The sequence below is a fragment of the Carya illinoinensis genome, chromosome 7 (assembly GCF_018687715.1).
Source record: "Carya illinoinensis cultivar Pawnee chromosome 7, C.illinoinensisPawnee_v1, whole genome shotgun sequence".
Taxonomy (NCBI): domain Eukaryota; kingdom Viridiplantae; phylum Streptophyta; class Magnoliopsida; order Fagales; family Juglandaceae; genus Carya; species Carya illinoinensis.
Window position 1 is genome coordinate 3,376,020 of NC_056758.1, and position 142,172 is coordinate 3,518,191.

At 35.6% G+C, this 142,172-nt stretch overlaps 11 protein-coding genes across 16 annotated transcripts; 6 read left to right on the plus strand and 5 right to left on the minus strand.

Moving 5' to 3' along the window:
• The first annotated feature begins 10,965 nt into the window (after positions 1–10,965).
• On the plus strand, positions 10,966–22,639 carry LOC122315998 (topless-related protein 3-like). The gene is made up of 25 exons (XM_043132395.1): positions 10,966–11,590; positions 12,431–12,610; positions 12,895–13,008; positions 13,786–13,944; positions 14,475–14,649; positions 14,774–14,909; positions 15,672–15,787; positions 15,905–16,040; positions 16,150–16,259; positions 17,168–17,237; positions 17,309–17,382; positions 17,462–17,557; positions 17,633–17,725; positions 18,701–18,828; positions 19,027–19,261; positions 19,348–19,515; positions 19,612–19,698; positions 20,164–20,316; positions 20,404–20,514; positions 20,612–20,791; positions 20,874–21,002; positions 21,158–21,253; positions 21,588–21,770; positions 21,851–22,026; positions 22,184–22,639. The coding sequence occupies exons 1-25, from the start codon at positions 11,511–11,513 to the stop codon at positions 22,398–22,400; spliced, it is 3,402 nt and encodes a 1,133-aa protein (XP_042988329.1). The 5' UTR covers positions 10,966–11,510; the 3' UTR covers positions 22,401–22,639.
• Positions 22,640–32,938: 10,299 nt separating this feature from the next.
• On the plus strand, positions 32,939–39,504 carry LOC122316511 (pre-mRNA-splicing factor 38). The gene is made up of 6 exons (XM_043133092.1): positions 32,939–33,324; positions 35,020–35,141; positions 35,228–35,318; positions 35,478–35,604; positions 35,916–35,986; positions 38,833–39,504. Exons 1-6 carry the CDS (start codon positions 33,035–33,037, stop codon positions 39,338–39,340), a joined length of 1,209 nt encoding a protein of 402 aa, XP_042989026.1. The 5' UTR covers positions 32,939–33,034; the 3' UTR covers positions 39,341–39,504.
• A 936-nt stretch (positions 39,505–40,440) lies between these two features.
• Positions 40,441–48,204, plus strand: LOC122316673 (eukaryotic translation initiation factor 3 subunit A-like). Of its 2 annotated transcripts, none has more exons than XM_043133383.1 (14): positions 40,441–40,580; positions 41,310–41,381; positions 41,828–42,309; positions 43,370–43,585; positions 43,725–44,093; positions 44,179–44,208; positions 44,450–44,677; positions 44,783–44,944; positions 45,639–45,860; positions 45,957–46,163; positions 46,239–46,445; positions 46,779–46,859; positions 47,057–47,258; positions 47,506–48,204. In XM_043133383.1, exons 2-14 carry the CDS (start codon positions 41,336–41,338, stop codon positions 47,988–47,990), a joined length of 2,937 nt encoding a protein of 978 aa, XP_042989317.1. In that variant the 5' UTR covers positions 40,441–40,580; positions 41,310–41,335; the 3' UTR covers positions 47,991–48,204. The 2 variants fall into 2 exon arrangements, with proteins under 2 accessions (XP_042989317.1, XP_042989318.1); XM_043133384.1 differs by lacking the exon at positions 40,441–40,580 and adding an exon at positions 40,878–40,896.
• A 3,933-nt stretch (positions 48,205–52,137) lies between these two features.
• On the plus strand, positions 52,138–55,191 carry LOC122315039 (single-stranded DNA-binding protein, mitochondrial). Of its 2 annotated transcripts, none has more exons than XM_043130733.1 (6): positions 52,138–52,337; positions 52,877–53,058; positions 53,732–53,940; positions 54,014–54,114; positions 54,609–54,668; positions 54,810–55,191. In XM_043130733.1, the coding sequence occupies exons 1-6, from the start codon at positions 52,265–52,267 to the stop codon at positions 54,824–54,826; spliced, it is 642 nt and encodes a 213-aa protein (XP_042986667.1). In that variant the 5' UTR covers positions 52,138–52,264; the 3' UTR covers positions 54,827–55,191. The 2 variants fall into 2 exon arrangements, with proteins under 2 accessions (XP_042986667.1, XP_042986666.1); XM_043130732.1 differs by having other exon boundaries at positions 52,139–52,337; positions 52,874–53,058.
• Positions 55,192–61,584: 6,393 nt separating this feature from the next.
• LOC122315783 (wall-associated receptor kinase-like 20) lies at positions 61,585–62,221 on the plus strand. Its single transcript, XM_043131939.1, has one exon. It carries the CDS (start codon positions 61,595–61,597, stop codon positions 62,219–62,221), a length of 627 nt encoding a protein of 208 aa, XP_042987873.1. The 5' UTR covers positions 61,585–61,594.
• A 2,631-nt stretch (positions 62,222–64,852) lies between these two features.
• Positions 64,853–68,602, minus strand: LOC122316625 (probable protein phosphatase 2C 5). The gene is made up of 8 exons (XM_043133301.1): positions 68,392–68,602; positions 67,328–67,580; positions 66,933–67,104; positions 66,615–66,832; positions 66,402–66,509; positions 66,188–66,313; positions 65,841–66,070; positions 64,853–65,383 (listed from the first exon to the last, which is right to left on the minus strand). The coding sequence occupies exons 2-8, from the start codon at positions 67,535–67,537 to the stop codon at positions 65,164–65,166; spliced, it is 1,284 nt and encodes a 427-aa protein (XP_042989235.1). The 5' UTR covers positions 67,538–67,580; positions 68,392–68,602; the 3' UTR covers positions 64,853–65,163.
• Positions 68,603–73,729: 5,127 nt separating this feature from the next.
• On the minus strand, positions 73,730–81,490 carry LOC122316624 (kinesin-like protein KIN-14I). Its single transcript, XM_043133300.1, has 19 exons — positions 81,024–81,490; positions 80,208–80,374; positions 79,970–80,113; positions 79,531–79,788; positions 79,365–79,436; positions 78,968–79,036; positions 78,670–78,747; positions 78,406–78,537; positions 78,241–78,322; positions 78,070–78,165; positions 77,799–77,975; positions 77,568–77,674; positions 77,253–77,431; positions 77,003–77,164; positions 76,548–76,801; positions 76,287–76,450; positions 75,842–76,033; positions 74,482–74,975; positions 73,730–74,228 (listed from the first exon to the last, which is right to left on the minus strand). Exons 1-19 carry the CDS (start codon positions 81,139–81,141, stop codon positions 74,096–74,098), a joined length of 3,078 nt encoding a protein of 1,025 aa, XP_042989234.1. The 5' UTR covers positions 81,142–81,490; the 3' UTR covers positions 73,730–74,095.
• Positions 81,491–94,597: 13,107 nt separating this feature from the next.
• Positions 94,598–99,144, plus strand: LOC122315267. Of its 2 annotated transcripts, none has more exons than XM_043131089.1 (4): positions 94,598–94,725; positions 95,435–97,045; positions 97,144–98,125; positions 98,711–99,144. In XM_043131089.1, the coding sequence occupies exons 2-4, from the start codon at positions 95,435–95,437 to the stop codon at positions 98,965–98,967; spliced, it is 2,850 nt and encodes a 949-aa protein (XP_042987023.1). In that variant the 5' UTR covers positions 94,598–94,725; the 3' UTR covers positions 98,968–99,144. The 2 variants fall into 2 exon arrangements, with proteins under 2 accessions (XP_042987023.1, XP_042987024.1); XM_043131090.1 differs by having other exon boundaries at positions 98,691–98,822.
• Positions 99,145–99,927: 783 nt separating this feature from the next.
• On the minus strand, positions 99,928–104,605 carry LOC122315268 (protein DEHYDRATION-INDUCED 19 homolog 3-like). 2 transcript variants are annotated; one of them, XM_043131091.1, is made up of 5 exons: positions 104,344–104,603; positions 103,147–103,289; positions 102,124–102,201; positions 101,064–101,320; positions 99,928–100,268 (listed from the first exon to the last, which is right to left on the minus strand). In XM_043131091.1, the coding sequence occupies exons 1-5, from the start codon at positions 104,417–104,419 to the stop codon at positions 100,160–100,162; spliced, it is 663 nt and encodes a 220-aa protein (XP_042987025.1). In that variant the 5' UTR covers positions 104,420–104,603; the 3' UTR covers positions 99,928–100,159. The 2 variants fall into 2 exon arrangements, with proteins under 2 accessions (XP_042987025.1, XP_042987026.1); XM_043131092.1 differs by lacking the exon at positions 102,124–102,201 and having other exon boundaries at positions 101,064–101,314; positions 104,344–104,605.
• A 1,257-nt stretch (positions 104,606–105,862) lies between these two features.
• On the minus strand, positions 105,863–108,835 carry LOC122315041 (WAT1-related protein At1g68170-like). Its single transcript, XM_043130734.1, has 7 exons — positions 108,367–108,835; positions 107,964–108,026; positions 107,741–107,857; positions 107,221–107,482; positions 106,940–107,098; positions 106,637–106,788; positions 105,863–106,440 (listed from the first exon to the last, which is right to left on the minus strand). The coding sequence occupies exons 1-7, from the start codon at positions 108,564–108,566 to the stop codon at positions 106,185–106,187; spliced, it is 1,209 nt and encodes a 402-aa protein (XP_042986668.1). The 5' UTR covers positions 108,567–108,835; the 3' UTR covers positions 105,863–106,184.
• Positions 108,836–137,629: 28,794 nt separating this feature from the next.
• On the minus strand, positions 137,630–140,224 carry LOC122315042 (WAT1-related protein At1g68170-like). Of its 2 annotated transcripts, none has more exons than XM_043130735.1 (7): positions 139,853–140,224; positions 139,433–139,495; positions 139,211–139,327; positions 138,697–138,955; positions 138,431–138,589; positions 138,120–138,271; positions 137,630–137,928 (listed from the first exon to the last, which is right to left on the minus strand). In XM_043130735.1, exons 1-7 carry the CDS (start codon positions 140,050–140,052, stop codon positions 137,748–137,750), a joined length of 1,131 nt encoding a protein of 376 aa, XP_042986669.1. In that variant the 5' UTR covers positions 140,053–140,224; the 3' UTR covers positions 137,630–137,747. The 2 variants fall into 2 exon arrangements, with proteins under 2 accessions (XP_042986669.1, XP_042986670.1); XM_043130736.1 differs by having other exon boundaries at positions 137,669–137,928; positions 138,104–138,271.
• Between the last annotated feature and the right edge of the window lie 1,948 nt (positions 140,225–142,172).

Sequence of the window (142,172 nt, forward strand, 5' to 3'; positions counted from 1 at the left end):
GAAGAAGAGAGTAGGAGGAGAATGAGAGAACAGCTTGCAGGAAGTCTACATTTTTTTATTCGCAATTAATTGATTATAGAGTATAAATTGTTTTGCCACTTGACTAAAACGGTGTGTTTCATTTTCAACGTGGGCAACTGCTTCCCCCGTGATTATGCATGGCGACTGCATTCAGCAATTTTTAAAGGAATTTATGAACAATTATTCGGGAGTAATTTAGGACTCACAATTAAGGGCATGTTTAGATAATGAGATAGAGAAAAATTCTATGAATAGTAGTGAAATGATTTGTGAATATATAGTAATGAAATGATTTGAAATAATTAAATATATATTTTTATTGAGTTTTGAGAAATTAGGGGGGAAAATTGAATAAAAATGTTATAAAATTAAACTATTGTTAGAACATATATTCTTAATATTAATATTTTTGTTTTAAAATTTGAAATTTGAAAAAGTGATATTATTTTTTATATTTTATTTGAAAATTTAAAAAAATTATAATCATTATATAAAAAAGTTAAATATTTAAAATTAAAAAATATCTATATTTTAATGATATTTGAGAAATAAAATTATAAAAAATTTTAATATAAAATAATATGATCTCCCTTTCCAAACAAATCAGAATTCATGATCACAGCCGACGTATATAAGACTACCTAAATGCATCATGTGTAGATGATAGGACTCGATAGATAATTACCTTTTGATGACAGTCTACAGATAACTACATAAATGCATCCTGTGTAGATGCATCAGGGGAAGGAAATTATGGTGGGTGTGTGTGAATCATGTGTTGTGACAGTCGACAAATAAGTACCTTATAAATGCATTTACAAACAAATACAGGCAAAATGATTGTTAAATATTTAATGTTGTCTGACAACATTAAATGAGCAAGAAATAATGTAGGATCCATTTACTGTGTCTCTCTTTCTCCCAATCGAGACCCTCGTATATATCCGAACAAAAATTTTAAAAAAAAAAATATTCTTCCCTTTTTCTATTGGTGATTGTTAAGATGTCACTAACTTTATCTACATTGATATCGTTAATCTCATCTATAGAGTCATGGTTAGACTCTTCAATGCATCCCTTACAGTATCCATTACGTCGATCCGCATTCACACATCAACTATGTGTTATAGTTCGCTCGCTATATAATATACCCAAATTCAACCTAATCTTAGAGGACACTTTTATCCGTTGAAGTGACAAGAAAAAAAATAAATAAATCAAATTGGCTCTTTTTCTATAGAGGATATGAGATTTTAAATCCTTCTCTCCATTAAACAGAGAGGCTTAACCAAAAAAAAATGTTTGAACGGAGAGAGCATGAGGTTTAAACATTCTCAATATTGATGATTTGTTTTCCTGAGAATATCGTTTTGCCTTTTTAATGAAATTTCAAAATTAACTTAAGCAAGAAATTTGGTTGATATCAATTAATTTAATTTAGACAGAATTAAATGAGCAAAAAGGATCCAATATTTCTGTATCCTCAAATTCAAACAAAAATTCGAAAAAAAATCTATTTTCCTATTTCCATTGGTAAAATGTTTGTTAAGATGTCATTATACTTTGATGACATTGATATCGAGCCTGCTTCTTATCATTATAAGAAAACTGTTTAATTGTGGCTAATTATTTCTTGTGAAAATGACTATTTTCGATAAAAATAAATATATTTTAATCGTAAATAGTTATTCTTGTCGCATAAAATCAATCATAAAATAGTCTTTTTTTTGTAGTAGTGTATATCTATGGAGTAGTACTCGTGGTTAGAGTCTTCGGTAGTCAACATTAATGATCGAATGGCTCAAGATGATGGAAAGTTGCAAGTTGCAGGATAACCATAAATGGAGGCCGAAAGCAACTGATCATCATGATCATCGTTTTCAAATTAATGATCCATTCAGTATATAACATCCTAATTTCTAATTTTCGGAGTTGATTTTACATATGCATTCACACGTGCATAATAAGCATACTAGGTGGGAGTAACGTGCAAAGCACGTTTGTCTAATTTTATGAAATGATTATTTGTAAAAAATAATATATATTTTATAAAAATTATTGATGTCACTTAATAATTTAAGCCATATTGGAGAAAATAAAAAAATTAGTTCAAAATATCATATAATCTAATACATGTTTATAACATCTATAATTATAGTAAAGATGTATGCGAAAAATTTAATAAAAGTCTAACACAAACGGTAGTTCAAAATATGTGTTGTTTGATGTTTGTATTATAATTCATCAATTTATGTCATCCTGTAGACAATCAATAGAGACAACATTGAAATTCTTATTTTGCTGTTGGTTGAGTCGATCAGAGACAACACAAAGTTAAAACATAATCTTTTTATAAAATTTGTGGTATAATATTTTCTATATATAAATCATAAAATATATTTTGAAATTATTGACCGAATTTACTCTTTCTTGATTAGCTCAAGGATCACGGCCTTTGTCACGTGCCTATCATAGCAAGCCTACGTATGGAATATGACTTAGCGGAAGCTACACTTGATTAAACACATTTGTATTATATATTATATGAGATTTTTAAATTTGGAATACTCAATAATCTAAGTTAAGAAACGTATAATATATGTATATTATACTTAGGGATTCACGTCTTATGCACCTAATACACGTGTATATGTTAAGGAGAAAGAGAAAAATATAATAACTAATATTTAATTACTTATTATTATATAAACTATTAAGTATTATAATTATTGAGATTAATAAATCATATAACAACATTGAATGCTATCTCTCTCAACATTTATGTCTTCATTTTATGTGTCAAACCGTTAAAACAAACGGTGTTAACTTTAACGAAAAAACAAGAAAAACCGTTAAAACAAGATTTTCCGTTTCATACACACTTTTTATATATAGAAGATATGTAGTAGTTATAATATATCATATATAGCAATATTATAGCTCTGCTCTCTAGCTAGCCCTATTATATACATATGTCCTAAACATCCAAGTTTAATTCTGAACTGATAAAAAAACGTCATTTTTATGTGTGGGTGGAGTAGTACTGCTACTACTACTATACTGCAACAGCAACAACATGGTTAAATTAACAACGAAAGCGTACGTGCTTGCAGCTACCTTCTTGGTTTTGGCGACCGGAATTTACTTTTACCAGGATGATTCTGTCGACTACTTCTATTTGACCCTTCAAAGGCCCGTTTACTTTTACCAGGATGATTCTGTCGCTTACTACTATTTGACCCCTCAATGGCCTGCATCAGTATGCCAACGTTCGAAGGTCAAGTGTTCTAAGGTTCCTGGCAATTTCACAATTCGAACACCATCCCATCACATCTTTATATTTTTCACATTTCAAGTTTTTCTAGCTAGTCTATGGCCGGCAGCTTCATTACCAATGCGATTTACATGTTTAACATTACAAACGATCTGAAACATTAGCATTAATCTTCTAATCTCCTGCACCAGCACACTTTGGTCCATGAAGGACTAGTCACTGTCTTGATTGATCTCTGAAACCATCACCAAACAATTATTAATTTTCAAGGATATAAGATTGTCTATCCCCATGTTTGCACAGATCTGCAAATCTCTCAACATGGCAAGGATTTCAATGAAGAAAGGGTCAGAAACTGCCTCCTCCTTTTTACTAGTTGCCAATACCACATTACCGCCATTTGAGTCTCTTAGAATCAATATCCCAACACTAGCCTTCTTCTGGTCATAGAATACAGTTTCATTCACGTTCAATTTATATGCACCAATGATCTATCATGATCAGACTGGAGGGTGACAAGGGCAATCCGATATTTTTTCCTTTCTATTCTCTTATTTTTTCTTTTTAAATTTAGTTCAGTGTTATTCTAGCCACATTTACGCTTTAATGTCTACTAATAGAAATTAAAATATAGTAGAAATTGAAATGAAGAATAGAGTAGGAGGAGAATGATAGAACAGCTTGGAAGTGATCTACATTTTTGTATTCTCAATTAATTGATTACAGACTATAAATTCATATTTATAAATAAATAAATATATATATATATATATATATTATATGGAAATGAAACAAGGTAAAAGTCTTATTATGAAAATTAAATCTTTTGATTTAGATAGTAATTAAATCAAATTTTTTAATTTGATATTCTTCTAAGATAAATGATTTATACAGTTATAGATTGTGTAAATTTCACACACATTTTTTTTAAAAAAGTGAGTAAATATAAGACATATTATTAAAAAAAAATATTTACATGAGTCTCATTTTATGATTTTTTTTTTTTTTCCTTTTATAGCTCATGTCCTAAAAGTAAAAATATACACATTTTTTTATATTTCTTTATTAAAAAATAGACTGGACAAATTTTTTATAATTGTTTTACACTTCCATGAAATAGAAAGTAGTTGTATAAAACTAAAAATTATTTCTAATAAAAGAACATAATTGGATTAATCTATTATTAAATAATTATAAGTATATTATCATCCATGTTTGTAAAAAAAAAAAACATTTGACTCAACTCTTTAAAGCCTCGTTCTACAAATCATTTAATTTCATCTTATAATTATAATTTTTTTAAACTTTCATTTAAAATATATTAAAATGATTTAATTTTTTTAATTTTTAAATGTAAATAATATTAAAAAATATATTTTAAGAATTTTTTATTTAATTTTTAATTTTCATTAATCCCTATATGTATAGCTTCACCTCTCCTATCTCTCCACCGTTTTCAAAAAAAAGAAATCGTAACGTTAAAGAACAGCGTTATAATATTAATTAATAAATGAAAATTAAAGAAGAATTGATTTTTTTTTTTTATTATTATTGGGCATACGATAATAACTGTTTACACCTTACAGTTAGTGAATAAGATCCATCGGGACCATCACCAGTACTTATCGATCAGTCATTCAACTTTTCAAAAGCCCGGGAGGGAAGGGTCCGCCTATCCAGTTACTGCCACCTGGATACTTAGCTTTTCAGAAGCTACACGTGCTGACGCCTTTAAAGGGCGCGTGAGATCTGTCCCTCGGGCAGAGTGCTTTCTTTCCGCGAGAAATTCAAAATTGTCGTGCCGTACGGTATTTGGCACGTATTTTACATGATTTTTTAAGATGAATGATACGATACAATCAAACAATACCTTTCACGACACGTCTTATAAAATAAAAGTATTTTTATAAGAGAATATTATTTTTATAAAGTATTTTATAGAATTATTTGTTTTTATAATATTATTATATTATATGTATTTATTATTTTTCTTTTCTAAGAGGATGATGCTACACTGTTGTACGGTGTATTAATTTTACTTTTTATTGTCTAGATGACTAACATAAGAGAGGAGTAAATTGAGTTGTATTAAAAAAAAATAATTATAAATCAAATATACAATATAAAATATAAACAAAATACGAAATGGTAATAAATATAAAGAGTAAGGGTAAGAGAGAAGCAAACTTAGTATGTTAACGAGGTTCAGCCACACTGCCTACGTTCTCGTCCCAAACTCTTTCCCCTTATCACTTTGGATACTTGAAATAGTATAGCCCTTTTCATTTTGAATTCTCTTGCATAAATTGGTAAAGGCATTATGTGCCTCATTTTTATGTGCCTCATTTCTCCTAAACTTACAACTCTATTTCGAGTTGTCTCCAAATGTCACGTGTCCTTTTTCTTTAGATCTAAGATCAAAGAACTTAGTCTTGTCTCCTGTCATGTGTCTTGAACATCCACTATCTAAAAATCACTTGTTTTTACTTGTGGATGACTTCATGCATATCTATAAAAACAATTAAAATGATTTTTCTTAGTACCCAAGTTCTTTGGGTCCTTTATTTATTAGTATTAGAAGAAATAAGATTTTTAGGTACCCATATGACCCTAATAGTCATTGTATGATTTCTTCTAATAGGACAAGTATGATAATTATGACCATTTCTATTACAAAAATTGCAAATAGCATGTGACATATATGAAAAATTTGAATGATTACAATAATATCTTTTTTTGACAAAATTATTTTTATGAAAAGAATTTTGAATATTAGTCTTTGATGTAGAAGGATTATCAAAGAAATTTTTATAAGATTTGTATTTTTATTTTGGCATATATCCCAAACCTGTCTTGTCAAAAACACATATTTGACTACCAAGAAGTTTTTCAAAATTTCTTTTTCCATTCGTAAAGTTTTCAACAATATTTTCTAAATCGGTTTTCTTTTTATTCAATTCAAGATTTTCATATTTCAAAATGATACTTTTTTTTATTAAAATATCAATTTCGTTTGTTAAAGAAAAATTTTTCTTTTTCAAAGCAGTATGCTTGATACCCAATTTTTCAAATTCCTCATATACCTTTTTTAAAATATTTTGCAATTTTTCACATGAAAGATCTTCAATATTATCAAGATTTGTTACCTCAATGTCATCTTTAGCTATAAGATAAAGATTTGCTGATTCTCCATTACTTGCTTCACTATCTGAACTACTTGGATCATCATCCTATGTAGCTTTCATTGCTTTCTTGCCCTTGTTTTGATCTTTCTTTAGCAGAGAACAATCTGGTTTGATATGACCAGACTTATTATATTTATAACAAATTAAAATGTCATTTTTACCTGAATCTTTCTTGAAAAATTTTTTGAATGATTTCCTCGGAGGAGTTTTATTTTTCTTTAAGAACCTCTGAATTCTTCTTGTTATCATCGCAACTTTTTCATCTTTGTCTTCATTTTCCTCATCTTCATCACTTTCACTTTCATGAGAAACAGCTTCAAGTGTCAAGCTCTTCTTTGGCTTTCCTTATTATTCTCCTCTTTTCAATGTGTACTCATGGGTGATAAGTGACCCGATAAATTCATTCATTTCGAGCTTTTTGAAGTCTCTAGCTTCAAGAATCGCTGTCACTTTTGATTCCCATCGTTTTGGTAGAGAGTTGAGAATTTTTCTTATTATCTCCACTTTGGAATAAACTTTGTCAAGAGCTGTCAAGCTGTTTATGATGTTAGTAAAACGAGTGTGCATACTAGAAATAGATTCATCATCATTCATCTTAAGCATTTCATATTCATGAGTAAGAATATAAATTTTTATTCCTTGACTTACGAAATTCTTTCATAAGTAACTTTCAAATTATCCCAAATTTTTTTTGCCGTAGCACAAGTTATTATTCTATTAAACTCATTTCCATTGAGAGCATTAAATAATAAATTCATAGCAGTTAAATTCAAAGTATAAAGTCTATCGTCTTCACGATCAAACTATTCTTCTTCCTTTTTTACCTTTACTCCATCAACCACTTTTGTTGGAATATAAGGTCCATTTACAATACATTTCCAGATTTCTCGACTTTGAGTCTGAATGAATATTTTCATTCTAATTTTTCAGAATGAGTAATTATCTCCACAAAAGAGTGGAGGCCGACTGCTAGATTGACCTTCACCAAATGAAACTGCAATGTTAGCCATAAGATCTTAACTCAAAAGATAGTTAATCTTATAATAGAGCTCTTAGCTCTGATAACAATTGTTACTAATCATAGACCGCACCTATGTCACCTAACAATTGTACTTACCAGACTAGCCAGCCACCTTCTCTAACGGTGTACCGTCACCCATGGTCGGAGAGTTTTGTTTCGGTCACACAGTCACAAGCGAGAGTTCCCATAAGTGATATTCCTGTATGAACAGTACATGTTAACTAGCTCTGATACCAATTGTTGCCCAGATGATTAACACAAAAGGGGGGTGAATTGAGTTGTATTAAAAAAAATAACAATTATAAGTCAAATATACAATATAAAATATAAACAAAATACGAAACAGTAATAAATATAAAGAGTAAGGGTAAGAGAGAAGCAACAGTAATAAATATAAAGAGTAAGGATAAGAGAGAAGCAAACTCAGTATGTTAACGAGGTTCTGTCCCACTGCCTACGTCCTCGCCTCAAGCTACCCCTTGAGAATCCTCAAATTCACTATTCAACCTCTTTTTAGGTGGAGATAGAAACCTATTACACCTTTGAACAACACCGCTACAAAGGATCCGTGTAAAACACCCTTTACACTTGCAATCACCTTACACGTGGTGATTCAACTATTCCCTGTGTAGAACACTTTCTACACGCATAAGGGTTATACACTCCCTTGTACTGATACAAGAGCTGATAGTGGGTAGATTATCAGAAAACACTCCTCAATGAGTGAAATAAGAACAATACAGCGCAAACTATATCTCTCAAAATGAACAAGGATTAAGGCTCAATGCTTAGAGAAGAGAGAATGAAAGCTTTAAATGAATGTTGTATGCTCTTGGTGTTGTAAATGTGAAGCTCTCAAATGATTTATTTATAGGTATATGAGACTTCATATTCAAATTAAAAAAGATTCACATGTCAAAGACAATATCATTCATTTTTTCAAAAAATTCAAATAAAAAGCTCTTCTTTTTCAATTGTCAAAGACAACATCATTCATTTTTCAAAAACTTCAAACCTAATCTTTTACTTTTGGCATATGACAAAAGGAACACACTTTTCTTTTCAAACAAATCAAACCTAATCTTTTACTTTTTGCATATAATAAAAAGAACACACTTTACTTTTCAAAAAATTCAAACCTAATCTTTTACTTTTTGCATATGACAAAAAGAGCATACTTTACTTTCCAAATATTTCAAACAAAATTATCTACCTTTTGCATAAGTCAAAAAAAGTATCAATCACTTTTAAAAATATTCAAATAAAACATGCACATGTGAAAGATGACAATCAATCATCTTTAATATTTTCAAAGTTCAACCCTTTAATCAAGGCATGCACATGTAAAAGACGACAATCAATCATCTTTCAAAATTTTCAAATTTAATTTTCAAAAATATTCATGCACATGTGGAAAGTGTATTTTAATGTTTTATGATAAAATATTAATTTTGAACTTTAATCTTAATTTCGAATTTTTAAGAGATTTACAACATTACTCTATAATTTTAATGTGAATTTGTTCCCTTCTTTCTCATGCTTGTTTCCTTGATGTGCTTGACTCTATTGTGTAGACAACTTGAGTTTGAGACTTCTTTATTCTTTGAATTTATTTGTTATCATCAAAATTCATGTATAGATATATAATTACACAAACCTTAAAACCTTGAGTTCAACACTTTTAATGTTAAAACTAGAAAGCACACTAATTTAATTTATATCATTGGAGGTTTTGATAATGAGTTGAATTGAGTTAAAATGAGATGAGATAATATAAGAATTGAAAATTGAATAGAATATTATTGACTATTTTTTTAATATTTTTATTTGTTTAAAATTTAAAAAAGTTAAATTATTTATTATATTTTATTTAAAAGTTTGAAAAAATTATAATGATTAGATTAGATAAGATAAATTGAGATATTTTTAAATTTAAACAATACTTAAAAACAAATATTTTTTTTAAAATATAATTATATAAGTATAAATAACATTTGTTTAGCTATAATTCAGTTAGTACCTTTCCTCGCACTTAACAGGTGGTTAATGATATTTCAAAAATAAAAAATAAAAAAAATAACAATTTAGTTTGAATATAAATTTTTTTTATCTCATCTCATTAATCCAATAATAATATGAGAATCTTGATAAATTATAGTAAATTTTTCAATTATTATCTTTATTTTTAAAAGATTATTTTTTATTTTAAAAATAATTTTTTAGTTTTTGTAGTGTTAAAATTTCTGATTCTATTTGAAAACCTGGGTGGTCAATACATTAGTTGTTGTTAGGCTCCAAATAATTAAAAATAATAATCAAAACTCTATTTTTATTTAATATGACATTTTTATTGAGAAATGTTACGATAAAATATTTTATAAAAATAAACTCATAAAATAACGTAACCTTAATTGATATATTAAATCTATTTTATAATAAAAGTCGTTTAACAATCTATCATACTAAATCATTTTGTTAGTTTGCTTTTTTGAATATCTTAATGGCTAAAGTATTTCTCACTTTTATATATAAAAATTCTATATACAGTCAGTTTTGTGTATTTTTTTATACACTCTATTGATGTTATTAATTGTGTATTAAAAAAATTAATATAGCCAATTACATAAAAAATATGCAGAGAGTACGTAAAAGTGACTATATATAGTATTATCCTTTTAAATATTAGAAAATATATCAAAATATGAATTTTTAAATAAATTTTTTCTGTAATAAATATATTTCTAGGCATATTTTAAAGAAAAATATTATTTATTATTCTCATACCACATATCAATACATAATTGATAATTTTTTATCATTTTATTTAAACATACATATTACACATAATATATCAATATATGCATTTTAATAGAAAGATAAAAAAATAATAAATTACACGTTGATACGTAGTATAAGAGATAATAAATAGAATTTTTCTAACTTAGATTTATCTGTTAACACGAAATTACCAAAGAAATAACCAAATTGGGGAAATAGAGTCCCATACAACAAAATTCGTTGGAGTTCCAGAATTGACGGCTCTCTTTGACAGTATAATTGTTTTCAGATATTTTTAAATTATTTTATTATAATTTATAAATAATTTATTATTATTTATAAATTATTAAATATTTTAAAATTAATTTATTATTATTTATAAATTATTTATTATTATTTCATAATTATTTATAAATTATTTTACTGTTATATGCCGATAGAAAACAATTTTAGCATGGAAATTGCTACTCTTTCGCCGGTGGCTTCCGCGGAAAGTTATTATTGAGATTTATTAATTTATTTTTTTATTATTTATTTAATAATTAAGTAAATATTTTTTAATAATAAGATATATATTTAAAAAAAAAAAAAAAAAAAAAAAAAAAAAAAAAAGCCCCTGGCCCCCTGCTGAAGCTACGAGTGGTGGGAGTTGTACGGTTGTACCACCCATCTTTGCATACAAGCGGTTCCCCGCACAGCCGCCGGGAAAACCAGTGTAGACTTCCGATCTCCTAGATTTGAAATTCGAACCAGGACATGACTGGACGTGTCTACCGAATATTCACTAGATTTCAATCTGTGTCTTTGAATCCGAAACAGCTTCGCATTTGCTTATCACTCACGCGGTGATATTCGGATATGCGTATTAGATATGTAGTTGTACTTATCACTGATAGGTCGGTAGAAAGAGATAGGACCCCTGTCCAAACGCATCGAAGATAGCGAGACCAAGTTCCCTCATCTTCTCTCTGTCTTATCCGCAGCCTTTGAAACCCTAGAAGCATCGGAATTCGTGCAGTGGAATCCTTGGAAGCAGCGGAATTTTCGGGGATTCTGACGCTGTTCGAGCATTTGCGAGTTCGAATAGGGACTCTGGGTGTTTTGATTTGGGTTTGTTTGCGTGTGCGTTTTCTGTGGGGATTTGGAGTTCTCTCTCTGCTCTTTTTGTGGTGGTCTGAGTTTGTAGGGTCTGGAATATTGGGTTTTTTTTTGGGGTTTTGGGTGGCAAAGGATGTCTTCTTTGAGCCGGGAATTGGTGTTTCTTATTCTCCAATTCCTTGAGGAGGAGAAGTTCAAGGAGTCTGTGCACAAGTGAGTCTCTTTCCCCTCTCTCCCGCTATATGTTTATGCAAATATGTGTTTATGTATATGTCTTTTCTGTATTTATGTTTGTGTGTGTTTGGCTATTGAGACAAGGAAAATTTCATTTTCTTTGCATGCATGCATGTATGCATTTTGGGTTTTGTGTGGTAACGGAGGAAATTGTGAATCTGAAGCTTGTATGTGTGACTGTCTTTCTTGTATTATATAACTAAGCTGAATTGTTGTATTGGCTTGGTTAAGGATAAGCTTTTTTGGCTTCTGTCCAGTTATGGGAGATATAGAGTATTGAATTTGATGTTGTACTAACTTTTTTCGAATTTCAAAATCAGGCTTTGGTTTTGGGCTGAAATGAGGAGAGGAAAGGGAAAAAGAAGGGAAATACTTGAAAATTTTCTGTTAGGTTGTTCTGTTTTCCTAAAAATGATAATTTTGGTAAAACTGGCAATAATACTGCATTAAGTGTCACGTAGCCTCGGGCATTTTGTCTTATTCAGTTCCGACAAATGTATACTAAGACTAGGTTCCCCTCTCTTGTTTCCTGTTTACTGGCTGGTAAAAACTTTGGGAAAGAAAGCCAAAGACGTAAATATGAATACGAAGAATAAATGAAAGAAAAATATTCACTTAAGCCATTTAAATTTTTTAGATGGGCTGGGTGAAGGGTTTGTTAACTTTGGATTTAGATAAAATGATGTATCTTAGAGTAAGTGCTTTTTTTCCTTCACTTGTTCTTTCAGTTCTTTTTAAAAAAATAAAAAATATTAAGTAACATCTTATTACCTGATAATTATGTGAGGTTGCTTGACAAGAAAATGCTGGCTTTTGTAGGCTTGAGAAAGAATCAGGGTTTTTCTTCAACATGAAGTACTTTGAGGAGAAAGTTCAGGCTGGAGAGTGGGAAGAAGTAGAGAAGTATTTATCAGGATTTACCAAAGTTGATGATAATAGATACTCCATGAAGATATTCTTTGAAATCAGGAAGCAGAAGTATCTTGAAGCTCTTGATCGGTATATTTAATCAAGTTCTGCTATGGCTACTTTATTCAATATTACAAAGGGTACAAGCTGATGTCTCATTGACATGTGTCAGTGCCACATCAATTGATATATGGTTCTCAATTTTTGTTTTCAAAATGGACAGACGTGTCGCTGCCACTTCAGTTTGTATGCCCACATAGTAGCGAATGTAGAAGTCCTTTCCTAGTTAATCTACATTTATCGAGATAGTCTTCTATTTATTTTGATGGAAGGTATAATTTAATTTTCTATTTATGTGTTACATCACATTATAGGCAAGACAAGGCAAAAGCTGTTGAAATATTGGTGAATGATTTGAAAGTGTTCTCGACATTCAATGAAGAACTGTACAAAGAAATCACCCAGCTTCTAACTCTTGGCAATTTTAGGTAATTTCTCACACCTTTATGGTAAGAAAAATTGATTCACTGTGTAATATTGGTCAACTAGTTACTTTTATGATTTGTATAATCAATGGAAAAGAGTAATTAAAGAAAGTAATATGGGTTGAAAATTCTTGGGTATGGCATATTATTAATATTACTATTATTTATTATTTATTATTGTTGTTATGTTTTGACTTTCTGAACTTGAAAAAATGAAAGCTTTTCTTCATTGAGCTGGCTCAATTGGGGTGAATATTCTCTTTCATAAAAACCGAGGCTACATACGAGACAAAATTCAAGTTTCATTTTTTAACTTTTCCCACACTTCTTTGAAAACCTAATGAAGCACCAACTTTTTGTTCCATGTAATTTCACAAAAAGCATTAGGTGTAAAATGGCATAATTATAAATTGCAGTGGACAGCAGTTATAACAAGTGATGATCCAGAGAGCCTGAAAAATGACAGGCATGTAGGATGGTGTCAGGACAATGATCCAGGTTGTTGAACCAGACTGACAAGCTATCCTTTTGTATTGGATATTTGTGGACGTTGGTGAATAATAATCTGAGTTAAATACCCAATTTTATTAGGTCATGGCTAAGTCTCACCGTGAATATTTCTTTCCCCAAGAAAGAAAAAACAATCAAAGACCTGGAGTTCTAAGGAAGATTCCTGATTTCACAAATTATGATTTATGGTACTGTCGGTCATAAAACATACTCAAGAGCTTCATATATCTGTTAATGCGAATTTTTTTTTTCTTATTTTTAAATTACCAGGGAAAATGAGCAGCTGTCCAAGTATGGTGATACCAAAACAGCCCGTAGCATAATGTTCATTGAGCTAAAAAAACTGATAGAAGCAAATCCCCTGTTTCGTGATAAGCTGGTTTTCCCCACTCTGAAGTCATCAAGACTGCGTACTCTTATAAATCAAAGGTATGGCAGAGCGATTTGACGTTTACAATGTATTTTCTTTAGTTTGCCATTATACTACAATCTTGTGTTTTCTAAATTGTTTATATGTATCAATTATCTCAAGAAGCTGCCTACTTATTTCCTGCTCTTTTCTAAGTTCCCTTTTCTTAGTAGGGATGGTTGTTTTAGTCTGCCACCTTTTAACTTTACTACAGCCTGAGTTTACTTATTTGTTCCCATTTATGAGGCAATAGTGAATTTCTGTAGCTGTTGCTGTCGTTATTTTGAGTTTTGTACTAATTATATATATTTTTTTCAAAGAAAATTATTTTCTTAAACAAGTGGAGCGTTATTCATGTTTTCTCTCTCTCAATATGCAATAAATAAGAATAGCGAGGATATATTTTTTTTGATAGGTAAGAATAGCGAGGATATGGAGGATGATCATTGCTTTTTCTTTGAGTTATCATATATGTGGCTCTAGTGATTCTGATTGTTGTGCCTATAAATAGTTATTTGACGTCTGAAACATGAATAATTTGTCTATGTAGTTTGAACTGGCAGCACCAGCTATGCAAGAACCCGAGGCCAAACCCAGACATTAAAACTTTATTCACGGACCATTCTTGTTCACCTCCAAATGGTCCACTTGCACCAACAACAGTCAATCTCCCAGTTGCAGCAGTTGCAAAGCCTGCTTCTTATACCTCTCTTGGACCTCATGGTGTATGATATTATGCATCTAAGAAGAATTGATATATATCCTTTTTTAACTTTTGTAAAGCATAGTAAAAATAAAAAATTTCCTTTGTTGACTAATTGATGTTCCTTTGTCCTTGTATGTGTATAGCCATTTCCACCCACCGCTGCAGCTGCTGCTGCAAATGCTAATGCTTTAGCAGGTTGGATGGCCAATGCCTCTGCTTCTTCATCTGTCCAAGCTGCTGTTGTTACTGCATCATCCATACCTGTTCCACAGAATCAAGGTTAGACCTTTCATGAGTCGAAACGGGCATTCAAGTCGTTCATTTTGCTTTGAAAGAGAAATTCGTGTTTTGAAGTTGGAGAGAATGCAACTTCTACCAAGTTGGCCAACAACCTTTTTCTGGTGATGTGGGCTTGCCCTTATGTTTGTCAAAATCGAGTTTAAATTGATCCTATTTCTAGGGCGCCAGGTTTTATGAAAAAGTGCTTTTCTTATTTTGTTTGGAAAAGAAAAAATGTGAGAGGGGGAGCGGTGGGAGTATGGATGAAGAGGTTCTATATATTTATATATATATGTTTTTTGATAAGCAATTAGATTTCATTAGTAGGCTTAAAAGGCAAAGACCAAGTACACAGGAAGTATACAAATGCTCAAAACCCTGTTACAAGTCAGGAACTATAAAAAGAAACAAGAAAATCATGAATGCTAGTTCCATTAAAGACAATGGCTGAAGCCCACAGAAATGAGGTATTAAAGAAAAAACATCTAAGTTCGTCCACAGGAAGTACACCCATCTAGAGGGAAGAGGTGCAGAATATCACTGTCAGTAGTTTATAATTTCTGGTTGAAAACAAACTTCTATCATAACTCTATACGAATCTGGAGGCACTTAGAGGATTTTTGGTATATGTTTTGCTGTGCTTTGGGTGGTGAGGGTTGTTCACTTCACTATGCAACCTACAGGATCAAACCTACTTGAATTTTGAATAATGAGTTCCAGTTTATTCCTTCTATTATCTAACTATCTGCTTTATTCAAACAGTTCCAATCTTGAAACGTCCACGAACACCTCCAGCAAACTCAGGTATGGTGGATTATCAGAGTACCGATCATGAACAACTAATGAAAAGACTGCGGCCTGCTCAATCTGTTGAAGAGGTACCGTCAATTATTCCCTCATGTTTTGGAATATTTCATCTTGCCTCTTGTTTCTCTGCGACTAAACTGTATTTACTGTTAAATCTTGGTATTGCTTTCTTGTGCTACAATTTTCAGGTCACATATCCAACCCAGCGACAACAAGCTCCTTGGTCACTGGATGACCTGCCCGGAACAGTAGCTATGACCATTCATCAAGGATCCATTGTCACAAGCATGGATTTTCATCCTTCTCATCAAACATTGCTTCTTGGTATCATTTCATCTTGGTCTATATTGCAGTTACTTAATAGCTAAGTTTATATCAAATAGATTAGATTTATTTCTTCCTATTGCCTGACCTGTAGTGTCTCGTTGAACAGTTGGTTCTAATAATGGGGACATTACTCTCTGGGAAATTGTGTCCCGTGAGAGGTTGGTTTCAAAGCCATTTAAGATATGGGATATGACAGCCTGTTCGTTGGCATTTCAGGTTTATACTTGTATTAATTCATATTTCTCGGTCTTATCCTTTGTAAAGTTATTATTATAATTTATAAATTGAGAAATTTATTGTAACAACCTAGGGAAAGCACCAGCCACATATATGCTATAATCCAGAAAGACTAATTTGAAATGGATCTCAAATTAGTTATAAAGCCAAATTTCACCTAGAAAGCTGCCAATATGGGACTTAGCTCCCATGACTACCTCTATTAGTTATATAATCTATGTTGGGTTGGAGGAAACGTCTATTAATGGTGTTGGATTGGTGTTGCATGTGTAAGAAGAATGGGGAATTAGTAGATCACTTACTTCTACATTGTGAGGTGGCCAAGACCATTTGGGATGATTTTTTTCTTTTTTTCTTGTTTTTCGGAAATGGGACACTTTCGTGGGTCACGCCTCGAAGGCTGGTGGACTTTCTAGTGAGCTGGATATTCCTTCAAGGCAATCTTCAAGTGGCAGCAATCTGGAAGAGGGCCCTATATGTATTTGATGGTGCATTTGGAGGGAGAGAAATGATAGAGCTTCAAGGATTGCGAGAGGACATTGGATCAAAGTTTTCTTTTTTAAAAACTTGTTCTTATGGGCTGGGTTCATTGATTTTAATGGGCTAAATGACCATACTTCTCCACTTTCGGTTGTAAACTCTAGTTAGGTACCTCTCATGTATACCTCCTGTGCTTGGGCTTTGCTGTCTCTTCTTATGAATAGAACTACTTGATTACCTATAAAAAAATTTATGTTGGTATTCATATTCCCGAGGTGGGGCTGGATTATATTTCACCAAATTATCTTGAAATTTAACTTATTGATTTGTTGGAATACAAGTCCAATGATGCTTGAGTTTGTGAAGCTACATTTCTGTTGGAGTCTTACAATTGATTGTTTATACAGGCTTCTGTCGCCAAAGATACACCAATATCTGTCAGCCGAGTTACATGGAGTCCAGATGGAAGTTTTGTGGGTATGTGCAAAATGCTTGTACAAACAAATTTTAAGTTGCTAGCATGTATCTTATTAGTATTACTGCTGCAGGAGTTGCATTTACGAAGCATTTGATTCACTTGTATGCATATCCTGGACCAAACGATCTGCGCCACAATGTAGAGGTGAACTCATATTGCTCCTGATTGTTTTTGAGGGCAAAATTTGTCACTGTAGTTTGACTCGTGTTCCTCGTCATTGCAGATTGATGCCCATGTCGGCGGTGTGAATGACTTGGCTTTTGCTCATCCAAATAAACAACTATGTGTTGTGTCCTGTGGGGATGATAAGCTGATAAAGGTGAGGAATATTCTCATGATCTGTTGGGATTTTTGAAAAAACCTTCATTTTCTCTAAATGGAAGAAGTTGAACAGGTGTGGGATTTGACGGGACGAAAAATGTTCAACTTTGAAGGTCACGAGGCACCAGTATATTCTGTCTGTCCTCATCACAAGGAGAATATTCAGGTATGTTAGATAAGGGGTAAAATTTGTTGCCTACTTGCCTGCCAACACTCCTGGAGCGCAGTCATATTGCTATTCAAGTAATGAAAGCTTTCAAGCCCATTCAGTGTTTTCTTACCAAAATACTTGTACTTTTGAAGATAAGGGTTTTAAACTCACACAATCGAGGCTTTGGAAGTATTCCTAAGGTTTATTTAACTTATTTGCATTTGAACTTACTTGATCTATAATGGCAACAATAGAACCTGATTATTTGGACTGCCTTCACCTGTTTATTGACATCATCTAGCCCATAGTTGGTGCTGCTAAATTAATTGGTATATTTATAATATGAGATAAGATGCAACTATCAAAATATGATTTATATGTACCCTATATTGGATAATGTTAGGGATATTTACGAAAATTCCACCACGATGATGGCTCTCTTTGCAGCCAACACCTTCATGACATAACTGCCTCCACTGCTACCAATCTACCATACAGCTGAATCACCCCACCATCACACAAGTATTCCCACATTGCTGTCATCTCTGGAACCCTATAACTACAGTCAACTTGAGCAGTTGCTGAAGTCAGCACAATTGTTAAAACTCATTTGGAAAGAGGCGTCTAGGGTTTCCATTTTGTTCTTATAGTTTAAGCTAGCCGCCTAAACATTCTCTTGTTATGTTGTTTACATCATTGGCACTGTTTGCACCACGATGACCTAGGATGAAGCCAAGATTTTTTTTTTTTGGGGGGGGAGGGGACAAATTTTTTGGGGCTAGAGTAAGTTGTTGAATTTTTGTTGTGTTGCACAATTAGCAAATTTCTCTCAACTATTAAAAAAACTAAATAAAGAAAAAGATAAAAATACAAAATAAATTTGAGCCCCAGGAAAAATGACATTTTACATAATTCATAGGTAGGGTTGATTAACTTTTCTCTAGTGAAAAAATACTCTAGTGGCATTAAGGGTTGCATGTATGAATGCAGTTTATATTCTCAACCGCGGTTGATGGGAAAATAAAGGCCTGGCTGTATGACAATGTGGGTTCGAGAGTTGATTATGATGCTCCTGGACACGGGTGTACTAGAATGCTTTACAGTGCGGATGGAAGTAGGTAAGATTGGCCAAAGTTATGATTTAAACTAAATACTTGGGAGATCGTAACTCCTTCACTCTATTCCATTGTAGACATGTCTCTCATATCTTAATGAAATGTATCTTGTCCAGAATCATAATTACCAGTTATTCCTATTTATTCTAAAATTGTTTGGTTTCTGATTCTATTTTTCCCGCTGGTTCATCTCTTGTTCAGGTTGTTCTCTTGTGGGACAAGTAAAGATGGGGATTCTTATTTAGTTGAATGGAACGAAAGTGAAGGAGCAATAAAGAGGACTTATACTGGGTTTAGAAAGAAATCAGCAGGTGTTGTACAGTTTGACACAACAAAGAATCACTATTTGGCTGCTGGTGAAGATAGCCAGATAAAGTTTTGGGATATGGACAATACCACTCTTCTCACCAGCATTGATGCGGAGGGTGGGCTGTCGGTCAGTATACATGGGTGATTTTTTGGCTCTTCTCTAATAAATGCTTTATAAACTATACCATTACATCTTCATGTCAATTGTTTCAGAGTGTTCCTCGCCTGAGATTCAACAAGGATGGGAATCTTCTTGCTGTTACTACAGCAGACAATGGACTCAAGATACTTGCAAATGCTGTTGGTCTCAGAACTTTTAGAGCAATTGAAGTCCAATCGTTCGAAGCATTGAGATCACCCATTGAATCTGCTGCAGCTAAGGTTGAAACAAATCTTTTAGTTTAGTTGGATTGTTTCCTAAAGAATGTTTACTTTGCAAAATCTATTGGGATCTCAATTTTTGTGGCTATTCCTTAGGTTTCTGGCTCTTCAGCCATCACAAATGTCAATCCAGTCAATTGTAAAGTGGAAAGGAGCTCCCCTGTCAGGCCTTCTCCAATTATTGTATGCAACATGAACTTTACAACTTGAGTTATGAAAGTTGTCTAGAAGTATATATGTTGTTGGTTGCAGCTGCAATATTTATATACATCGGCTTATTTTCAACTTATCATACTAGCAATCCTCTGATTTACCTAGTTCTGAGTTCTAGTATGAATATGCCAATAATGAAAAAAAGCAGTCAACACGTTTTCCTCAATGCGGTTTTGGCTGTGGTGCCCTTGCTTGTTATGAGCCTGCCTTTTAAACTTTGCTTTCATGTGAGGGGAACATGTTCCTGCACACGAAACATACTTGGTGACAGGTTAAGAATCTGGTGCTGAGCTGTTTAAGATTTTGTTTCTGCTCGTGATATTGCTTTGGCTTCTTGGGAACAGTTCTTTCCACTACTATTCCTTCTTTTATGAGGAATTGCAATTTGGCAAATATTTTCTGTCAGAGTTGATTTGGTTTTAACTGTCTTTTAAGAACGGCGTTGATCCCACGGGTAGAAGCATGGAAAAGACAAGAACTGTGGAAGATGTAACTGATAGAACTAAACCCTGGCAGTTGTCTGAAATTATGGATGCTGTCCAGTGTCGATTAGTTACCATGCCTGATAGCACAGATTCTTCCAGCAAGGTGTGTTAAAAATTGTGTAATTATGTAATTAGTGTATTATAAAGTTTATCTACTTGATGGTGCTTCAAGTGTTATGTTTATATTTAGGTTGTACGACTTTTATATACAAATTCTGGTGTTGGGGTTTTGGCACTTGGAGCAAATGGTGTTCAGAAGCTGTGGAAGTGGACACGCAATGAACAAAATCCAAGTGGAAAGGTGCAAGTTCACTTTTACTTTGTTTTCCTTTATGTTTCATGATGTTTGCATGATATTGTTAAGGAGGGAGAGATTGCTAAAGTCTCTGTGTTTAAAGGCCACTGCCAGTGTCGTTCCAAATCACTGGCAACCAAACAGTGGTCTTCTCATGACTAATGATGTCTTAGGTGTCAACCTTGAAGAAGCAGTTCCGTGTATAGCTCTATCAAAGAATGACTCGTACGTAATGTCAGCCTGTGGTGGAAAGGTTTCATTATTTAACATGATGACATTCAAGGTATGTCTGTATATTCATCCTTTGTGAACTCTGTCAGAATTGGGATTCTTAAAGGTTGGTAATGAATTGCTGTTGTTTTTAGGTAATGACTACATTTATGCCACCACCCCCTGCTTCTACCTTTTTAGCATTCCATCCCCAGGATAATAACATCATAGCTATTGGAATGGAGGACTCAACTATCCACATATATAATGTTAGAGTGGATGAGGTAATTGGGCTTTGCCTATCTAGTTGATTCAATAAAATTGTATACCTATGAAAAAAAGAGTGGATGAGGCAATTCCTAAAATTGCTCAACCCTCCACAAGGTGGGGGATTTGTATTGTGCTCTCTTAATATAAACTATATTTTTGTTGGTTTTAGGTTAAATCAAAATTGAAGGGTCACCAGAAGCGGATTACTGGTTTGGCTTTTTCGACAAATCTTAATATCCTGGTTTCTTCGGGTGCAGATGCTCAAGTAAATGTCGTGCATTTATTTTCCCTATTTAACATCATATTGGAAAAATATATGGATCTGGTGTAGCTTAGAAAAGAATACGGATAAATTGGTGTAAGCCATCTATTGCATGACAGTTTGTATTGAAGGGGTTATCTTTATTTTCAGCTGTCATCATCAAAAGCCTACTGTGTTGCTTTATATTAAATCTGTTCCCAGTTTAGAGGACATTGTACAAGGCAACTGGCGTGCATTGTATCAAACTATAAAACCTAAAACTGATGGACATTTTAGTAGGTTGTCCTATGCTTTTTAGTAGATGCTGGTTTCAAAAGATTGTAACTATTTTGGGCAGCTTTGTGTGTGGAGCATTGACACATGGGAAAAGAGGAAGTCAGTTGCAGTCCAAATACCATCTGGAAAGGCACCTGCTGGTGACACTCGAGTACAGTTCCACTCTGATCAAATCCGTTTGCTGGTAGTCCATGAGACACAATTAGCTATATATGATACCTCCAAGATGGACCACATCCGGCAGGTAAGAAGTTTAGTCAAATGTTTGTGAATGATATCTGATGATAAACTTGGTAAAAAATCTTATGCATTCTTCCGTTGCAGTGGGTCCCACAAGAGGTGCTTTCAGCACCCATTTCTTCTGCAGCATACTCATGCAATAGTCAACTGGTTTTTGCCACCTTTTGTGACGGTAATATTGGGGTGTTTGATGCTGATAGCCTGAGACTAAGGTGTCGTATTGCCCCATCAGTGTATTTGTCACAGGCAGCTTTAAGCGGGTAAGTTATGGTGTCGGATATCTGTCGCATGCATATATATTTGTAAACTTAAACATGATGGAAAAGGTGAAATGTATTTAGGGGTTAGTCTCACTAATTTCCAAGTTATCATTATCGATGTACGTGTCTTTTTAATTTTTGTTGCATTAATTTGTAGAAGCCAGCCTGTATATCCCCTTGTTGTTGCTGTGCATCCTCTGGATTCCAACCAATTTGCCATTGGATTGACTGATGGGTCTGTAAAGGTGATAGAGCCGATTGAATCGGAGGGAAAGTGGGGATCGAATCCACCTATTGATAATGGAATACTGAATGGCAGGACTGGATCATCATCGACCACAAGCAACCACACACCTGATCAAACACAAAGATGAGATTTCATGTATTTTACAAGTAAAGTTAGTCACATCTGTATCTTTACCAGCGTAGATATTTTAGGTTTTTACTCTCCCATTTGTTCCTTTCCAAAGGGAAGCTTAGGCATAAAAGTGTTCATGATTAGAAATCTGTTCTTGTATACGTAATTTGTTGTAGGTAAAACTCATAAAACGGACTGGATGTTGTAATCTCTTGTTCCTTGAATGAAACGGGTGTATGCAATTTTTTTTTTTTTCCCTCCTTTTGATAAATGAATCTAGTGATTTTAATCGCTTCAGAGTTGATTGGGTGATAACTGAACCGACCGATTGGTTTTTTTTTTTTTTTTTTTTTTCCCTTAAATATGCAAAACCTACCAAACCAGCCGAATGTGAGGAGGGATACCGGTCGGACTAGTTCAGACCGGTTCATCAATCTATTGTAGGTTTCGGCCGTTTTTTGGATCTATTTGTTATACACTATTTCTTGTATACTTTGGGTCTTTCTGACATTGCTTTAAACATTTAATTTACTTTAAACTATTTCTATATTTAAGTTTCATTTTTATTTTAATATCATTTGTATTTGTAACGTTATGTATAAATAAATTACTAAATTAGCAATAGATGTTACTTACTATAACTATAATACTAATACTATAGTCTATAACTATAATACTAATAATATAGTACTAACTATATTACTTACTACTTAATACATAATTAAAAAAATAAAAATAACTTCACTAGACGTTTAGTATTACATATTACAAAAGAAGACAAATTGTCTTAAGCATAGCAAAATCCAAGTTAAAACAAAACATAAGTAAATTAAAAGAAATTGTTTTAAACATCGTAACAATGCAACAAAAGAGAAAAAAAGAAAAAACATAACATTAGATAAATGACAAGTTAGTGAATTTTGATTATGAAAAATACTAAAATTAAATTACAATAAAAATAAAAAAAAACATTTCCTGATCATGTTACAAAGCTCTCTATATTATCTATAGCCTCCTAGATATCAATGGTTCTTCACGGATGCCTTAGCTAGTTTTGAGCACAAATAATTGTCTCAACAGTTTTCGGAGTCAACGAACTCTGAAAATGATTAAGCAGATGATCTCTTGTACTAAATGCTGATTCGGATGCAACTATGGAAACATGCATGGCCAACAAGCCTCGTGCAATTCTCGCAATTATAGGATATTTAGGATCATTGATTTTCCACCAAATCAATGAGTCAAACAATGGGTTGAGTGTCTCACAACTATTTGATAAATATCGATCTATTTCTGTTTTGGCAATAGGAGATCTCATGGCAGAATATGTTCTATACTACTTTTAGAACCATTTGATCTCACATTTGCTATCACCATCATTCATAATTCAAGATGTCGGGGGGCTCATGTTATCGGGTACTCGTGGTGGAACTGATTGTAGCATTATATTCTGCATACAAATCTGCTAATACATGTCTTACACTCGACACCAACTCCTCAACACGAAATTCATCATGAAATTTATTCAAGTGGAAATTAAGAAGTCTTAACTTATTTCGTGGATTAAGCACAACTGCAATCAACATGAATAAGTTCATCTTATCTAATGACCCCCAATACTTATCATATTTTGTTCTCATATTTATGTCTATGCTCCTTAAATAACTATTAGTACTCTCGCTCAGCATAATTAACTCATTTGGGAGACCACAAATCTCTAGAAAACTAGTGTTGGTTGTCACATATAAAGACTCAGAAATTCTATTAGTGGTATCACAAAATATTTTTAAAAACTTAACAAATACTCACACTGTCTCTCACTCCCTATCTTTAGGAAGTCTAATGTGTCCATCATTAAAATAAGAGAAGAAATTATAATCTTCACTCTCCATCCGCCTAAAAGCCTTCTCAAACTTCTCAGCCGTCTTTAATATCATATAGGTTGAGTTACATCATATTTGTATATCAAGACACAACATTTTTTTACAATCAATTTTTTTTTTTCTGCACATCTCTTAAACTTATCTAATCTTGCAAGGACGAGCACACATATCTAATAGCATTTCTAACCATTGTGATCGTGTCATTACACTTCTTCAAACCCCCGTTCACTATAAGATTCAAGGTATGAGTACGACATCTCATGTGCATATACTTAACCCCTAACACATTTCCTGTCGAAAACTGTTTCAGATATGAAATTGTAGTATCATTTGAACTTGTAATGTCAACAGTTACAATAAATATTATATCAATGCCCCAATCAAGTAAGCATGACTCAACATATCTCCCAATAGTATCGCCTCAATAATTAGAGATTAAACAAAAATTAATGAATTTTTTTATTAAATTTACAATCTTTATCAATGAATGTACAGTTAGACACATATAATTCAAATTCAGTATCGATGTCCATATATCAGTTGTCAACGAAATCCTCACGTCACCATCTTTAAATACCCTTTTCAATTTCCCATTTTCTAATTTATACAATTTTTTACAACTATGACATGACATGACACTTTAAACCAAGGATCAAGAGACCAACCCACTTTCGTAAATCCATGTTCTTCAGCAACTCTAAATAGCATCTCATTGATAATTACCATCTCTATGATCGCCTATCTCACAATCTTTTCACTATATTTGTAGGTTACAAGACTATTTAATGTACTACCATCACTCGTTCTAACCTCCACATCAAGTGTTGCCTCACCTATTAATGTTTGTTGGTATCTATCCAAAGGTCCATATTTATGAGAATTCTTAGGACATGAAGGAAAATGGTTTTGTATTATTGAAGTTCTGTTCCTTTTTGAGTGGCAAGCATATGTTTTGCCACAATAATTATATTTAGCCTTTGAATCATCTATAGGATAATCTTCCACCTTCATAAAATAGTCACATACAATCAATGAATCATTCCCTTTTTATTTCTTAGGTAATGGACATGTAGGACTGTTCATCTGGGTTCCGGACCGAGAATCCAGGTATACCTAGCCCGGAACCTGAGTTTCAAATTCGGGCCGAAATTCGACCTGGATATACCCGGTTTTGGATCTGGGCCGAAATCTGGGTGAATCTGGGTTTCAAAAATCTGGAAATCCGGGTACCGGGTTGTACTTGGATTTTTTTTATTAAAAAAAAAAACTGTTTTTGAGGCTTTTTAAAAAAAAAAAATGTTGCAATGCATAATTCTCCTATATTTCTTTTTCAAATTAAGAAAATGTATTGAATCATATTTTTTTTATGTAAATCATATTTATAAAAGCTTATATTATGTGAAAAGCTTTTCTAAATCATTAAAAAGCATAATACTAACATTTTCCAAAATAATAAAAATATATTAAAATGAAAAAATAAAATGCATGCAAACCAACTACATATTACATTATTTTTGTTATTTACACATGGCATTACAAAATACAAAATTACATGATATGAATTACAAAATCATTAGCATGGTCTTCTATCAATGATTTAATTACGAAGTAGCTACTTCAAGTGATTTGATTGAAAGAGAGCCTGCAAAAAATAAAAGTTTTGAATACTTAAAAAAGCTCAACAAAATTATCAGAGTTTCACTAAGGTAAAAGTAAATGGCAAACTTACTCTTGAACAGAAAGAACAGTTCTAATGTTCTAATGCACCAGCCCAGTTTCAAAGTAAAATGTTCTAATGACTTCCCTTTCTCTCAATACTCCTTTCTAAGGGAATATCAATTCTGCTTTTATATGAAATGAAAAGCATTCTTTTCCAGACTTACTACTCCTTAATTTAGTTTTTTGTTCTATCATTTCTAATGCAGATAATAGAATTTGTTTTACATAATTGCATGCATACTTTAGGAATTTACATCACTACCTGCATCTATATCGAGAAATATCAAAATAGGGCAAACTGACTTTTTCACAGATATAAAAAATGTTTTATAAGAATTTGTTTTGATAAGTAATAAGAGATTTTATTCCCAAGATTTTATAAGAATTCACAGATATAAAAATAAAATCCAAAGCTATAAATTGGTCGTAATTGTATAAAATTTGCAATCTTTTTTCCATTATCGATCATCTGAACACGAGCACATTTTCTGATAGCAGAGTTTGGCTGCTTAGCCTCAATGCCACTGCATCAACCAATATTAAATATTTACCTCCCACGGTGAGTTGATGCCACCTACAGAAAATATTTCATGAAACAAGAGAAAGGCAGTAAAAATAATCTCACATATTTTCTAGGACAATGTCTCTTGCATGAGATGATCCAGCAAATGGTTTTTTCCACTCATTTCCCAGGTGGGACTTCTTATATGACTTGTCAGCCCACCTCTACCTTCTAAGATGGGATTTGAGCTTACAACCAGCTCCCATTCCACGAGTCTTCCTGCATAACACAGACATTTTTATTTTGAGAAGCAAAAAAAAATCTTATTAATACAAATGAAATCGGTGTGATGCCTATGTACATGGAGTATACAAAAGAAAACACCTAAATATATTCACAATACATGCATTTTCTTTAAATCATAAATTTATTGATCGCCAAAAAAATGCACCAAATTAACAATCGTAAACCCAAGGTACAGATGAATAGATAATGGTTTACCAGTAAGATCAAGAGACATATAAGATTAGCACTTAAAGTAGAAGTGAAGTGATCCTAAATAGAGGTTGGCAGTTTCGATAGTCTTTTTTTTATTAGGTAAAATAAAGTTTTACTAAAACATAACGAAAGGCGTTGCCCACACAGGAAGTATACTCAAGAAAACACCTAGTTACAGTCTAGGAACTAGAAAATGATACAAGAAAGTCATTAACGCTATTTCCATTGAATACAATAGCAGAAAACCAAAGATATAAAAGTGTGAAAGAAAAGATTTATAAGCTCATCCAAATAAAATCATGCCTCTGATATTGCAATGCTTGGACCACAACACTAGGGTGGGATGAGAATGCCTAATATGCCTTCTGTTCAAATTTTAGTTGAAAGGTTGTTTGGTTCTTAAATGCCTAATATGCCTTCTGTTCAAATTTTCGTATTTAGCAATAAACAAAAGCTAACTAGCACAGGAAGTCATAAATGCAATAGAGAATCAAGTTTACTCTGATTCCTAATGGATTTAGTACAACTAACAGAAACCCTAGCTCTCTTCACATGGGTTTGTTGTGAAATTTCGTGATCTACATTTCTCATTGTTTCTAGAGTTTTACTTGGTAGCCATGTGTCTCCAGTTTCTACAATTTGTTTCTTAGGCTCTTTTATGTACATAGCAACAAACCCAGTCTTTAGATCTAAACCCATTACCCACAGGCGCTCTAGCATTTTGCAGCTAACAGAATACTCTTCAAACATTCAAACAAATCTACATAAAAATATTCAAACATTTAAACAAATCTACATAAAAATACTCAAACATTCAAACATTCTCATAAAAAAAAAAAAAACCCCAAAATCAACAAAAAGAGAACACAACAGAGGGAAGAAAGAAAGCATACCCAAACAAAAACCTTGGATCCGAAAGCACTTCCACCGTTCGGCAAGCTGTGCGATCAAAAGGAGATGATCGGTGAGCCGCGCGATCAAATTTGGGTTCTAGACAAGACAAAAGAGCCTAGCGCTTGAGAGAGAGAGAGAGAGAGAGAGAGAGAGAGAGAGAGAGAGAGAGAGGAAACTGGGGGAGGGAGGCTAAGTGGGTCGCATGGCAGAGCATAGACTGAGAGAGAGGGGGGGAAATCTGAAATGGGGGGGGGGGGGCGTGACTAGAATAGTTAGGGTTTTGTTTATTTAGTTTATAACACCCGGGTATCGGGTTTTAAACTCGGATCTGGATTTAAAATCTGGTACCCATACCCGATTAATCTGGTTTTTCGAATCCAGATGCTGGCCCAGATTTGACCCAGGCCGAAAACTGGAACCGAAATCCGATAACAACCGGATTTTGGGCCGGGCTGGATAAAATCTGACCTAGTTGAACAGCCCTATGGACACGTACTACTAGTAGGGACATTAGGGGTTTTTTTTATGTTTGGGTCTTCCTCAAATTATCTTCCAAGTTAGTTGGTTCATTTGAATAACATCAATTAGAGTCGATGAAGAATCCATCTAATTTATAAAATAAAATATAAATGTTACATGTACATTATATATAGTGCATAACACAAATTATAATTGCAAATTAGAATATCATAATTTAACAATAATTTATATTTTTTTCATGCAAAACATATTAAGAACTATAAGTAAGAAGTAAAACCACTCACATGTACTTTATTGTACACATAGATTTAGTATTTACACTATGTAGAGTAATTGATCAAAATAGATTAGTAATCACTACTCAGTCTTAGCAATCAGGAAATGAAAATAATCATGGATTTGTAGAGGTATGTAGGTAGTCCGTAGTTAATCCCAATTATTTTAGGTCAAAATCACAAATCCCAAATCATTCACAAATAAGTGAACTTAAATCACAAATCACAATTTGAATAAAAAACAAAAATCACAAATCTTAATTATAAGCATGATATTGGTGAACGTAAATCACAAATCACAAATAATTGAAATCAAAACTACTTCAAACGATGGACAACTAATAATTTAGTGATTCACAAATCACAAAAAATTCAACACACAAAGTAGTGAATCACAACCACACAAAATCACAATTCACAACCACACATAAATAATCTAGATTAATTCAACTAGATGGACAATTACCTTCGTTGAGAAAGGTGAGAGGCATGGACTGTCGGCGATTGGGAGATGGGAGGGGGAGAGAGGTGTGGGCCATCGGGGGTTGGTCGGCGGCTGGGAGAGAGAGAGAGAGAGAGAGAGAGAGAGAGAGAGAGAGAGAGAGAGAGAGAGAGAGAGAGAGAGAGAGAGAGAGAGAGAGAGTCTAAGAGATGGATTTCAGTAGAAGAAGAAATGGGGAGGATGATGCGATTGTTAACCCTAACTTAGAAACGACATCGTTTGCTTAAGACCAAACAACGTCGTTTCCTTTATTATTATTTTTTTCATATGATTTAAAACAAAACGACGCCATTTCATTTGAAAGGGCATCACTTTGTATAAGAAATATATAAAATATATATAGTTCGGCGATTTGAACCTAGTTCCTGATTGAACCTTTTATCTATTTTCCATCGCCGGCCCACCGGTTCTCTATCGGTTTCGGCCGGTTCTTGACTCTGGTAGCCGGTCTCCTGTTCACCCCTAGTTGATATAAAAAAAAGAAAAGAAATTTAAATTGTGAGAATGTAACATATCTGATAGAGATGTAGTGGTGATAGTGAAATATCCCACTTTGAGGGTAAGAAAATAGAAATTGAAAGAAAAGTTCTATTATGTTCTGGATAAGGACAACAGAATAGTATTACTCAGTACAGATACCTGACAATGCCTAACGGTAATGCCTCTCCCAAACATGGGCTTGGGTTGCACGACAACTCATAAAATAAAAGCAGCAAATTGACTAGTCTAATAACATGGGCTGAGCCCATTACAGATACCTGTTTACTAAGAAACTAAAGTAAGATAATAAGTTCATTTTTCCCAACGTGGGCCCATGAGCCCATTAGTCTACAGTTAAAAACCTCTATTCTCAATGTACTTCAATGCCTTAGTTTGGACACTTTCCTTAGTCCTTTGTCAATTCTGTCTTCTATGGTTGCATTGTCTAGGGTTGTCACAAAGCCTCCCCATTAAAGGTTAGAGCACATTGCCCACGAGGTGCAGATAGGCTTGTTTGATCTGTAGGCTCCTCTATGTCTTGTCCCTAACATCGAACGAGAATCTCTACCATTGGTTTGTTCTGGTTCTCGGTTAATCTCCACTCTAAAACTTTCTCTAACTCTGGCTTTAGTACCTCCCAAAACTTCTCAAATTTATTACATTTGTTAAGGCACCCTTCTCTAATGAGTTGAATTGCTGCTAGCCCTTTTAATTCCACTTGTCTTCCTTGATAATAAAACTTTATGGTCAACTCTTCAAAAAAGTTTCACAAAACAGCTCCTAATTCCCTGAGCCATTGTATACTCAGGACCATGTTGCAAATAGCCAACACTAACACATGTACATTTAGGAGAAACACTATGTTTTGTATTATAACCATCACCCCTTCATTCTTCCTTTCATTGGGTAGCAGCTCCTTGTTAGCCACCTTCATCTTTTCTCCACAATTCACAAGTAAATTATTTATTTTAACTATGACTGGGTTTAGGAAGTTATGTATGGAGCTTGTGTTAATCAGGATTATAATCCATATGGACTCTATGGTTCCCTTCACCCTTATAGTTCTCAAGGTATGGGAGTTAGTCAAAGCATGTAATAAAATTTATGGCCCCTCCTTGACAGTATTCAATTCCATTAACCCCATTTCTACTTCCTTCTCTGTGGTCACAAATTCTTGCTCATTTTTAGTCATCTTCTTAGTTAACACTTCTTTATAAGGAATAGCTTAGGGTTTTGGCATTTCTGTCTAAGACTCCATTTTGTAGCACAATAATAACATAATCCATTCTCCCTCATTTCCTTAATCTAGTTTTGATTTATTCTTTGGATAGGTATGGTTGGTTTTGATTGGCTGGAACTTTTCAGTATTCTAAGTTCTAGAGGGTAGGGTAATCTTGGAAACACACAAGGGCTCGTCCCTCTACATGGAAGGAAGCCAATCTAATCTTTTGTTGTGGTTGTGTATTGTAAAAAGTAAAGAAATTGTGTACCTTATAGAGCTATCTAGTCGGGTCCTCACCTTGGAACACCGGAAAATCTAGTTTGGAAAATTTGGTATGGTGTTCTTCCTAGGGGTTGCTTCCCTCCTCATGATGTTGTACTCCAAAAAATGAGTCTCCTCAAGTCTTGCCATTGTTTTTCTTTGCATCTTTAGGGTTAAGGCAACTAGCTGCCGCATCACAACATCATTTTGCTCTTTAAAGGCAAGCATTTATGTCTCAAGGTTTTGGTATTGGATGTCAATGGTTCTTTTTAGAGTAGTCAAGCGGTCTTGGAGATGATTCAGGGGTGTACCTTATTTTCAGTGCACTGAGACCAGTGTCTCTTTGATACCAAATATAACAGATCTGATGGAAATGTAATGGTGATAGTGAAATATCCCACTTGGAGGTTGAGAAAACCTCCAAAACTTGTAGAGGGAAATTGAAAAAAAAGCTCTATTACATTTTAGTAGTATTACTCAGTACAAATAGTTGACAATGCCTAACTTGTGGATGCATTTTGACATATATGCTGACACAGTGAATAAGGGGTTTCTACACCCTCCAATGAAATTTTGACATACATAGATTCCAATAGAGGAATAATGGAATCACACACAAGGCAAACAAATCCCATTTTCTCTTTCTCTCCTCTCTCTTTCCTCCATCGCTCTCTCTTTCTCTCCCCTCTCTCCCTCTATGCTTGGTCGTTCTCTCCTCTCTACTGATAGCCCATGTCTGAGATCTATTTTTTTTTTTCACAATTAAAACAAAACCCCGCAAAACAAGCAAAAACCCACATCAAGAGAACTACAAAAGTTCAACTTTTTAGTGAGAATTTGACAACCTCATTCCCAATTTCCCAAAGCCTTCAAAATTAGTGTGCTAAAAACTGATTGAAATCTCATTTGAATTAAAGCTTTAACAGAACTAACAATTCAGATACGTACTCAAGATATTTTCAAGTGAACAACCATAAACATCCGAAAAAAAATCCTTATTTTCTACTAAACCTTAACCTAGGGAGAGTAAAATAGAGCCACAATATAGAAACGCTTTATTTAGAGAAAATGGAAATGACTTAAATTGTAAAAATGAATGAAAAGCCATGAGACTTTATATCCAACTTGTCATACAACCAAATTTGCTGCTACTATTCAATGCATAGGTATATATAGATATAAATTTCAATTTATGCATTCCAACAACATTTTCAAGTTCAAATACTTTTAATAAATATTTAGAGAGTTTCAAGGCTATGATGGAGTGCAGGGAGAGAGGAAGGGAGGGAGGGAGAGAGAGAGAGAGAGATCACGACTAAGCAGAGAGAAGGGGGGAGAAAGAGAGAGGGGAGGAGAGAGAGCGACACGAGGACTTGCTTGTCTGGTGTGTGATTTCATAATTTTGTTCTAAAATACAATGGTATTGAAATTTTATCGAAGTGGGTAAAAGTTCTTTTTCCATAGTATCTAGTCTCTCCAGACAATTTTTATTTGGCCTCACTGGATTACATAAATAAGATAAAATAAAAGTTAAAAATTGAGTAAAATATTATTAAAATATAATTTTTAATATTAATTTTATTTTAAAATTTAAAAATTTAAAAAATTAAATTATTTATTATATTTTATATAAGAGTTTAAAAAAATTATAATAATTAAATGATATGAAATGAGAAGAGTTAAAATGATTAACATTAGGCCAAAAGAACCATTCATAATCATTCTTCTCGTTTTTTTTTTCATAAAATAAAATAAAAATCGGGGTTTTCTTTCTTTAGCGAAACGCACCGTTTTAAACCATCGCGTTTGTGAAGCCCTTGGTCATCCTTAAAACTCGCCGTCTTCTTCACTTGTAGTCTCTCTCTCTCAGGGTTAGGGTTAGTGCGAGGATTTGGGTCTGATAATTCTTTCTCTTTTGGGTTGGAGAGATCGAAATGGCGAATCGTACAGACCCAGCGGCGAAGAGCATAAGGGGGACAAACCCACAGAACCTCGTGGAGAAGATTCTGCGGTCAAAGATCTACCAGAACACGTACTGGAAGGAGCAGTGCTTCGGTCTCACCGCGGAGACCTTGGTCGACAAGGCCATGGAGCTCGACCACCTCGGCGGGACCTTCGGCGGGAACCGTAAACCCACGCCCTTCATGTGCCTTGTCATGAAGATGCTCCAGATCCAGCCCGAGAAGGAGATCGTCATTGAGTTTATCAAGAACGATGATTACAAGTAACTCTCTCTCTCTCTCTCTCTCTCTCTCTCTCTAGTAGATATCTATTTTTATATTCTATGTGTTTTATGGAGTTTCTGGGGAAGAAGAGGGGATTGAGAATCTTTGGAGACTCATAAGTTTTGCTTTTGGAAAAACTTGACGAGGAACATATGAATTGAGCTAAAATTAAGACTTTAACGAAACATTTCTATTGTGTTGACGGAGGATGAAGATTAAGATGAAATTCAGTTGTATCCTACTTGGATTGTGTTTGGTTGTTCACAGAGTAGAGGACAGGACGGAAAGGGAAAATCTGTAGGCTTGCGGGAATTTTCATTGACTTCATCAACAGCGAAAATTTCCAATTTGCTCGTTTTATTTTTAATTTTGCTGTCGTTGCTGAGGGAGAAAGAGGGTTCTTACGGTTGCCTGAGATTTTATCCAATTCCATGGTTCAGAGCAGGGTGCCAAAGAAAAGAAAAGAAAATATTGTTATTGCTTATGGTTGCTAGAATTAGAGAAATGCTGACAGAAGGTGAAGTCAATTAGAGCACTTTGTTTTATCTAGGGGTGTAACCAGTTCGGTTTAATCCTTTTTTAGAGAAAAAAAACTGAATCGGTATATACTGGTTTTGAAAATTTAAAAACCGATACTGGACTGACTCACTACTGAAACTGGAAGTTCCGGTTTCAGTCCGGTTTTACGGATTATAGTAATAATATGTTGTTTACATATATTAAACTATTAGCCTATTTATTTTATAGTATAAATGCATTATATATATATCAAAAGTAAGTTTATATTAATTTTTATGTTATGAGATTGAAATTTATATGTTTCAAATGTTATATTAAAAATTATAAGATTAATTTTACATTATATAACATGTGCTATTTTATTTTATAAGAACAATAGATTTGAATAATAAGATTAGAATTCCATGTTATATTAATTAGAAATTTAGCATACAATATATATAATATAATACAAAAAATTATATATAATATAAAAAATTATAAATATATATACCGGTCTGGTTCGGTTTAAACCAGTTTTCAAAATATGAAAACCGGTACCTCACCAGATTGCTTACAAACCAGACTGAACCGGTGGGTTCGAACAAGTCTAGTCCAGTTCAACCGGTTTTCTGGTTTTTTTTTTTTAACACCCCTAGTTTTACCAGGCCGAAGTTTGATGTGGAGTTTGTAAGAGCGTTTGGATACTGAAATAGAGAGAAAAAAGTACAACAATTTTTTTATTAGAACATTTACTAGCTTTTTAATGTATTATGGGTAGGATAGTTACTAGCTTGTAATTTGATTTTTTTGGTCTTAAAATTGTGTTTTTATGTTTGGTTGAATATAATGTTTTCAAAAGAACCCCTAGGGGTTGGCTCAAGTGGTTAGAGCCTTGGTCTTGGTGGTATATTTTGTCCAGGTCTAAGGTTCGAATAATCAAACAATTCTAAGTGGCCATTAGACTGGGAGAATGTCCCTTTGAATTACTAGAGGTGCACTTGTGGGCTACTCCTTGTCAAGGGTTTGTGCACCCTCGGGATTAGTTGGCATTTTATTCTCAAACACCCAGTGCCAATAGAAAAAATGTTTCCAAAACGTCTCTTTGCGGTTCTCATGGGTTTCACAACTCTTTAATTCTGCATTGGCTTTGTGCTATTTTCACGTTAACATGAATTTCAATTTTTTGGGTGCAGATACGTGCGAATACTTGGTGCTTTTTATCTGCGTCTCACAGGAACTGATGTTGATGTCTACCGGTACCTAGAGCCTTTATACAACGATTATAGGAAGCTGAGGCAAAAACTTCCTGATGGACGTGAGATCCTTAACACATTTAATCGATCTCTCATTCTTATGTATACACTCGCTACCTTTTGGTTTTCTAACCTCTGATTGTATCAGAATTCTCCTTGACACATGTGGATGAAGTAATTGATGAACTTCTGACAAGGGATTATTCATGTGATATTGCTTTGCCACGTATCAAGAAAAGGTAATTTGTTTTGTTTTGTTTTCTTTCTCAACAAGACATTTTTATTTTTAACTGGTATCACCTGAGAGTGTTGGGTTTCCATATATTTGTGTGTGATTGGACTCTATTGTAAGCTTCCTGTTCTGATTTTCTTTCTTTTGTTTATATGAATTTCTACAGATGGACTCTTGAGTCACTTGCTTCACTAGAACCTAGACAGAGTGTCTTGGAAGATGATTTTGAGGAGGAGGAAGAGAAAGAGGAGAACGACCAACTTGATGGTTTTGAAGATGGGGCTCACGAAAAGGTTACACATTTACCTCACTATCTAACCTCTATATTTGATAGAAAGATTTGCAGGGAAGGAAAGGGTATGGAAGGAGAGAGTCAGAGACAAGTGTCATCTCTTGTTCAAGAATGAAATTGGGAGGGAAGGAATTTACAGTATTCTTTCTTCATCCTGACGGAAGTCCTATAATTTTCTCTCCCCAATGATACACCATATCATTTCCTCTCCTCTCCTTTCTAAACTCTCCAACATACTGGAAAATAAATGTTGCTTGCTGTTTCTTTGGAGTCTTTTTGTTTTTCTCAAATTTGTTTTATGAATTTTATCAGGACTATTATCGTGGGCGAAGTCCTGCTAGAGAAAGAGATAGGGATAGAAGACGTGACCGTGACAGATACAGGTAGGATTCTTTGTAAATTTCTGGTTTTGGGTTTTCTCTTTTTGTGTGACTCGTAAATGAATATTTAAATGTTGTAATTGGCCCTCGTTTAGTCTTTTCAGTAAGTAATAGAAATTTTGTTATAAGCACATAAGATTGAAGTACATTGAGATGGGTACCAGAAAGTTACCTAGCTAGAAATAGATAAATAAAAAGATTTACCTATAAAAAAAAAAAAAAAAGAACGATAAATAAAAAGATGCAAGAAAATCATGGAAGCTGTCTAAAGGAGAAGAGGGTTGATAAAGAAAGTCTTGATCTCCTCCATCTTCTCTTCATGGGCCTTGATATTTCTATCATTCATTTCCCTCCAAATACACCAAATAAGGCATGTAAGAACCATTTTCTACACTACTGAAATTTGTGGGCTACGACCTAATCCTCTCCATCAGTGAGAAAGATCAGCTATTATTCTAGGCACGACCGAAGTCAAACCAACTTGGCTAAAGAAATTGTTCCGCTGAGCACTAGCCACCTTTTTTTTTTCCCGATAGGTAAACAATTAAAATATTATTAATAAGAATGGGTATAGCCCAAGTATATACAACAGATAACACCTATCTATCTAGGAGGAAGAAAGAGAAATTAGAAACTCATGAAAGTCCATGCTATTAAAATATACAGCTTTGGCCCAAAGAAAAAGAATTCTAACAAATAATAATCTGATCTCCTTCATAGAACGCTCTTTGTCTTCAAATGTCCTGTCATTTTGTTCCTTCCAAATGCACCATAGAAGACATATAGGAGGAACTAGCCACCTTTTAATGTAGTAGAAGGTGATCATACACTCCCACTTCTCTTGCACATGCAACACCACTCCATCATAACAAGGTATATTTTATTTAGGGGATTTGGGGCTAGTCTGAATGCTAAGAATATCTCAGAATGTCTGTGAATAATAATGAAATAGTTTGTGAATAGCAATAAAATAGTTTGTGAATAGTATTGAAAAAGTTTGTGAATAGTAGTGAAATAGTTAGAGAATATCTGAAAATACTTGAGAACAGTTGTGTTCCCAAATGGACCTTTAATCTGTTATGATAGACACTTATGTCTTCCTAACAGAATGTTTAGCTTTCTCCCCTAACGCAGGACCCTTATTGATTGTATTTCCATTCCTTATAAGTTTATATCTTGGCTCCATGCTTGCTTAGGACTGTACAGAGCAGGCAAGGCTGAGTTTGTGGTTTTCACATTATTTAATTGCTTGGCTGCTTTCAAATGATATGACTTGAAGGGGTTTTTAAGTCAACATCAAGTCTCATTTTACACATGAAAGAGTTCTAGTAGCTTGGTTGGTTGGTTTCAACTTGGTCCCACCTGAGGTGGGTTTTCTGTTAACTTGGGCTTAACTATATGCATAAAGTCTTCCTACCCAGTATGTGAAAGTGATCTGCTTATCACATCTGGCACATTTTTGGTATTCTTCCTGTCGGCCCTTATTTAAGTTATTCAATTCTGCTACTGTTTTGAGAATCATGAGCTTTACCTTACCGGAAGCTGTTGCCCTCTTGTTTGCGCATATGCAATTACCTGTGGTGTTCAGGTTCATGTTACTGCCGTGGCATTTAAAGCCATTTGGTAGCTTAACTTTGCTTCCTACAGTGAATTTATATGATCCTGCCAGGTTTCTCTGTACTGACAGTGTGCAGCGAGAAGTATGATGGATCTTACATTACAATTAGATGCAATTATTATTCATGGTCTTTCTTGTCCCATGTCACTTAGAATTGGAATAAAATGACCCATGCTGTTATGAATGTTGCTTTACATCTCTGATTATCACTTTTGTCAATGAGTGCAATCTTCTCCACAGTTTCAATTTATTTCCTCGCCTTAGACTTAGATATAGAGTAAAAACAATGGAGTATTTGTACTCTAAAGCCATTGAAGATGAGATGGATAGTCTTTCCCTATTTTTTGGTGGGTAAGCTATGAGTTTTCTCTTCTGCTGTTTTTTCTACAAAAAGACATGACTGAGCTTGTGAACAATAGGATGGAATATGGTCAATGTGAAAGCTGATATTTATGGGTGTAATGGAAGCTGTTTGTGCAAAAACATATGTAAACTGAGGCATGGACATGCGCGCACACGTCTGAAAACTATGGAATATTTGTGCTCTAAAGCGGTTGCAATCTTCTGTACTGTTTCAATTTATTTTCTCGCCCTAAACTTAGATAAAGAGTAAAGACAATGGAGTATTTGTGCTCTAAAGCCATTGAAGATGAGATGGATTCTCTTAGTCTTTCCCTAATTTTGGAGGGTAAGCTATGAGTTTTCTCTTCTGCTGTTTTTTCTACAAAAAAACATGACTGAGCTTGTGAACAATAGGATGGAATATGGCCAATGTGAAAGCTGATATTTATGGGTGTAATGGGAAGCTGTTTGTGCAAAACCATATGTAAACTGACGCATGGACATGCGCGTGCACGTCTGAAAGTTGGTTACCATAAAGACTTTGCTCTTATCAAAAGTGATGCGGTTAAAGCCACAAGTGGTTTTGAAGCAGCTTCCTGTTGTGCTACATCTCTTGAATATGCCAGATTTCATTTTTCTGTTAATGTGCCGAAAAAAGAATGATGGATAACTCTTTACCTATCAAAAAAAGAATGATGGATCAACTCTTGTGTAGTTGTATATTTGTTTCATGTGCCATCGGTTTTCTTCCATTAGCATCTAAGAAAATCTCATTGCAGTTCTTTTTATTTGGAACTGATTAATCAAACTATATTTTTGAACCTTTTGTTTGTTTTAGAGTTTCTAATTTTTTGATTTTACAGTTGTATTGTTTTTTCCAATTTTGCAGGGATCGAGACTATGACAGAGACTATGATAGGGAACGTGGGCGAGGGCGAGAAAGAGAGAGAGACAGGGATAGAGAGAGGGAGAGGGATAGGGATAGGGATAGGGACAGGGACAGGGACAGGGACAGGGACAGGGACAGGGACAGGGATCGTTATCGCCTGAGAGATGAGAAGGACTATGGTCGTGACAGAGAGCGAGAAAGGGAGTGGGAAGGTAGAGAGAGGGAGAGGCGAGACAGGGACCGTGGCAGGAGGAGGAGTCACTCAAGAAGCCGAAGTAGAAGTAGGGATCGCAAGGATCATGAGGGTGGGGAACACCGGAAGAGACATGCACGCAGCAGTGCCAGTCCGAAAAGGCGAGATGGACCTGATGACAGCATCACCCGGGAAGAGCCAAAGAAGAAGAAGGAAAGAAAGGAGAAGAAGGATGATGGGACAGACCACCCAGACCCTGAGATAGCTGCAGCTAACAAGCTTCGGGCATCCCTTGGGTTGAAACCGTTGAAGTAGGTGCTAGGATCTTTTGTTAAATGGTGGTTTCCGTTAACATCGATGGATATATGAAGTTTGTTTGCCATTACTTGTAGTAGCAGCTGGGATTGCCAGTATTGGATCATGTATAACAGATCAAACATATGATTGTCAATATTATATGAGTTTTCTCTTTGTGAGTAGCACAAGTTTTGCAGTGATGCGGATGACAAGATAACGTGGCGGCTTTGAGTGAAATCAAACAGAACGGACAGTCTCTAGTGCTAGATTAAGCTTAGAGAAGTTACTAATGTATATATGCAAGACTTTCCCGAGACAAGGAACCTTTGTCATCATCGGTTAAAGGCACAACCCTAGGTTCATTCTCTCGTGTAGTTCGTCAAATGTGATTTTTTTTTCACCCCATATCAGAACTTTTTAAGATTTCTGGAATCTGTATGATTAATTTGTGGCAAGCGGTCGGGCTCAAAGAAATTTTGGAAGAGAATCTTTCCGATGTTTTATTATTACTATTATTATTATTTATTTCTTTTAGAATTCCAGACCGGTTTAAGGTACACCGCTTAATACGAGACAAGTCAAGCGGTGTGCCTTAAACCGGTTAAGATTCTAACTGCAAATAGTCTTTTTGGAAAGAGTTTTTTTACTTATTATCTTTTCATTACTTATTAAGTGGAAAAAAATTAAAAGATAAAAGATCAAAACTGGTATACGATGTAGAGATGATGTATAATTATTTTTTTGAAAATATATTTTGAGGAAGAGGCATTTGTAAACTGTCTTGGAAGTTGGAATTTGGAAACTGAATTAATAATCTAATCTTATATTTTTTTTTTTCCGAAAAATCAAAACCGTCTTTAGAGCTTTAATGGAAATGAATTTGAGTAATAATATATATTTTTATTTACAATATTCATTTTGTTAGTATTTTTTTAACTTAAATTTTGAGTTTTAAACTTCATGATTTTTAGCATCTAGATAAATAAATCTTTTATAAATTTTTTAAAAATACATTTAACATTTTTCAATAAATTTTTGTTTTTTATTTAAAAAAGTAACCTTTTGCGATCCAAACATGTCCGGCCTCGTTTAGGAATATTCGTTCTAGGCCCGGAATTAAGCAGTCCAAACCGCTAAGGAGGATGGACCTATTAAGAAACAAAACCAAACAAAACAAAAGGCTAAAACCCTAAATGCACGTCTTGTCTCTCTGTTTCACATAGCGAATTTGGCGGCCCCTGAAACCACCATCTCTCAGGTAATTCTATCTCTCTCTCCCAATGTATCTAGTACTATGCAGAGAATGAGGAAATACATTACAAAGAATTTTTCTTCGAAACGTATTATTCATGAAATTTCAATATGTACGTCGGTTAGGAAGCTCGATAAAGTATTTTATTATCTTAGGCTCGTATAGAGTGGTCTTTGACATGGTCGACGTGCATTTGATGTTGAAGGAAAAGAAATCCTGATATATTTGGGTTTAAGCGTCTCTGACTTCGTTGTGTGAATATATTTGTTAGTTTTTTTTACTGGAATATCGATGGCGACTTGGAATCGGGCTATTCTGTAACGTGAGTGGTGTCATTTGATATAGGTTTATTTATTTATTATTTTTTTAAATAAGTAATAAGTAATCAGGCTATGCTTTGGGTCGAAATTTGTTATTTTTAAAAATAGGAAACACCCATTTTGCAACAAAACCACACACACACGAATATATATATACGAATGTATATACGTGGGTAAATATGCATGTATGTATTGGTAGTGGATTATTGTGCAACTCTGGGTGCAATGTAGAGGATCTGGACCCGAGATTTAAGTATGCTTGTATATTCAGTTTTTGCTGTGATATGATGCTTTGCACATGACAATAATCTTTGGTCTGCTGGTAGATAAAGAAATTTAGAATTTTATTTACTTTTATCCCCTTTTGTTGGGCTGGAAAACTGCATTTATGTAATAATTGTGTCACTTGTTTCAGGCTATTGGTGATTTCATAGTGTCAGTATGTCAGCTTTTGCCAAACCAGAGAATGCTTTAAAGCGAGCTGAAGGTGAGTGGAAGTTTATACCCTCTTTGGCTAAGTGTTAATATAATTTTTTCTACATCTAAAAATGGATTCTATCTTGATGTGCACATGTTGTATATCTCTACCTAAAACTTCGATTGAGTAAAACGTTTCTCCTTTTTTTCTTTAATTACTTCAGTTCTTTGTTTCTCTTTTATTTTCAGTGTTGTGGGTGTGGATGTTGCTTACTTTGATGTTGCTAGTTAACAAATATAGACATACTTATGTGAGTTCTGTCTTGTCCTGTGGGAGATAGGTTTTAATGGTCTCTACTTTCATGATTTCCTTGTATCTGTTTCTAGTTCCTAACCAGGTGTAATCTCTTGTATACTTCCTATTTACTTGGGCTATGCCTATTTTAATATCAATATAAAATGTCTTGTTACTTATGAAAAGATATTTTAGTTGACTTTTTTAATGCGTGGATGCAGAGCTGATAAATGTTGGTCAGAAGCAAGATGCCTTGCAAGCTCTTCACGATATTATAACATCTAGGAGACATCGAGCATGGCAAAAGACACTTGAAAGGATTATGTTCAAGTATGTAGAGCTTTGTGTTGACATGCGGAGGGGTAGGTTTGCAAAGGATGGTCTGATTCAATACCGCATTGTCTGTCAGCAAGTGAACGTTACTTCTTTGGAGGAGGTGATTAAGCACTTTATGCATCTGTCCACTGAGAAAGCTGAGCTAGCTTGTAATCAGGCACAAGCACTGGAAGAAGCTCTTGATGTTGATGACCTGGAAGCGGATAAAAGGCCGGAAGATCTAATGCTAAGTTATGTAAGTGGAGAGAAGGGGAAGGATAGGTCTGATCGTGAACTTGTTACCCCTTGGTTCAAGTTCTTGTGGGAGACTTATAGAACGGTGCTCGAAATCTTACGTAACAATTCAAAGTTAGAGGCACTTTATGCGGTAGGTCCTCTCTCAAACTCTTTTATTTTTCATGTGATTGTTTTTCATTCCTAGACATATTATGTGAATTTTGTCATGGTAATGTCATCGCTTAATTACGTAAATTGGTTATCAGAATTTTACTAATAGCATTTTCCTTTTGGGGTAGACGATTTGAGTTGCTTGTAGTTCTTCTATAGGTTCAATCTTATCTAAATGAATCAGCGAACAAGAATGTGTCTAGATGAATTAGAAAACTTGATCTTGCATGAATTGGCCAAAATGAGAGTAATATGTTTTGATCAATGGGTACTTGATAAGGTTTTTTGCAGTCATTAAAATGCTCTGTATGATGAGCTGGGTGCAGTATTTGGCCCACATTGTCGGTGGTGATAAAAGCATGCTACATGTGCTTAAAGCACGATGCCCCATATATGAGGGAGAAGCATTTTTGGAGGGGTTTTCTCTAAGATGTGTGATTCAGTTAGTAATATCTGTTGATTGTTACACGTCTACCATACTACATGTTTGTCAATTTTTATTTATTTATTTGGTATACAAATGCACCATGTGGAGCTTGATCCCATTTTTTCACTTTCACCCTATTTTTCATAGAAAGGGATTGATGGGGGCGGGGTGCCATCTGGAAAACCGAGAAGACTTTTTGGGTTTGTACCTTTATTTGTAAGGGGGAAGTATTCGGGTTGTAACTTCTAAAAAAAAAAGTATTCGGGTTGTAACTTGCAGACAATATGCTGTTGCTTTTATCTGCCTATCAATTTATGTACTCTTTGAAAAAAAAAATGTGCCTCTGAATTTATGTTATTTTAATTTTTTATACCAGGTCTTCCCTCATATTATCAATGGATGGTGGCGTGCCCATCATCACTTAAACTACCATGAGTTTTCTTTTGTGTTTATGCCATCTTTATGACCATGAAGGATCATAATTATAATCGTGGTTGTGAATGCTTTTCTACATTTGTGACGGTGTGGTTTGTGAAATGATTATTATGTGCTAAATAATAATCACCTTGCCAAAGAAAAGATGTTATTGTAGTGTTTTCAATGTCATGTGTAGATGACAGCACACAGGGCCTTCCAGTTCTGCAAGCAATACAAACGAACTACGGAGTTTCGTAGGTTGTGTGAAATTATCCGGAATCATCTTAGTAATCTTAACAAATATAGAGACCAAAGGGATCGACCTGACCTCTCTGCACCTGAGAGCTTGCAGCTGTATCTTGATACAAGATTTGAACAGCTGAAGATTGCTACTGAACTTGAACTCTGGCAGGTATCGGTGATTATTATGATTGCATTTATCTATTTGATTAGAGTGTAAATAATAATTTTCACCCAAATTTTGGCATCCGTATTTTTGTACTGGGCGCATGATTTCTATTTCTTGTCATTACTTTTCCTATTTCCTGCAGGAAGCTTTCCGTTCTGTTGAAGACATTCATGGATTAATGTGCATGGTTAAGAAAACCCCCAAGCCATCCTTGATGGTGGTTTATTATGCCAAGCTAACTGAGATCTTCCGCACCTCAGACAGCCACCTTTATCATGCTTATGCATGGTTCAAGCTTTTCACCCTTCAGAAAAGCTTTAATAAGAATTTAAGCCAGAAGGATTTGCAATTCATAGCATCATCTGTTGTACTGGCTGCACTTTCAGTGCCCCCCTACAAGCATAAGCGTAGTGCATCACATTTGCAACTTGAAAATGAGAAAGAGCGCAACTTGAGAATGGCTAATCTTATAAGATTCAATCTTGACCATAAACTCGACAATGGAGAAGTGGTAATGTGATTTGTTCCATTGGATTTGCTTTCATGTTGTATCTACAATCAATATAATCGCATACTGATAATATGTACTTCTGCAGCTTTCACGGTCGAACCTTCTCTCGGAATTGGTAAGCTTGTAATGGTCACTTTATTGATACTCAGTTGCTGTGGGTTGGGGAGGGGGGGGGGGGGGGGGGGGGGGGGGGGGGAGGTTTGGGGGTCATGGTTAGAATGGTTGATAATATGTATTTCCTTTCATGGTTAGAATGTTAAGTATTCATACACATTTACTTATATGTATTTATACACAATTGAATATTTGTTAAAGCTGGTTTGCTCTCAACTCTTCTGATTTTTTGTCATTTTCAGCTTTTGAAAGGTGTATTGAGCTGTGCAACACAGGAAGTAAAAGATCTTTACCACCTCCTAGAGCATGATTTTCTTCCTATGGATCTTGCATCAAAGATACAGCCCTTCTTGACCAAAATTTCTAACCTTGGGGGTAAGCTTTCTTCAGCTCCCTCTCTTCCTGAAGTCCAACTGTCAAAATACGTTCCTGCCCTGGAAAAGCTTGCTACCCTCAGGTTGCTTCAGCAGGTGCACTTGTGTTGATTTTTATCGCACCTGTGAACTTCATTGTACCACCCTTTTGTTCAAAGAGAATTTGTTTTTCATATCTTACTTTATATTATGTTTTTTCAGGTGTCTCAGGTGTATCAGACACTGAAAATTGAGAGTTTATCTCAGATGATCCCCTTTTTTGAATTTCCTGTGATTGAGAGGATTTCTGCAGATGCTGTTAAATATAATTTCATAGCTATGAAAGTTGACCATATGAAGGGTGTTGTATTGTTTGGTAATTCGGTAAGTGAAATTCACACTTTCTCAGCTTATTTCTTTTCCTGACAAAGGGAGGCTACAATTAGTTGCTGATTAGCTATTTATCCTTAGAAATAATCTTCTGCTAAACTCAAATTTCAGCTGCTCTGGGTATTAGATTGTGATTCTGATGATGCATCTTTTAATATATTTAATTAGTGTGTTCATTGTGGATAAAATATGCCATCAATATTTCTCATGGTTCTTGAGGTTCTGCCATTCGATCAGTTTTTATGTTTTGCATGTTTTTAATGCATCTTGAGTTATCTAAAAAAATGTATGTAATAGGAAATGTTTCTTAGATGTTCTCAATCTCCCTTATAAAAATAAAATAAAAAAAGATTAGTTTTCAAACTCCCTTGTCCCTGATTTACAAAATTACTCTTTTTTTCACCTTTCACCTTATGTATGGAGAGTGGAGACCTACCTCTCTCTCGCCCTCTCTCAATGTTTTTATTTTCTGGCTTTCTGAGTCTGAGCTCTTGATCCCAATGGACCTTGCACCAATTCTTGCCTTTTTGTTTTGTTTTTTTTTTGGCTGAAATGAATGCGTACCAGATGTTTGGGAAATATTCCATCCATTCTTGCTGCCAATGGGATTGTAAAAATTGTTATGATTTTTATATTTCTTATTTTTGGAGTAAGAATTCGATTGATCTCTTTGGGCTTACTCTTACAGGGCCTTGACTCTGAAGGCTTCCAGGATCACTTGGTTATCCTTGCTGAATCCTTAAATAAAGCAAGAGCCAAGATTCATCCACCTGCAAAGAAAGCAACAAAACTAGGAGAAATGTTGCCCGGTTTGGCGGATCTTGTGGAGAAGGAGCACAAGAGACTTCTTGCTCGAAAATCAATCATTGAGAACAGGAAGGAAGCACAAGAACTCCTGCTTTTGGAAATGGTATGTCAAGCTTGCTTACTGAGGAGGTGGCTTTATTTATTTATTTTTATTTACTTTAGTCTGAATGGAATGCAATTTTCTTTCTGTGCTTCCAAGGAACGTAATGCAGAGATGAGAAGGAAAAAACAACAGCAGATTGCTGAAGAGGAAGAGAAACGGAGGCTTGCATCTGAGATTGAGAAGAGGAAGAATCAAATGATCCTTGATGAAATACACGACAAGGAGATTGCACAAGCAAAAGCTCTACTTGAGGATGTTGGAAAGCACCGCAAGAAGAAGTTAAGGAAGTCAGTTTTAGATGGAGTAAGTGAAAAATTGGTCTCATTTAATCTTTATGTGCGTGTATGGGCCAAGTTTAACAATTTTCTGTTCAAACAGGAAAATGTGACGAAACAAACTATAATGGAGATGGCCCTGAGTGAGCAGCTGAGGGAGAGACAGGAAATGGAGAAGAAACTACAAAAACTAGCTAAGACAATGGATTATTTAGAAAGAGCAAAAAGAGAAGAGGCGGCTCCCTTGATTGAAGCTGCATTTGAACATCTTTTAGTTGAAGAGAAGGTGCTTCATGAACGTGAGCAGCAGGTATGTTTATATGTTATCTGTTTTCTATCTGCACACACACACTTGTACTTTTAGGTGATGTTGCTTTTATATCAAGTTTTATCATGCTTCATTTGAGTTTAAATCTACCTTCACTTCCTAGTCCTTTTGCTCTCCCTTCTCTTACATTTGTACACATGCATACATGTGCCTGTGCGCTCACATACATGCGCACGCACAGATGCTTGTAGATGTTATAGCTTTTATATCAAGCTTTATCATCCTTTATTTGAGTTTAAATCTCCCTCCACTTCCCAGTCCTTTTTTCTCTCTTTTTCTACATTTGTGCATTTAGTTCTCTTTGATGCATCGCAGCTAGAAGTTGAGCTAAGCAGACAGCGGCATGATGGGGACCTCAGGGAGAAGAATAGATTGTCACGGATGTTGGACAATAAGGTCAGCTGGTTTTTGACTAATCTTTCAACTCTTATTACCAGTGGAAAATTGCTCTTTATTTGTTTGTGTGCATGTACGTACCTGGGCTTCTGTGATGGCATGCCATCTGTCCACTTATGACTTGTGTACAATGATATTTTACAGCGTTAGTGACTTTCATGCTCTTACAAATTTGCTGTGTATTCTTTCTTGCACAGATAATATTCCAGGAAAGAGTGACAAGCCTTAGGCAAGTGGAGTATGACAGACGTCGAGTGGAGAGAGAAGACCAAATTCAGCAAATGCGTCATACTCGGAAACGGGAGAGGGAAGCTATGAGAAAGACAATGTTTTTTGTGCAGAATGAAGAGGAGAAACAGAGGAAGATGGAGGAGGAGGAGGAAGCTCGCAAGCGGGAAGGTATATTTCTTTTTAGGAATGATGATATGATCATGTTAGTCGATCTTTCTGAGAGGCGGTTTAATTCTGCCTTTACTAAAGCTTACGAGTGCAATTTTGTGTCTTAAGAATTTCTGAAGTTGCATATCATTCACGGATGCTTTCCCTTATTTTATTCCAGAAATCTTTCACTAATTATCTTAAAAAACCCTGAAATTTGTTATTTTGTGTTGAAATGGATTGTTAATTGGCATCATGAACAATGCAGAGGCTGAGAGGCAAAGGAAGATAGACGAGGAACGCAGGGCAAAATTGGATGAGATTGCTGAGAAGCAGAGGCAAAGAGAGCGAGAATTAGAAGAAAAAGAACGGAAGAGGAGAGAATCTCTCTTGGGGAGATCGAGTAATGGGCTTTCTGAGCCAACTGTTGGTTCCCACCCATTGGAACCTGGAGCTGTGGCTCCTGCTACTGCCACAACTACTGCATCTGCTGCTGCCGCAACCACTGCTTCGGCTGCTGCTGCCACTGCTGGAAAATACGTGCCTAAGTTCCGGCGAGAGAGAACTGAAGACTCTGGGCAGGCTCCACCTTCTGAACCAGATCGATGGGGTAGCAGCAGGCAGGATGATCCCACATCCCAACCCAGTGATAGGTGGCGGACGGAAGATCGCCGGCCCTCCTTTGGTGGTGGTGGCTCGAGGTCTACTTGGTCCTCATCCAGAATACCTCCACGTGGTGGATCAGGACGCTGATTGGAGATGATCTTGGTTGAATTGCATGAACAAAAATCCAGTTTTGATTCTTGAAAGTTTGGCAAACCTACGAAAATGATCTTAATCCGTTTCTGAGCACCTTAGAAGTCTGTAGTTATCTCTCTTTTTTGTCCTTAAATGGCAAATTCAAGACGCATGTTGTAATCTTAAAGCTTCATATCATCTGTTATTATTGTTATTATTTTCTACTTTCTCCACCGTGTTGGATTCATATTGTTTTCATTATCTTTTTGCTCCATTGCAAGATTGACTGCTTTTAATCCAAATGATTTATAAAAGTTTAGGATGAGCAACTCTCGTTTAAGCCTATAAAAGAAAATGAGATTTTTATTTTATTTTATTTTTTCTAAGCAAGCATATTATAGATAATATAACGGTTAGAGGATAGATAGTTAGTGGGTTGGGAGGTCCTAACATTCACCTCAAAATAGCAAATACAATGCAGCAAAAAGATTAAAAAAAAAAAAGGAGAAAGAGAAAAAAATAGAGGGATCTGGGTTGACAGTTGACTTGACCCCATTCATGTCCTGTAAGGGAATGTCGCTTGAAGTGGTAATGAAACAAACCAAAAATGGTCTGATTAAATTGCGATTGAATGTTGTAGCGAAGGGACCTGTGCTGCATATTGATGATTTGGACTAGTTGTGAGAGTCTTATACTACCTCTTTCCAACGATGCTTAGTTAGGATAAGTAAAAACATAAGATAGTAGCAAGCTAGAGAAGTACTGAACCGCCGGAAGAAGACCACCTGTGATAGTGGTGGTGCATGGGAGACATGAGCTACACTAGACGAGAAAGAAAATGTTGAATCTAAGAGATCTAAGGTCGCTGACCCTAGAGAAGCCGTGCATGGTGGCAGGAGACACCCCTCAGTGTGAAGGCGCATGAATCTCATGCATTGGCTGGGCTGCGTGTGGGTCATGTGCCACTTCGATTGACTTTCGGCTACTGCTGCTTGGAAGATTAGCAACAGGGGAGGTCTTTGGTGGGGGCACGTGGCAGTCTTTGAGTTTTGGAAAGTAGAAGATCGGCACTCTTCCTTGCTATAGACTAGAAAAGAAAGAAAAGAAAAGAAAAAAAAAAAAAAAACTAAAATGGACAGCTACTTGACAAACCATAGACGAGGAGGAGGGAGGAAGGAGCAGGAGCTCCAACCCTCCTCTGAAGTTAAGCGATTGGATGCTTGGGTTTTGGTGGGAGAGAGGGAAGGCTCTGGAGAGGAAAAAAGACCGTTGAGAAAGAGAGAGAGAGAGAGAGGCAACAGTCTAACTTAATAAAGAAAACGAGATTTACTGGAAAAGGCTATTTTTTTTTTTAATTTTTATAGTGGGTTTTATTTTTTTAAAGATTTGCGAGGGGCTTGCGCTCAAAGCTTGTATTTAGTATTATTCGTTTTATGGAGACGTGTTATTCATGGTAATGATGATATTCATCGGAATATTGTGGAACATGTTATGAACAGTTTATACTTACATTAATTGTTAAGAGTTTTGCTATATACAAGCACAGTCACGCACTAATCTGTATACCAACACTGATTTATTCATACTTAAAATTTAAATTAACACTGTTGTCAATAAAATCTACTTTTTGACCAATCACATCACATTAGTACACAATTGTGCTTGCAACTATACTTTTCCAATTGTTAATTATATGGTAAGATGATTGCATTGCATTCTATACTTTAGAAGTAACTAACAATTTCTCTGTACGAGAAGAGGAATTTCTCAGCGCTTTGATGATGAAAGTTTTCCTCGCTTTATTAATCCTACTTTGTTTTGTGGAAGAATATTGAATTTGTATTGGTTTTGCAGTCATCCGATATATTTCTGCACTGATTTACTACTTTGTCCAACCATTTCTCATGCTGTCTCATTCTGCGCTATATCCCATCCTAAATCTCAATTCGAGGGAATATTTATTAGCACCATATCAATCTATCTCGAGCCTCAACTTATTTGTCTTTTATAGTTCATTGTTTTATAAGAAGTGCTAAACAGTTACAAGCAGATTATACATAAACAAATTTACAAACTGACGTGATTTTTTGTGATTTGTTAGATTTATTTTACAATAAAAATAACTTTATAATTTGACATATCACGCCAAACTATATCAATTTATAAATTTACTTTTATTTAATCATTTTGTAACTAAAGTATTTCTCTTATTTTATTTGGTGATTATTTTTGAAGTATTTTATGTAGTTGGTTAAATTTATTAGTTTATTTTCTATGTTCCATGATTTTATGGCATTGGTAAAATATTAGAAGTAAAATACTATTTTCTTTGCTTTTTAATTTTTGGTGGGGAAGTACAGATGATCAATCTAAGATTCACTAGAAAAAATAGAATGTTTTATGTGAAGGGAAACAACATGGGGGATGTGGTTTTAGAAATTTATCAAGTTTCAATATAGCTCTATTGGCTAAGAAGGCATGAAGACTTCTTACATCTCCTAATTCTTTATCCAGTAGAATCTTTAAAGTAAAATACTACTCTCATTCTTCTGTATTACATTCTGGTCTGTGATCTAAACCTTCATTTGTGTGGAAAAGTATATGGTAGTCTATTGAATTATTAAATGAATGTATCATTTGGCGAGTGAGGAATGAGAGAGATCCATGTATGGAAAGATAAATGGCAACCAAGTGTGAGCATTGGTAAAATACAAACTCCAATACAAGTATTAACAGATGAAGTTGTGGTGGCGGACCTAATAGATGAGTAGCCGGGTTGGTGGAATATGAATTTATTACATAATTTTTTTTAATGATAATGACATTTCTACAATCTTAAAGATACCCATCCATTTATTTAATAGTGCAGACAAGTTGGTGTGGAAGGGCACTATAAATGGCATTTACTTTGTGAAGAATACATATCATTTGCATATGCATCTTCAAACAATGAAGAGAGGTGTATCTTCAGACAGGTGGGATTGTGATCTGCCATGGAAAACAATTTGGGCTCTGCCTGTTACAAATGTTGTCGAGGTCTTCTTGTAGCGAGCTTGTACTGATTCACTACCAACAAAACAGAATTTGTTTAAAAGAAATGTTGTTGCTGATCCTAAGTATCCTATTTGTCTAAGGGAGGATGAAACACTAGGTCATGTGCTGTGGTATTGTCCTGCAGCTATTGATGTTTGGGTACTTGGAAATAAAACAAGGCCTCAGTCACGGCTACTGAATTTGGTTAGATTTTACAACAGATGATATCAAGATGGCCAGTATAGGATTTAGCATTGTTTGCATTTGTTGCTAGAGCTTTGGGATATAGGAGGAATAAATGAATTCATGAAGATGTGTTCTTACATCCAGAAGGATTATTCAATCCTGCTATGAGTGATCTTGCTGTGTTTCAAAGTGCATTGTAGACTGCACAGATACCCTCTTCCCCATGGGCCACCACTGTCTATGAATTTATATTGGGAGGCTCCACCAGCTACATGGATTAAAGTTAATTGGGACTTGGGACTTAGCTACCAATCATGATTCTAATAGGATTGGTATTGGAGTGGTAATGCGTGATTGTGATGGTATGATACTAGCTAGTCTAATGAAGTCAATGACTTTTTGCTGGGAACTATGTATAGCTGAAGCTCGGGGTCTTCTACAAGCTGCCTTGTTATGCAAAGAATTTGGGTTGTGATCTTGTTTATTTGAAGGTGACTCACTTCAAGTTATTAATGCTAAGAAGTTTGGTTCTAGAAGTATTAGTCTGCTAGTATTTTATATTAAGTGTCTATTTATTGAACCTGATTGGCAACTTAGACATGTTAACAGAGAGGCTAATAAGGTGGCACATATATTAGCTTAAGAGGCAGTGAGGCTTAATTCAGAGTTGCTTGACATAGATGTTGTTGCACCTTGTATCTCTTCATTTGTAATGGCTGATAGCCAATTTTCTATGTGAATGAAGATGGTTTGTTTGTTTCAAAAAAATAAAAAAAGGAAAAGAAAAGAACGTGCATTTTCATGCTCTCCATAATAGACCATAAAAAACGAGTTCTGCATACAATTGTAGGCTTAGAACTTGGGCTAAAGAAGAATAGCCCAAACTCATCTGGATCCAAGGCCCATACTGCTCGTGAAAACGCAATCCGGATGTGGATACAACTATCATACCCAAAGCTCAACGGGCAAATCATGGTCCGGACTTAGGCGCCTCTTCCCTCTAAAGCCCTCCTTCTCCCCCTTGAGCTGTCTTTGCACTTCTGCTTATCATTGAGCTCTTCGTTTCCAAAATGAGTTCACTCGCCCTGCGATTCGCGAAGTTTCTGAGACTCTCTAATTCTACCCCACTTACTTCTTCTCTTGGTTCTCCCTTTATCTCTTCGTCTCTTTCTTTGAAATGCATTTGTATACAAATGGTTGTATGTATATTAATGTACGAAAACATGTATATGGCTCTGATTTAGTCATTTAAATGATATAATTTGATCACAGACCATTTTTATATATGGTTTGGTCTGGGTTTTCATTCCAAGACCTTGTCGCATACCGTTTTCGACAGGCGCGCGCACACATAAATGTGTAGACTTGAATAGATTTGCTTATTAACTGACTGGTTATAAGTTGAAATTCATGTACTTTCATCCATGGCTTGTTTTTGTTTTAGTTCAATTTTCCTTTTGAATGACATCTCTTGCAGTGTTGGACATAATCATCACGTTCATTCTTAGAGGATTTTTCACAAATACCTTATTGCCATAAAGAAGATTAAAAATTTTCAGGGTTATATTTTCTTTATTATTACAAAAACTGGTTAATGAAAGTGTTTTTTTTATTTAGTAAAGTATTGGAAATGGTAATGTTAGGCGGACATTGTGTGCTGATTTTTTGTATGGTTTTAGTGGTTAGTGTGCAAAGAAGCTCAAAGCCGTGGTACTCAACTATGTCATTCGATAGTAACAATGGTGACGGAAAGAATGATGATGTTGAAGAAGATTTTGATACCTTTCTTGGTGACAAGGCAGTGGAGCTACAACCCCAAGGTGTGGATCCTAGAAGGGGTTGGGGTTTTCGAGGCGTCCACAAGGTATATTTGATTTAATTTTCAGTTGAGGTGTACAACGTGTTTCTTTGGTTTTTTTACGAGTGGTACTCTATTTATAAGTTTGAACAAGATACGTCCTATTTCATAATTCATGATTCAGAACTCTTTTAGTTCATTCTATTTTATTGGCTCCATTGATCCAAAATATATCTTGCTTTTGAGAAACGAACTGAATCCCTAATTGGAATGAATTGTATTGATCATAGGCTCAAAGGATGTTGTGAGACAAATACTGGATTTACATGGCTTACCTAATTTTTATTTTATTTATTTAAATTATTTTCATTTTACGTAATTGTTTGTGACAATGGCAACTGGTTTGTGATTGTCCCATTTTTAAATTGGATCTGTAGTGAAACACAAGGTGTGAAGAATGACTCTTTTTTCTGAGTCATTGAAAGATGCCTCTGTTGTTTTGGTTTTTGGTTTCTTAGAAAATTTATGAAAAGATAAGACATCAAATAACATGAAACTTCCTTCATTTGGTAAATGTTCTTTTACCTATTTGAGGTATTGGGACACCATAAATGCATAATACCTTAGATTGAATATATTATTCCTTTAAGTTTCCTCATGTTTGACACTGAATTTGATTATGCTCTCATGCATTTAATACAGCGAATAATTTGACCCACCTTTTAGTATTTTTATACAGGCAATTATATGTGGAAAAGTTGGGCAAGCACCTGTGCAGAAGATCTTAAGAAATGGCCGAATGGTAACCATCTTTACGGTTGGGACTGGGGGCATGTTTGACCAAAGAAATCTAGGAGCAAAAGACTTGCCAAAACCTGCTCAGTGGCATCGAATTGCCGTGCATAATGAACTACTTGGAGCTTATGCAGTACAACAACTCATTAAAAAGTGCGTATCCATTCTTTTGAGAACTCCATTAATCTTTTAATGTCTCTATCTAATGCTTGAAGATTTATTGCAGCTCTTCTGTTTATGTTGAGGGAGACATTGAAACAAGAGTTTACAACGATAGCATTAATGGTGAAGTTAAAAATATACCAGAGATATGTGTTCGTCGTGATGGTATGTTATCCTTTAAAAAGAGATGATGTTGCTGTTCTCAGTTTTCTTCAGTGCAATTTGATGTCTCTTGCACCTCTTCACATATGCATGCATACATTATCCTTGAGTTAATTTTATGGGGATCTTTGAAGCGTGTGTGTCATTTTTCGACCTGTTTGATAGATAAATATAACAAGGAGAAAAAGATGACTTTCAGTGTCCTACATGGGTTCTGAAGTGTTGAGATAGCAATAGCAAAATGGTGAAGAAACAGCCTTATTTAATGTAGTTTAGCATGCAAGCTCAAACACACAAAAAGGAATAAGATAAAGTGTTAAGAGTGTATTTGTTATGTACACCCCTGGGATTAGTCGGAATTCTGTTTCTGGATATCCGGTGCCAATAAAAAAAGGTGGATTTGGTATGTAGAATAGAATTTCATTTCATATACGTGGAAGCCTGAGTTTGATATTGGACAATGACATCAAAGTCCTTTTTGCGTGGTAACCTTGCAGGGAAAATCCACCTTATAAAGACTGGAGAAAGTATTAGCAGTATATCCTTCGATGATCTTCGTAAGTATTCTTGTTACCAAACGTTCAAGTGAAATGGTACTCGAGTATAGTAGTGTTGAATTCACACAATTAGTAGTGTTGACTGGTATAAGTTTATCTTTTAATATGTAATTATTGGTTCCATATATCTATTATTGGCAGGGGAAGGATTGTTTTAGCAGAGAGTGAAATGAAATGGTCTGGAAGTGGCACTTACGGAAAAAGTGAGCTGTTGAAGCCTCACTTTCGTCACTAATATCCTGTTCGATTAACTGGACTGTAGCCAAGCTCTGTTAATGATGTCACCATTTATACTTTGGGGGCTGTAAATGTAAATTTATGGAAAAAGCTGATATAATTGATGGGATCTGCTATGAACTCGTGAGACACTATTTTTTTCTACAAACGTACTCTTTTTTTGCCTTGTTGAAAGGTAATACAGTTGTATCGTTGTTAGAATTTTCAGTTTGATAGATTTAGTTGATGTCTCGACTTGTAAGCTTCGAATACTTGCTGTAAACAGAGTTCTGCGTCTTTTTTCTTATATGCTTGTGGGTAGCCTCATTTGTAGGTATTCTGGAACATTTTATAAGTCTTTCTTTTCACTCCCCTTCAGTATTTCGAAGAAACCAAAAGAAGGGTTGCAAAATAGGAACAAGCTCAAGCATAACCTTTAAATTTGTTAGAAGTAAGGGTGTAACCGGTTCGGTTTGGTTTTAGACAAAATTTATGATTGAACTGGTATGTACTAGTTTTGCATTTTCAAAAACTGATTACGCATCAGTTAGCCTCCTAAATCGGTATATTTGGTTTTACCGGTTCGGTCCGGTTTTTCGATTTTAATATATTCAGTATATTGGTATTACTAATGCATTTATCAAAAGAAATATATTGAGAATTTATTAGGCAATAAAATGTATTTAATATATATTTTTTATATTTAAAACATATGATCAAATAAATATTCATATTTAAGATTAAAATATTATGTTATAAATTATAATATATTATTTCATACATAATTATATATAATATTAAAAATTAATAATATATATAATATGTGAATCAGTTCGATCTAGCGTTGGAAAACTTAAAACCGATTTAAGATAAAAACGGTCGAAAATCGAACTGAACCAACTAGTCCAGGCCGGTTTTCCGGTTTATTTTTACACCCCTAGTTAGAAGTGACAACAATTATGTTGAAAGGCAATCAGGTTGAAAGACTATTTTCTGACTGATCCTATTATCTATAGGATGAATATCAGGTTTTGCTTCTCAAATAAACTTAGGCATATCAATTCTGCTACATACAGTCATTTTTACAAATTTCTTATACCCTCTACTGATGTGACGGAACTCAACATTTATTTTATATATATTAAAAAAATGATGCAATCAATCACATTAACAGAATGCAAAATAAATATGCAAAAGTGACTGCACATGCATGCGCCTGTCTAATTTTACCCCTTCTTTTTCCCAACCCATGCATGCATGCCTTAATTTTGATGGCCGCGCTCGTGTTGAGTTACTCTCAAGTTCTACTTGAGCAAATTTTGTAAAGTTTCTTGTGATCACCAACGTACAAATGATTGATATAACGGATCATAAGCTAGGGTGAAAAATCCAGTTAATTAGGTCATGCTCAACAAGATTGATCATTCTTTAGAATTAATTAATTATGTTCTAATTAACGTTGATGCTTTTCCAGAATTTTACTCAGAAATCCTACACCACACACATATTATGAATATATATATATATATATGATTTAGGGCTACTGAGTAGAATTTTTCATAATAAATATTGTTGTAACTAGGCACGTAATAGAAATATTAATGCAATCAATATCTCTTAATTTGCCACTTTCAAATAATTTAGATTTTAAGAGTACTTATATATAGATAAATATTTATCAAATTTCGATGTTTAATTGATCTATAGTACCTAACATGAAGCACATATCAATTAAGTTTTAGTAATCATACGTGTATAAAATGAAAAAAGCTTCTTCGAATATTCAAGTGATCGATCAAGAGTAAAATAAGAGCCATTTGTTTTATCTCCGCAATTAATGATCTTTTGGGCAAATGATTCTATGATCACTAGCTAGCCTTATACTTAATGGAAAATACTATAGCCACAAATGAATTACACAAAAGTAAACCTATAAACTGATGTGGCTTGATGCGGTACGTTAGATTATAAAATTACTTTTATTATAAAGTAAATCTAATAGATTTCATGAAATCACATCAGTTTGTGGATTTATTTTGTATAATCCGTTTGTGTCTGTTAGGCCTACACACCGAGCGATCCGAAAAGCATTTGGGACCGACTCGACCCGACCTGTAGTTGAATGCGGTTCATGGTGGTATGATCTAATCCGTATAATTCGGATCGGGTTGAACCTGTTCATCTTGTCCTTGTTTGTTCTACCATACGTATGGAGGCAAAAAGATCAGACTCATCAGCGTGGTTCCGGAAAAGATGCAAACAGATAAAAAATCAGACACAAAGGAAGTAGAGGAAGACACAAACATATCAAAAACCACCATACGTATTGAGCATCCACGATGCCCATTGCGTGAAAAGCCATTGGGAACGACCGGAAAGTTTCTGCAATACCCAGTTAGGGTTCGAGGAGATCCAGTGTGATGTCTGTGACAAGGAAGAGGCCTCGATGTTCTGCACTGCCGACAAGGCAGCTCTCTACGACGCCTGCGACCACTGACCACTACGACCACCATAGAATCCATTAAAAATGATGTCGGGATCGCATTTCTTCAGCTTCATGCCACCGCGAGATCACAAGACCCACCAGCACCATTTCGGTAAGCTCTTGAAGCTCAAATCGAGTAGATATTTTTGAATCCAGAGAAAATCGAGAGGGCAGTATGGGTGAGGTGACGAAATATTACGTTTATGGAGAGAGAGAGAGAGAGAGAGAGAGAGAGAGAGAGAGAGAGAGAGAGAGAGAGAGAGAGGCTGAAATCATTCAGATGCTCCAATAGCTGCTCTTGATGTCCAAGGTTGAGGCCGGAGTAGGAGATTATGGGCTGATTTCTAGAGATGCTAGGGTTTGAGGATGAGGGAGAAATGGGGACTGTTCCGACGGGTTAGTCGATTTCAATGTGTAACAAACCCGTAAAGGGTTTGACCCACTGAACCCGACTTTAGTCGGTTGGGCCCATATTGGATCTGTCGGATTAATTCAGTCCGTTACATGCATTCAGCTCCTTGTGATATCATTTATTATTTATAGTTATACTGATTTTATAATCTAAATTCTCGACCTGCGTTAATGATTGTCTAATTTAGAAGGTAAATACATCCAAAAAAAGTACTGCATGCTCACCGATACTTTGTTTAATATATATGTAGGACCATATACATATATAATTGTTTGGCATGATAATTCTATACACTTATATATAGTCACAAGAATTAAATATGAACAGCATCATTGGAAAAGGTTCAAAGGGTCTTAAAAAAGTGATATATATATATATATATATATATATATATGTGATATATTTATCATTCACGCGGGAGTAATCAATTATAGACTGCAATTGGAGCTAGTACTACTTTAAATTGGTTGAATATATAAATTAATGTATAGAATTCGATCCTTAAATCCCAGCCATTAATTAGTTTCGAATTAATAAATAATTCAAAATATCTTTTTTTTTTTTTTTAGAAGTCATAAAGGATCTAAATTCAAAGCCGACTAATAATTTGAAAATCTAAAATATTGTAGTATTTTATGATCATGAAATTCAGTCGTTCTTAGAAATCAAAAGGTAGTTTTACTACGAGAAATGATATACACATAACATATTTCACAATAATTTACACGACACATGTTGTAAAATAAAGGTATTTTTATAAAATGATGTTAATTTTATAAAATAATTTACAAAAATACCCCTGATCATTTTAAACATTATTGTGTAAAATGTTGTAAAATGTGACGTGTGTTTATCATTTTCCTTTACTTATGACCTCTTGGTCGTCGAATGTGATTTCGTGGCAAAATGTTAATATATTTTTTTAAACGGAAGTTGTCTGTAACATCAGGTAAGTCTTTTTCACCAGCTTATATCTTGAAAAAAGAACTAGGAAATGGGCAAATTTGTTGTACGTAGTGTATAGATATACGGCCATTTTTTTATAATTTTTTAAAACTCCATTGTAAATGTGGGTAATTTTGTAAAATAGTTATAAAATCATTATTATTTTACAAAAATAATCTCAATTTAAAACTGAGTTTTAAAAGAGTTGTAAAATGGTTGTTTCTCATTCTGTCATTTCCATCCTCATTTTTTCTATTCTTTGTCCATCTAGATGTACGTACTTCTTTATGAGAGTATATATATATATATATAATATATCCGTTTCCGTTTACTTTGGCAGCTAAATTCTTTGAAGACATTTCTTTACTTTGCCTTGTTATAAAAATACTAAATTTCCATTGTGATTAGGTACTGATGTTTAATAAAAAGATCAATGGAAAAGCTGTACGTTTTGCACCCTCAAACTACATAGCTACTAGAAGTTTTACACTTTGCACCCCAAACTACCAAAGTAGCCGACACATTGCATCCTCAAACTATCAAAGACTAACGTTTTTCACTCTAATTGAATTATAGTTGTTGAGATGAAAGAAAAATAGGTCACATTATTAACTGTCAGCTTGGTCTTAATGAATGTTGCAAAATATCAGTTTTCAATATGACAGTCACGGCAGTTGCCGAAGTTGTCCATGGGGCTGACATATTGTTTTTTAAGACATACAGACAGACATACATATATATATATATATAAATTGAAACTTGCCTAGAGCTCGAAAGGTAGCTGAATGCAATGTACATTTGGGTTTAGACATATTGCATCATGTCTCTACTTCATCTTCTTTATTACAGAATGCTTCGTGATCCACAGTTTTTTCCCATGTACTTGGTCTGATTCGAGATAGGGTTTGGATCAGGCACTCTCACGTGTAGGATTTATAATGGTTACTCAGTTGTATATGTTAATGTGGTAATTAGTGGTAACTGTATAACACAGTACTCTGCAGTCATCGTCATGTTAGTGTTCTTAATTAATTTTTCCTTTTTTCAAACTCTCCCTTCAAACTAATAAGATTTCTCAACATGGATCGAAACTGATCTCCTGTAGCATGCATCTTTGCTAGCTCTTGGTCTGTATCTCATTGGACAGTGCATATATAAATATTTATTCTTCTAGCACTGCAGAAAGTACTGTTTCTATATATTGATGATTCAGGTTGATTTATTCCATAAGTTGATGGGGTCGCGGCTGGCTCAAGATCCGGTCCTGTTTTTAAGGTTCATCAATGCTTTCTGATGATTAAAATGACTGGTTTGGTTTGATTTTGGTGGGGTCAAATTAGAATATTAAACCTTTCATTCTAAAAGCAAAATACATCAATTTGTACGTTATTTCGTTTGAATACTGTCAATCATGCATGCAAATTACTAACAAAATAACTGTGAGTTCCATTGATATCAGGGTTAATGCGAGGTTAATTAATATCATGGTTGGTCACATGCATTCAGCAAACTACTACCAAAATAACTGCAAGTTTCAACTAATAAAAACCCTAATATATATATTATATGAAAAATAATGGACAATCGAACTGACTTTATTTTTTGCATGTAGATCATATACTTACAGTGCAGTATAAGTAGTGGTTGACGTACGTATATATTATATGAATCGACCAAGGCATTCTAAGCAAATGATTATATATTGTTTATTACCATGCACTATCAAAGTTTAGTTAACCTAGCTAGGAATATATATGTCCGCCCTATCTACACATAAATGGCCAAAAAATTGTTAATATATATATATATATATATATATGTGGCCCTTGCGCGCACTCTTTAATGGCCAAATGACATTGGCCTGCGCATCATACCCCATGCATGCATGCATGCAGCGCACCAGCATTATTTTAAATATATAACGCAGACCACTTTAGGAAATGGGAGCCCTTCATAGGGCAGGTGGCAACCAAAAACTCTATTCAAGGAAAGTGGGATCGGTGTCTGGTTTTATTTTAAATCCCATTGTTTCCTACGTACACGTGTTGGCTTTAAATTATCATCTGAGAACCATAACAAATGAAGAACGACTATGGTGGAGATCCCTGATTGACCGGCTTTCAGCTTATAATTCCCCTTGTACCGTAGAGCATTTTTGCTTAACTTACTCACCGGCCTCCTGCAAAAGTTGTGATCAAGGAAGAAGATATCTATTTATATATGCCTAATCAGTCTTTTGTCACAAGATTTCTGTAATTTCAATGTCGAAATCATGCACGGTACTTCATTTTGCTAAGATATAAGCAGATAGAGCATTAGTACTATTCTTTAGCATTTTTATTAGACAAAAATATATTTATAAGCTGACTGTCATGTCAGAACTTTTTACCAACCATATCTCAGCTCTCTCCATATAAGTTATGCCAACTAATTACTGGCTCTAGTTTAATGAAAGTGGACCATAATTCATCATTACTTACTGGCTCTAGGTTGTAAAGGTAGGCATATATTGTGAGCAGACCCCCCTTAAACTAACTACTTAGATTCAGAACTACTAAATCTGGTCATTATTTTATCATCTCTATGAGTGGGAATACAGTGGTGGCTCTTAAAATCTCCAATAAAGCAGAGACACAGGCACCCATGCATCTTGTCTTTGATTCGATGATCATGCACTAAAAGAACTTCCACTTTGATGGGGTTTCCAAATTTATGGGTTTCCACAAATTGTACACAGATATCATTATATAATTTCAATGGTCCCAAGGTTTTACTAGTTAGAACCAAGTTTCGTGATTTGCTATATATATAGACACCTTGCTCTACGCATTTCTTGCTTCCATCTTGTCTCTTTCCCTATTCCTAACAATGAACAATTCAGTGAGGATGGTTCTGATGTTTCTTGTTCTCATTCTAGTAACCAATGTCTCAGCTGCATACAATGCTTGCCCTAAATGTGGAAGCGTTGAAGTTCCATACCCACTTAGCACTGATGATAACTGTGGAGACTCTAGGTATAGAGTCTACTGCAACAATGGCATTCTCGAGTTCTTGTCTGCAGGAGGTTTTTACTACAAGATCCTCAGCATCAACCCTAATGCATATAAACTCATTATAAGCCCACCCTCAATACAGGAAAACACATGTTATTCTTCTGATTTCACTTCAGAAGGCTTAAGACTTGACGAGAACTTGCCGTTCAACATCTCTACTCACAACACTGTGATGCTGCTGAACTGCACTGCAGCCCTGCTTAGGTCTCCTCTCAACTGTTCCTCAAACAGCTTTTGTAGGCAGTTTGAGGAGAAGGTGGGGACTGGGTGTATAAATACCCTTTGCTGCCATTTCTTGAAAGATTCTTCCATGACCTCACATATGATTAGGGTCAGGGCTGGAGGGTGTACTGCTTATACCTCGGTGGTGGATTTGAAGCCTGGAACTTCTTTTGATTCTTGGAACTATGGCATTGAGCTGCAATGGATACCCGCCAACTGATATGCAAGAGATCGACATAATGTTATGAACTATGAAGAGATCAGTGATAAATGGCTTTGTATTATGGTAATTTTAATATTTGTTTCTTTTATGGTAGAAGTGGGCCAGTGTTCTATTGTTAGATTTTGTGCATCATGATTGGTCGCAAGCCACATCGACGCAGAAAATCTACTGTTGGAGAATTAAAAACCTAGTATGTATTTTGCTTTCTGCAGATGATCTATCTTGTGCCACATCCACGTGTGTTCTACATTGCTTAATGTTTCCACTAGCTTTCTATGGCCTTCTTGTTTGGCTTGTATATGTTGGCAGTTCAGTGAAATATAAACTACTCCATCCATCAATTTTCATTTATTTTCAATTATGAAATTATATTATCAATTAGATGTATGGAAAATCAGTCCAAGTGCTTCCCAATAATGCAGAGGTTTCAAATCCTATTCTATTTTGTTTTATTTATTATCTGCTAAGAATGATTATAGGGTATTATGATTATAAAATATGAGGTAACTCTCTTTGTTCTTAAACTTTGGGTTACATAACAGGAGGTAGTCCTCTGTCCTTTCCCTGAACTCTTCTTTTTCAGGTCCCTTGTTCAGAGTATCAGACACCTCCCTAGTCTTTCACCGCCCTTTCATTTGAAAGATGCTCTATAACTTTTGCTCTTTAACATCTTCACAACATCAAATACTTTATAATATAAACTTTAAGCTCCATCAAGCTTCGTGAGTTTGCATTTAGAGAGGTGTTACATTTGCAAAAGCACAGGCTTATGAAAGTGCAATAATCAGCAGCACGTTAAGGTCATTAGATGAGAAGGGACAGTTTCCATAAAGATTGCTAGAGAAAATATGTAACAAGTTTTCCTTTAAATTGAGTTTGTGCCAATGTTTTGAATACCATACCGCATTGACAGGAATTTATTGTACCAGAACAATACCTGACACGAGGGAGGTAGGTGTTTCGTACAGAGTCAAATACCGGCCATTTTGGTACGTTTTGATCAATATTAGCCGGTTTTCAATATTTTACCGAGTATGAAAATTTCGGTCCGAGATTGTTTTGAAAAGGGGAAATGGCAATTTTGTAATTAAGGTGAAAGACAAAGGTTTTTCTATAAAAGGAATGCTACTCATCATCTCACACCACACGCTTTCATATTTAAATATTATTTTTATTATTTATTTTTGTTAAACTAATTGAGTTGTTTTATTTATCCTCCATATACCACATATTTGTAATAGGAAAAAAAATTAAAATAAATAGTGAATGACGTGTAGGGGTGATAAATAGAATTTTTTTTTCCATAAAGTGAAACTCAAACTAAAGGACTTTTTCAGTTTTTCATTCATTCCTAACCTCAAAATCTCATACTCACAGTCGGTTTGCAATCACCCTCACCCAACTTCAATTTCAGAATTCAGATTTAAAAATTTAAATGTGTTTCTCAGTCAACTTTGTAGTCACACTCAGTCAACAAATTTAAAAATTAAAATGCGTTTATCATGTACATACATTTTTAAGATTCATGTTGTTGTTATTTTGAAACAAAATTTCATAATTTATATATATATAATTTATTTATTTATATATAGACCATCGGTACTGATACTTAAATATTTTGTCGAGTGAAATGGTGTTCAAAAAAGTGTTTTTGGTACCGTACCGTACTGGTCACCAGGCCGGTACAGGTAAGGTACCTGTTTCGTACCGGTTGAAATATCGGCTGTACCGGCCTGTATTTCGGCCTGTACAGGCCGGTATTTCGGCCTCCATGTTTTTTTTTTCATTTTTTTAAATTATAATCTTATTTTTTGACCCCCAATTTATATAAGACTATTTACAATTTATATATACATATGTATTCATATATAATTTATTTATATATCAACTATCCCGAAACGGTACACGAAACGGTACCGGTACCGAAATATTTTATTCTAGTGCCTTAACCGATACGACATCCGATACGGTATTCAAAACATTGGTTCAAAACCAAAATTCAAAACTTTGGTTTGTGGGGCGACCGAATCAATCTATTAAGTTGCTAGGTATCTGTTGAATGTTGAGATAGAGAGAATAATTTGGGATTTTGGGCCTTGTTTTAAACATCAGGGCCAGCAGTTATCACAGCACATCTAAATGCGGTATTAAAAGATTGTAGTGTATTTGACACGAAAGACGAAAGAGAGGTTTGAGCCAAGGCATCTATCCCCATCTGTGGCACGGATTCCCTAAAGGGAATCTTGGGTGCTTTAAAATTTAGAGTAAATTTGTGAGAGAGAAGCTCACGAACGGAAAGTTGGGCAAAAAGTTGAATGGGAAGACAATGAATTCTAATGGTGTATGACCAAGTAGCCTGTTTTTCCTTCGTTCCTTTTCTTCTTCATTTGTTTATCTTGATATTCATAATGAGGGTCTCAGACTCTCAACAGCTTGCTAAATTGGAAAAATAAAAATATTCACATTGGAAACATAAGTACTGTATTTATATATAAAAACAAAAATCATAAAAGAATCTTGCAAAATAAACGTAGGGTAGGAAGTAGTCTGATAAAATATCGCTCAGAAAGCAAATCAAAAAGTATAAGCACATCCTCCATGACTTTAGAACTACAACAAAGAAAAAACTGCAGCAACATAACTTATCATTAGGCAATCATCATTTACTTACAAATTCAAGCCGTTAGTATTTAGTAGCCAAACTACCACAAACATATCTAATAGATAGCATGTTTGTCCTCTGTCAGTCGATCCAACAGCTGAGCACAAACAGAATTTAGACACTTTTTAACAACCTCCAGAAGACCTATTCTCTGTATCTCTCTACCTCATTTCTTACACACATCTATAGAAACAATTTCCGAAGAGGAAAAACAAGCATGCTCAACACTGCCAGAGAAAAAAAAATATCAATATTTACTAATTTAATAGTGAAATTACTATGACATCACTGTGGGTTGACTTGGCCTTTTCCCTTCCATAGCATCTTTCTTCTTCCGACAGTTAGCGCAAAGGAAGGGACCTTCCCATGGTTTTGATGCTGGTGAGAATAAAGGCCCTGAATTTACTGATAAGCCATCAGATGGAGGTTGATCAACTTGGCAGACTGCACACCGGAAAAGCCCAGAGTTTGTGTTCAAAGGACAATCCTTACCCAGCCTGCATTTCCATTGAGAAGAGAAACTAAGGACCATACCCAAAGTTACAAAACCTGAGACCTCTTGCCACTTGTTTTTATAATAAACGGACACAACATCCAGTAAAAGATAAAGAGTAATCAATAGTACTGAACTAGCAGAAATAATGGATGAATGGATACGGAGGAAGCATTTCATTTTTGTAGGTTGGTCTGCTATATTACTCTTTCCTTGACCCTGAATTGGAATATGAAGTCTATTAAGCCAATTGCTAAGTTAGCCATATGTTTTAGTCTGGGGAAAATTTGCATCTGAACATTGACTCAACAAGTTTCGGATTCTAAACAAAATTAATATTTGGAACAGCAGCAGCCAATAAGATGGCTCAACATCCTGCTCTATAAACTTTCATTAAATAATGAATTATACAATTATAACGGTGGCATGAAAAGTTAAAAAAGGAACATTCTAAAATGTACCTTTCTGCGAGCATTGCAGAACCCTCTTCAAACAACTCCTCCACAACCCCAACAGCAGAAAGCTTATTTGTTAATTTGTTCATAGAATTCTGAGATTTCTTCCCGAATATTGAGTTGAGAACATTCTGTCTCTTCCTTGGGGTTGGTGGTAGAATGGGATGGTCACATGGGATAATATCAACAACAAGGCAGGTTGTATCATCCTTCAGGCCCCTTGACCTCAGAGCCTCCTAAACAATTGATCAAGGAAGATTAAGTCACACAAAGTTCATTAAGTATAATCTTGAAGTTACCTATCAAAAAGTATAATCTTGAAGTTGAAAGAAGAATCACATTCCAGACATCACCTTCACAACCAGCTTTGCGGCAATCTCTGCAGGTAAACCTCGACAAGACTTGGCAGCCATATCAGAAGATAAAGCATCCCAGATGCCATCAGAAGCAATTATAAGTCTTCCACCAGCAGTTGAAAGCTGAAAAACCAAGACAAAGGTTTTCAACTTCAGAATATCTTACCAAAATGTAAATAAAACCATCCCCACTAAGAAATCAGTAACTCACCTTCACTTGCTTCACATGCGGTATTGGGACAATGAATTCTCCAACATCTGTATCACCAATCGACCGAGAAAGGCATAATCCACCAGGCCAGCAGCGAAGGGGGCCAACCTATGAATAACATACAGATACGGAACCAATAACATAGGGCTACAGTAGATAATGCCTAAAAGCTTCTTGCCACTGTGGGCAGCATTCAGAAATAATAATCCATACCTCATTTCCTCCAAATACATTGAGCCTTCCTACTTCACCCCCACTAGCAGTGACACGCTCTCTCTCTTCTGCATTCTCTTCCAGCCTGTGATCAACAGTCAAGAGAGAAACCACACCCCCTTGGGTGTCCAATATGCATCGTGAATCCCCCACAGATGCAACAGTGACAGTCCAACCATCAATCACAACAAATGTCACCGTTGTCCCAGAAGTTTCTCCTGTCATTAAGATCCAAATGTCAAACATAAGAACGCAAAACAGAAATGATAAAAATGAAAAAAAGAAGAAGTAAATGTCATTAAAAAAATTGGTGCTTACCTTTCTGCTGAAATTCTATGTCAGTTTTCACAAAACCTGCAACTAGAGCCCGAGGAAGCACTTGAAGCCACTCTTCCCTACTGATTCCTTGAGGAATTGCGCTCAAAACATTCGCCAGTAAATTCTCCTTCGCAAAGATAGCGGCTGATATACCATTGTGCCCATCGAAAATCTGCCAAGTAAGAATTCCAGTGAGAACTATAACCATTAAGGAATTATATTAATGTTCCACTTGAACACAGAGAAGGATGGAAAAGATTAGAAACAGAATTTGAATTAAATTGATATTTCCTGCAGTTGAGACAATTGAAACCAAGACCGCCATCCAAAAGAACCAGATTCAACTATTGCCAGGTCATGAGAGTGTTAATATATACATGGGAAGGAAATAATACCGCAAAGACAGAGAATGATGTCGACTGATTCCCAGGAACCCACTGGCAATCTGGCTTTATTAGGAAGTAATCCTCTCCTTTCTTTGCCAGAGCAGCCTGTCCATACTTCACAAAAGGTTTCTCAACCTTCTCATTCCTAAGCTCGCGACCAATCAGAGTTGCAAGGGGAACGAGAGGAGGCTTCATCCTCGACACTTCTACCTGACTCATCTTAGTCTATGTTTCGGCATTTCCAAGACATGAATGCCAAACCCTGATCACCCGAAAAAAAGAAAAAGAAAAAATCATTTAAATTTTCCTCACAACTTTACCACTTTTATTATCAAAACAAATAAAATTACGCATATCCAACCCAATCATCTAAACTTCTGTGTAACTAAGTTAATGCCATATTTTACGTTATGCATCATATAAAACTTCAAGTGATCGGTGAATCAAAATTCTGTCACAATCTCTCTAATCCAAGCTGAAAATACAAGTTAATTGCCTGCCAATCTAAATTTCATATAATATAAATTCGGTAATCAGCAACACTTTCAAGCAAGCAGCAATCAAATAGCCCTCAAAATGTTCAAAAGAACAACTGAGGCTACCAAAGTTGATATTTCTAACTTGGATTTCAAAACGTCAACCTGTAAAACACAATCACTCCAAATCAGACATTCCAACCCAACATCAAAAGAAAAGCCACACTGCCTTATCAAAAAAAAAAGCCACACAGCTATCCCACCAACTGATCTAACTTCCTGACACACCAAGTGCATAAATAATTTGTAACATTCATAAACAATTGAGATAATGCATATCAAATAATTACCAAAACACCTAATCCATCAAAACCAACCCATTCAGTCTATTTCACACAATTTCAATTAATTAATTCTTACACAAATCTCTATGAAGCAGTGTCAAACTCTTCTTTTTCTATACACCGACTTTGTACAGAGACCCCTTCGTTCGTTAAATCCGAACTAGAGGGGGATTAAAAACAATGTACAAAAATAGTTTTACAAATGGGAAAATAAAAATAAATATATAAATAAATAAAAGAGCCCCAAACTCACCGTTTCAGCAGTAGATCGAGCAGAGAGGAGCGGGCACTGAACAGAGCTGCGTACCCATCTACAAGACCTGCATTTTTTAGCTCAAACAGGACTTCAAAAACCTAAAAAGTTGAGACACAGAGAGGCGCACAGGTTTTTCTACGATTTGATTTTGAGAGAGAGAGAGAGAGAGACAGCCAGAGATGAGTTTGTTTTTTAGAGAGAGAAAACGCGGAAACGGCGGTGATTTTTTTGGGCAAAGTCTATTTTATAATGACATCGATGTCAATGGACGAAGGGGTCCTGCTTCTCTTCTCGCTACAAAACGACGGAATAGGGACTTCCCACCTTACGACCAAAAAAATAAAAATAAAAATAATATTATTTTCTGCCTTCGCATTTGATTTTTTTTAAAATTATTTTTACAATAGTAAGTATATAAATATTATGTAATTATTTTAATAAAAATTAAATAAATATGAAATATATATTAAAATAATTAATTTTTTAATAATAAATTTCACTTTTTTTCAAAACAACTATATACTCCATAATTATATATAGAATTATTCTTCTTTCATGACTATAATTTATATATTTGAATAATATTAGATATAGTTTTAGGTTGTTTAAATTATATGTATTTTAAAAAAATTAAGATTTATTATTAAAAAATTAATTTTTCAAGTGAATTTTGTATTGAAATATTTTTTAAAAAAAAAAATATATGAGATTTGCATACCATAAAAATGCAAACATCATTTCTATATATATTGATATAATGTACCCTATTTTAAATGATTAATTTTTCATAAGACATGGGCATTTTATTAAAATTCACAAACTTCAAGAGGTGAAGAAAATTCTCATATATTAAATTATCTCCCATAAATTAAAAAAAAAAATATAATTATAATAAAGGATTTTCTAATGGACACTTAAATTGAATACATCCAATAGAACAAAAGGAGAGTATGAAGATATAAAGCTGAATACAATAGTCGAGAAAGTAGGAAGGAAAGTACACAATTAGAGAGACAAGACACATGGATTACGCGAGAGAATGACGCAATGTTATGTAATTTTTTTTTTAAATAGAAAAATTTATTATTAAAAAATTAATTTTTTTTATGTGAATTTTATATTTATTTATTTTATTTAAAAAAAATATGCAATACTTGTGTAAAATATTATTTCTCTTTTAATTCACACGAATGGGAAAGACACGTTTGCAAGAAAAATGGAACAACATTGTTGTTTCTAACCAAAAGCCAGTTTGGATTATAATTTGGACTCCTCAACCAAGAAAAATACCATTTAATTTTTTATTTATTTATTTTTTGGGTAATAATAGTAATGCTGTATTTAATTTCAAATATAGGATGGTTAGAAAGGCCATTTTACAAGATGTTGACTTAGAGACATCACAAGAACAGTGGGGTGTGTGTGGGTGCTGGTTGGCAAAAATTAGGTGGATTAAGACAGCATATGATTTTGATGAAACAGGACAAACAGATTGGTAACCAACCTAGACTATAAAATAATGCAACCCAACTATGTTTCTTGTCCTTTACCTTATTTTCTTTTTCTTAATCAAGATTTAAAAGGAGAGATGAAAGAAAGTGTCAAAGAAGAGTGTTGACAAATGGAAAAAAATGAACCATGCAACCAACTCAATACTTGACAGCCTGTGTCTCTTATTTCTTTCTGTGGACTGTGGATTCTCTCAAGCTTTTTTCGCATCCATCTCTCAAGTCCAGACAAAACCCCAAAGTTAAATTTTGATGCAATTTGGGTCAACTAATTATTTGACAATCTGCATATTAATCTTAAAGGGTTGAATTTCCATGCCTATAATAACAATAATAATAATAAAAATAATAAGGTCAATACATATAGTAACAAATGAGATTGTATAGGGAAAATAGAAGAGGTTTGAATATTTGAATGATTCCTTTGTCTTTTTTGCAATGATTAGGCAACTATGATTCCCAAGTAGCATTATAATGGCACTAGGTTGCAAATCGAGCAACCTGTTCAAGATTTGAGCCCAACCCTACTTGTGCTTCTAGGTGTGTCAAACAGAATCAACTTGATCCGCACATTCTTTATCGGGTCAATCCGTGGTTTTTTTTTTTTTTTCTCTCTCTTTTAATAATCAGGTTCAAATACTAGCAATAAAACGTGTTCAATCCATCACTGTCGTCCTTTGGTCTTCGGTGATTAGTCCAATCTATCACTATTAAAGTCTCAATCACTCTCAGATATCCTCTTTTTAGATACCCAATATAATGCACTTTGCGAACTCCTCCATATTCATTTCGTCTCTATTCTGACCTGGCCAAGGTCAACGCCATGGTCACTAAGCTCAACAGCCTAGTCTCCATCGACGAAGCCCTCCACCTTGCTGCCGGTTCCATCTTCTGTAACTGATCCTCCTCCCTCAACTTCACCCATGCGCTCCACAACTGCTACAAAACCAAGGGAGAGCTTGAGGCCTATGCGGCCAACACTAGCCATGTTGGCATGGTCAAGGAGTCGGTCCTCTAGATTATCGAAGACACCATAGTCGTTGATTGGATCGCTGATGGTGGTTACAAAGATGATCTCATGGCTCCACCATCAAGATCTGCCGTTCGACTTAGTTTCTTGAAGCTCAAGGAGAGACTATGTAATAATGTAAAATCTGAAGAGAAGTGAGGACTCAGACTTTGGAAGGGGGGCTAGGATTTCATCTGCAGAGGATAAAATGTATACTTAAGTTTTATAAGTGGGTCTCCAAGTTGTACAAGTCGAATCCGAGCAATAGTTAAAAACCATCTTTTTCGATTTTCGGGTCGGGTCAGGTTTCACATATGGGCCGGGCCAATTGATTTCTTGCACAGACCTAAATGGTACATTTAGAAATGGTACAAAAAAAATAAGGTTTTTTCTTGTAAAATATTTTGATAGTCCCTTAATTCACACAAAATTTGTTATTAATTTTCCTTTTGTTTTTTAGTTGCATTTCCATTCGATTTTTAACTCACGGCTTATGACAATTCATGAAGATCAAATATATAAGGTACACAAAAATATAAATCTTATATACATTGAAGAGCCATCGTTTTTCATTAATTATTATAGTATTTTTGCAATGTCTCTCTTTATTGAAAGTACATTATAATTTCTTAAATTTGGCCAACAATTATCGTATAATCATATGCTTAATTAGTTAATAAGAAGTGACATGCTTAATTAGTTAATAGTAAGTTAACACTACCACAATGGTAAGTTGGAAACTTTACCAATAGTAGTCGGCATTGGAAATCAACAAGTTTTTCAACACTTAAAGGTGGCCTCAAAAGATAGCAGTTCGACTCTCGAATCGTACGTCATTGATAATGCTTTAGATGAAAGAATAAAACATGTTATTATTTTTTTATAATATACTCAAATTAATCAAATAAACAGATTATGCATGTCATAATCTTTAAAATTAGGGTATTAATACGTTTGGTAATAAGTCAATATATCTAAAACCTTATCATAAATGAAGATGAGAGAATTATAGAAAAAACTCAGAATTGTTTTTGTTTTTGTTCTCACTCCGTGTAAGGATAAGGAGAAAGGAGTTTGGGGACACCTTGGGAGATATTCTCACATTAAAAACATCAAGAGCGTGTGCTAACGTGGCCATGTGTGAATTGGGACCCACATAACATTCGGCCACCTATATTTGAAGGGGTCCGGAGCGAGCTGGAAAGGTTGTCTTTTTTATGCCTCCCACAAGTGGGATGTCTGTTGGGCATAAAAACCTAGGGTTTCCTAAAAACACAGGTTGGTGCAGCTAAAGAAGTATACTCTCTGTGTCCCTGAGAGACAGCTGTTGAAGGGACGAAAGATATTTATAAAAAGACTGAAGAGGGCAAGAGGCATGTGCTTTTATGATGAGATCTGATTTTAAGAGCTTAATGTAAGTACTCTTTTGTCCCCATTGTTGATACCTAACCATAACAACGACATTAAAACCCGGAAAATCTTGTTTTTAACGTTTGTTTGTCGTGACTTCTTTTTCTAAAACTCCTCCTCCTTTTTTTTATTTTTATTTTTTTTTATTTTTTTTAAATTTTATTTTTATTGACCTATTCAACCCCATTCGCTCTTACCCTACTTGAAATTTATATTGAGCTAAAATTAATTTATTTTAATTTAATTTTAAGATAAATTTAACATGTAAATATCCAACTCTCAAATCACTAAATTCATTTCAACTCAAAATATTTTTACATATAGAACCCACAATATTTTTTCAACTTAACATATTTACACGCGCAGACCCGTTTGGTTACGCAGATGAGATGAGATGTTTTGAATACTAATTAATAAAATATTATTATAATATAATTTTTGAATATTAATTTTGTATTAGGATTTGAAAAAGTTAGATTGTTTATTATATTTTGTATTGAGATTTGAAAAATTGTAATGATGAATTGAGATGAAATTTTTTGTTTTGATTAAACAAACTCATCTGGATTCTACGAAACTCATTCCACCACCTCAATTTACTGTTATTTATAAAGAACTCAAATCAGCTCAATATCTAAATAGGACCTCAAACCTTGTAGTTTTTTTTCAAGAATTTTTTTAAAAAAATTTTGGGTAAATAAGGATCAAGCATTAAGTTTAACAATTAGTGAGTTATATTAGAATATATGATTAAAAATTAAGCTTGGTTTTTAATCAAAGTTTGTTTATTTATGTGACTCATGTGCAGTGGGTGGTGTTTCTTCCTCTTTTCCACTCAATGATGGATGTCACTAGGATTTTTCTTATCCGAAAAACCTTTTCTTATCCCAAAGTTCCATGAACTTTGAGGATTACTCTACTGTGGAGCTCATAGAATATTTATTGCTATTGACTTTGGAAAGGCAATACTTTTCTTTGAAATTTAGAATCTTCTGTTAAAATTTTTTAAACCAAGCGGGCAGATATCGGATTGGGTTTAAAAATCAAGCACAACCCACCCTCCTAATGGGCGAGACCCACCTTCCTACTGCACGAGTGGGTTGCCCTTGCATCTTTTATATGAACTGAAAATAATTTTATTCATCATTTCTATAACACATAGTTATTTTTATTTTTATTTTTATAAATATATAATATAGAAATGATAAGTAGAAGAATTCAATTAGTTTAACTGAAATTTAAATAAAAAAAAAAAAGAAGAAAAAAAAAAGAAAAAAACATGTGATATAGGCAAGTGGATAAAAAGACTATGGATGAGTGCGCAGCGGGTCACCTAGGGCAAGCTGGGTGGGTCTAGGTGACCTGCAGCCACTATGATCCCTATCCCAATCTCTTGAAGACAAGCAACTAAAAATCAAACAAATGGAAGTACATTTTTCTTTATACTTGTCATATATTTATTTCTGTCATTTTTTCCACCAACACATGAAAAGAATTAAGGATTTCTTCAGCACTCTTATAAACATATAAAAATTGCTAGGTGGGGCGGCATAGATCGATCACCACCGGAGAAACTCAGGCAACTGGAACTATTGCCACTTCAATATAGAAAACCTGTTCTCTCCCTCTCACTCTCTCTTTTAATACAACTATATATATAATAATAATAATAATAATAATAATAATAATAATAATAATAATAATAAATGCACGAAAAAGAGGGAATAAAAGACTCATGAGCAACTTCACCAATATTCCCCATTACACACTAATCTCACTTGGCATTCCCACTCTTCCATTTTCCTTCAGCTAGAACAGCCTGCCTTCCGGGCTTGTTCGAAGGCTGACTAACTCCATTGGGTGCTTTGATCCGTGATGGTGAAGGAATCCGCATTGGAATTAAACTCCTGCTTATAAACACATAATTCAAAAATTTGAATTATTTTTGATTGCAGGGCACTTTCACAAAACAGAAAAGGATGGTAAAACCAACTCAAATGTCAAGTTGAAGAGGGATTGTTGAGAGTTTGCTTGCACTCCTAATCCCCCCACATTCCATATTTAAGCGGAAAGGAAATTTCTAATCATGTAAAAGAGGATGTAAAGCACAAACAACACAGCTTAAGAACATGGCAAAACTTAATAATAAAGAAGACAGACCTCGGTTCTGAGCTCTTTGCTGATTTGGGATTTGTTTTCGTTGTTTTTGAACCCATCCCATTTGGAATGTTGGTAGCTTTATGAAGATTTAGTTGCCAAAGCAAGTCTGGATCTGACGAATCACTAGTTTCAGCCTCGAGCTCATCAGAGTCGTCAGTGGCAACTTCACACCGACTGTTAGGTGCATCATAATCCTGGCCGTCGGTTTTATTAGTTGTCAGCTTACTGAAAGCTTGTTCAGAGTATATTTTTGAAAGAGCTGAGGGGTAAGTCCGACCAAACATCTCAGGCAACTGTCTGTTGTCTACGTCCCAACGACCGGCTAGCTTGTTCAGCATGACCTTATCAACACAATCGCCAGAAACCGAATCCTTGTCATCCTCGTTTCCATCAAACCCAGGACTGCCAACAGGATGCCAAGAATGTGAATTCCTCCTCATATCTTGAAGATCTAAGCTATGTCTTTTTGGCTTGGTTGTAGAATTTTTCCGAACCTGCAAGCCAATACACGACCATGAACCATGTTTTCAAAAGCTATTAAATAAAAGTTGAGATGAATCATTGGATTTTAAGCACCATAGTAGAGTAGTTGTAGAAATGAGTCAATTTTCAGGCTTTGTCATCACCTTTGAGATGAGTTATTTCACTGGTGTACTTACATCACGTGATGATTTCAACAGATATTGTAGCTTAAATCCTTTATTTGAATCGTTTGGTGATGACCATATTCAGAATTGATTCCTTTCATTGGATTTAATTCCATTTATGTTTGGTGATTGACTTCAAATAAAAAAAAAGCAGAACTATTCATTCTCAAGTAATGTTACATAGAAGCTTTCAAGTCATTTGAAAAAAAGTTGACCCCATCAGGAAAACCCTACCTCTTTTTTAGTGAGTCCCACTTTTTCAAGGGAATGCATGCACAGTTTTTGTACAAATAAATTTCCCTTGTTCTCAGAATGCTGCGAAATATCTCAGTGATATCTTTCTAAAACCACTAGCACGCCTCATTTAACTCCAAGTGGAGTCCAACACCAAATAACTGACCAAAGGAATAGTGAAACTTAGAATAAGGATGTAGCAACCAAGGGATCTAAGCCAAATTTTCTAGCATTTTAGTTGCTCATTCCCTTTTTCTACATTAATTATCACATTTTAAATGGAAAACAAATATATGTTTTGTCTATAGAGACAATAATTAACAAGTAGAGCACTAAAAGTGATGGGCATGTCCCATATGCAATATATTCGACTCAGACTTTGATGCAGGTGGAATACATGAGATGAACTTAGCACTCAAAACAATTTACATTGGTAACATGAAAACATGGCCATACTAGTTGTGATACTCGGTTCATACCTTCAAGTTACCAACATCCTCCATTGATTGCATATGACCCCGAGATGGATCTCCAACACTTCTCCAACTAGGATGGGAAGGAGAAGATCCACATGATTTCACTTTTGGTCTTTCTGGACTGCTAGATACAGTACGTTGAGGACTCTCCATGACTCCCTCCTTCATTGCTAAGGCTGCTTTAAGGCTGGCAATCTAAAAAGAGACAGTAAACAAGACACCTTTATTTTTCCCAAAGATTACCAAATGCATGAAAGACATGTGGGTCAAAGCTTCTTAAATTCATTATCCAGATACAGAAGACAAAGATAGAACTAATATATAGCCTCAAGATAAGCCATAATAAGCCATTTGAAAGAAAAACTAAACACAACATTTTCTATATTGGGAATAAAAAAGGCATAGGCACTTCTCAAACTTATCATGAGCAAATCAATGGAGTAAAAACCTGCTCCTTAAGCTCTTTTATATCTGCACTATCTTTGTTAACCCGAGCAGCACCAAGCTCAATAGTGGAAACCCTTTCGGCAAATTTGAGTGTACTAATTGTTTCTACCAGAGCTTCAGGCTCTGGACTAATGTGAACAAACATGAGCGTCTTCGCTTGCCCTCCTAATAGATACAAGGGCCAACATCTTCACAACAAAGGAAAATAAAGTGGAAAAAGGAAGAACATCTTTTTATGGTTAGAGGAAATTGATAACCTTACCAAGTGAGTCTTGGAGCAGTTGTGTGAGCTTGCTGTTCCTATAAGGAACATGCGAATTCTTTTGTGCAAGAGAGGCAATAACATCTCCTAAAGCAGAAAGAGATTTGTTAATATGTTGTGCCTCCTTTAATCTATCTCCTGTCACCTCAGATTTGTCAACCCTTTCACTTCCTGCCAGGTCAACCAGATGCATACAGCCACGAATAATAGATCCAGATGTCAGGTCTCGTCCTTGAATATGAACTGTAAGGCAGCTGGAAATCGATACCACATGGGAGTAAATGTTCATATATGTATACAATAATACTAAAATCAATGTTCTTAAAATCAAAATATGATAAATACATAGATACAATATTATAATTTTCTATTCATGCACGAACAATAACTAAAATGAAGATTTGGAAAAGAAAAGCGGCTCTATTAAGAAATTTATAAGACAAAATTAGCTATACCTATGAGAACGACTACTCCTATCATTCATGGCTGTAGCACTCACTGCTCGATTCTTTTGGCCAAGGTTCATCAAAGTTATAACATCAGATGTTGATGACACAGGTACAAGGTTTGCTTCAGGTACATTGATCCCATTTTGAGAGCTGTTACGAATTTCTAATGTACTAGGGGGTTAAGAACAAATATGAGTAAGAGGTGCATTGCACAAGCTATGATAATATAAAGGAATAAACAAGTGCCTAAGGATATCTTTTCTGGTGACCATCTGTCACAAGCAGATCCCTAACTTGTTCATTGTAAATTTCAAGCATCTGAACAGAAATCTCATAGCACATGGTGGCTTTCCTCTGTTCTGAGAGAAGAAATAGGTCACCCAATGCTCTGTAATTGACACCTTTGGCCTCCTCTGTAAGCTCTTGGGGTCCACTCTGGATTGATAGATGATATATATTAATACAAATAACATAAATGACAAAACACTTATCGGCAAAAAAACAAACCAAAGCCTTATGGTGAAAGAATCAGCAATCTGATTGCAATAAAAAAATGTGTTGAGCTTCTTACCATGGTATAAGTTTTCCCTGATCCTGTTTGGCCATAAGCGAATATACACACATTGTAGCCATCAAGAACAGACCGTATCAGAGGTTGGGTGTCTGAAAATACCTCCCCTGCAAAGAAAGGAAAGCAGTGGTATACAATGAAAGTTGATCAGAAGGGGAGGGAGAGAGAGAGAGAGAGAGAGAGAGAGAGAGAGAGAGAGAGAGAGAGAGAGAGAGAGAGAGAGAGAGAGACCTTGGGTTGCAGAAGGACCGAATGCTTTGTTGAAAGTGAATGACTTTCGTCCCTCTTTGCTATATTTTGAAGGTGCATTAATCATAATATTTCCTTCCCCTATGTGGTCCACAATATTCAAACCATTTGGTTGCCCAGGCAGGAAAGGCCTAACTCGGCAGTATACCCTAATGTTCCCTAATTAGACATAACACATACTCAACGTTTAGATCTTGCTGAGAACAAAAAATTTTACCAATTGAAGTGGAGCTTAAACCAGTCGGAATGTCACCTTTCAAGTCCTGCACTTGATTGTATAACTTGCGGTTCTCTTCAAGAATTCTCTGGTATCCAGAAGCAGCATGAGCTAGACCATAAAGGTGCTTACCTATCAAGGGAATCTAGTGATATCCTTCCTCCTTTAAAAACCTCAAAACAATAGAATATTTCATTTAAAATGTACCTAAATTGTTGAACTCCTCCTGGTACTTATTCTGCAAGAATTGCATGCCTGCTTTTGTACCGAGAAGAATATGTTTCAGTTCCTGCAGTATGTCGACATCAAAGCCACTAATTATGTGACAATAACAAATTTGATTCAAGAAAGTTTGATGCAAAGAAAAATTACCAGAACATCTCTTTGTTGTTGTTCTACCAACTTGTGTTGTTTCAAAAGCTGACTTTTTGATCCATGATCAGGATCACACTTCCAATCGTAGCATTCCTCCTCTTTATTTAGTGTTGCAGGTTCTTCTTCCATCTTAATCACAGTAAAAGAAAGGTCACTTGTTTGTGCAAAATGCACAAGGCAATCTTATATAATCAAGTTGCTTGTATAAAAATCTATTCCGAGTAACTTGCATTTTAAATTTTCTATGATGAATGTATATACCTTTGTATCATCAGAAGCAGTTTTAGAAGGAGAATTGTCAGAGAAAAATACTGAGATCTCTCTCGCAGTTGTTTTAATCTGTAAGATTACGAGAGAAATTAAGATCATTGACAGTGAGCTTTACAAAAATAAAAATCAAATATACTAATGATTATTATATGGCGGAACACGATTTCTGTACAATCATAGAGGAAAATGGGATCTTGATTCTTGACTTCTCACATCATACTCAAAAACAGTGAAGAACTTCATTGCCAATGAGATGGTAATACCATTGTTGGAAAAAACAGATGCTTACCAGTTCATTTGGGCTTCCTAACCGGCGCTCAAACTCCTCCATGACTTTATTAAGCATAGATTCCACAACCTGTGACAGGCAAAAAAGTCATATACTCTGTGAAGTGATGATCAAGAATATGTATCTAATTAGTTACAACAAAGTTTCAAGCTAGACAAGAAGACATGAGAGGGAAAATGTAGACAAATATTAGACCTAAGACACATTTCATTCAATTAGATGTACAACAATTGATGAACTAAACCATTAGCATCCGCCAATTGGGACAATATATGGTGAAGAATACATGCATCACAGGAGTAAGTGATTGTTATAATTATTCGCCTGCTTACTTTGCAGGAACATAAGCAATCTTTTCAAAACTTAGAAAATCCCATAACAGCACAAGAGCCCTTACAATTGGAATTTCTTCTTGCTTCCTATCAGAAAGAACTTCACGGACTAGCATATTTAAGGAACGAGATGAACCCTGCAGATAGGAATACATATAAAATTCTTGGCGTCATGCTACAATGACAACCCCCCCCCCAAAACAACAAAAAAAGAAAAAGAAAAACACTGACTGTTTCATTCAGATCATGGCAGAGATCACAGTATGAAGATAGATCACTAGACAAACTCTCCAGAGACTTCTCCATCGATGATGTCCTCGACAAGGAATTCATGAATGGTTCTGAGTTTCTTCGTGCAAAGGGTTTCCCACAGGTTGGTGGTTTCATATTTCCACCAAGTTTCCATGATCCATTTCCACCTCCTTGTTTCCAGTCACTATATGATTTGAGTGCTAGAACACAGTTTACAATCCTGGCAGATTTCCCTCCCTGTGAAGTCGAGATTTAAAATAATGTTACATCAGATTGATAATTGTCACATCCAAAGTTGAAATGGCATTATAGAGATTTTCCGTTAATCAAAGAGAGAGAAGATATGCGGATGAAGCCCATCATATAGATTTTCCCTATAGATTTTTCTATTGATGCTAATAAAACTACAAATACACACCTGTTCCAAATCAGATGCTTCGAAGGTTGGAAGCCCCAATTCTTCCACAGAAACTAGGAAATTTCTCACGTTTTCGAAGTACTGGTATGCAGATAGAGCTGCCCCATCAGGAGTAACAACAGAATCACACGGGCCCTCAACCACCTAAATCAGTCAATGAATATCCTCAAAACCAACAAAACTTCTAAGTGAAAGCTAAAAGAGATTAAAAGAAATTAAAAACCGGGCTGAACCATACCTTTGACACAGCTCCTGGCTGAACCTTGTTAAGAGCATTGCAAAGGACTATCCCACTTCGCAATCCAAGCCTGAACTCTTCTTCGGAAGGCTGGGCTGGGAAATCTTTAATCCCAACAACTCCAGCCGTCTTTCTGAGCCATCCGGCTGCTTCATATCTTCTCAGGGCTGTAAAACGGCGTAGCAACCGTCAGTTTTTTTGTTTTTTTTTTATCGGCACATCTCAACCGAAACAAGAAAGTTCTAGTATTGGGTTATAAAACCCTGATTTTTCTCCATCTTATCTAGAATCATTTCCAAATTCATTGGTCGAATGATAAGCTTTTCCAAGCTTATGGTCTTGAACTGGGACCTTCGATTAAAAGTGTAATTCCAATCACACAATTCCATGCAACAAAATGTTTACTTTTTCTCTAGAATAAAATCTTCAAAATTCTGGGAAATGAGAAATTAAAGAAGAAAACAGAAGTAAGTCGAAAATAATAGATTCATATAAAGAAGATTGATCCAATCAGACAGATGATACGGACAGTGAGATTAAACGTGTTGCATCATTGTATCAATGCATCATCGTATCAATGTTGCATCATTGCCACTATAACAAACACATTTGGAAAAATAAAATCCACAAGTTACCCGATTTTATATTTTCAAAACCCACGTATGTTAGATTGTAACAAAAGTTTTGCAAAACTCACATGCTCCAAGACAACACCAGGAAAAACTTCCTCCGATCATCAAAGAAACCAAAACTTAAAATTCAAGAAATTTCTTTGACCATAGAAAATCACGTAAATCAAGAAATGATTGATCATACAAGATTCGTCGGCCTTCCTCGAAGCCAAGCCCCGGTCGCTCAATCGGGTACCACGTTGTTGAAGAACATTCTCAACCATTGAAGCTATTGAGAAAGACAAAACTTGCTCTGTTGCCATATTTATCACATACACAACCGCAACGAACTTGGAAAAAGTCGGAGCTTTAAACCACCCCAAATTCACAAGTCAAATCCTACACATTAATTCACAGGCGTCCAAACTCCAAATACAGTACACCAACAAACTATATCGAGATTTTAAAAAAACAAAAATCAAAATGTTGGGTTAGATATAAAGAAAATCTAATTTGATTGAATTCCACAGAAAGAGGATAGGAATGACGAAACAGAGAAAGTGAGAATGAATAGAGATAAAATTCTGGCTCTTTTTCTCACTCGCCCTGTTTCTCTCTATGCTTTCTCGCTCCTGTTTTTCTTCTTTCCTGTGTCTAATATTGACGTGAAGAAGGTAAGACGAACCTGGTTCCGAACCTCTCGATTGGACTAGACGGTTTTTTTTTTTTTGAACTGGAAATTTATAAATATATATTTATCTTAATTAAACCATGTTTGTAGCCAATCATATCTTTCTTTCTTTTTTTCTTTGTTTTGGTTTATTAATTATGGCCTCTATTTTGGCTATAAATGGCTAAAAATTGTTGAATAGAGTCGAAATTTTAGAAATGGCCTTGGACTAGATTCTTGTTTTTCTTCCAAAATTATTAGGAAAATTTAGAAAACAGAGACCTATTCTTTTTCATTTTTTGACCATGGAACTCAGTTTTTAATTGGTGCCACGTGGCTAATTAAGAAAATAAAAAAAATTAAAATATATTCAAAATAAAATTGTATTTGAAAATATAGAAAGAGAAAGAGTAAAACTCTATATTCTCTCTATCCCTTTTATGTTTGTGTTTTTAATTTTTTTAATAAATCACGTGGCACTCGATGATAATAACACGTCAAGGAGACAAAGTGAGTGATACGACTCAGGTGGTATAGTAGCATTTCTCTTTTATTTTTCACCTTCCAACTACTAGGAGTTCTATACTTTACACTCTCGAGTGGTAGAGATTTACACATTGATGAAACTAGGATCGATAAACTTTGGTTTCTAAGTGTATAAATCAATGTCAAGTTAGTGTCTTTTGATTTGCATGATCGATGCAGAATGTCATGTGTCTTGGCAGTTGGCACAAGGGACTTGAAATCTATGTAGCTTTGCAGATAATGCAGCAGTAATAAAATTTGAGGAACATTTTCTAGGTGGGTTTGACGTGAACTGTACACATTAATCTGCCTTCATTGCACACATATTTTCTGAAAGGTACACAAATTCAATAATTTCAAGCAGAGTGAATTCTATGATCCAATTGAAAATGCAACATGTTTAGGGAGCCCTGCAAACCGTCAATAAAAATTGGTCATAGCATGATGCATTTGTGTAAACAATGGCTGACATTCCCCCCATCTGCTCTTTGTAAATGCCTTCATGATGCCGCCTTGTTCTTCCAATATCATTTTGCCCATCCTTTTGCCTATGTGTAAAGGCTAGAGTTCCTTTTTTATCCATCACCTTTTGGATGGCTTCATTGTATTTAATGTGTTGTCAATCATCAAATACACAAGTAAAGAATGATTTTTATGGATTTTTGTCACCATGTTTTTTTTTTTTAAATGATTGTAAGAAGCATGCAAACAGCAATTTTATTGAGGTTTTAAAGATTTTTTTCGAAGAGTTTTCTTTCCCTATCAAGGATAATTAGTACATCACATGGGTTTTGGTATGAATCCATATGATTAGAGTGTGTTGTTCTGTTGGCAGTACCATATACTTGTCCTCTAGGGTCTAAGCAGATATGTCAATGTCAACAATGCTCCCTTTTCTGCTGTCTTAAGTTGTACAACAGATCAAGTTATAAAGGAAGAACGTGGGAATGGGGATTATCATATTTTGGTATTAATCCATGTCATAAGCTATAAGTGGGTGACTCTGTGTGTGTGTGTGTGTACAGGGGGGTTGTTGAAATTATACAAGCAAGTTGAGGAAAAGAAAGGGAGGAAAGAGTGGGACTATGCCAGCTGACCATTTCTTAGGTTATTCTCAGGAGAAGGAAGAAGGGAAAGGTGGAAAGCACCCTTTATCTTTCATGCCGTTTGTCTCTGAAAAATGATGGGCAAACAGTAAGAAAAAGCACATGATATGTGCACCACCTATCCTCTTGATTCAGGTACTAGCAGCCATTTCTTTAAAAGAATGCCCCTGTATCAATGGCGGATCACGAAATTAGCTATCTAATCTCAGATAATTTTTCTTCCATGGCAGAAATATTGCTGTCACAAGTTGGAAACAGAAATGAATTTTCTTAAGATAGGAGTCCAACTAATAGTTTGAGACTACTGGCTGGTTCAAGGTTTTGCTCTGTAGTGTATAAAGAATACAGACCTCAAACAGATTAAGGTGGTTAATTTTAAGTTTTTTGTAGGCTTTCTATTTTCCTCAACCAGAGACAGAGACAGAGACAGAGAGAGAATTGTAAGCAATTATGAAAGGAAAATGGAAAATGCTATTTTTGCCCTTGGATTTGTCTCTGAGTTTGACCACTAGTGCATTTTATTTTATATTTTTTAAATGTTTAAAAAAATGCTACTAGTGAATTTTTGTGTTTTTTTTTAAATGTTTAAAAAATATTTTTAAAAAAAAAGGGCAAATTATACTATTTGTATGGTTAGATGAATCTACTCCATAAAATAAAATAATCGTATTGATAAAGTGATTTATTCCCTTAGAAAATGATAATTGGTCTAACCTTTTGTAATTTTACCTATTTGAACTTTTTATTCACATAAATCCTCTATGAAGTGTGAAAAGTGTATTTATAAACTTGTATGGATAACACGATTAATAAAGTGTTTATATGGTACGATTTGATTTAGAAAAAAAATATTTAAAATTTAAATATTATAAATAAAATCTTACGTTTAAGTAATATATATTGTGTACTTTACATATTGATTTAAAAATATAATAAATTTTTATTAATTAAAAAAATAAATAAATTGCCAACTATTTTTTTCTTTAATTTTTGCTTTTTTGGCAGTCCAAATTGTGTACGGAGACTTTGGAAAAGAAAAATGATACATACATATCATTTTTGACAATACTTTACATAATTATATTTTAAAATTAAGAGTATTTTTATAAATAATTTATAAAAATAATATCAGTTTATAAAAATATTTTTATTTTAAAATAAGTATTGTGTCGTGAGATAATCGTTAAGGGCCTTGGCGTCAAATAAAACTTCCAACGTTCGAAAATATTCAAACCCATGGCTCGGAGCCGAATCTAAGAGGCTGGGAATTAGGTTTGTGAATTGAGTTTCTATATTAGGAATATGCTACTTGTCTTGAGGTTGGATTTCCATTTTTTTTTTTATTTAGTGATTAAGAAAGTATTTTTTTAATGATGTTGTATTTAAAAAAAAAAAATTTAAGGATATAAAAAAAATGAAAGAAAAAGGCCAAATGGTCTTATCGAGACTCATCCTCAGGCAGTGTGTAGCACGACTCTTCTATATTATTCTCCTAAAGATATGGAAATGGGCCTCGCAAGAAGAGTCCATTACATAGGTAAATCGGTCTGCAAAAAGAGTCCAATGTATAATTGTATGCATACACACTTATCAAGAGAAAATTATAGTCAAAGATAAGTAACTATAACCTGTCAACCATTAAAAGATCTCACAAAAGTAAATTTGTAAATTAATATGGTTTTATATGATACGTTAGATTTACTTTACAATAAAAATAATTTTACAATATAACGTACCACATCAAGCTAAGTCAGTTAATGAATTTACTTTTATAATATCTCTTTATAACTGTAGTATTTCTCATCGTCAAAACACCTAGCTAACTTGAATTGAAGCTTCAACACTGTCTTGTCTGTTAGTTGAAGATTGAGACTTCTAGTAAAGGGGGTCATGTTCTTTCCCACCAAATGGCTAGTTACCGATGCCTAACTTGGTTTTCTTTTTCAAAGAAGAAAACATTATACCTCTCTAAAGTTCTTGTGACACCCACAAAACATTAACAAGTCCTAAAGTGTAGGGTTTGGTTGCACAAAAAAGAATAAAAAAGAAGTCAATGCAGTGGGTCTATTGACAATATTCTTCCTAAATCCAGTTCAGTTGGTCCCAGTCCTGGTTGTTCGTCGTTTGCCAAAGGGGAAAACATTATCAATGTTAAGAGTGATTATGGAGATTATTAATGGCTTGCTGCCTAAGTATCATGACAACATTCCCATTTCTTCTGTACCTTGTAGCTACCTTACTCTTATGGGCCAGCCCACATATACGATGGAAGATGAAAGAAAAGCTCATTCTTTCCACTTTTGCTCTCCTGATACTAAAGTTGTACTTTCACTGAATCTGCTAAATATTCTCTTAAATATGTAGCAAGAGAAGTGTAAGACATACAAGGAGGATTATAGGTAGAATGAAAAAATTATTTATATCTCCAACATCAGTCGATATGATTGATGATATCGACTGATGATGACAAACTCTAAAAGGTAAATACTCTAATTATAAAGAGATTACACAAAAATAATCTCACAAATTGATGTAGTTTGATGTAATTCATCAAATTATAAAACTATTAATTGATATCTTGGTATGATTTTAAAACCATGTCAAGAATTCTAATATTCTAAAAGAAAGCAAAATCAAGGTCATTACTTGATGACCAGTTAACCTATTCAATTATATCTCAAACTTGACTGTAAATGTTGGATTAGAGAGGTTGGATTGAACAATATTGTGACTAATGTCCCATCGGTTGTCTTAATCTTCCAAACCAAAAAGATAAAGCCCCAAGTTCTGTTCTTTATGGTCCCAAATAACTTGTCAAATTATTATGTCCATCACCCTTTAAATGTTAGATTATCTAACATAAGAGGAGCAAGAAAGAAAAGAGAAAACCAATCACATGGAGAGCTTAGCCCTAAAGCTTTGAGATGTTTTTCTTTTAGGGGCAAAGAATTCTATTTTATGAAGTGATGAACAATCTTTTTCCCAACCAAGGGGCAGAACCAAGTCCCAATATTTTTTTAAGAAAAACCCTTCAAAAATTTGATTTTTAAGATTTTTATACAAAGCAAACTTCTTTTTATTGAACTCCCTACCATTTATTATCATAAACCTGGATGGTCCCCAACAATATTATAATATTAGCTGAAGAAGTTTGAAACTTTTGAGTGGCTTCAGTTATGGTGTCATAAGCAATTCAAAGACATTGAATGGGACAAGTCTAGTTTGAAGGACCATTCAAAGGGACACAAGGGAGTTGATGAGTTGTGTTTTGAATAAAGGTAATTTCAGCCCTAAAAACATGCGGATTGAATATGTGCCCCATCTTGTAAAGTCCTTTGTATGTTTGAGATCAGAATTCAGATCCCCTCGAAGTCCTATTGAGGTCTAGAGTGAGAAAAAGATAGATACATGAAGTCACCCTTACAACATTTTGAAGCATTTAATGCTGTTTAAGAAAGTTATTTAAGTAGTTATCAATTTTACAGAACCCACTTCACAGAGAGAGAGAGAGAGAGAGAGAGAGAGAGAGAGAGAGAGAGAGAGAGAGAGAGAGAGAGAGAGAGAGAGAGAGAGAGAGAGAGAGAGAGAGAGAGAGAGAGAGAGAGAGAGTTTGCAATTAGTAGTTAGTTTTGGGGAAGCTTGTATTAGATTTAAGACATAAGGCTTGCAATTAGCATAAAGCAAACTATTCTTAAACCTTCAAAGTAAAGAACAGAACGTGCTTTCTACATGAAGGCCACTATGCCTATGTTTGGAGGGTCTCTTTTTCCTTCTTTTTTAGGAAATTAAACATCAACCCCCCCCCCCCCCCCCCCCCCCCCCCCCCCCCCCGGCGCCCGGGCGACGTGGTCAACACATAATCTTGAATGGCCGCCAAATGGATTACACATAAGAGAAAGAGACCTCTTCCATGCTGGAAAAATGACTTCTACTTGCTTGAATTAGACTTATTTGAATGAAAATAGTGACTTTACATACCAACTGTAGATTGCTTGTCTTTTTCCCAAAATAATAATAATAATAAAGCATAAAAAATCAATTTTCATCCTAAGTTACTTAATTTGTCAATTTGCACCATTAGTTTATCGCGTGACAATCTTAACGACGAGATTTAATAGAACTGCAAAGTGAGATATATTTGTAGTTTAGGGTGCAAATTGAAATGTTTATATATAGTTTAGGGTGTAAAACGAAAAGTAGGTGATAATTTATGAATGAAATTTTTGCGCCCCTAGCCTGTTCAAAAATCACACAAAATGATAGAAAGATAATATTTAAGTGGTTCGGCAACTTACCTACGTCCACTGAAGCAGAAACTCAGTATTTTCAATATGTTTGTACAAAATTACAAACACTCATAAACAAGCTCTCTATCTCTCAAATGACCATCTGTTTTGGGTTTCTACAGAATCTATATTTTGCCTTTGGCCCTCTGCCTTGATCGCTCATCTCAGTGAGGATAGTTTATACCATTGGAAATAATCTCTTTTTAATCTCTTTTTATAGGAAAAGTCTACCTAACATAGTCACCATAGTTGACAAATAAAAAATTTATAGCAGCTATCATTGACTGTTGATGGGTTGATGTTGCCATTTAGGACTAGTGGGAAGTTTCTCTTGGATGGTAGGAGGTTGCAAGTTCACATGAGTATTTCACACTTGGGGGGTTTCCAACAATCAGCCCCTCCATCCAAGTGTGCCATACTAGGATGCTACAAATGATTGCACTCCCTTATTGGAATGCTTGTTAGCCATGAGACATTTCCACTATCAAATGCAGCTATAGGTACGTATTCAAATAGATGTCTAGATGCCTCTCCAAATGCATCAACATTGCCTACATCCATAGAGCTTATAAGGGATTTTCTTCAGAAGAGATTTACAAGTGCTTTACTGCACAATCTCAACTCTCTAGGATTCTTCTTTCGCTCGAGTCCATGAGTCCACACTCATGTACACCTTGAGTAAATTGAGTTTCGTTCGAGCCACAGTTGAGCGAACAATATACCTGGTGCCTTTACAGCTTTCAAACCAGGCTCCATAATCCAACAATCACACCTATCTCCAACTTGGAGACTGGTTCTCAACATGCCAGCCTCTATCTCCAGCATGATCCCTTATCATCTTTGTAGTTTTACAGCTCATGTCTTCAAGTTAGAAGACTAACTAAAGTGATGCATAACTTTAGTTCATCACGTACAACGCCCTTAATCAACACATCTATATAGGGCAACACATCTCCCACTGCACTGGGAATCAATGGTCTCACACGGACCTTGACACATATCAAAGAACCTGTTACTGAGGTCTCCATCTCCAACATAGGTGACTGACTCATCATCCTACCGCTATCTTCAGTCAATGTGCCCATCTTGTGTGCAGTCTTCGACTTGCATAATCTCTATTCTTGCAAGATTTTTCTTCATACCGTAGTTCACTACCTTCATTCAGCATGATATAATTTAAGGTAGTAACTACCATGGAGGTATAATCTTCTTGACAGTTATGTAATCATCAATTTTAGGTGTAGATATCCCTGGAACATCTGAGGTTATGTTCCCATCTCTCACACCTTTGCTTCATGTCGTGGTCTAGGGAGATTTCTTCAGGTTTAGATGAGGAAAAGTAAAATTGATTTCTTTTTACTTCCTTATCTAATTCACACGACCATTACCACTAGCCAAGACCAATAAATCACTTGTGACCTTCCACGTCTGTTTGAGAAAACACTACTAAATGACTACTGTCTTCAAGCTGTCTTTAACAACATTATACACTGCAAGAAATACGATGTCATGTATTTCTTTATTCACCATATACATTACATCATTTTCAGTTTTCTCCTGATTTTAGCAGTGTCTTGTGGCCTGTCTTGCCACAATTGCTAGCGAGTCATCTGTTGTCCAGATCATGACTTGCCTTTACCCTTATTCTTGGACTTTGACTAATCCACGCTTCTACCTTGATTAAAAACATTCATGACTAACAAATTCGAGATCTTGCCAGAACCTCTTTTGCGCACCTCCCCTCATCTAGGAAAACATCTGTTACATTATGAAACTTCAACTTCGACTTCTTTGAAGAATTACTAATAGTCATTCTCATGACCTTCCAACTTTTTGATCACAACGCCAAATACTATGGGGCAACAAAAATACTTTCTGCCTTTTTGAAGTTGAACAATTTATTTATCTACACTTTGTTATTTGCAACTGGCTTTTCAAATAAAACCACAATGAGATCCATTGTGGTTCTCCTCTTAATAACATTATGCTCCATGAATTGTATGACTGTCAAAACTTGCTGATATAACAAGTTAATCAGCATCGTCCAATGATCTGAAGTTTACTCCTCAAACTTCACAATCCCAACTGGGTTAAATCAAGCCAAAACGAATTGAATCCAGCAACATTGGACTCCAATTGGCTGACATCAAGCCTAAAACCAATGAGTTTGGTACGACTCCATCTAGCTGAGATCAAGCCCAAAACATGAGTCCTACACGACTCCAACTGGTTGAGATTAAGTCCAAAATAAATGAGTCTATCACGACTCCAACTAGCTGCGATCAAACCAAAACAAATGAGTCATGCATGACTCCAATTGGCTAAGATCAAGCCTTCAACTGATATGAAATTTGAACGGTCTAGATCGAAAGTACCGATAGCTAATCTCAACATTCCTACCTTACGGATGAATCCAGAATGATTCAAATAGTTTATCAACACTATTTGATCATCGTAATTGGACTGCAAATGGTGTAGATCAAGTTCAAAATGATCTGCAACTTATAGATGGTTTAGATCAAAAGTACCGATGTCAAATCTCAACATTCCCACCGTACTGATGAGTCCAGAATAATTCAAATAGTTTGTCAGCACTATCTAATCATTACAATTAGACTCCAAATGGCGTAGATCAAGCCCAAAATAATTTGCAACTTGTGGACGATTTAGATCGAAAGTACTGATTGCGAATCTTAACATTCCCACCGTACGAATGAGTTTAGAGTGATCCAAATAGTTTGTTAGCACTATTTGATCATCGCAGTTGAACTCCAACTATCATAGATCAAGCCCAAAATGATTTGCAACTCATGGATGGCCCAAATCGAAAGTACCGATGACGAATCTCAACATTTTCATCGTATAGATGAGTCTGAAATGATCTAAATAGTTTTTCAGTATTATTTGATCATCGCAATTAGACTCTAAATGGCTTAGATTTAGCCTAAAATGAGTTCAGATCAAAAGTACCGATGGTGAATCTCAATATTCCCACCGTACGGATGAGTTCAGAATGATCCAAATAGTTTGTCAGCACCATTTGATCATTACAATTGGACTCCAACTAGCGTAGATCATGCCCAAAAGGATCTGCAACTTATGGACAGTTCAGATCAAAAATACCGATGGCAAATCTCAATATTTCCACTGTACGGATGAGTCTGGAATAATCCAAATAATTAGAAAGCATTATTTGATTGGTTAAATTGGACTCCAAATAGCTTAGATCAAGCCCAACAAAGATCTGAAAAAATGGACGGTTCAGATCATCTAGCGCGTGGGGTACATGCACTACAGCAGGGCGTTTGGGCGCATGTCTTACACGTGCCGAGTGCTCCTAGGGTGCGTGGGGGCGCGTGCCTCTCACGTGTCTTCAACCTGGGATGCGCGTGAGCGCGTGTTCCTCACGCATCTTCTTCCTCTCATCGTGAGTGGGGGCGCGTTACTCACTTGTCTTCTTCCTCTGGTACAATTGAGGTGCGTTTGTGCACTCTCCGACTTCTAGGGGCACGTACAGGCTCTTCTGGCATCCATTTTTTTATGCAGTTTGTCACAACGGATTCTTTTTGACGCAACGAACGTTAGTGTGTGATCAAAAGTTACTTTTGATCAACTTGATTTTCTGGACAACATGAAACCAAAGCTCTGATACCAATTGTTGTGCCTCTGGCCTGCCCAAAAATACACAAGACTATAAAGAGACGATATTTAAGTGGTTCGGCAACTTGCCTATGTCCACTGAAGCGGAAACTCAGTATTTTTAATATGTTTGTACAAAATTATAAATACTCATAAACAAGCTCTTTATCTCTCAAATGACCATCTGTTCTGAGTTTTCCCAGAACTTATATTTCACTCTCAGCCCTCTGCCTTGATCGCTCACCTCAGTGAGGATAATTTATACCATTGCGAATGATCTCCTTTTATAGAAGAAGTCTACCTAATGTAGCCATCATAGTTGATAAATAAGAAATTTTCAGCAATTATCATTGACTATTGAGGGGTTGCTGCAGCCATTTAGAACTAGTGGGAAGCTTATCTTGAATGGTGGGAGGCTACAAGTTCACATCGGCATTTCACACTTGAGAATTTCTAATAGAAATATGTAATTTCCCAGTATTAACAATGAGTTTTAGGAATTTTTGGATGAACAATATCTGTTTGCGGAAGAAAACAATGCATGCTAGAATAGAAAGGGAATGGTATTTTGCCAACAGAAATCCAGAAATATTAGTTATTACTCACAATACTGAAATATAACATAGGTGTTCCTATCTTTGTGCCAGAGCTACAAAAGAGAGAATTGAGTTCTAAATCAAGATTCTGGCATGTAACCAGGACCATTTTCAAGCATGAAAGCTAGTGTCAGCCCAATATGAGGGACCAATCATGTATCTGATCAAGGCAAAGCCCAAGCTGTGTAGCAATGGGGACACAGAGATCAGATTTACATCTTTCTGGTCCTGAAATAGGTCCATTGCAGAGTTGCAGGAAGCCCACATAGGACAGAGTTAGATGGATTTCTTTCCCCTTTTCTCCTGTTCAAATATCTGAAAGGTATGCCCAAGCCAAATCCCAACTTGGGAAAGAGTTTTTTGTTTCTGGTTTATGTGCTTTTCCTTCTTGGCAAGTTAATTGGGAAAAGAGGTGCGTGCATAAGTAGAAGTTAAATTCAAGGATCGGAAAGCCAGTTACTTCTTGGCAAGGCCTACCTTTTTTGGCATTTCTCTCATCAATAAAAACCAGCTGTTTTTCATTTTCAATATCCCCAAGGCTTGCAGTCTTGGTGGATGGCAATGATCCCCACTTCCTTTTCTTTCTTTCTTTGGCTGGATGCAAAAAGAAACCTTGTTTAATAGCAAATGGCCACATGATTGCAACCATAAATCCAAAGTTACTGCAAGAATCAGAACAGGGAATCCATTGATTCGGTTGAGCATTTTGGGTATATAAAAATTAGAATCATTGCTTGTTATAGCTATGCAAAGAGTCAAATATCTGAGAATTTGTATGTAATGAACTTAATATGTAACGTATATGTGATTTTCTGATTCCAATTATTGAGACCTTTTCCATTTTTGTGGCATAATTTAGTGGGACCTGCCCATTAGCAAAAGTCCCCTCAATAATATATTTATAGCTTGCATGATTAACTCCATTACTAAGCCCTTATTAAGAATAATCTTGCCAACAATAATTGTCTCTTTAATGGAGATAATTAAGAGAGATAAATCTAAGATTAATTTTTTAGAATTCTCATATGAATTTGAGGGTCTAAAATAGAAAAGAGATAGATATTATCTGAATTTGAGGGGCTAGATTACAAAAGAGATAGATATTAAAGTGAATTCCACAATATTTATAGATTATTTAGTGACGTGAGACCCACTTTATATGTCTTTCTCCATCTTACTCTAGTCTTTAGGGTTGGTTTGATTGCATAAAATTATTACAAATTTTTTAATTTTTTACATAAAATATAATAAATAATTTAATTTTTTTAAATTTTAAAATAAAATTAATATTAAAAAAAATTATATTATTTCATCTTATCTTAACTGTGTAGCCAAATGAAACAGAAAATTCTAACAAAAACTCTAGGAGACTCTATTGCTTAACGAGAATCAAATCACAAGCATTTATGGAAAAAAAGTGCAAAGCATGTTGGACTTCCTATGTGTCTTGGCATTGCTAATTTGATCCCTCCGGCATATAATTATGAAGGAATCTTTTTAACAGGTTCTGTTGATAAACCTTTTGTCCTGTGTGCTAAGGGAGCAAGTGTTGTTATGAATATTATAAATTTATTACTAATTTATTAAAAACTTGGTTTGATTAGTAAGATTTTTTAAAATCTTTTTTTTTTTTTTTACCGGAATTTGAAATAATTGTAGAATCCACTGAAATGACTTGAGATAAAGATATGTTTGTGGTGTGCAAAACATATTTCAATTGCTCGTGACATCACTCTTTGAGAAATTTTAATAGAAATAAAATAAATTTTATAATATTTATTATTGTTATTGTAATATTAGATGTTGAATAATTTTAGTAAAACTCTCCATTTGAATAGTAAAAGTATTTTATTTTATTATTTTAATTTTTATATAAAATATAATAAATAATTTAATTTTTTTAAATTTTAAAAAAATAATAATATTAAAAAAATAATATTATAACAATATTTTATTTAATTTTTATCTAAATTCAAATCATATCATTTTATCTCACTATCTAAACCGCATATAAATACATATTCATTTCCTCATTTTAAGCCCTAGAATTTGGATTCAAACTCAAGAAATAAGAATCTTGATCCTTAAATAAGACTTAACGTACAACTTTGCATCCATGGTTTATATTTAGAAGAAAATTTCCGAATAAACTCAAGTTTATTTTAAATATTATTTATTACAAATATTTTATACTGTAAATAGACTTAGTGTATACTTAAACAAGCCATTTTTGCAGTTAAAACATTACAAATAAATTCCAGCTGAAATTTCATTTCCCTTTTGGTCAGATAGAGATTTGAGCTTTTCTTATTCTTATTTGATTTTGTCTAATTTTTATTTTCCAAGCCTTTTCTCAACCTATATTTAAATGATACAACTAATCTTATATGAAAAATGATTTGTGCAATTTTGTAGTATGCAAGTAGATGCAAGTTTCGCATAATTTTTTTCAAAAAAGTAGATAAATTAAAGATTTACATAAAAAATATCATTTTTATTAATGGATCTTATTATTTTTTTAAGGAGTGCACGAGACTTACATACGTTGGAATTGTATTTAGTATTATTCATTGTTCTATATTTCGCTATAATAATCACAACGTAATTTTATATATAACTGTGAAGTATATAAACGTCGCGTAATCATTTTAAAAAAGAGTGAAATCTATTATTAAAAAATTAATTTTAATCATATAGATCTCATATTTTATTTATTTTTTAAAAATGATTACACAATGGCTATATAATTCACTATTGTAAATATATTTTCTTCTTAAATATTATTAACGATGATGAATAATAATAATAATATTGATGATGTTCTTCCAAGACTACAGTTAGTAGAGGTTTTCGATTGAGGATAAGAAGCTCATGTCCACCGTGGTGTGATGTGCACGAGTGTATTTTATCATTGCCCAAAAGTCAAAAGATAGCGTTCAACTGCTCTTCAAGGTGAAATGGCATTTTCGTAAAATTGCCAAACACGATAATAATTATATAGACAGCACCCTAACTTGCGTAATGATCATTGGCTCTATCCTTTGCTTTTCATTTTTGTTTTCCGGTGCTGTCTTCCTCCTCCCAGGTACTAAAACCCCTTCCTTCTCTCTCTCTCTCTCTCTGGATTTTCTCTCAATACATATATATATATATATATATGATGAATTTATAAGATTGAAGGAATATGAATGAGCTCTATTTTTCTCTGTTTCTTTCTGGATTTCAGATTTTTTTTTTCAAAAAAAAAAAAAGATCTTGGACATATTGCTTTGGGAAATTTCTAATGCTAATGGTGGGTTTCTTTCAAAATCTAAAGTTTTTTCTTTTTAAAGAATTGAAATTTAAATGATTTTTTTTTTTTAATCCAATCTAAAGTTTTATAATTGATTAATTCAGGATTTTTTTTTTTGTTTGAATTCTCACGTATTTTTAATAAATTATGGCAAAATCCCAGGATTTAGATTTATTTTTGTCTCTTTGGGTTTTTTTATATCTATGCTGAAACAGATCGATGATAAGAACTAATTGGGGGGTTGGGGGAGGGGGGGGGGGGGGGGGGGGTTTGTGGGGCTGGTACTTTTTCCATTGTCAGATAGCAGTAGTTTTTACACCTCATTTGAGTGGTAGACCGTAAGCTAGAAACGGAAAAGCTTAAAGTCAAAGAACCTTAGTATTTATTTCCTATATACGTTTTGATTCGATCTCAGTTGTTGGAATTGAACTTGATAATGTTTTTGTGATTGGATTTAAGTAATTGGGGTTTTGGAAATTTGTGTTTTTTGGGTGCACGACAGATGGTGAGGGGAGGGAAGGTTGGTTGCAAGAGGAACTTCAACAGAAGGGTTCGTTCGAAAGACAAGGGTTCCGATGACTCGGATGAGGATTATGTGGTTTCGAATGAAGAAAACGAGTTCTCGGATGGTTGGGACGGGGATTATTGCTCTTCTGTAGATGGGAATGCATCCGAAGAGAGTTTTGGAAGTTTTGTAAAGGACGAGGAGGAAGAAGAAGAAACGTACAAGGAAGATGAAGATGATGATGAAGAATATGATGGAGGAGAAGAAGAGGAGGAGGAGGAGGAGGTGAGGAGGGTTGTTGAACCAAAGGTCAGATCAAAAGCACAAAAGGTTAATTTGAGTCACCAGAAAGGTGGGCCAAAAATAGTGAGAAAGAGGGGAAGAATTATATATGATGAGGATGAAGAATATGATGAAGGAGAAGAAGAGGAGGAGGAGGTGAGGAGGGTTGCTGAACCAATGGTCAGATCAAAAGCGCAAAAGGTTAATTCGAGTCACCAGAAAGTTGGGGAGAAAACAGCGAGAAAGAGGAGAAGATTTATATATGATGATGATGATGATGATGAATATGATGAAGGAGAAGAGGAGGAGGAGGATGTGGAGGAGGTGAGGAAGGTTGTTGAATCAAAGGTTAGCTCAAAAGTGCAAAATGTTAATTCGAGTCACCAGAAAGGTGGGGTGAAAACAGCGAGAAAGAGGAGAAGAGTTATATATGATGATGACAAAGATGGGGATGAGGATTATGAGGTTGAGGAGGAGGAGGAGGAGGAGGAGGAGGAGGAGGAGGATGACGATTTTATGCTGGATGAAGAAGAGGAATTGGGGGGGAGAAAGAAGAAAAATAATATGAAAGTTGGCAAGAGAGGTTGGCAGGAAAAGAGTTCTTTAAGGGGTCAAAAGGGGAAGAGGAAAGCTAAAGTTTTCAAGAAGCCATTGAGAAAGAAAAGAAGAAAGAATGGTGGGTTGAGGAGGCAAGTGCAATATGAGAATGGTTGCAATGGTGGTATTGAGTTCGTTAATAATAGATCAATTGTGAGAGAAAAGAGCAAGAAAAACCCGGGTCCAAAAAAGAGGAGGTATATTGCACGTTCAGATTCAGATTTCGTGTCTTCTGGATCATCAGATTATGACTATACTATTTCTGAGGAAGAGAAGCATACCATCTCTGAAGAAGAGAGACAACAAGTGAGAGAAGCCAGGAAATTCTGTGGAAATTTAAGAAGTAGCTTGAGGAGCTCATCTTTCCCATGTGGAATTCAGGAGGTCGGGGATTTTCATCAACAAAGAAAACCTCAGTTAGGGAAGGGTAAGGAGAAGTTAGAGGAACCTTTGGGAAAGAAGGGTAAGGAGAAGGTGGAGGAAGTGAGGACCGAGCTGGGAAAGCAGGTGTGCGGAATTTGCCTGTCTGAAGAAGATAACAGGAGAGCAAAGGGAACACTGGACTGTTGTTCTCATTATTTTTGTTTTGCTTGCATCATGGAGTGGGCAAAAGTGGAATCTCGCTGCCCTGTTTGCAAGCAGAGGTTCAAGACAATCAGTAAGCCTGCAAGGTCAACTGCTGGAGTTGATTTGAGAGAGGTGCTGATTCCGGTCCCTGAGCGTGATCAGGTATCTTACTGCTTTCCTCTTACTGTGTTTGTGCTTTTTTATTTTTCCTTTCTGGTTGCTTATTTCCGGAACTCAAATGGGTTCACTGCTTTATACAGGTTTATCAACCCTCTGAGGAGGAAGTCAGGAGTTACCTAGATCCATATGAAAATGTGATTTGTACTGAATGCCATGAAGGTGGGGATGATGGTCTCATGTTGCTGTGTGATGTCTGTGATTCACCTGCACACACCTATTGTGTTGGTCTCGGACGGGAAGTACCTGAAGGTAATTGGTATTGTGATGGTTGTAGACCCGTTGCTCTGGCATCGTCAAGTTCCCAAGTGCAAGATCATATGCCTGATCAAAGGACTAGAAGCAACAACATGTCTAATCGACCACCACAATTTGTAAATGTAAGGGAAGGTCTAGATCTCAATTTATTGTCCTCACCTCTTACACCATTTGCCCAAGGATTTGGGAATCTTTCATCTCCCAAACTTCCTGTTGGAGATTCTCGAGCAGCTTCTCCAGTATCTGGAGCAGGGGCACCAACTCTTTCAGGGAGACGCTGGATACATCGTCAAATACAACAACTCATTTCCTTTAATCGAATGAATTCTATGGCTGGTAGAACTGATGGGACTCCAGTGGCTAATTCAAGAGACTTTTCAAGTTCTCATAGTAATCAAGATCGAGACAGGGATACTACAACTCAACACACAAGAGCGCAAGAAATGGGGTCATCATATCATACATTCTTTGAGGATAGGTTACAGGACAGTCCCTCTCCATCATTTCAAAATAGGGATTTCTTTTCCTCGAGATTAAGCTTTTTAAGAAGGCAATCAGCTCAAGACCAGACTAATATGACTACCGAAAGGTCTTCTTTGAATGGAACGTTATGGCCTGAACCTTCAGGGATGGATCCCATACGGGGTTATGAGCAACTCCAGTGCAACAGATCATCAAATATTGGGTCTGATGGTAGTTTGTCACCTTATACAGTTAGAGAGGGGATCGAGCTTCACACAGCTAAAGAACAAGTGCAATCTATGGTTAGAAAACACTTGAAGAACTTGTCCCAAGATATTGATTTAGGTATGCAAATTCTACTTTCTTTTACCAACGTTGTGTAGTCTAAATGTTTAACACTGCAGTTGTAGAGTCTCGTAGTATTAACAAACTCGGTCAGTTGAAGTGAGAAATACTCGTTTCAGAAATACTGAAACAACTCATGCATGGTCAACACAAGAACGTCTTCTGGTATGATTTTCTCGTATGGAAAAAACACTTTGTACTCTCTAACTTCCCGACTTTTTACACTTTGCACCCTGAACTAACAAAACCAGTACATTCACAAAAAATTGACAAATAGTGCATTCGCCCAATTTTGGCCATCTAGATGTTGCCATATTAACTATTTTTCATTCATCTTAATGGTTAAAATTGGACGAGGATGTTATTATTATTTTTCCTTGTACATTGGATGACAATACACCAGTTTTGATAATTTGGGATGCAAAATGCAAAACGCTTGGTAGTTGGAAGGTGCAAAATGTATTTTCTCCTTCTCATATTTGAGGTTGCCATTACTTGTCATATGTTATATATTTTGATACGTTGATCTCTTACCCATGTCATGTTCTCGGAAATGCTCAAACAGGACTTATTCTTTTGATTTAGGTCACAGTACTTTCAAGGACATTGCAAGAAGTTCTACACATACCATAGTAGCTGCATGTGGCATCGAGCATAGGAGGAGCGAGGTTCATTGCCCTGTTCCTCCGCCATCAGTCTGTTCCCACATTGAATTAATGGCAGGTGGACAGACAAGTCTGATGAAAGGTTGCTGCTCTTCTTGCTTCGAATCTTTTGTAGGTGATGTAGTGAAGAGGATCATGGACACAAAAATGCCACCATGGTTGAGCCTAGGCCTTTAGGGGTTGATGCTGCCGGCATGTCTTCTGCACAACCTTTTTTAACTAATGCTAGGAATTAGAGAAGAATCTGTGGATAAAAGTGTTCATAGTGATGATTCATCGACATTTAACATAGAAAAATATTCTTATTGGATCGTGTTAGTGTTAATATACAGATAGAAACCAAATTTTCTACTAGATTCACTAGTTGCGGCGCTAAATTTTTCTCATGGGGAAACCAAAATGGGTGCCTTCTTTACGTCTTTGGTTGTGCTTTTGATACTCCTGAAGGGTAATTTTTTCAGACGATTGCGTTGGAAGGTTATGTCGTTTATGATTCTATTGACAGATAATGTTGATCGAGATTGATTTAAGTTGTCGTTATTTATCCTTGTTACCAGTGCACGACTTTCCCAAGTCCACGATTTAAAGAAGAAAACTTGGTGCGAAGTTACAAAACAAAAGAGGTGATTTTTAGCTGTTGCAAAACCCGTCTAAAACCAGTTCACTAGACGAAGGAAACAAGTACAGTGGCTAACAACGCACGGGTTTTGCCATGGGTTGGAGGATTCAGTACTTGCACGGGATTCTTCAGTTCAAGCTTAGCATCAACAGGAAAAAGAATGAATGAACTTTTCTTATTCTTTTATTTCAACAAACGCAAGGCATCCAAAGACTCTCAACTGAGCAGCTTCTTCCCTTACTACTCCTTACGGGGAGATATGGCCAATTTTAGCCAACTAGCATAAGAACTCTGAGGTTGCATATCCTAAAGTCAGATATGTGGGTTGGGTGCTTAAACTAAACAGGAAACAATGAGGAAGAGGCTGTTTTACAAATAAAGTAGAATCCAAACAATACTACAGAAAAATATATGATATTAAGACCTTTCAGCATCATTACCTTTTCACCGGTTGTCACCAAAATGAATTTCCAAGAAATAAACTAGGCAGATATCAGTAACAAGATGAATGCCATTCATAGGGAGAACTCACTTCTTTACTTTTTAATTTATGACCTGAGATTAAAAGACGTACACAAGTATGTTCAGGCCTAGCGACTAAAGTTATCATGCGACATAAATTACACTCATTCCTACATCTTATTCCACACTCTGTTTAATACATTTGCAGATACACTACAAACAAACCAGACATTGCAGGGCTCTTGGTTGTAATTATGAAGACTACTATGCAGCTATTACAAACTTTCTTCATAAATTGTCATCCAGAATGGTAGACAACAACAGCCCACGAACAAACTTGCATCTCTTTGCCTTCTCTTCCTGATCCTTGATAGACAGCGGAGATGACTGAATATTTCTGTCACCAAAAAAGTAACAGATAAGGCCAGAAAAAATAATTAGTTCAGGCCAATAAGGAAATGGTTTAACACTCTGTAACATGCCTTCTGCAGTTGTGTAGGATGGCCTAAGTTTTACAAATGCTTTTGTAGCATAAATTAATTAACCACATTCATACAGAGAATGATTTGTCATGTTCCACAATCAAAATCGCCTAGATGAATCAAAATTCCAAATTTGTATTTACACATCATGATTGTGTGCACATACGCTTGTGTGTTTCACTACCAATAAACTTTATCATGGTGTTTCTCTTGAACTCAAGATAATAGGTCACGATTATAAGCCAGCTTAGCGAGAGAGGTATTCATCATATTCCATTGAATGCCATTCTAAAATTTCATTCAATGTTCCCTTTGCAAACTGGGAAACAAATGGGAGACAGATTCAACTTGCCTAGTTCTACTGCAAAAAGTCAATCTTAATCAACTTGCATCAATCACATTAAGGCCACTTAATTTTTTCAATCTAGCATACTATATATAAATAAGCTAATGATTCTTTCAGAACCCTAGAACCCTTCTATCAGAACTATTATGGACTCTAACATGTTTGGAAGGATAAGTGTGTGTGTCCGCCTTTCATTTAGAAGAATAGCCTTCATGTCCTACTCCTAGTCCTGTTCTTAGTAATACCATAGAAAAGTAGTTAATTACCTATACAGGTCACATTGACAATGACACGTATCCTAATGTACAAATGAAAATATCTTACTAAAATGGACTGGGAAAAAAGTTGAAACGCAATTACATACCTCTCTGATACTTTATCCTCAGAGCTTTTCTTAACTGAGCCTGCTTCAGTTGAAAGCTGAGGTTGAACACTTTGAAAGTCATCACCCATGGGCAAAATAAATGATGACAACAACGGATCTGGTGCTGCATTGGATGAGGAGATTATACAGGAAGACCCTCCAAAGAGAGACTGGAAGTTTCCTTCTCGCAGTTCTTTCCTCAACAAAGATAGTGTAGAATGCATACCACTTTTACGTGACTTCCTCTTGCGCTGCATGTAAACCACTAGTTAAGGAATTTAGAACATTAAGTCAATTTCTCCTTTAGCAAGTATGATGCAAACATGGTTGTTACCAGCCACAACGTTAAGTAATAGGCAAGAAAAAGCAATCCATAAAACATTTGTATGCAGAATGACTTAGATTCTGGAAATGCAATTGTGGAGTTGAAAAATAAAAATAAAAAATAACCCTCACAACTTGCACTACTTTTAAAGGTCTGCCATTTCATTTTTCCTTTTTGGTTCCAAAAACAAAAGCAGTAGTGAACACAGGAAACTCAGAGGATAAATAAATGGATGTAGCAAGGGGGAAGGGGTGGATGAAAAATGAATAGATGGTCCATTTCTCAAAGGGACTACTCTTCAGAGAAAATGCAGGAACAGAAAATTGGTAACTTGCATCATTACAGAACCATTTAAGTTCAATTAATTTTTATAGATACCGCATAAAAGTTGTTTCTAAACACATGTTCAAGTAAATTCACTTGCAATTAATCACAAACTGATCGAGAAAATGCACGAAAGGATTCCAAGATTTTTTATTTTTTTTTAAATGATGGGGAACCACCCCATGGCAGAGCCCTTTGGACTCACCCATGGAACCTAAACCCACAGAGAGACTAGCACAGCAACCCACCATCATGACCTCCCACTTCAATCGCAGTTTGATCCAAGGGGGAATTGAACCTGTGACATGGGACTCATGCACACAAGTTCGCCCTTACCACTTGGACTAGCCACGGGTGGGTAGATTCCAAAGAATTTTTGTAAACGATAATAATAACTAAAAAAAAGGATATCTTGAATATGTTTCCATGTTGTAGGGTAATGTGAGCAACCATGTCAACCCCCACCCTCATTGCACAAACAGGACATACCTGCAGATAAACAGTCCTTTTTGTCAGCAAAACTAAGGATCAATTAGCACCCTTTGGTTGAAGAAAAAAAAAAGGAATATTTTTGTTCATGCTCTATTTGTCACATAACAAACAAAAAAAGCTGTTAAGCCAGAGCTTTGAGCTTCCATGATCCTAAACTGGGATATCAATCAGACTTTTCAGTAAACAGATTAGAACACTACCCTGAACCCTAATCTGCACCAACCTACCCATATACCACCCAACTGTGGGTTGAAGATTGAAGACACACCATCATGTACAGATGAGGGACTTCTAGGAGCCACTCCTCTACGCTTCTATATATCCCAGAGGGGCTATTGTAGGTTTCCAGAGCTCATTGGTATTGACCAAAAGCCAAAACATATCTCTTATATCGATATTTTTGTTTTGTTTGTCCACTGCTGGATCGTAAGTTTTTTTTATAACGAGTCACTGATGGATTGACAATTGTCCAGTTCATCAAATAGTTTCCCCTGAATCAGCATATGTAGAATTCTAATGCCATGTAGAGCAGTCAAGATCAAGGCAGCTGCTACCCAATATCATGAGTGGAGACCACTGAGACAGCCTAAGTCTCTATATGCTTGTATCCCAACAACTTAGGACTTATTGCATGAATCAATAGCATTACTAACAAAAAACAGATGAATCAATAACCAAATTGAGAAACTACACTAGTTGGAACTTAAAGCTCTGTTAATTTAGTTGAGCAGAACATTGGTTGAAGAAAAAGAATACATTATTATGCTGTTCAATAGCTGCCCCTGAAGAGAAATTACAAGCACAAACTAGCTTTCTAATACCGATGCATACATTGAATATTAAACTTTGAAAAATAGATGTTAAATAAGTTGCAACATTTTACTCGCGTGTAAGTCGTTGCATACATAAGATTGTTATTAACAAACATAAGAGGAGCAATACCCCATTCTTTGCCTCCAAAGGATGCTCATCGTCAATGTGGCAGCACAATCCAACTATCTCGAAATACTCTGAACAAAATGGACATGGAAACTCCTCCCTTGTATCATCATCCCCATCAAGTTCTTCAAAGGCCATGAACATATCTGCAATTCACAACCATATTTCAGTGACTTCAAAAATAATCTTATGCACATGCAATGCAGATCAACTGAACCCCATTTGGTCTGTGGAAAAACTAAGTAAAACCCTTTTTTTTTTTTGTTTTTTTTTTGGGGGGGGGGGGGGGGGGGGGTGTTGGAAGACAAGAAATTCAAGCCAAATGGTTGGGAGTTTTAAAGTTCACTTCTCTTCTACTTCATCATTAATCACGACTCAGAGTTTTAAAGTCCATTTACAAGATACCAAAACACACGCACACTCTTGAAAAACGTAGAGATCCTATTATACCAAACTATTTAAAGCAGTCACTAAATTTAAATTACAAAATTGAGAAAATATGTCATCACTTCCAAAGCATCCAAACAAAACACCCAAAGATTAGTTTAACTCTTCAGAGACCAAACAATTATACCAACCTCTAAAATGTGAACTTTTCATCAACTCCCATATCTATTCAACATATAATTTAAGCTCTAATTCTCCGGTGACCAAAATTTTCCTCATTTCTCACCTAAAAAATAAACCAACAAAAGGAAGAGAAACATCCAGCCCCAGGCCACCTTAAAATTAAATATTTTCCATTCACGACATGCGAATGATAATGTTATTGATGATGGTGATAATCTAAACAACCCTCTTTCGATCGTTAATAAGGCTTAACTTCTTTTTTTTTTGATAGGTAATAAGGCTTAACTTATTAAAAAAATAATATACCGCATCCTGCAATAACCAGAATCTTCCCTTAGTTTCTTAGCTACCAAACAACCCACAGGGTGTGTTACAGACTATATATTCACAGACTTCACTTAAGGTAAACCTTTTCCAGTTCCACATCTAAATAAACACAAATCCAAGCTCCGACACTACCCACCTCCAAATTTCCCCCTTTTTCGCAACCATAAAAACCCGGAAAAAAAAAAAAAAAGAACAAGAAGCGATACTCAGCCTACATAGTCACATAAAAGCAAACCCTCTCCAATTCGCACGTCTAAAACAACCGATAACAAGAGAAAAGAAAAGGTGGTCAATCCAGCTCACCGGATCGTGATTGAAGAGCGGACTGGTACCGCTTCGAAGCGGAAGAGAGACGAGCGCTCCACGAATCATTATCCATAGCTTAATCCCCAACTCCTCTTCTGAATCAAATCGATTCCAAACGATGCCTTTACCCAAAACGCACCGCTTCACCAACAGAATCCTATCTCCTCTGGGTTTAAGATCCAATTCGCCTGAGACGAGGGATAGACAGAAATTGGGTAGGGTTTGAGCTCAGAGGTAAAGATGTAAATGAAATTTCCCAATAAAAGGAAGTGGAATTAATTTACTGCTTTTTTCTATTTTTGCCAAAACAACTCACAAAATTTATTTTATTTTATTTTATTATCTTTCTTATTTAATTTAATTTAATTTCTTTTGGTTTACCCTGCTGTACAACTTTTTACAGTTTTTTTTTTTTGTTTTTTTAACAACTGGTTGTGCTTGGTAAGTGAGATGAAAATTTTGAGTTTAAGATAAAATATTAAAATATTATATTTTAATATTATTATTGTTTTAAGATTTGAAAAAGTTAAGAAAAAGTTAAATTATTTATTATATTTTGTATAGAGATTTGGAAAAGTTGTAATGATAAGATGAGAATTTTAAATTTAAGATAAAAATTTTTATTTACCAAACCGAAACTTCGGCTAGCTCGATGAAATTTGAGCTTGGTCCAATTTATTTATTAATTATTTATAAATATAAAAATTATAATTAATTATTAAATGATATAAATCGATTAAAATTATAAATTCTTATAAAATAATAAACGATATAAAAGTATAAACTCGAATATATATTATATAGTTTTGCTTTTTCTGTTATTTTTATTTTGTTTTTAAGAGAATCTTGGAATTAATAAAATTATTAGATAATAAATATCTAGGAGATAGGACTTAATGGTATCTATATTTAAACGAGGAGGAAAAAAAAGCCAACATATATATTATTCTATAAAATATTTTAAATAAATAAATTTATAAATTGACGTGATTTAATGTATTGATATATTAAATTATAAAATTATTTTTATTATAATAACTGACTACAGATTTATTCTGCCTGGTAGTGTTGAGCTGAAAAGCTTTGGTTAAGTATGCTAAGATATATATAGAGAAGTGCTAATACTGCCGCAAATAGATATTATAAAAATAAATTTATTTATTAATTTATTAAATTAATCTATTATATAATTTTATTAGCTTAATTTGCCGGAGTAAGTAGTACTGATTATTTTATACAGTATCAAAGTAGAAGTACTTCTGAGTTTGAATTCTGTATCTACACATTACATTATTTAATTAATTTTATTATGAATAACACTAATATTGTATTGCTTAGTTGTAAAAGATAATGTTACATGCAGTTATTTTTGCGTATTTTTTATATATTTTATTGATGTGATTGACTATATCAATTTTTTTAATATACAATTAATTATATCAATAGAATGTACAAAAAAATATATAAAAGTGACTGCATATAGAATTTTTGATAAAAAATTATTCATTTTATTGCACATCCAATATTAATACAGTTTTCAGTCAATACAGCTACCCAAGAACGTACTGTAAAATATCCCACTGTAGACATACAGAGTTGAGAGTACACATTGTTTTTCAGGAAAGCAAAACATAATTGATTAATTATTATTGTTCCTTTTGAATGAAGTTTATTGAAAATACTATACTAAATGGGAAAAAAATGGATCCGGCCATCCTTTAATTTCAAGTTTCAATGGGAAAGAATTAAATTCAACGCATGCGAGTCTCCCTGCAATTAATTCCATACCATTTTTTTTTTTCCCGATCTGTAATTAATTAATGATCTCGCGATCGATTTTACTTTTTCAATGAATTGGCAGTAGTACTGCGAGCAATAACATGATGAGAAGCTGGTGGCAGCTGGGTTTCAGTAATTTTAATAGTGTTATGAAGATGATGATCAGCTGGAGAGGTGATAACAATATCAGTCAATGCAGACTGTTCTAATTCTGGGGAGCTGCAGCTTGCTACCTGTGTTTGCTTCTTCGTCTCTTTCCTTTTCCCCCACAAAACCGCGTATAACCCGCACACAATCAGCACAGATCCAAATATTCTGTAATTTTTTTAATAAAAAAAGAAATGCAAAATCAGACTAATTGCAAAAAAAAAAAAAAGAAAAAAAGAGATTTGTCAAAAGTAGTGATCAAAAGAACTTAGAGAGGCCGGAATATTATATGTGCATGCAGATAAATAGTAATATTAATTAGGTTAAGATCATTATATATATATATATATTTATATAAACGTACGTTCCAAGGTGCAAATTCTCGTCCAGAACTAAAGACCCCATGATGGCAACTGAAACAAGCATCAAAGGGTAGAAGATGGAGACATATAAAGGACCTCTCATGTGCACGCACCACGCAATCAAAGTCACCGCAAGTCCTGTTCCTACGATTCCCTGCACACCCAATTAAGTCACAGTTTGTGCGTGCAAGCCTTACACACCCAGATCACTTGTATCTGCTAGCTAGCCTGGTATTCTCTTCTGTTTTTTCTTTTTGAATTAACAAGGATATTTAGGAGGTACAATCCTTAGGACAAGTAAGTACCGAGTAAGAGACTGTAAGAAGCTTGATATTCCAGCCCAACTTCCATTGGCTCCAATCACTCTCCATGCATAGGGCAAAGACAGCAGATTGAATAGCTCCCATCACACACATCAGAGCTGCGGTCGAGTAGTGACACGGATATCTCTCACTCATTTTAGTCTGTTTAATAGCAATTAATCAGTAATTTATTTTATACAAAGTGGGAATCATGAACAAAAGGGTCCTAGCCTCATGAAATTATAAAAAATTAAGAAAAAAATCAATATGTTTTATATAGTCACCTGTATTATTAACCAGGAGGCAAACGACAAACAACTTCCTAGAGCCAATATAGAACCCAAAAGAAGATTTTCCGATTCTGGGGATTCAGCCGAATGTCCTCCGATTTGATGTTGACCGTGATGCAGTAGATCAACATCAGTGGACCATACGTTAATTTCTGCCCCTCTGTAGAAGGTGAGGAGCATAGCCCCACCTATTCCCATTAATGTTCCCAACACTTTAGCCTTCCCTGCAATTGTCCCTAGACTCAACTTCTCCAAACTATTCAAAAATAAAGAATTACCACGTACAAGACGTAATTAATCACCAGAATTTTTTAGCAAGATGCATATTAACATATGGACAAAAATAGTGCTTCGTTGTAGAAAACAAAAACCAAAAGAGCTATTTAATTTATCTACATCAAATTTATTAAAAGTTCGTATTTTTTGGTAAGTTTACTCATGAGGTGCATGGACTACAGACTGCGCACACAGAGAGAGAGAGAGAGAGAGAGAGAGAGAGAGAGAGGTATCCTACCGGAAAGAGACGGCCAGGATGAAGGTAATGGCAGGAACTAAGTTAATCATGGCTGATGCAAATGTTGCTGATGTCAAGGCTATGCTTTCAATATATAAATTCTGAAATAATGTTCCCCTGCAATTAGGGTATCATTAATTCAATCCCTTATGTGTATGCATGCAGCTGAAAATCAAATAGATCAGAACCATTTGGTAAAATAAAATGCATGCAACGTACTTACCCGAATAGCCCGCAAAGAAATGCTTGGAAGAGTACTATCCATGTCAACTTTGGCCTACTATTCCTGCCAATGGCATCTGTATATATTAGCGTCCGGATCCCTTACATGTAAATTTAGATGCATGCGCAAGTGGAATAATTAATTACTCAGATTTTGTACTATCTTCTTCCTTTTTTTTTTTAATTTTCTGTTTATATATGTGTGTGCATGTCTAATGGAATGAATATCAACTTCTGGATTTTTTTTTTTTTTTTTTTTAAAAACTTCCATGGCCTTGCATTCTTTGAGGATGGAAATTATATTATCACGTTGATGGATTGCAACAAAAAAGAACATTAAAGAGAGTCAATTTATTAATACATGCATACATATATATAAATATATATATAATATGCACACATACCTTTCAAAAACGAGAGCGAGAGGGACAACAACAGCAGCAGCGAAGATGAGGCGATAGGTAACGATAACCCTCAAGCTAATTCCATCATTTGCGGCCAGTTTGTAGAACACATTCACCCCAGCAAAGCTAAGCTGAACCACAACCATTAACAAGGCCGGCTTCAGCCCATGCAATGCCTTACAAGTGCGTTCCACTGCCATAGAAGACGTACGTACAGTTTTTCCAGACGAGCAGCTAGCTGAGTTGTAGCAGAAGATGAAGAATCTTTCTTCACCTGCCTTGTTGCTTGTGTATTAGTTTGGAGTTGGAAACTCTGGCAGTTGAGTTTTAAGTGGAAAGAGAGAGAGCGGAAAGGGAAGGCAGGCCGGAGTAGTTGAAGGGTGAGTTAGAGCTTCGTTGGGAAGTGCATGGGTATTTATATTTTGCTGTATCCAACGTTTCGCTTTGGTTGTATTTCCCATGAGCGACACATGAAACCCTGCCAATTTGACACCACTAGTTATTGACAATAGACAAAACAGGAATATTTAGCTGTACCATAACTATGATGAGATTGGTTAAAAATTAAAAGCAGCACAAGAAGCATAATAAAGATATTCACACGTAGGCTTGCAAGTGGAACAAACAAAAGCAGATCAATGAAACTAGGGTTCCTTGAGCAAGAGGGAATTATCCAGATGATACACATGATCATGAACATCCTTAGCATAATTTACAGTAAACAAAATAGCAATGCTGATGCAAGACCCACACACCAAACAGAACTTGGATTCAGGTAGGTTAAGGATATAAATATAATTATTCTGGACTTGGTTTTAAGTAGGGACTAACTAAATAATATGAGATGATACTTTTCCTGAAACAAAATAATATAAAGAGAAAGATTGCATGCCAAAGTACAGAACGCACTGTTGACTTTTGAGATTAGTTGGATGGTGGCCATTACTTTGGTTTTGGCAACAACTAGGGAAGATCATGCGTGTCCAAATTAATTAGAAAAAAAGTATCAAGATAAACTAGGGGAGTTAGTAGCTTGGCACGGGTCACATGCGAAAATAAGGTGGCACTATAATTACTACCTAAACTTGTCCAAATCCAAATGGACAAGTTTTCCTTTTTAATATTTTACAATCCAATAAGCGCATGCGGCAAGGTTGACTATAATTAGGTGAAAACAGCAATACAGGTTTTCCCATCTTGACAGATTCATACTTCTATATTTTATTAGAATATCATGTGGGTTGATTAGTTAACTTGCTACCTGATTAATTAACTTGCTCCTTGATCAGGTAAATGTTTGTGAAATCCTATTTCTTGCTAAATAACTTTTATACAAATGTCATTACCAAAGCTGCTATCATGCACTAGAACCACAACACAGAACCACAATTCCATGGCATGGTAGTAGTGTATTTTAAACAATATCAAAATAATTGACAAACCAACCCAGAACCACAACTCATATGCATAAAACAGACCCACAACACATATGCACAGAAAAGCAAGTAAACTCAGATGCACAAAATAGAACCACAACTGTCATGTGCACTAAAATGCCATTGCACTAAAAAACCACATAGCAGATGAAGTTTGTAGCTAGTGCAAGCAGTCACAAAGGCTAGTAGAATGTAGAAAACACAAGTTGAAGGCCACTTCTCTTTCTTTTATATATTTTTTTATAAGTTTTAGTAATTTGAAATATAAAATAGATGTTAAAGACATCTAGAGCATTTGAAGGCATGAACCTTATTGTTAAAAAAATAGAGAAATGCACTAAAAATTATAATAAATATCGATAGGTGGAAGCTCTTCTAATAGTCTAATGGGATGAAATAACTTATGTAGTCAAATTATTAATATTATTCGACCTTGAATGTGGCAGCTTCTCATTGCATGGGAGTTTTAAGTGATCTGTATAATCAATATTTAACATATACTAGTTTTGTTTTCTTTGCCTCTAACTTATTCGTTGGACTTAATTCTGCTTTGAGTTTGAGTCCCCACAAGCATTAATATCGTTATAAATTAACAGGCATGAAAAGAGATTAGATCAGGAAAAAAAAAGTTTTGGCAACTGACAAATACCTTATGATTCATGCCAAACAAAGAGTATATCACAAGAAGATATAAAACAACATTGACTCCAAGAAATCAATAAATATATCTATTAGTAAATTCCACTCTTAATCTACATTAAAACCAAAGTACTAATCTGAAACAAAAAAAGCAAAAAAAAAAAAAAAAAAAAAACACAGTTGAAAAACTCATGCTCTTATCTGTCAAAACTCACTACCCAGCTGATAAAAAGAACAAAAAAAAAAATAAAACATATATTTTCCCCAACTATTCAACATCTAGCCGAAAGGTTAAATCTTGTTCATAAACAAAAACCCAATTATTATAAAAACAAAATCTTCCATGTGGAATTTGTTGCCAGTGTACTTTGAGAGTGAACCATGGATCAAAGACTTTCTTCTCTCTTAATGGAATTCACTTACTTACTGTTGCCCAGATGACTAACACAAGAGGGGGGGTGAATTGAGTTGTATTAAAAAAAATAACAATTATAAATTAAATATATAATACAAAATATAAACAAAATATGAAATAACAATAAATATAAAGAGTAAAGGTAAGAGAGAAGCAAACTCAGTATGTTAACGAGGTTCGGCCCCACTGCCTATGTCCTCGCCTTAAGCTACCCCTTGAGCATTCCCAAATTCACTATTCAACCTCCTTCAGGTGGAAATAGAAACCTATTACACCTTTGAACAACACCGCTACAAAGGATCTGTGTAGAACACCCTCTACACTTGCAATCACCTTACACGTGGTGATTCAACTATTTCCCGTGTAGAATACTTTCTACACGCACAAGGGTTATACACACCCTTTTATCTGATACAAAAGCTGATAGTGGGTAGGTTATCAGAAAACACTCTTCAATGAGTGAAATAAGAACAATACAGCGCAAACTATATCTCTCAAAATGAACAAGGATTAATGCTCAATGCTTAAAGAAGAGAGAATGAAAGCTTTGAATGAATGTTGTATGCTCTTGGTGTTGTGAATGTGAAGCTCTCAAATGATCTATTTATAGGCATATGAGACTTCATATTCAAATTTAAAAAGATTCACATGTCAAAGACAACATCATTCATTTTTTCAAAAAATTCAAATAAAAGGTTCTTCTTTTTCAATTGTCAAAGACAACATCATTCACTTTTTCAAAAAAAAATCAAACCTAATCTTTTGCTTTTGGCATATGACAAAATAAGCACATTTTCCTTTTCAAAAAATTCAAACCTAATCTTTTACTTTTTGCATATGACAAAATGAGCACACTTTACTTTTCAAAATTTTCAAACAAAATCATCTACCTTTTGTATAAGTCTAAAAAAGTATCAATCACTTTTGAAAATATTTAAATAAAACATGCACATGTGAAAGATGACAATCAATCATCTTTAATATTTTCAAAGTTCAACTCTTTAATCAAGGCATGCACATGCAAAAGATGACAATCAATCATCTTTCAAAATTTTCAAATTTAATTTTCAAAAATATTCATGCACATGTGGAAAATGTATTTTAATGCTTTATGATAAAATATTATTTTTTGAGCATTAATCCTAATTTCGAATTTTAAGAGATTTACAATATTACTCTATGACTTTAATGTGAACTTGTTTCCTTCTTGCTCATGCTTGGTTCTTTGATGTGCTTGATTCCATTGTGTGAACAACTTGAGCTTGAAACTCCTTTATTCTTTGAATTCATTTGTTATCATCAAAATCCATGTGTAGATTTATAATCACATGAAACTTGAAACCTTAGGTTCAACACTTACAATGTAGAAGGTAAAAAGAACAAGGCCATTTATCTACAAGAAAAAGCTTTTGCTTCAACAAAAACAAGTAATATTTGGTGAATTAAAATTATTTAATACCCACAACTGATTGAGCAGCTCAAACATAAAAGATAGCTGAATAACTAAATGCATGAACATGATGCCATATGCATATGTCCCGAAAATCATCATTTCTCGAAAATAATCATTTTTCCAACGCACGCCAAAATCCCATTTTGGCCCAAAACATTTCCTCACCATTATCCCAGATAATGGCTCAAAAATCCAATCTCGCCATTTTTCTAGAAAATTGCCCATTAACCAAATCATCAGAGCACTGTAGGAGGGAATAACAGGTGGAACTCTACCACCATCCCTACGCGTGCACCGTAAGTGGGACTCTACCACCGTCTCTGCTTATCACCATCCCTACAAGTCCGTCTGTAGGCGGGAATCGCAGGCGGGACTCTACCACCATCCCTGCTTACCACCATCCTTACGCCGCGTGCACCGTAGGCGATGCTTTACCACCGCCTCTGCTTACTACCATCCCTACGGTACCTCTAAGTCAAACCAATCAATCTAATTATTCAAATAAATCCAAAAATTATTTCTCGCTTGAAAACCCAGTCAAGTTCTAACACATGAACATGCATGCAATTACACGAAAAGGGTGGTGGGGAGGTACGCCGATAGGTGGGAAAAAGGGTGGTGGGGGTGGTGCACGTCATGGTAGGACTGCGGATGTTCTGGGGCCAAACGAAGGAAACGAGCGGGAGGGGAAGAGAGAGGGGGTGTTGCGCGGCGAGAGATAGTCCGGGGAGAAAAATGAGGAAAAAGAAAGAAAAAGGGAAAAGAAAGAGGAAGAAGAAAAAAGAAAAGAGAAAAAGAAAAAATGTGGAAAAGAAATGAGGTCTAGTCCTCACATCTAGGATACAGAAACTGATCTAATGAAAGCAATTTTAAAAGTTATAAATTGAATAAAATAATTTAAACACAATACCTTGCTAAAAAATAATAAATAACTAGTAAAAACTAATAACAAAATTTTAAATCTAAAAATAAACTAAATTAAATTAAACAGTAATTTAAAAATAAAACAATAATTAATATTAAGAAAGCACCTCAAAATAAATTTCACAACTAATAAATCTAATTTAAATTTGATAAATTTAAAACAAAAGAAATAATATTTTAATTAAATTAAAATACTCATTCAATAAAAATATACATAAAAAAGGGATATCACACTGGTCGAGAAAGATATATGGTATATCAACCTACCAATTAACTTAGCTTTAGCTGGAAGTATCTTCAATTAAATCACCTTCAGATGAAGACAATTTGATGTTTTGTTCCATGGGAAACTGGTGAGGTTTTTTTTTTTGGGTAAACCTAAGTCTTGTAAGATGTCTAATGAGTATTTTCTTTGGCACAAAGTGATCCCTTTGTCAGAACTAGCCACTTCCAGACCCAAGAAGTATTTCAATACCCCTAGGTCTTTGATTTTGAATATATCATCTAAGAATGACTTCAAGGCAGTGATTGAATCCATGTAATTTGCTTGCTAGTATTATGTCATCTACATAAACTAACAAAGCAATGAAAGAAGAATCTAAGAATTTAAAATGAATCATGTATTCTAAGAGTTGCTAATAACTGATTCAATATTCACTCTACTCAAGGAAAATTTGAGATTAAATATTGCCTTTCAATGTTGTTTGGGGATCTGACTTACATATATATATATATATATATATATATTATAAAACCTTGCCAAGAAAATGTTTTTTGAGGTTTTGAATTACTTTCCTTGAATAGTCATGGGTATGGGTTTAACTAGTAGTTAGGACAAACTGGTTTGACTATTTTGGATTTGATCAAGTTTTGTTTTATATAGACTTATCACAAAACAAGTTTTGTAATAAGTAGTAGAAAATAAGCAAAAACCAGTAAACAAAATGTTGTCTTTCACTTTTTTACAGGGAAATATTCTCCTAAAGTAAATTATTGGATAATTTTTCTAATTCTCTTTGCACATAAGCATAAGATTGTTTGCTTAAAGGGGATTGCTTGACAATTTGAACACTTGTTAATATTCTTAGAGTTGGCATGTGCTCTAGTATCAAACATTACAAATTACAATATTGTATTCTACTGCAGTCTTAGTTTTTCTCTCCTAAGAGATAGAGAAGCAATCCAGTTACTTTAAACTTTATAAATGTAAGTTTTATGGATTTATTTTATTTTAGTAAAACTTTAGCTGAGATTTCTGGATTATTTCCATTTTATCTGTTTTATGGTGGTATTTTTATTATTATATGGGGGCAAGTAGATATCAATTAATAGGGGCTTAAAAGAAAAAGGTCTAACTTTTAATTGGAGTTCCATTTGATGAGTGTCATGATTTGGTAGAAGTCATTAAAATTGGAGTTCCATTTTAATATCCTTACACCTTTATTTGACTTCCTAGTTTTGAGGTGCCATCCCTTGATATTCCGGTTTTCAGTTTTAATACCTCCTACATACTGTTTTGCTAAGAATCTAATGATAACTATGGGTCTTGGTTAATACTTACAAATGATAAACAATTAGGAGCATTATCGTTGTCTTCTTCACATGATAATGCTTGCTAGTGTGATATTCTGTTACAATTTAGAAGCACCTTCTTTCCCATGTACAAATTAATTTTTGAACCACAGATCCCAGTCCGGCCCTATAGGCACAATGAATATGAAAGATATATTGGCATGTTTGTTGGCTTCAACTACAATTCTAAATATAAAAGTTGGATAGAAGAAGTGTTGGTATGTTCATATATGTGATTGTTGGGCGAATGATTGGTAAAATATATTTATTGAATAATTAAGTCGAGAGAAAAAATATTATATTTATAATAATTTGTAGTTAAATAGTTAACTAATAATTTATTTAATAAAGTTATTAACTAATATATGAAGTGTATTTGTAAAATATTATTAAAATATATAATATTTTATTATTATTTAGATTTTAAGATAGTCAATCTAATATGAACTAATCTATTTAGAAGTTCATGTTAAAACTAAAAGTTAACATTCTAGTTAAATTATAGACTTGACAATGAGTAATGCTATGAGGGAGGTGGTGATTTAGGTTCACTACAACAAATATAGGTTTTAGTGACAGATTGAAGATAGTGATAGTCTCTAAACCGTCACTAAAAGTCATTTTCTATGACGGTTTGTGGAAACTGTCACTAAATGTTAGGGAAGAAATTTTTAACGTTTGAACGTTTTAGTTAATTTGTTCGCATGTCACAATAACGTCCGAATGTTACATATATTTACGTGCGAACGTAAAAATTTTAGTGCCAATGTTCGAACGTTATATGTAATTACGTGCGAATGTATCCACTAAGATTCGAACGTTATATTTTAATTTGTAAAAATTAATCATAATATATATTTGTTTAATATTAAGGTTGCATAATATTAATCGTCATTGAGAGTATAAATTAAGCTACAATATATATATTAAATAATATTGTCAATTACATATGTCAAAAATAGAAAAAAAATATGATTATATAATAACAAATGACATTCAGAAGTACTGCTGGTTTACAAAAGATTGAAACTCTTCAGTCAATGTCTCAACCTTATTATTTAGCACATCTACATGATTTGCAAGATGTGCGACAGCTTAATCTATATGTGCAATCTATCTATCGATCTGTCGGTCTATATGCGCCTTCATATCTGTCATCACTGCATCAACCCAAGCAGGTCGCACATCCCTTGCAGATGTAGTCGTCAGCTGCTGGCTAGTACTCGCAGACGGGGGAGCAACACCGGCCCCAGCCTCGGTCGGAGGAACAAGATCTGATATAGCAGCAGCAGCAGCAGCATGACACCGAGCTGAGCCTCTCCCCTGTGCAATGCTCCGACGGTGTGTGGTGATGTCAATGGTGCTCATCTGGTTTAGTACCATCTCCTCAGCCTGGAGTGGCACTCCCCGGGCTAGTAAGAAGCGGCTGATGATGACTCCGTACGGGAGATTATCCGTTGTAACAATGCTGGCCTCGTAATGGATCCGCTCAAATATAACGAGTGGCAAGTCAATGGGATCTCCACGTGCCAAGCCAATAAAGAACTGTGCACGAGCCCGACTGAATGTGGTCTTATGTGCCACAAGGTCTATATTTGTTGCAACAAAAATTTGCAACATGCGGAAGAAAGGCAGTAACTGATTCTGGCTGAAGGAGTTCAGCCTATCCAGCTTCGTGCGGTCTGTGCCGGTGAGGATGTAGAAATCCTGATCCCGCTCGTCATCACCAACCACTGGAGCAATATCCTCGCCTTCAGGCCGATCTTCCTGTTCACTAGGCATAGTGTCAACAGAGTCCGTAGATGAAGCAAAAGTGGCTGGATCTGCCTCAAAGGTGCCAGGAGCAAATGCAGCTGCTGTGTCACCAGCTTGAGCAGTTGTCGCTTCAGGCAATATTCGGGGAATCTGGAGTAACTCGGCGATAACATCCGCCGAGAACTCAAACTGTACACCATGTATAGTGAGGGTATGGGATGATGCATCGATAGGCATGGTGGCCATCCCAATATAAAACTCCCGGACCATTGAGGGGTAAATCTTTCCCCTCAATGTGCAAATTGGGACCCAGCCTCTCGTGACAAAAACGTCTCTGAGCGTCTTCTGCTCCCAGCTGAGCTCATCGAATTGATTAATCAAAATTTCTCGTTCACCCATGACAGTTCGTGCCCCAAGCCAAGCAATGTCCGGATTGCCTCCATCCCTCCCTCGTTTTCTCGTTGTCATAAAGTGAGCCATATTATGAGGCAAAAATACAAGTTAAAATATAATAAAGAAATCCCTAAAATTTTGCAAATATATATACATATTACGACATATATGAATTATACAAAATTAAAATATCATCATTATAAATTTACATAATTTTGACAGTAAATATATTAAAAAATTCAACTATTTAAATATCCAAAATAGACTATAATAAGATGAGAAAATAGAAATTAAATTAAATAAAGAAACGTTCGAACATTACACAATTGACGTTCAAACTATAAAATTATGCTACTTAGAAATAAATTATGTTCGAATGTACAATGATTTGAGGTTCAAACGTAATATTAAATAATCGAACGTAAACCATTAACATTCGAACGTACTTAGTCAAACTAATATAACAAAATGACGTCCGAATGTAACTTTGAAGAAACGTTCGAACGTACTCAGCAACATAAATCTGATCCGAACGTCTTATTTATATGTTCGAATGTTTTATTTACGTGCAAACAGACGTATCGAACGTCATATTTAAACGTTCGATAGTATATTTAATAAATTCGCACATTGACATTTGAACATTATACTGTAACGTTCGGACATAATGAACTTGAAACGTCACATGTTCGGATGTATTTGCTAACGGAAGAATTCGAACGGTTTACTTTCGGACGTTTTATCCAACGTCCACTGAAAACATTGGATAAAAACGTTTGAATGTGAAATTTTACGTTCGCACGTTACAACGTAATGTTTAGACGTAAAAAACTTAAACGTCACATGTTCGAACATTTATTTTGTAACGTTTGAACGTTTGAGACAGAATGGTTGAGTCAACTTAGCCATTTCTGAAAGCTTTGAAACGTGCATTTCGAAGTAAAACAAAAACCATAAAACTACTCTATAGGCTATGGGGAATGTTTTTACGGTGGTTGTTTAAGGTTTAACAACCAATGGTGGCCGGAAATTCAAGAAGAATATCCAGCCTTGGGTGGGTTTTGAATTTTTGAAACCCACTGATACATATAATAGTCTATAGGAGACGGGGAGGACACATTACCTTTTAGTGACGGTTACAGTGGCGTATGGCGGCGGAGAAACGACGTACGGATAGTGGAGAGGACGAAATGAGTTTATTCGGCCATCGGTGAAGACTTTATATACAGTTAACATTTGAACGTATTGGTGTTATACGTGCGAACGTTATACTGAAACGAATGACATTTGAACGTGTATGAAGTAAATTATATTTTTTATATAGTTATAGAAGTACTAATATATAATAACTATATAATATAGTAAATATTATATACGTATATATTAATATATATATATATATATATATGAGCGTGGAACAGTATGACTGGAGATTTATAGAGCTTGGGCGATTTGCTACTCATCTCATCACCACGAAGAAGATGCAGACCGAGCATTTCCAGGATGGTCTGCGACTTGATATACGTAGAATGGTAGTTTGCCCTCGGATTACAACTTTTTAGGATTTAGTTGATTTGGCCACTCTTACAGAGTGAGAGATTAATTTGAGCGTGGGCTCCCCTCTAGGACAAAAGAGGCAGAGTTTTGTTGGCAAAGGAAGTAGTTTTGGTTCGCCTCAAAAGTTTGTTCAGCGGACCGGGAATCGACCACAAGCAACCTCAGGAGTGCGTATGGGAGGCCGAGTGCCCATTTGTGGAAGGTGTAATAGAGCCCATGAGGGTGAGTGTCGGCAAAGTGGTGGAACCCATTGTTACCGCTGTGGCCAAGAGGGGCATTTTGCTCGTGAGTGCCTTATTAGAGTTCAAGGAAGCCGTGGTGGAAGAACTAATCAGAGGCAAGTGGTGCAGGCTCGGGTATATGCTGTTACACCCGAAGAGGTTGATGACAAGGCACCAGTGACCCACGATGTTGGAGTGATTATAGGTATGGATCTAATTTAATTTATTTGATATTTGGTGTGATATGGTTTCTTTTTTGCTTTTAGATTTTATTGATAAATGTGATTGGTTCAGGAAGAGTCCGTTTGTATGATTTTTATGCTTGCACTTTGTTTGATTCGGTTGTATCTCAATCGTTTGTGTCTTCTACTTTCGCACATAAATGCAATCTAGTTACGGGACCCTTGCCAAAATCATTAGTAGTGACTCTCCCAAATGGTGAAGTAGTGTGGTGTTCTAAAATTGCGTTGGGCTGTCCTTTGAATTTTGGTGGAAGGTTACTTGATGCAGATTTGGTTGTATTCAAGCTGTTGGAATTGGCTATATCAATATTCTATGAGTATTAATTATAGAAGTTGAGTAATTAGCTTTCAACTCCCGGATGATGATTATTTAGAATTTGTGGGAAATAAACTAAAGGAAAGGCCGATAGTTATATCGGCAATTGAAGTGAAAAGAGAGATTGCTTATGGAGTGGATGTCTTTTTAGTCCAAATGGTGTCTACGCCATCTGAGAAGAAGTCTTTAGTAGATATCCTAGTTGTGGAAGAATTTCCTAATGTGTTTGTGGATGATTTGCCTGAGTTACCTCCTGTTTGCAAGTTGGAGTTTGATATTGACTTGGAACCTAGAGCAGCTCCTGTGCATAAAGCCCCTTACCATATGGCACCAGCTAAGTTAAAAGAGTTGAAGGTTCAATTGCAAGAATTGGTAGATAAGGGGTTTATTCAGCCAAGTACTTCGCTATGGGGTGCGCCAGTGTTGTTTGTTAAAAAGAAAGATGGTACTCTCAGAATGTGTATTGATTATCGAGAACTCAATAAGGTGACCATCAAGAATAAATATCCACTCCCACGGATCGATGATTTGTTTGATCAGCTTCAAGGAGCAGCTATCTTCTCGAAGATTGATTTGAGATCAAGATACTACCAGTTGCGGATAAGAGATAAGGATATACCCAAGACTACTTTTAGATCCAGATATGGGCATTATGAGTTTAAGGTGATGCCTTTTGGGTTAGCTAATGCCCCTGCAGCTTTTATGGCTTTGATGAATCGAGTATTTCGACCTTATTTGGATTCCTTTATGGTAGTTTTCATTGATGATATTTTAATTTATTCTCGAGATTTTGAATAGCATGCTTATCATCTTCGTTTAGTACTTGAGAAGTTAAGAGAACACCAATTGTATGCAAAACTCAGTAAATGTGAATTTTGGTTGGAAGAAGTTAAATTTCTTGGACATGTAATTTCTCGAAACGGTGTGGCTGTTGGTCTTAGCAAGGTAGAAGCTATTTTGTCATGGCAGCGTCCATCAATCGTGCGTGAGATTCGGAGTTTCTTGGGACTTGCCGGATATTATCGAAGATTTGTGGAGGGGTTTTCTCGATTATCCGGACCTCTTACTGCTTTGACTAGAAAGAATGCAGAGTTTGTTTGGTCAGATAAGTACGAGAGAAGTTTCCAAGAATTGAAGAAAAGACTGATAACTACACCAGTGTTGACACTTCTAGAACCGCACAAGCCATTTGTAGTTTCAGTGATGCGTCTAAATTTGGATTAGGATGTGTTCTTATACAGTAGGGACTGGTTGTTGCTTATGCATCTCGTCAGCTGAAAGATCATGAGAAGAATTATCCGATGCATGATTTAGAATTGACAGCGATCGTGTTTGCTCTTAAGATCTCGCAGTACTAATTGTATGGAGAAGTTTGTGAAGTCTACATCGATCATAAGAGTTTGGAGCACTTATTTTCTCAGAAGAATCTCAACATGAGGCAGAGACGATGGTTAGAATTAATTAGTGATTACCAGTGCGAGATCAAGTATCATTCAGGGAAAGCAAATATAGTTACATATGCTTTTAGTCGAAAGTCGCACTTAGGAAGATGAAGTTGAATCGTCAGGATTGGATTTATTACTTTGTGGGATTAGAAGACTTCTTATCGAAAGTTCACAATAAGAGGAAGTGTTATCTTCAATTCTTGATATTTGAGTAGTTGATTTTGAGGAATTGAAGACTCTTGAAGGACCCGAAGCTGTTAGATATTAGAAAAAGAGTCAGAAAATCTAGAAGGCCATTGCATTATAGTATGGATAAGGATGGAATTCTTCGGTTATGAGATCGTAGAGTAATCCCCAAAGATTCATAATTCAAGGAGTATGGCAGAAGCTCATGCGGCCCCTTATTCAGTTCATCATGGCAGTATGAAGATGTATCGAGATTTGAAGAAAAACTATTGGTGGGAAGGGATGAAGAAGTATACTGCCTTGTATATTGAGAGATGTGACACATGCCATCAAGTTAAGGCCGAACATCAAAGACCCACTAGTATGCTTCAACCCCTCCCTATTCCTGAGTGAAAATGAGACGATATTACTGTGGATTTTGTAGTGGGCTTACCGAGGACTCCTAGTGGAAAGAACTCGGTTTGAGTGATTGTTGACCGGTTGACTAAAAGTGCTCATTTCTTACCTGTTAATAATACTGATTCCTTGGAAAAGTTGACTCGCTTGTACGTAAAAGAGATAGTGCGGTTGTATGGGATACCCAAGAGTATTGTATCGGATCAGGACCCAAGGTTCAAATCTCATTTTTGGAAAAGTTTGCAGGCAGCTTTGGGTACTAAGTTGAAGTTTAGTACTGCATATCACCCTCAGATGGACGGTCAATCAGAGTGCACTATTCAGACCCTTGAAGATATGTTGCGAGCATGTATTATGGAATTTCAAGGAAGTTAGGAAAATCATTTGCCGCTTATAGAATTCACTTATAATAATAGCTTCCATGGGTCCATCGAGATGGCTCCTTATGAGACTCTTTATGGGAGGAAGTGTAGATCACCATTGTGTTGGGATGGAGTTGGGGAGAATAAGATAATTGGGCCCGAAATAGTTCAAGAAATGTAAAGTCAAGTTCAGATTATAAGAGATAAAATGGTGACAGCTCAGAGTCGTTAGAAAAGCTATACGGATACAAGGAGGAGAGAATTATCTTTTGAGGAAGGTGATTGAGTTTATCTCAAAGTCTCTCCCATAAAAGGAGTTAAGATTTTTGGAAAAAAGAGGAAACTGGATTTGAGATATGTTGGCCCTTTTCAGATTTTGAAGAAAGTAGGACTCGTTGCTTATATAATTGCATTGCCAGAATATTTTGAGGACATTCACGATGTCTTTCATGTATCGTCCCTGAAGAAGAGTTTTGGACAACAAGAGACGCGCTTTGTCGACCTAGAAAGTGTTCAGTTACCACTGGATCTTACTTATGAGGTTGTCCCGACACAGATTATGGATTGGAAAAAGTAAAAGTTGAGATCTAAGACGATACCTCTGGTAAAGCTGACATGGGGAGATTCGTTAGCTCAAGATTTCTCTTGGGAGAGAGAAACATACATGAGAGAGTAGTATTTGTTTGAGTAAATGGCGGTATGTTTCTTAAACTTGATCTTAGTGGAATCTTGTGGCTTGCTTTAAAGTTAGTATTTAATCTTGCAAATTTTGAGGATGAAATTTATTTTAAGAGGGGGAGGATGTGATACCCAATTTTTACGTGTTTTTATTGAATGAGTATTTTAATTTAATTAAAATATTGGTTCTTTTATTTTAAATTATTGTATTTTAATTAGACTTATTTAGCTGTGAAAATTATTTTATAGAGCTTTCTTAATATTAATTATTTTTTTGAGTTTAAATTGCTGTTTAATTTATTTTAATTTATTTTTAGATTTAAAATTTTGTTGTTAGTATTTACTAGTTATTTATTATATTTTAGCTAGATGTGGTGCTTAAATTATTTTTATCGTTTAATAGTTTTTAAAGTTGTTTTTGTCAAATTAGTTTCTGGATTTCAAATGTGAGGATTGGATTTCATTTCTTTTCCCCATCATTTCTTTTTCTCTTTTTCTTTTTCTCCTTTCTCTTTTTTCTTTCTTTTTCTTCTTTTTTTTTCCTCCGGTTTTCTCCCTCCTGCGCGCACGAAGCTCCTCCTTTCCCATTTTTGCCGTTTGTCTTCAGTCGCCCAGAACCGCCCAATGCCGCCGTCATGTGCTACACCACCCACCAAGATTTCTTCCCTTTCAACTGGTGAACATCCCATCAAATTTTACTTTCATTCGAGCCACCGTTAACCGCCATGAGCTCCTCCAAGCTGTGGTGTCTTTTCTCTCCAATGCCATCGTCGTTCCACCTCCGGCCACCATCTCTTCACAGTTTCATCACCGACCTCTTGCCATCCTAAGCCATCCATTTCCAGTTCTGATCCGTCGCCGGAGCAGCCCACATGACCACACTTTTCATTTTTGGTTTTTTAGCCTTCCACCGCTATTTCGTCCGCCACCTATGGCCAACCCTCACTTTCACTAGCTTCATAAATACCTCTAAGTTATTCCCTATCAATCTATACCGTTGGTTCATCCCCATTCAAAAGTGGGTATTTTACAACCCACGGCCACAATGTTTTTATACTGTTACGTTATTTTTTCTTCACTCTTATCAGCTCGTTGATCCTTCAAAAATTATTATATAGTGCTGTAAGTATTTTCCAAACTTCATTTTAGATTTAAATATATTATTGCTTTTACAATAAATTTGTGACTGGTTGGTTATTCCGGACTGAGTCCAAGGAGTCGAGAGTCGGTTGGATTTGAGGATGGAGTTGTTTTTTTGTTGTTAATGTTGAGTTTTGTTGGTTAATCTATATCTTGATGTGTCTTGCCATTTGCATTGCATGGTGCATACATGTACATGTGTTAAATTATGAAAACTGGATTTTCATGTGTAAATAGATTTTGGGTGCGTGTGTGTCACGACCCCAAGCCGAGATGAGGCATTATTTCGATGGAGCTCATCTGGTTACTTAGGAGCATAATATACTGAGTAACATCTCCTGAGTTGTCGTTGGACGACAACGGGAGCGGGCGGGATGGTAAAGCTCTCGTACCGACTCCGTGGTCCCTCTGTTGGAGGGGGTTAGAAGATGCTTGGTTACGTACACACTAGGCGCAGAACTGGGCATCGCTCGTTATGAAGTCACACGTATGGTCGTTACTCGTGATGTGACGAAGGGAGCCAGGGTGTGCGGATGACCCCCTAGGAGAGGTCATGGTGCATTCGGATAAATTGGATATTGATTTGAAATTAGATTTTGGGGCCAAATGAGACTTTTGGTGTGCGTGCAAAAATGTGGATTTTGGGACATGTGCATTCAGCATATTTTCATGCATATTGTTGAGTGTAATATATTTTTATCTTATGGTGTTTGGATTATTACTTACCTGCTGTATCATTTTGGTATCGTAGATTGTGATGCAGAGATTAAGGAGGAGGAGGCTAAGCCCGAAGAGGCAGCTCCGTCAGAGTATTGACTTGGAGTCTTTTATGTTAAAAATTGTCTCTACTAGTTTTTATGTCTTGTAATCTGGTTTTGAAACAATATTTGAGACTTGTAATATTTTATTATATGTGATTTAAACTAGTTTGTATTTAAACAAAAATTGTGGTACTTAGTTGTAAGAATTTATTAACCGCTGCGTGGTTTTATTGTACACCTATTGCATGTACACACACTCACACTTGGCGATAAGATGTGTGACCCGTGTTGTCATTATCCCGACGCCTCAATTTTTACGTATCCGTATGTAGGAGTTAGGGGTGTCACACAATTTCATAATATTGTCATCCAAAGTCAAAACATTAAGCATATCTTTCCATATAAATATAGAAACTTTACTTAGAATTAATTTAGGTGAGATCCATTTAGCCCATGAAACTTTTTCTTTAGGCTCATGGTTGTATAACCACTCTGACGAGGTTGTAAAATTGCCATTTTGCTGATCCACTCTCTATATAGAAATATCAGGACCTAAAGATTGATAAATGTGTTGTCACTTCAGCTCCTTACATATATGGTGCCTGACTCAGTATCAAATGTGTTCTTCCAAGTGTAGAAGTGTCAAGTGTATCAAGGATATGTCCAGAATCGTATTCCACAAGGACAAAGGATTATTAAGTATTTGTGAAAGTTTTGTTGTAAAAGATATATCGATTATGAAAGATAAAAATAAATATGAATCTTCTATGTTTCTCAAATTACCAAGAACTAAGAGATTTGGATTTACCTCTAATTTCATCTTCTCTCAACCATTTTCTCATTTCAAGAGATTATGATCGGTTAATTAAACAATAAGCACACTTTTCAGTATAATCAATGTGCTTGACAGATTTTATAACAAGTGTAAAAAGTGAAAGAAAGCCATCAAAATCTTGTTACAAGTTCAAGCATCAATCGTGCCTTTATGTCTACGACTGATTAAGTTCAAGAACATAAAACTTTAATCCTTCCCATAGATAAAATGAAATACAATCTATCAAGTTAATCATTCAAAATTCTATAACCTTGAAGAAAATCCAACCCAAAATAGTCATGAGTTACTCATTGAATCCTAAGCTAAAAATCTACCCTATCATTTTTAAATCAGCAAAATGCCCAATACATGATGAACCTTAACATTTCAAGTTGCTGTATAAAAATAAATGTAGAAGAATAAAATTAATCAAGTGACAAAGTGCCTAAAATCCCTAATAAATGAAAACGTAACGATAGATTAATAAAACCAGCCGAAATCCAATATTGACCGAAAAATCTAGAATGAAAATGTAAAGCAAAGAGAATAAAATCCAGCTGAAAAATGAACAACGAACTCGATTTGTAAACAGAAATGTAAACTGCCAAAAAATAATCAAATGCTGAAAAGCTCTTCACCAAAGGGTCTGAAACAAAAACTTAAAGCTAAATAAACATGAAACCACCTGAAAATCCCAAGATCTGGAAAAAAGCCGACGCCAAGAGAATAAAACCCACTCTATCTGCACCATTTCGGAAAAAGATACGAAAAAAATATCTTTTGGAAACTGACCGACTCCTCTCCAATTTGACTTCCCATGTCGTCTCAACCAAGTAAAAACAAAACAAGTGCCAAAATGCATTTTCCTGTAGAAATTTGAAATTGCCCCTCTTTTTGTGATTTCGATCTGCTGTGTGTTGTTGAGGTGTGCTCCTGCTCTGCATGATTTCCTCTATTGTCCTGTTGCAGCTTGCATCCAGCATGCCCTTGCCATCCCAACCCTGTGTGTGTGAGTGTGCATCTCGTGTTGAGGCCAAAACTCCCTTTCAAGTTTGGTTCATGTCCTTTCCAAAAATACCCCCTAACTTATAAGTGAAATATTTGTGTTAGCATCAAGAAGGGTAAAATTGAGATATTAAATCTGGTGTGGCTTATCAGTTGTAGTATAAATCTCTTTAAGTGCATAAACATTAAAATTTTACCCTTGAGTCAAGTACTAAAAACCCAATGCATAATTAAGTGCTTAATTCACTTTTGGTTAAATAATTTATTTAATTTAGCAGCCTAATCATGCAGTTTTTGACACTTTATCAATGCCCCACTATCTCCTGTATTTTCTCCCAATTACCTCCCATATTAGAAAGAACCTTATTTATAGTCAACTTGGGATCTTTTATACCAAGAATCCCCAAAGAAAACCAGTTTTCATACCAAAATGAGATCTTTCCTTCATTGATAATCCATCCCAATTCTCATGTATGTTTCTGCCTCTAATGAAATCACCTTGTTCTTTTGAGATAGTTTTTGAAAGCAGTGGATTAAGTCTGTTAAACATTATTTTAGAGAACACTTTATAAATCACCGAGCACAAACTAATAGGCCTAAATTTAGCAAAACTCGATGGGTTCTTATCTTTTGGGATAGTGACAATAAAGGTAAAAAAATAAAACTTCTTAAGAGGAGTCCCTTTGAAAAAATCAACAGTTGCTTCAACCATGTCCTCTTTGACAATGTCCCAGCATTTCATAAAAAAAAAAAAAAGAAAAGGACCCAAATCCATTAGGCTTAGGACTACCATATTTGGGAATATCAAATAAAGCAATTTTGACTTCCTCCAACGTTGGCATTTGGCATAAAGAGTCATTTTCTTCGTTAGTGATGACTGTTTGGAGTAGACATGTATTTAGTCTGGTGAGACTCATAAGACATGTATTAGTATAATTGAGATGAGCTTAAACCAAATTTGAAACCATGACAGAGAATTTGAACTTGTTAAATTATTTCTATCGTTCTTTGGAGTAGATACCAATTTATTTGTATGAAGCCCCCGACCCCCACGTACGAACACGTGGAATAGACGTTTCCAGGATGATGACAACACAGGTCATACATCCCATCGCCACGTGTATGTGTAAATACAACACGTGTATAACAAAGAACACAGCGGAATAATAAAGTCAGTTGACTAAGTACTATAATTTATTTAAATACAAACTCGCTAAAAACAAGTATACTAAAAATATTACAAATAACCAGTAAAAATATAATACAAACTAAAAGTAATAAATAAAGTCAAGAAATAAGTCACAACCGACAAGAGAGTGATCCCCGATCGCTCCCTTGGCGGAGCCGCACCCTCAGGCTCAACCTCCTCGTCATCTATATCAAAATCTAAGGTACCAAAGATGGTACCGTATGTAAGTAATAATCCAAGCAACCCACAAGATAAAAATACATTAAAACCACAAAAAAATGCATGAACGTAATACCATATGCATGAGATCCAAAAATAAACATTTTTCAAAAATAATCCTTTCAAACGTAGGCCAAAAATCCCATTTTTGGTCCACAATATTTTCTTTAAAATATTTCCTCATTATTATCCCAGACAATGGCCTAAAAATCTAATCTCGCCATTTTCGTAGAATGGCCGGAATCGCAGGTAGAACTCTACCACCATCCCTACGCATGCACCATAGGCGGAAATCATAGGGGGAACTCTACTACCATCCTTGCTTACCACCATCCCTACAGTGACTCTCTATCAAACCGTTCAATCAGTTCATTTCAAACACATAAAAAATTCTTTCTCATATAAAAATCCACTTTCTAAATATGCATATGAACATGCATGCAATTACACGAAAATTCAATTTTCCTTTTTTCAACATATGTACATGCATGCACCATGTAATGCAAATGAGAAGACAAATTATCCAATCAACCCAATCTCATCCAAACATAAATAACTCCATCCTCAATCCATCTGACCCCTGACTCCTCGAACTCAATCCGTCACAACCAACCAAATCACAATATATTGTTAAAGTAAAAATGTATTTAAATCTTAAAGGAAGTTTAGAAAATACTTATAGCACTATAAAATAATATTTGGAGGATCAATGAGATGCAAAAGGTGACGACAAAGCAACGTAACAATACCAAATGCACTGTGTCCGTGGGTACCAAAATATCCAAATTTGAACGAAGAAAAACAAAGATTAGGGAAAACTCGGGTAGGGTTTATGGGTGTTGATGAAACTAATGGTAGTGGTGGTTAGCTGTGGGTGGCGGCACAAATGGCAGTCGAAAGCCAAAAAGGCCAAATCAGAGATGGAGATTGTGAGGCTTCAAAGGTGGTGGATTGGGGCTGAGGAAGGGTGGGTTAGATAGCCGGGAGGTCGGTGGTGAAGTGGTGAAAAGATGGTGGCTTGTGGTGGTGTGATGACGGCGGGAAGTGAAGAAAACCGTGTGGCTTGGTAGTCTTTGTGGGGGCAAACGGTAGTGAGTTAGGGGCTGAGATTGGTAGAGGATGTTGGCCGGTGAGAGAGAAAGCTGTGGTGGTGGTGGTGGAATTAGACGGTGGTGCATAGGGGCACAAGAAAATACAAGCCCATTCGGGTTACACACGGCTAGTGAGGAGAGAGAGAGAGAGCGTGAGGAGAGATGGCTGGGGTGAGGAGGTCATCAACGTGAGGTAAGGATGGTGAGGTGGGTGGTCACAACTAGCAACGTACAGTGGCTGGGCTAGCTGGAGAGAGAGACGCATGGAAAGGAATGAGAAAGCAAGTCATGCACGAACTGGGAGGCAAGGGAGGAAGAAAGAAAAAAGAAAAGAAGAAAAAGGAGAAAAGAGAAAAATAAAAAGGAAGAAAAAAGAAATGAGGTCCAGTCTTTTCCAACTCAGGGTCTCAAACTGATCAAACGAAAAAAAAAATTAAAACGATGAATTTAATGAAATAATTTAAACACAGTGACTTAATAGAATAAAATAGTAAAATCCAACAATAAACTAATTTAAAATAGAGTATTTTAAATGCAATACAATAGTTAATATTAAGAAAGTACATCAAAATAATTTTCACAAATTAAAAATCATAAAATAAATCCAGCTAGAAATCCAATAATTTAGAACAAAAGAATTAATATTTTAGATCAATTAAAATAATCCTTCAATAAAAATACATTAAAATACGGGGTATCACAATCTGAAGGAATGTGATCTATGTTATAAAAAGAAAAAACTAAACTTCTATTATATCATGGACTATCGTTTAGTCTTTGCCTTGATGTCAAATGTACCTTTTGAAACTCTTACATCTTCGTAATATAAGCTAAAATCTTGTAATAAGTGATGAATGCGACTAAACCACTTATTTAACGAAAAGAAGATTGCTAGCCTTGAAGCTAGTTAGAGTAGGCTGTGCACAGAATGTGCACTGGGTGGTCCTGGACTGGTCTTCTCTGTACTATCTAGTTTCACTTGCATTTTCTGGAAATAGAAAATAATACAATTTGAAGATTTTGGAAATGAGTTGGAATGAGTTCAGAGAGTTGAAAGTTTTTGGGTCTATGTAGATGGCTATAAGGGAGAGGGCAATGGATACAATTTCTCCATCTTTAGTTTTGGTCTCAATTATGTCTCTGATGGGACCTTATTTGGGTGGGGTTCTTGAAGGTTTTTGGTACACTTTTTAGTGGCTGCAAGTAGATTAGGCTTGCTTCTCAATATTGGTTTTGTTTTCTTAATTTTTTCCAATGGTTCTATTTTTAATTTCAGTAGTGTGCAAGCCAAATCTACATCATTTGGAGAGTGTACGAGATTATTTTGTTTTCCTTCCCTCTTTAGACTTTCCTGTTTTTTCTTTTCTGGTTGTTGTTCTTCAGGAATAAAGGGGGGTTGGGCCATGCTTTTTAACTTTACCCGCAGTCTCAAGTTGGGATTGAGACTTGTTTAAATCTACTTTTTTTGCTACTTGGGTAGGGTTCTCAAGTGAGGGAGTAATACCAAACTCTGTATGAATGACTTCAATAACATTGGGGATATTTTTATGGATTTAGTGGGCTTGCATGTTAATAGGTGGGCTGTGCTAGACAAAATTTGAGAGTGAGGAGTTAGGCTCACATTGAAGAGCCGTTGTCTGCTTAGCCTGTTGATCTTGTTGAGTTTGTTGTGTTGTGAAAAACGATGACAATTGAATTGAAATAACACCGAATGAGAAAAACGATCACACACGCAATCACACACGACACAAGATGTATGTGGTTCGGCAAATTGCCTACGTCCACGGGAGCTGCAGAGGATTTTATTATTGAGGAATCACACTACAAGATGGGTCACAACACTGTTCATCCACAGTGTTTTCGTAGCTGCTCTGTTGCAGACAAAAGAGGCAAAAATCATATATATAGTTCAAACGGCGGAATCCCTAAAACGCATGTTCGCTCGAGCGGCGTGTCGAGCGCACGTCGAGCGAACTTCCCTTCCGCATCCCGCTCGAGCTCACTGTCGAGCTGACGTCGAGCGTTCGACTCTGCCTGATTTCGCTTGAGCGGCCAATGCCTCCGCTCGAGCGAACTCCTCCTGCTCGAGCTCACTGTCGAGCTGTCATCGAGCGTTCGACTCTGCCTAATTTCGCTCGAGCGGCCAATGCCTCCGCTCGAGCGGTGTGGACCAGACTCCACAGTACTCAACAATTCTCCCACTTGGAGACTGGTGCACTCGCTGTATCTCCGTCTTCCTCAACCATGATATCCTCCACCTCTGCAACTCACTGCTCCTGTCTTCATTCTAGAAGACCAACTGAAGTTGCGCACAACTTCAGTTTCTCAAGCGTAACACCCTTTGTCAACATATCAGCAGGGTTCTTGCTTCCACATATCTTCTCAAGTAACAACTGTCCGTCATCTAACAATGACCGTATGAAGTGATACCTGATCTGAATGTGCTTGGTCCTGGAATGGAATGCTGGATTCTTGGCAAGGAATATGGCACTCTGACTGTCACTGTAGAGAGTGCCTTTCTAATTCTTCTTACCCAATTCTTCCAAGAAGCCTTGTAGCCATACCATCTCCTTTGCAGCCTCTGACACTGCAATATACTCAGCTTCTGTTGTAGACAAAGAAACTGTTTTCTGTAAATTAGAACCCCATGACACTGCAGTACCACCAAGTGTATAAACAAAGCCCGTGGTACTCTTTCTGCTGTCAATATCTCCAGCTAAATCAGCATCAACGTAGCCCTGCACCTCCAAGCTCTCTCCAGAGAAACATAAACAGGTTTCTGAGGAACCCTTTAGGTACCTCAAAATCCACTTCACTGCTTCCCAATGTTGCTTTCCTGGGTTACTCATGTATCTACTCACAACTCCCACTGCATGGGCAATATCCGGTCTTGTGCAAACCATAGCATACATAAGTGAACCAATGGCTGAGGCATAAGGAACCTTACTCATGTAATCTCATTCCTCCTCTGACTCTGGTGACTGATTCTTGCTGAGTCTGAAGTGACTTCCCAAGGGTGTGCCAACTGGTTTGGCCTTGTCCATGTTGAACCTGCTGAGTACCTTTTTCACATACTCAGCCTGTGAGAGTCTCAACGTACCTCTGACTCTGTCTCTGACAATTCTCATGCCAAGGATTTGCTTTGCAGCTCCCAAATCCTTCATTGCAAAGTGCTCTGACATCTGCTTCTTCAGATTATTGATCTCATCAATACTAACCCCTGCAATAAGCATGTCATCCACATACAACAGCAAAATAATGTAAGAATTGTCAAAATGCCTGACATAGCAACAGTGATCTGCCTGACATCTAATATACCCTGCACTGTGCATAAAGTTGTCAAATTTCTTGTACCACTATCTAGGAGCTTGCTTCAGGCCATACAAGCTCTTCTTCAGTCTGCAAACTGAACCTTCCTTTCCCTGTACCACAAACCCCTCAGGCTGATGCATGTAGATGTCTTCTTCAAGGTCTCCATGAAGAAAAGCTGTCTTCACATCTAACTGCTCAAGAAATAGATCTTCAGTGGCAACCATAGCCAGTACCATCCTGATAGTTGTGATCTTTACCACAGGAGAAAAGATCTTAGAGTAGTCAATACCCTGCTTTTGCTGAAAGCCTTTTACAACAAGTCTAGCCTTGTACCTCTTACTGCCATCATGCTCAGTTTTCACCCGGTACACCCACTTGTTGTGTAATGCCTTCTTCCCTGATGGAAGTTCTGTCAACTCCCATGTCTGATTCCCTAGCAAGGAATCCATCTCGTCTTTCATGGCCAGCTCCCACTTGCTAGAATTCTCATCTTGCAAGGTTTCTTCATAACTCTGCGGTTCTCCACCATCTGTCAACAGAATGTAATTCAAAGTAGGTGAGAAGCGCTGTGGGGGACGTATAGTCCTAACTGACCTGCGAACTGCAACTGTAGGAGTAGACGGTTCTGAAACTGCCTGCGGAATAATAGGAATGGGTGTACTGGACCCACTCTCCCCGTCACTCTCATCTCTACACTGCACTGTGACCTCTGGCAGGTTATCCAATCCTACAAACTCGGACTCCTGAGGAGCTACTGCAGGAACTGTACTCGACTTATCCTTGTACATCATTTTCTCATTGAAAATCACATTCCTGCTTCTTATGATTTTCCGACCCTGATCATCCCAGAAACGATAGCCAAATGCCTCGTCTCCATAGCCAATGAAATAGCATTTCTTTGACTTAGCCTCAAGCTTACTGCGAGCATCAGAATCAACAAGCACATAAGAAAGACAACCAAAGGTTTTAAGGTGAGAAAACTTAACCTCTTTCCCGCTCCAAACCTCCTCAGGCAATCCACAATCCAGTGGAACTGATGGCCCTCTGTTTATCAAATAAATGGCAGTGCTGACTGCATCTGCCCAGAAAGTGGGTGGTAGTCCAGCGTGCAACCTCATGCTTCTAGCACGCTCATTAATGGTCCTGTTCATACGCTCAGCAACTCCATTTTGCTGTGGTGTCCCAGGAATGGTCTTCTCCATTCTGATACCCTGAGCTGCACAGTACTCCTTGAACCCGCCATCAACATACTCACCACCATTGTCAGACCTCAAACACTTCAGTTTCAAGCCTGTCTCTGTCTCAACCATGGCTTTCCAAATTTTGAAAACATTAAATACTTCAGATTTATGTTTCAAAAAATAAATCCATACCTTTCTACTATGGTCATCAATGAACGTAACATAGTAGCGAGAACCTCCAAGAGATGCAACTGGAGAAGGACCCCACACATCTGTGTGCACAAGATCAAGTCTTCCTGTCTTTGGCGTCCTGCCACTTTTCAAGAAGCTGACCTTCTTTTGCTTCCCCATAACACAACTTTCACACATACCGAGATCAACTGTCTTCAGTTCTGGTAGCTTGCCTCTAGACAGAAGTTCCGTCATACCCTTCTGACTCATATGGCCAAGCCTACAATGCCACAAATCTGCTGTGCTCTCTGCAACGGTAGTAGCAATAGTGTCAATTAAACCAGTAGTCATATAAAGTGTACCAGTTTTCTTACCCCGAGCTAGTACCAATGCCCCTTTTGTGACCTTCCAGGTGCTATCTGAGAACACCACTGAATGACCACACTCATCAAGCTGCCCAACAGAAATGAGGTTCTTCTTCAACTCAGGAATGTGCCTGACCTTTTGCAAGGTCCATTTGTTCTTGCCAGGGAGTGCAATGTCAATGTCTCCCATCCCCACTACGTTCAAAGCCTCACCATCAGCCAAATATACCTTCCCAAAATCACCTGCAACATAATTCCTCATTAGTTCCCGGTGGGAAGATGTATGGAAGGAAGCCCCTGAATCCAGTATCCAGTCATCAACTGGACTATGAACTGCAAGCAATAGTGCATCCTGTACTTCTTCAGTTACCACATTAGCACTATCATTCTCCGTCTTCTTGGGGTTTTTGCAGTTTTTCTTTATGTGGCCAGCTTTGCCACAATTCCAGCAAGTTGCCTGCTGACCAGGCCTCGACTTGCTCTTGCCCCTATACTTTGATTTTGATCTTCCTCTGTTTGAATTCCTGTCATGTGATCTCCCTCGAGAGTCAACATTTAGGGCTGAACTCAAACCCGAGGTTTCGCCTGAATCTTTCCTGCGCACCTCCTCAGCCAAAATCAAATCACGAATATCATCATATTTCAGTTTATTTTTACCAGCAGAATTACTAACAGCCATTCTCATGGCTTCCCAACTATTTGGCAATGAAGCCAATAGTATCAGTGCATGTATCTCATCATCAAATTCAATTTCAACAGACGACAATTGATTTGTGATAGTATTAAAATCATTCAGATGTTGTGCAACAGACGTACTATCTGCCATTTTCAAATTGAATAACTTTTTCATCAGATGTACCTTGTTATTCGCTGACGGCTTTTCATACATACCTGACAAAGCCGCCATGAGATCCGCCGTCGTCTTCTCCTTGATGACGTTGTGTGCAACGGATCTCGACAGGGTTAATCGAATAACCCCCAGAACCTGTCGATCCAACAGATTCCAACTAGCATCATCCATCTTTTCCGGTTGCTGCCCCAATAGTGGAAGATGAAGTTTCTTCCCATAGAGGTAGTCCTCTATCTGCATCCTCCAGTATCCAAAATCCGTGCCATCAAACTTCTCGATCCCCGATACCTTCAATTCATCTCCAGCTATCGTTTCTCCTCAGACCCGAACCTTGGCTCTTGATACCAATTGTTGTGAAAAACGATGACAATTGAATTGAAATAACACCGAATGAGAAAAACGATCACACACGCAATCACACACGACACAAGATGTACGTGGTTCGGCAAATTGCCTACGTCCACGGGAGCTACAGAGGATTTTATTATTGAGGAATCACACTACAAGATGGGTCACAACACTGTTCATCCACAGTGTTTTCGTAGCTGCTCTGTTGCAGACAAAAGAGGCAAAAATCATATATATAGTTCAAACGGCGGAATCCCTAAAACGCATGTTCGCTCGAGCGGCGTGTCGAGCGCGCGTCGAGCGAACTTCCCTTCCGCATCCCGCTCGAGCTCACTGTCGAGCTGACGTCGAGCGTTCGACTCTGCCTGATTTCGCTCGAGCGGCCAATGCCTCCGCTCGAGCGAACTCCTCCTGCTCGAGCTCACTGTCGAGTTGTCATCGAGCGTTCAACTCTGCCTGATTTCGCTCGAGCGGCCAATGCCTCCGCTCGAGCGGTGTGGACCAGACTCCACAGTACTCAACATGTTGTTCACCAAAAGTAGTGACTTTTTTTTTTTCCTGATGTAGATGTCCACATTTGAGAAGCATGCAGGTTGATTGTTGTCTCATTGTGGCTCCCACTGGTTGAAAAACTATCCCCCAATTGTGCCGCTTCTACCAAGAATTTTAAAGAGAAATTTCCTCTTTTGGGAAAAGTTGGTTTTGTCTATTTTGTTGATGTAAAAGTATTAATAGTATAGAGATTACACTCTTGACTGATAAGTTTGGCAAATGATTGTACCTACGGTTCACTTAATTACCCCTAACAGCTTTAATGCCGATTTTTCTTCTTTCCTTCCTTGCAGCTCCCCCTTCACTATAGTTCAAACTTCAGTAGTCCCTTTTACTTTATTTGATGGGAGAGAGATCAGTAGGCATAACTTTATTTCCGCATTGAGAGACCTAGCGGTTGGTGATGAAGACTTATTGCCAACAATGGAAGAATTTATTTCAGTGAATAGTTGCTCGATGGAGGAAGCCATAGCTGCTGGGTTTGGTGGGAGTTAAGGAAGTGATCCACTATGAAAGGGTTTGCTTGTCGGTTCAAGATGTGTTGGAAGCCACCCATCGTGAACAGGTCCGTTCATCGGGGAAAAAAGTGCAAGAAGTGGATTGGTGTGGATTTCTTCTACCAATTTTGCTTTTTGAGAGAAACCACTGCTAGAAATCAGATCACGCTGGGAGAAACTCTCACTGGCTTTTGGTGGTTCAATGGGGCTACAATGGTGATGGGGTCCGATAGGAACGATTCTACTACATGAGTTTTGACCGAGAATGATTCTATTGTGTGGGTTTGAAAGAATGCTTGGTAGGCTCCAACAACATGAGAAGCCGATGATAAATCAATGGTGATTTCTGATCGGATTACTCTAAGTGAAGGGGCTTCAGGGAGTTCACAAATTAATTCACCAAATTTTCATTTTCCTTTTTTTGCATCCTTCGATTTCTCAGTTTCTTGTGATTTGTTGCAGCTTGTGTTTCTCGATTATTCATTCAAGCAAAACATTCGTGTGTTATATTATATAGTCTCTTCCACTCTTTTGTTGAGTTGCATTGTTACTTGAATAGATGCTTGATTTTGTTGTAGTAATGAGTTTGATCCTGTACTGTGCATATTTGCTCTAAGCCAAGAACTGAAAGGTAACTCTGAGGGAATGGTTTTTAGGAATGTGTAAAAAATCTGTGAGTATCCCAGCCTCCCACATGCATAGCAGAATTCCAATAACCTTTCATATTTGAAAGAGACCCAAGTGTCTATGCTATAATCTTTAGGGACCTAGAATCCTTGCTTTAGAGGTTTGGTTATGTCTATTTCAACCTTCATCCTTATGAATTTTTTGCAGGCTATCCCAAACTGTGGTCTACATCCACCTCCACTAACTTTTCAATAGCGTTACCAATATTTTTAGTTGCATTTTCAACTATCATATAATCCAACATGAGTCCATGATAGAAAAGTTTAAACTTATCTCATGCCAAGTGGAGCCAGTGGTCCATGGTTTTAAGATGAGCAAATGGCATTTGAAGTTCCCTGGAGCTTGGTTGAGAAGCTTCTATTTGTTTTGTGGAGTTTGGAAAGTGAGAAGGAAGAGGTTTATCTCTAAGTCTTCAATATTGAATTTTTTTATGAAATTCCAAATTGCTTTGAAGCTTGCATGCAGTGAGATTTTGTTTAGAGGACGTGTTGCTACTATTATTCGCACTAGTGCAAGTTTTGTGGTTTCCTTTGCATAGTACTCTGATTATGGCTCGAGTTTTAGATCTTTCGAGGAGAGAGCTTACGTCTGTACGTTGGATTAAGTAGTCCATTTCTATGATGAAGTCTGGTGGTGTTCTTTTATATTTTTCAGTTTTGTTTCTATGTGAGTGGTTGATGGAGGTTATGTTTCTGTGCGGGTGGTTGAGGGATGTGGTGATTTAGGTTATGTGGCCCCATCATATTTGTAGCTAGTCTCATATTTATTGCTCCTACATGCAGTATATTTATTTAATAAAAAAAATTAACGAAAGGAATAAATTAAATAACAATTTTCCTAACTTATTTTTGTTGATATTTTTAAGAGAATCTCGGAGTTAATAAAATTATTAGATAATAAATGGTATCTATATTTAAACGACGAGTCAAATTAAAAAGCCAACATATATATGATCCTACAGAAAGAGTTCTTTCAGTTTGGCCGGTGATCATAATATTCGGCCTTGTGTTCCAAGTTTCAGTGGGAAAGAATTAACTTCAATGCGCGCATGCATGGATGAGAGTCTCCAATTCCATACCATTTTTTTTCCTGATCGGTAATTAATTAATGATCACGATCGATTTTACTTTTTCCAATTATGAATTGGCCGCAGTAGTACTGAGAGCAATAACATGATGAGAAGCTGGAGGCAGCTGGGTTTCAGTAATTTTATTTAATTGTGTTATGAAGATGATGATCAGCTGGAGAGGTGTTAACAATATCAGTCAATGCAGACTGTTCTAATTCTGGGTAGCTGCAGCTTGCAACTTGTGTTTGCTTCTTCGTCTCTTTCCTTTTTCCCCACAAAACCGCGTATAACCCGCACACAATCAGCACAGAGCCTAATATCCTGTAATTTTTTATTAAAAAAAAAATGCAAAATCAGACTAATTGAAAAAAAAGATATATGTCAAAGTAGTGAATAGAACTGAGCTAGGAATATCTGTGCATGCAGATAAATAGTAATATTAATTAGGTCAAGAGTCTATATTAATTAGGTTAAGAGTCATTATATATATACATACATATAAATAAACGTACGTTCCAAGGTGCAACTTCTCGTCCAGAACTAAAGACCCCATGATGGCAACCGAAACAAGCATCAGAGGGTTGAAGATGGAGACATATAAAGGACCTCTCATGTGCACGCACCACGCAATCAAAATCAACACAAGTCCTGTTCCTACGATTCCCTGCACACCCAATTAAGTCAAAGAGTTTCTGGACTTGCATCTGCTGGCTAGCCTAGAATTCTCTTTTCTTTTTTCTTTTTTCTTTTTTTCTTTTTTTCTTTTTTCTTTCTGAATTAACAAGGATATATAGGAGGTACAATCCTTGGGAAAAGTAAGTACCGTGTAAGAGACGGTAAGAAGCCTGATATTCCAGCCCAACTTCCATTGGCTCCAATCACTCTCCATGCATAGGGCAAAAACAGCAGATTGAATAGCTCCCATCACACACATCAGAGCTGCGGTCGAGTAGTGACATGGATATCTCTCACTCATTTTAGTCTGTTTTATAGCAATTAATCATCAGTAATTTATACAAAGTAAGAATGAGCAAAAGAGTCCTGAATTTTTTTTTTTTTTTTAAAAAGCAATATGTTTTATATAGTCACCTGAATTATTAACCAGGAGGCATACGACAAACAACTTCCTAGAGCCAATATAGAACCCAAAAGAAGATTTTCGGATTCTGGGGAGGCTGCCGAGTGTCCGGTTTGATGTTGGCCGTGATTGAGCAGATCAACATGAGTAGACCATATGTTAATTTCTGCCCCTCTGTAGAAGGTGAGGAGCATAGCCCCACCTATTCCCATTAAAGTTCCCAGCACCTTAGCCTTTCCTGCAATTGTCCCTAGACTGAGCTTCTCCAACCTATATATTCAGAAATAAGGACCACGTCTTATTAATGATCACCAGATTTTTAAGCAAGATGCAGATTAACACATTGAAAAGAATGAATGCTTTGTTGTAGAAAACAAAAACCAAAAGAGCTATTTCATTTATCTACATTAAAGTTATTATTAAAAGTTCGTAATTTTTGACAAGTTTACTGAGGTGCATGGATTTACTACACAGAGAGAGAGAGAGAGAGAGAGAGAGAGAGAGAGAGAGAGAGAGGTATCCTACCCGAAAGAGACGGCCAGGATGAAGGTAATGGCAGGAACTAAGTTAATCATGGCTGATGCGAATGTTGCTGATGTCAAGGCTAGGCTTTCAATATATAAATTTTGAAATAACGATCCCCTGCAATTAGGGTATCATTAACACAATCCCTTATGTATATGTATGCAGCTGAGAATCAAATAGATCAGAACCAATTGGTAAAATAAATTAATGCATGCAACTTACCCGAATATCCCGCAAAGAAATGCTTGGAAGAGCACCATCCATGTCAACTTTGGCCTACTATTCCTGCCAATGGTATGTGTATATATGAGTGTCTGGATCCCTATATGGTACATGTAAATTTAGATGCATACGCAGGTGGAATAATTAATCACTCAGATTTTGTACTGTCTTCCTCTTTTCTTTTCTCTCTTTGTTCCTCTCTCTCTCTCTCTCTCTCTCTCTCTCTCTGTGTTTAAACTTCTGGGTTTTTTTTTTTTAAACTTCTGGGTTTTTTTTTTTTAAACTTCCATGGCGCCCTGCATTCTATGAGGATGGACTTATATTATGATCACGTCGATGGATTGCAACAGATCAAAAGAACATTAAAAAGAGCCAGTTTATTCATACATGCATACATATACATAATATATACACATATACCTTTCAAAAATGAGAGCGAGAGGGACAACAACAGCAGCAGCGAAAATGAGGCGATACGTAACGATAACCCTCAAGCTCATTCCATCAGTTACGGCCAGTTTGTAGAACACATTCACCCCAGCAAAGCTAAGCTGAACCACGACCATTAACATGGCCGGCTTCAGCCCATGCAATGCCTTACAAGCGCGTTCCACTGCCATAGATGACGGTAAAGTTTTTCCAGACGGGCAGCTAGCTGAGTCGTAGCAGAAGATCAAGAATCTTTCTTCAACTGCCTTGTTGCTTGTGTCAGTTTGGAGTTGGAAACTCGGGCAGTTGAGTGTTAAGTAGAGAGAGAGAGAGAGAGCGGAACGGGGAGGCGGGCCTCAGTCGAAGGGTGAGTTGGGAAGTGCATGGGCATTTATATTTTGCTGAATCCAACGTTTCACTTTGGTTCTATTTCCCATGATCGTCATCAACTACGTAGTACCTATATATGATAAACTTTCAATTTTCCACTGACTCGTGCGGAGTGTAGTACACATGGAGACACAGGCTTCGCGGGTCCTTGAGAGACGTACATATTCATCATACAATGGATCACATGAATAATATTATATGTACTGGTGCGTTAGTGATCAGATCACTGAGATACTACTTGATGATCACTGAGTTTGCTGGGTTATTCATTGAATCTAGATCGTCTCTCTCTTAATAGTTCATAAAATTATTCTAAGGTAGTAAATGAAGAGGGTCATTCTTCCACAGGATCCGACGTCTATGACCTGTTAGTGATTATGAAGCTGAATCAGATTCTAAAAATTGTAATTGGAGCACTAAAAATTATAAAAAAATATTAACGGAATTCATTAATTATGTATAGCATATAATTCCTTGTCAAAAGGTTGCTTGAGTACCATTTATAATATATATTTCCGATAATAAGTCTATGAATCTATGATCTTAAATGAGGAAGAAAAAAGGTTGAATGAGTGACGGCCGCATCATCATCATGTGGTTTTATTAATTTGTTGCCATATCATCACCTTCCACTTATTATTTAATGATTTTAATCACTTGCTTGTGGACCATATGCCACTGTACGTACATGGTGGTGCGGGGCTAATTAATTTCTAGCTTGAGAAGGGGAAATTGCCTTTGTCATCACCATGATGGGAGGAGCATATATACATGATTCTTGATGGGAGCCAGCCGATCGGTCGAGTACTGATTCTCGCCGTACGTTAGCCTACTTGGGTGGATGAGCAAAGGGTAATCATTATGAAAAATCATAGACTACCAACTACTTGACAATTTATTTACAACTTTAGATTAAAATAATATATTTTTTAAATTTTAATTTGACTTTTGTTTTGATTTGATGGATTTAAATATTAAAAAAATATTATATTGTTAAGAATAATAAATAAATAATAAATGAGTTGTAAGTGTATCACTTCTCAATTATTATATCCTAAATAGAGCAGATATATCATTCCCATTAATGGCTGCCAAAATTGGCTTTTAGCCAAACTAAAGGGTAAATATATGTTGTGCATCGATCATTATTTTTGAAAATTTTCATTATTGACATCGATTCGCTGACAAAATACTAACATATATACAGCTTGCATCCTTCACTAAATCAAGATCATCTTCTTGCATGCATGATCATAAATTTTGTCGATCTGGGAATTAGAGTCTCATCATTCAATTAAGGAAAGAATATTCTATTTGCAAATCCAGCCATCTGATCATGCGGAGGAAGAAGATGACATGATCATGTTAATTAGATGGCCTAGAACAACATAATGCATGCAGCTGGTTAGTGCATCAACCCTCACCTCCAATGCATCAAGCTTCATCGACATCCATTGAGTTCGTGCATTTAAGTACTGCTCATGATCTATCTTGTGCCATCTCAAAGCTCAATAAGATACATATGAACATGAATATCTACAACAAATATGGCTTTTAGTGACAGAATATAAATAGTGACGGTTTCCAAACTGTGACTAAAACGTATTTACTGTGACGGTTTGTGAGAACTGTCACTAAATGTTGGGCAAGAATTTTAAAACGTTCGGACGTTTCACATAATACATTCGCACATCACAATAACGTTCGAATGTTATGTATATTGACGTGCGAACATAAAAATTTTAGCGCGAACGTTCGAACGTTTTAACTAATTACGTGTGAACATTAATATATTAGCGCCAATGTTCGAACGTTAAAGCGATAAGGTTCGAACGTTATATGTTAATTTGCATAAATTAACCATAATATATATTTTTTTAATAGTAAGGTTGAGTAACGTTATATTAAAAAAAATTAAGAG

What these genes read in the sequence shown, in the direction of transcription:
- LOC122315042 (XM_043130735.1), bottom strand. Translation starts at nt 140,052, where the DNA reads ATGGCAGTGGAACGCGCTTGTAAGGCATTGCATGGGCTGAAGCCGGCC. An exon ending in ATCCTGGCCGTCTCTTTCGG is followed by an intron (nt 138,956 to 139,210) that starts GTAGGATACCTC and finishes CTGAATATATAG; the next exon opens with GTTGGAGAAGCTCAGTCTAG. An exon ending in CCTCCTGGTTAATAATTCAG is followed by an intron (nt 138,590 to 138,696) that starts GTGACTATATAA and finishes GCTATAAAACAG; the next exon opens with ACTAAAATGAGTGAGAGATA.
- LOC122316673 (XM_043133383.1), top strand. Translation starts at nt 41,336, where the DNA reads ATGTCAGCTTTTGCCAAACCAGAGAATGCTTTAAAGCGAGCTGAAG. An exon ending in TGCTTTAAAGCGAGCTGAAG is followed by an intron (nt 41,382 to 41,827) that starts GTGAGTGGAAGT and finishes GCGTGGATGCAG; the next exon opens with AGCTGATAAATGTTGGTCAG. An exon ending in CCCTCAGGTTGCTTCAGCAG is followed by an intron (nt 44,678 to 44,782) that starts GTGCACTTGTGT and finishes ATGTTTTTTCAG; the next exon opens with GTGTCTCAGGTGTATCAGAC.
- LOC122315268 (XM_043131091.1), bottom strand. Translation starts at nt 104,419, where the DNA reads ATGGATAATGATTCGTGGAGCGCTCGTCTCTCTTCCGCTTCGAAGCGG. An exon ending in CGCTCTTCAATCACGATCCG is followed by an intron (nt 103,290 to 104,343) that starts GTGAGCTGGATT and finishes TGTGAATTGCAG; the next exon opens with ATATGTTCATGGCCTTTGAA. An exon ending in GAGGATAAAGTATCAGAGAG is followed by an intron (nt 100,269 to 101,063) that starts GTATGTAATTGC and finishes TTTTGGTGACAG; the next exon opens with AAATATTCAGTCATCTCCGC.
- LOC122315783 (XM_043131939.1), top strand. Translation starts at nt 61,595, where the DNA reads ATGAACAATTCAGTGAGGATGGTTCTGATGTTTCTTGTTCTCATTCTA.
- LOC122315041 (XM_043130734.1), bottom strand. Translation starts at nt 108,566, where the DNA reads ATGGCAGTGGAACGCACTTGTAAGGCATTGCATGGGCTGAAGCCGGCC. An exon ending in CTCGCTCTCGTTTTTGAAAG is followed by an intron (nt 108,027 to 108,366) that starts GTATGTGTGCAT and finishes TGCCATTGGCAG; the next exon opens with GAATAGTAGGCCAAAGTTGA. An exon ending in ATCCTGGCCGTCTCTTTCCG is followed by an intron (nt 107,483 to 107,740) that starts GTAGGATACCTC and finishes ATTTTTGAATAG; the next exon opens with TTTGGAGAAGTTGAGTCTAG.
- LOC122315267 (XM_043131089.1), top strand. Translation starts at nt 95,435, where the DNA reads ATGGTGAGGGGAGGGAAGGTTGGTTGCAAGAGGAACTTCAACAGAAGG. An exon ending in CGGTCCCTGAGCGTGATCAG is followed by an intron (nt 97,046 to 97,143) that starts GTATCTTACTGC and finishes TGCTTTATACAG; the next exon opens with GTTTATCAACCCTCTGAGGA. An exon ending in GTCCCAAGATATTGATTTAG is followed by an intron (nt 98,126 to 98,710) that starts GTATGCAAATTC and finishes CTTTTGATTTAG; the next exon opens with GTCACAGTACTTTCAAGGAC.
- LOC122316624 (XM_043133300.1), bottom strand. Translation starts at nt 81,141, where the DNA reads ATGGCAACAGAGCAAGTTTTGTCTTTCTCAATAGCTTCAATGGTTGAG. An exon ending in TAGGAAGCCCAAATGAACTG is followed by an intron (nt 78,748 to 78,967) that starts GTAAGCATCTGT and finishes GTAATCTTACAG; the next exon opens with ATTAAAACAACTGCGAGAGA. An exon ending in CAGGGAAAACTTATACCATG is followed by an intron (nt 77,432 to 77,567) that starts GTAAGAAGCTCA and finishes CTATCAATCCAG; the next exon opens with AGTGGACCCCAAGAGCTTAC.
- LOC122315039 (XM_043130732.1), top strand. Translation starts at nt 52,265, where the DNA reads ATGAGTTCACTCGCCCTGCGATTCGCGAAGTTTCTGAGACTCTCTAAT. An exon ending in GTTTTCGAGGCGTCCACAAG is followed by an intron (nt 53,059 to 53,731) that starts GTATATTTGATT and finishes ATTTTTATACAG; the next exon opens with GCAATTATATGTGGAAAAGT. An exon ending in GATATGTGTTCGTCGTGATG is followed by an intron (nt 54,115 to 54,608) that starts GTATGTTATCCT and finishes GTAACCTTGCAG; the next exon opens with GGAAAATCCACCTTATAAAG.
- LOC122315998 (XM_043132395.1), top strand. Translation starts at nt 11,511, where the DNA reads ATGTCTTCTTTGAGCCGGGAATTGGTGTTTCTTATTCTCCAATTCCTT. An exon ending in TACAGTGCGGATGGAAGTAG is followed by an intron (nt 18,829 to 19,026) that starts GTAAGATTGGCC and finishes TCTCTTGTTCAG; the next exon opens with GTTGTTCTCTTGTGGGACAA. An exon ending in ATAATGTTAGAGTGGATGAG is followed by an intron (nt 21,003 to 21,157) that starts GTAATTGGGCTT and finishes TGTTGGTTTTAG; the next exon opens with GTTAAATCAAAATTGAAGGG.
- LOC122316511 (XM_043133092.1), top strand. Translation starts at nt 33,035, where the DNA reads ATGGCGAATCGTACAGACCCAGCGGCGAAGAGCATAAGGGGGACAAAC. An exon ending in TTGCCACGTATCAAGAAAAG is followed by an intron (nt 35,319 to 35,477) that starts GTAATTTGTTTT and finishes GAATTTCTACAG; the next exon opens with ATGGACTCTTGAGTCACTTG. An exon ending in CGTGACCGTGACAGATACAG is followed by an intron (nt 35,987 to 38,832) that starts GTAGGATTCTTT and finishes CCAATTTTGCAG; the next exon opens with GGATCGAGACTATGACAGAG.
- LOC122316625 (XM_043133301.1), bottom strand. Translation starts at nt 67,537, where the DNA reads ATGAGTCAGGTAGAAGTGTCGAGGATGAAGCCTCCTCTCGTTCCCCTT. An exon ending in CATCATTCTCTGTCTTTGCG is followed by an intron (nt 67,105 to 67,327) that starts GTATTATTTCCT and finishes CTTACTTGGCAG; the next exon opens with ATTTTCGATGGGCACAATGG. An exon ending in TCTGCAATGCTCGCAGAAAG is followed by an intron (nt 65,384 to 65,840) that starts GTACATTTTAGA and finishes ATGGAAATGCAG; the next exon opens with GCTGGGTAAGGATTGTCCTT.